Genomic DNA, 144,179 nt, shown 5'->3' with positions numbered 1-144,179 from the left:
TATATATACATATGTATATATATTTGTGACTTCATTCTTACATACTTTTAATCACAAGAGGAGGCTTCCACATAAAACCTTACCATAGTATCAAAAGAAACTTTAGAGAGTTAGTAGTATGTACTTTGTTTGGAGCCTGCCATTTTGCATTAACTTCCTAAATGAATGGCTAAGCATGAAAGGTACCATAATTGTACTTAATGCTTTGGAAATACCTTTCCAAGACTCCCTTTAATTTCATCATTCACTTACTGTGTGCCTGGTGTACTGAAGATGATGTCCTCTGTGGAAAAGATGCTTGCAAATACTGAATTTCCTAATCTCTTCTCCGCTTACCACCTACCAGATTTTTTTTTTAAGTTTTCATATTTGTTGGTTGGATGTTTGTGTTTCATTTAATTTAATTTCACTGGTAGTTTCTGATTTTTAGATAATAACAATTTAATGAAACTCATTTTTATCCCATTTTGCAAACCCCTGTCAATTTGAAATGTAAAGAAGTATAGATACTATGTAACATCAGACTACTCATGCTAAATTTAGAGATACTTCTGCTTGATCTACTGTAAGGATATTAATTATGTAAAGCAAGTTAGGTTTGTGTAACCACAAAATAAGCATTTTGATACTCTTCTAGATTTATAATCATGAGAATGTTTGACAAAGGGAGATAAATTGCTTTTAAGAATTCTGCCAGTTGTATTTAAGGTCATCTCACTTGTAATTCTGTATATTTTACAATTGGACAAATGGATGTTGGTTTTACTTTTCCTTTGAAAAACTCACTCCTCCTTTGCTGAACCAGGACTAGAAATCCCATTAAAAAATAAAAGCATTTTTCAGTAATGGAAAGGTCATAGGTTATTAGAAATAGTAACATAATTATGCAATAATAGCTTCTAAGCTAGCCTGCTTCTGTCATCTGTAGCATTTACAATAGTTAATGATGACCTTCCAACCCTGGATTACTACCTCGATAAAGCAAACCAGAGGTCCTCTCTCCCCTTATTATGGAAGCCATAAAAGTTGCCACCAATATGTCCATTTTCATAGTTCCTTACTTTTATACTCTATATTCCTGACTTTTTATAGACCGTGCAATCAGATCCTTTTGTCATAGAGGAAAGGCTTTACAAATTTGGACCAGCATGGAATTTTAACTCCTTTAGTTTAAATTTGGAGGACTAGGTGAATTCACCAGGTGAATCAAATTCCCCACTTAAGTTAAACCATTTTACCCAGCTCTATGTTTTACTGATGGGAGACTAGCTTTTTCCTCCCTTTTCTATTCTTTAAGTTTCCTGCATTGTTATGGAAATCGTTTGTGAAATGGAATTTAATTTGTTGCTCTATTAATTAACAATTGGGGTCATCAAATCACCTCTTGAATTGTTTCATTTTCTTAAGTTATACAAGTAAATGCAAACCTACATTTTCTTAACTTTCTTCCATCATTGCAGCTTAAGCCCTCTCTCATTCTTGAGTGCCTTGAAGAAACCAGCATTCCTGGAAATTTTTCTCCCTGGTTTAGATCCTACCTCTGCTTCATTTTCCATGAGTGATGGATTTTTGTCTTTAGTCCATTTGGTTCTTCAAAAACTAGTAAAAGCCTCAGATAGAAATTTTGAACATATCTCTGAATGAGTTCTCTCCCCTAATTTTCCAAGTTTTACAGTAGCAGCTGATTATATATTATTTATACCATAGACATTCACCTCTGGTCTCTTCAGTAACAAAAGGTTTGGCTTGTGTCTTGACTCCTAACATTTGTTTCCTTAGCCAGGAAAATTAAATTCATTGTATATTCCATGTACAGTTTTTGCTCATCTTGGTCTTCCTGAATTCTTCCCCTTTCACTTAAGGGGTTGGGTTTCAATGCTGCTGTTGCTATACAATACCTTTTCTCATTTGTTCTCTTCAAGAATCAGTTTGCAAATTTGTCCATGACATTTTCTCTTAAATCTAATTCAAAATAGTTTCTTAGCTTTTATCAGAAGCCCTTTTGTCTTGACTGTCTAACCTTTCTTCCCCATTTCCATGATCACCCATCCCAATGACTTCTCTTTGGGATACTAGTCTCAAGGAAAATTCTTACCTTATCTCCCCCACTACTTCTGCCCCTCTCTGTTCCTGGCTTCCCCTTCTTATCCAACCCCTAACACATCATTTAGCTATTTCTTTTTCTAGTTTTCCCTACAATCAGTCTTTACAGTATAATTGTTACTCACTATGAAGGACATTAAATAAAATCAAGGGTTACTCTCTGATCTGCATGTGACATCGGGGTCTGAATTGGTAAAGCATTGTGCTTTGCTGCCACAGAAGGGGTTTTTGCTGTGCATAGACCTCTTCCTTTTAATTCTTATCCAAAGCTGAAAACAAAATCCTTTAAGAAATGAGGAAATGAGATCAGTTTTTTAAATTTGTTTTATAGGAATGCAAACTATTAATCTGAATATTTTTGCTGTCATCAAAACCTTTGCATCATCTTTTTTAAAGCTGCTGCTCTCCCTGAATTCACTTTATTTTTGTGAGTAGCCCTTGGACTTTTCAAGACTGATTAAGGAGGGAAAAGGGAATATGGTGAGGCAGGAAACCAGAGAATGTAGCTATTTGTGAACCTTTTATTCTTTTTGTCTGACCAGTATCCCTTCAGCCTCCTCCACTGTTGCTGGTTGGACAAGGAAAAGATTCACAGGTAGTTGAAAGTTTAGCTATACTTTTTTGGAAGGTGCGACTAGTTTATAAAGCATGTAATTTTTTCTTCTAAATTAACAAGTAAAGATTTCATTACATCAAAAAAAAATTTCTTAGATGATTAATTTTCACTTGTCTGTTTTCTTAATATTAGAACTGAGAGGTTTGGCTTTCTCAAATGTTTGTTGGCTGACAGATGCTAGGCAGAAAATAGTGATGAACATTTGGAAGAATTAAGTCTGTCAAAAAAAATGGTAATTTGTTCTATTGCTGAGTAGCAAAATTCTGAAACAGTCAGCAGAGGGGGCCCTTGTTCTCTGGAGAGGCTGCTTCATAGTCTACCTGATCCAAGGTTACTCCATACTTGAGAAGGCCATCTCTAGTGGGAGCCAGAGATAGGGTAAAATACTTACATGGAACTAGAGAGGAAGTGGCAAAGAAGTGGTTGAATTTTGGATAACTTTGGAAGGTATCCGCTACTCAGTGCTTCTTATCTTTCTAATTAGCTAGACAGAGGAAGAGAAGTGCTCCTAAAGGTACATCTCTCTCTCTGATTATATATCTTTAATGGGGGAGGGTGCTGTGAGAGGAAACAACTTAATTAGCAGGATCAAGGTCTCATATCACATTTTGCTTAGGATTTAAGAAACCAACCTGTTTACGTTTGAAAATTAGTAGGAAATAATTTATGCCGAGAACCTAACTTAGTAGAAATTCTCTTATTTTCTGCTTGATCATTTGAATCATTCTTGATTTAGGTCTGAAGTCTAAATGATGTAGTATGATTTCAGTGTTTGCTGCTAAGGTTGTACCCTCAAGTTGTAGGCAGCCTCTGAAAATCCGATCAATGCCTTTCAATCTTCTGCATTTAGTGTGCATGTATATTTTATCCATCTTTTTGCAGGAGCTATATGATTAGTGATAAATCTGTCATTATTCAGCATTACTGTGCTTACCAACAGGGGAGCGGCAGGATCTTTAAAAAGTCTCTGTTGTGAAAAAGACAGCTCTTGTATTATGTAACTTTATTTGCTTCTTCTCCTCCCTGCTTACTTCAGTGTTTACTTACAACTTTGGTTTCTGAAACTTTATTTTCTCTTGTAGCTACCTACAGTCTCTGCCCCAATTCCCTTGACATAGGCAGACTGGTAGGGAATGCTTTGATGCCAAAAGTCAGGGATGTTTTGGGAGCATGAATTGGGTAAGGGTATCCTTACTAGCTTGTTTAAATAATAATGCCCAATGATGAGAGCCAGTTCTTTTCCATGTGGGGTGGAAGCTTTTTCTCCAGAGTCCTTATATGCCGAATGCCAAAGCAGGAAGGCAATCTTATTTTCTCTTTTTTGTTCCTTTCCTTAACCTCTCCTTTTCACACCACCCCTTACTTGCAGTAGTTGGGAGAATAAGATAGATCATGAAATCATTAACTCTCAGGAGTGGGGTAGGGGTGGGGATAATTCTTGTCATTTTGAATTTAATAGGAAGGAGACTCAGAAATCAAGTTTAGCCCCATAGTATGGGATAGGTGGTTATACCTCCCCAGCTCAGCTCCAAATGGATAACTGTTACTTACACCAGCGTCATTATCTCCTGTGTCAGACCAAAGGCCCTGAGCCCTGGGATAGCATCTTTAGCAGGCACTCCTTCAGCTTGGAATTCAACCTGGTACTCTGTGCTCTGTTAGGCTAGAGGCAGACAATCTAAAGTAATAACTATCTTTGCCATGACCAGGAGGTTTATTTAGGCTAAGTGGCAATATTTCCTCCTGCGCATAAACAGGCAACTAAGCACCCAAGGAGAAATACCTAAGTTAATGTCATCTAGTGAAACAAGTGGCATTTGCACCTGGAAGACTATATCTTACTCTGGTCCCCTTTTAACCCAGCCTAATCAGACCCTAAGAAAACCCACCAAGCACAGAGCATTGATTCTATCTTGTAACCCCAGCGCTTGACAGAGAGGAGCGCTGATGCTGTGATCAGCTTAGAAGCAGATGGTTAGGTGTAACTTGTTTGCCCTCTTTGTTTTCCCCTGACAGTACATAAATCACTTGCACTTTTCTTTATTTCTTAAGGAAAAAAATCCAGTTTGCTTGCCAGGAATCGTTGAGCGTTAGGTTTACAAAGCTTGTCGTTGAATGTTAAAAACTTGTCCAAAGGAGTTTGGCAAAAATAGAAGCTGCTTCGACCCTGTTCTTGCCTTCTCAGTCATAAGGATTATTAAGGCTGTGTGGCTTGTATGCTTATGGCAAGTCCAGAACAGGGCAGCATCCCTCTCCTACCTCTCTGTGGAGATGCAATTGAAGGTCAAATCAGACTTGATGTAGGGCAGGTACCCCTCATGCTGCAGCAAGTTCAAAGGAGTCTTTGAGTTGGGGAGGTGACAAATAGGACAGGATTTCTGGTCTGGAAAGATCCCCAGGAGAGGCACTTTGCCCCCAGGAATTGCAGTGAAGTAGAACTAAGCTCTCCTTTAGCATTTCCAAACTAGCACAAGCTGTCTAGTTTCCCTGGGGCACTTTTTTCCTGTATCCTGTCAGACCCCTTATTGTATTGATTCTTTCCCTTTGTGTTGACCATACCATAATTATTATTTTTTTTAGCAATTGAGAATGCACTTTTATTTCAACTCAATCATGATTTTAAACATAAAAATTATAGATTGTTAAAACTACTTTTTGTGTATTTTTAACCACTCAATGTAGCATTGTATATTTTACTCTTGTGAGACTCTGGTACAAGGTGTGCCGCTTCACGATATTTCCGAGATGCTGGGCCTTTGGATGTGTACGGTAACCAACCTAATGCTAATGTTCAAAGTAAAAGAAGTAGCCATATCTGTTGCACCTGTGTCTTTCTTTCCTGACTATCCTTAAAGAGAGAATCCATTTCCTCCCTTCCCCTTGAGTTGTTGGCTAAACACTTGAAAATAGCTGCATATAAGGAAACCACTTGGAGGTCTGATCACCTTATGTGATAACAATCTCGGTGAAAGTATCTTTAAGAGATGATAATGAATTGCAGCGAGCCATCCACACAAGCTAGCCCAGTGGCACATTTTGTAGGCCAATGCCCAGGGTTATAACGGACAAAGGGGTTTGGTTTTCTGTATAATAAGCTAATGCAAAACCATCATCAATCATTACTTGGCCTCATCAGCCAACTCTGTTAACTGAGCCTTAGATGAGGCAGAAAACTGAAAAGTGCCTCTAAGAAATTGCCATTTGGCTTCTGAACCAACTTAAGGAAAAACTTGGACTTGGAAAACAGTTTGCAAACAGCATTCAGTGAAAAGTCAGAGGTACAGGATTTAGCATTTGGTTGGACATCCCTTGCTCCCTGAAAAAAAAAAAAATCCTTTCCTCAGGTGGACTTTCTTGTCCTCAGTTCCACTGCTGCTAGGGAATCAGCTTCTCAAGGACCAAGAAGTTCTCTCACATTCACTACTGCTGTTGCTGTTGGGTAGGACCCAGTGAAGCTTTCCCTTTGTTTAACTCAAGCATCAGCAGATGAATGAGTGTTCTCCTGTAGCCCACGCACAGAAATCACATGCTTCTACACCAGCAGTATCAAACTCAAGTAGAAACAGGGGCCACTAATCAACACACAAGGGCTTCATGTTAACTTAATTTTAAAATGTAATGTTATCCATGTTCTATTGCATTTTTATTCATTTTGTCAAATATTTACTAGCTACATCTGATTCTAGCCATTTGGAATGTGTGACACCTCTGTGCTGCAACCATTCTGCATCAGATTGAACAAGCATTTATTGAGTGCCTACTATGTACAAAGGGCAGCAAGGTGGCAGAGTGGACTGAGTGCCAGCCCAGGAGTCAGGAGGCCCTGAGTTCAGATTTGGCCTCAGACATTTACTAGCTGCATGAACACGGGAAAGTCATTTAACCCTGTTTGCTTTCAGTTTTCTCATCTGTAAAATGAGGAAAAGGAAATGACAAACCACCCCACTATCTTTGCCAAAATGGGGTCATGGAGAGTCGAACTCAACAACTATGTACAAGGCACTGGAGCTAAAAAGAGATGAAAGTAATCCTTACCCTCAAATAACTTAGATTTTAATGATTTGCTATAAGCATTAGCATACAATTAATTTATAATTACCTGAACTTGTTCATTCCAATGTTCATTCATATCAATTATCACGTAATGGCCCTACATGAACATAACTCATATTTAGAAAAAATACATATCAGCACTGAAGTTGTCATACAAACTCAGCTTACTCTTCCTTATTTGTTCCAGTCATTGTCGACCCCCACCTTAAAGGTATCTTCTTTGTTTCTTTATTAAATCCTTCAGTGTAAAGAAACTGGGTCCTCTCCATTTCCCCCAAAGACATTTTATGCGGTGGTTTCACGTACAGTTTATGTAGTCCTCTACTACCAAGTCAACTGGGGCATGCCTTGTTGCAGCTTAATTATTACACCCTGTTTTTGAAAGCCCCAAATTCAATGCATTCAACCCTTGAAATTCAAATCTTTGCATCCTATTTTAACACAATTTACTAGCCATTTTTTATACTCATCAAAAATTACCAGTGTTATCAAGCTTATTTGTGTCTGCTGTTGCTCAGCAGCTATGACTGAGGGGGAGGGTAAGGAAAAGAGGTCCTTGTGCTCAATCCAAGCTGCAACAGTTCAATCACTCCTGTTCTCTTCGCTGTCCAGAAGACTGGGCTAGTCATCTGTGTTCTGAAGCATCCTTCAATTTTTGCATCAGGGAGTACCCAGGCCCAGACCTCTGCCCTCTACTCTCAACTCCTGTATCACTTTTGCACTTTCCTTTCTCTTCTGCACCTCAATTGACCTCGCCATTTGTTCCACTGTATGTTACATACAGGACAGGAATTGGGTGTGTCTAGTGCAGAATTCTGCAATTTTGTCCGTGGTCTTAAAGCCCCCTTTGTTTTTTTGTGACCAGTAGAGGAGGAAAGTACATCCAGAACTCACTGGTGCCCAGTAAAATGTAAATGCAAGTGGTAATTAGTATTTTGTAATTTTATAGATGACAGGAATGCTAATCCCAGGTATATGGCCAGATGCTGGTTGGGTGGGGTACAGTATAGAGAAATCCTGATCAAGTATTCCTTGGCTGAGAAGCCACACCAGCAAAGTTGTTTTTTTTTTCCTTTGGTTGGGGGGGGTGTCCCTTTAAAATAAACATATATAGTAAGTATATATATTATATATAGATACACACACACACACACACACACACACACACACACACACACACATCTTTGCAGCCCCTCATTTGTGAAATGATCCAGGCAAGCCTTCAGAGAGATCAAAAGTAGTGGTTTGATAGACTAACTGGTCAGAATAATGAGAGAAATCCCCCAGCGTCAGGAATATCAAACTAAAAAAAATAGTTGGGATTCATCTAGACAAAATTACTTTGCTTGTTTTCAGTTGTGACTTTATGAAAGTCAATTAGGGGACGGGATGAATTGTAGAGACCTTGATTTCACAGCTGGGGAAGTTGGGAGGATGGGGAGAAGAGGGAGGTACAAAGCACAGGCAAGAGGAGACCTGTGATTGTGTAGGGACATGATTGCTGGTTAAAATCCCAAGATCTCAGATTTAGGAAGATGTTGGCATAGAGCAACAGTTTATAAAAAGAGCACAGTGTTTGTACCCACATGGCCTTTGGGACTGTATGGCAAATAATGTCCTAAACAATCCTAGACCACAGAGCAGTACACACCCTGGAAAGTTACAAAATTAAAAGTTGAATCAGGAGCTAGTTACAAATTAAGGCTCTCTGTTTACCTGCCTTTTTCCTAAGGAACCACTGTCTTTCTGCCCCAGTCACCCTCTAAAGGAAGATGAATGGAGCTATGTGTCTTGGGAAAACAAGGCATGTTTGGGTTGGGCCTTTTAAAACCAACACCCACTGTCCTAAATTAGAGAACAGGGCTGAATTCTGGCTTCTTCCTTTTTTTGTAACACAATTTTGGGGGAAAGCTTAATTCAGGGAGAGGCTCCAGGAACCTAGTTCAAGAGGCTCACTCTGGAAACTACCCAACATCCTTCAGGTCCCTGAGCTCCTAGTGGACCTCAAGGGCTTTACTTTGTGTACCCTGAGAGATGTCTGCTGAATTGAACTAACCCTGGCTTCAGGAGTTAGGAAGCAGGGCTCATTTCATCAGGTAATGAATGATACTACCCTTTGGAAGGAATTGGGGATGATACTACTAATTTCCACAAAATGTATTGGCCCTGACTTCACTTTAGGATAGCACATTGTCAGAACTATATGACTATATTGCTGTCATCCTGTCCTTTGTAGCCATTCACTCACCCTTAATATTGCTTAGCACAGTATCACCTCTCTGTCACTGTTGAACACCAGTAGTCTACCCAGGGCAATTTCTAGTCAATCCCCTGCCATTTGTAATATTGTCCAGAGATTCCCAAAGTGGGTGATACTGCCTCCTGCAGGGCACTGGAACGATTGGGGGGGCAGTAGTAGCCTCAGATGCAATGGGTGGGGGGGCGGGGTGTTGAATAAAATAAGGGGGCAGTGGAGGCATAAGGGAAGAAGAGAAGATAAGAAAATTTTGAAAAACCATCCGTTGTATGACATTTAAAGTCACAGTGATTACATTATTTTCCAAATAAACACACAAAATGCAAGTTATAACCCATCAGTGGTCAAGTTTGCTGACAGGTCTTAAGCAAGTGTTGGCAGGTGAGCATGTGGCACGTTGTCAGGAAGTCCAGCATGCATAGGCAGGAATATATGTGCGTGATGACTTGTTTACAATATGAGACTATGCAGTTACATGACACAATATTGCATCATCAAAATTTTAATGCAGGAAAAAAACCACAAATTTATAATAAATTATTAAATTTAACATGCATCTTTTAAAAATATTTTATAGTTTTTGAAATGATGCAGATTTTTAAAAATTGAAGGGTTAAAGAAGGTAGATTTCCAGGGGGATACTGAGTAATTTTTTTTTCAAAGGGGGCAGTAGGCCAAATAAGTTTGGAAACCTCTATTGTAGGCAGAGAGCAAAGGTGGCCCTTTGGGCCCAGAATCATAGGATCATACAGATCTAAAGCTGGAGACAGAACCTGAGAGGTCATCAGCTTTAACTCCCTCATTTTATAGATAAAGATGCTGAGATCCTTTAGTGATTTGCCAAAAGTTGTATAGCTAGTAAAGTGGCAAAGCTGGCATTTGAACTCCTCTGCCAGCATTCTGGAGTCAGGTAGAACCTCCCTATTGTTCCTCTCTCCCCATCGTATGTCATCTGGCCCCACTCCCTTTTCTCAAATCCTTCCACATCATTGGTTTAGAACAATTTGAAAACCTGATGTCAATCTTATCTGAAGACTTTTTATTTCAGCCTTGCTGAGAAATATAAGCAATTCAGTTGGCCAGGCTGATAGAAGAGGAGCAGTGAAAATCCCAAGGAGCCGATAACTCTAATGAGCAGGTAATCCAAAATTCATTTCTCTCTGAAGTAAATTCTTATACAAATTCATATTTGCATACTTCCCTTCTTAGTTAGGTTTGCCTTATATTAAAATGTTTGCATTCCTTGGGCATATAGTGAGAGACAGACGGCAACAGGAAGGATGGTGCCTCCAAATCATCAGAGTTAGGTGTGCAGATTCATTACTCACTACTCACCACACATTGTGGTGTTTTCTGGTTGTGAGGCGAGTGTAATTAGAAGACTTTTTGTCTCTCTGCCCAGTGTAAGTAAGTTGGAACAGTATTCTTTCCCTTGCTTCTCCCTCTCTGAGGCAATTGTCCTTAACGTTTGGAGTTTCTAAGTCTTTGTTTTCCAGGTGTGGTTTAGAACTGAAAAATAAGAGAATTTTGACTAGATTATCCTTAAGGTCTGTTCTGGCTCTAAATCCTCTGATTTCAGTCTTTTCCTGTATCCTTACCAACTCCCCATAAATGCCATTGCCTAGCCAATAGATGTATCAAAGCCAGGCACTGCATTGGCATACCTGATATAGAATTTCCTTTTGTAGTGGCTGACCATTGTCCTTGGAAAGCTGGACATTCAGGGCTTTGGCTCCTGAGCCCTCTGATAGTGCAACAACAGTATCTCCTATACCTTGGGCACATGGGAAAGGAATTATTATTGGTATAGGTTCCCTAATGCCTTCAAGGTTAGAGCAATGCTTTGCACATAGTAGGTTTTTAGTAAGCTATTTAGAGAATGAATGGATGAATGCAACTGTATCTCTGGGATGCAAGCAGAATATAAATACACATGATATTTACCATAGATAATTGATTGGATTCCAAAGTTAAGTAAAGGGGATTTTAAAATAATATACTGTTTTTTAATTTAAAAAAAATAAAATATTAAAGAACATTACACACAGATTCCAATTTTTTGGAGAGAGCACTGGACTCAGCATCAGAAAACCTAGGTTTGAGCCCTAGCTCTGCTACTTACTGGCTGTGTGGCCTTTGGTAATTCATTTCATTTGCCTGATCTCATTCAGTTACTTCACCTGGAAAATAGAGAGAGTGATACTTGGACTAGACACCTTAAAGGATTGTTATGAAAATGAGGAAGCATAGTGCAGTGGATAGAGATCTAGCCAGGGTTCAAGTTCCACCACTGACACGGATTGACTATGTGACTCTGGGCTTAACATTTCCAGTGGAGTCATGATCATCAGTGTGAGTTTGCTTTTACTAATCCTGATTTCAAACCATCCAAACCTTCTTATCCTCTATGCGTCATGTTCATGTCCTTCCATGAATCCTTTATAACCTTATAACCTTGATAACCTTAGTGGTTATCACGGCCAGTCCATACTCTGATCCTCAACTAGCATAACTAGACAAGTGATCATCCAGCCTCTGCTTGAAGGCCTTAGAGATGGGCCAGGGGGGAGTCTCACACCCCTTGAGTCAGCCCATGCCGCTTGGAACTCCCTGGTTTAGAAACTTTTATCAATGGAAGTTGGCGTCTTCTCTGCAATTTATGTCTGCCATGCCATGCTGCTATTATTCCGCTCTTGGTTAGTTCTAATTGTTAGAAACTTTTTCCTAATTCAAGCCTAAACTAGCCTTGTTGCAGCGTCCACTTATTGCTCCTGGTTCATGTTTCTAGAATCAAATAAAAACAAATCTAATCCCACTTCCACACTTACTCTAATTCCATACTTCGAATCCTTCCCCAATCCTCATGAGACATGGACTCTAGGTGCCCTTCAGCATCCTGGTTGCTATCCTCCGGACATTCTCAATTCATCACTGTCCTTAAAATATGGCACCTAGAACTGAACACAACACTCCAGAAGAAATCTGACAAGGGCAGATTCTGGAAGCTGTCCTTTTTTCAATTCAGTCCACTAAAACCCCTTGACATTTTTCAGACCAATTGCTTTCTGGCCATGCTACCATCATCTTGTACTTGTGAAACTGAGTTTTTGTGCCCAAACATTAAACTTTACCTTGATCTTCTTTGAATTTCATCTTATTAGGTTTAGTACAGCACTATAGACTGTCACCATCTTTTTAGCTCCTATCATCCCTCTCAGTTTTGTGTCACCCACAGTTGGATGGATATATCTTTATGTCCTTACCCAAGTCTCTGATAAAAATTCCAAACAGCACAAAGCTAAACACAAATCCTTTGGGGCACTCCAATAAGTACTTCCTGCCATGGTGACATTGAGCCCAGGTTGTCTACTTTTTGAGTCTAGCCATCCAACCAGTTCTTTTATTATTTTATTTTTATATTATTATTATATTTTATTATTATTATTATTCTTTTATTATCATCCTGTCCACATCTTCTCAATGATTTAATTTATCAAAATCTTTACTAAAAATCTAGGTAAATGATATCTACAGTATTTCTCTCTTTTAGCCATTTGGTAATGCCATTTTTTAAAAAAATGAAATAAGGTTAGTATAACAATTCCTCTTCTTTGTGTCTTGCTGTCTTGCTGGCTCTTTCTAATCCCCATTTCCCTTCCCAGCTGTTCACCAACCATTTCTTTAAAATAGGACTGTTATAAAATGTTCCCAGGAATCAAAGGCAAGCTCACCGACCTATTGTCTTCAGACCCTGTTCTCTTCCATTTTTTGAGAACTGGGATATTTGCCCTTATCTGGTACTTCACGCATTTCCCTCAGTCTTTCAAATAATACCGACAGTACTAGAGCATGTAATTCATCTGGGCACCAGCTAACCTGAATTCATTGAAGTCAGGAAGGCGCTTTACTGATCTTGTGTGCCCATTCCCCTAAAGCCATTTTTTTGTCCAGTCATTTCCTGGATGAAAGTCATTTTCCTTAGCAGGGAACAGAAACAAAGAATGATTTAAGAAGCTTTGCCTTCTCTCTGGTGTCTGTTATATCATTGTTCTGTTACTCCCAAGCAAAGATCCTCTCCTTCCTTTGCTCTTTCTTTTTCTCCTAATATGTCTTTAACACACACACACACACACACACACGTACACAAAACCTCACCCTTTTTGTTGTTCCTAGCTTCCTTGCTTCCTTCAACAGTTCATTCTGATATTCCTTCTGCGTTTGTTGCCTGGCCCTCCTTCCATCTTCTGTACATTTCTTTTTAAAATCAGCATTGGCTAGTGAGTTCCCTGCATATCCACATAGGTCTCTTCAGATAAATCACATTTTTCTCTCCTCACTGGAATCATTTCCCTTTGAGTCTTTAGGATTTCATTTCTGAGCATTTCCCATCCTTCCAGGGCTGACTTCAGGGGTAACAGTTTAGTTGATGAGACCCTACCTATCCTTCCCAAATCCTTGGATTTCCTGAAGTCTTGCTGGAATGAATGAAAAGAGTTTAGTAAGCCCTTACTATGTGCGGCCACTATGCTGAGTGCTGGGGACAGTCCCTGGGCTCAAGGAGGTCACACTCTAATTGGGAAAACATAGAAGAGGGCAGCTAGATGGCGCCATAGTGCACACAACCCCAGGCCTGCAGTCTAGAAGATGTCTTCCTGAGTTCAAATCTGGCCTTAGACACTTACTAGCTGTGTGACCCTGGGCAAGTCACTTAACCCTGTTTACCTCTGTTTCGTCATTTATAAAATGAGCCAGAGAAGGAAATGGCCAACCACTCCAGTACCTTTGCCAAAAAAATTCCAAACAGGGTCATGGAGAGTTGGATACAACTGAAAATGACTGAACAACAACACACACATATAAGAGAGTTCAGTAGATGGTGAAGGATGCTTCAGCATGTCAGATGGAAATGCCTGGGAGTCTGAAGAGATTAACAGCAGGTCAGATGAGAAAGCCCAGAGAACCTTAGAATGCAGTGGTAGGGCATATGATAAGGCCTGGTGGTCATTCCCCCAGAAGGATTGTGGTCAGTGAATCTCATCTCATTTTACCATTCTGAACTGTCATGTAGTACTTCCTGCTTCGAAAGAGTCAGGGTGTCTTCCGGCTTAAAGGAGGGGCAAAGTTACCTCCCTAGCTTCAGCTTTTCCCACATGGAACCCCTGGAATTTCCTCTCTTCTGTAAAATCTAGAAGGGAGTGGTCTTCTCTATAAAGTTCGCTTCATTTATTTCTACCTCAGCAACCAGTTCTTCTCTGTTAATAAGAACCAGATCCAGAACAAAATTTATTGTTGTTGCTTCTTCTGCCTTTTGAAGGAAGAAATTATCATTAAGACGAGGCAAGGAGTTATTAGCTGCTCTGATTGTGAATTCCAGCAGAAGTCTAGATAATCAAAAAGCTTGTGATCCTGTTTCCAAAACTTCTTTTTTCAATAGTCAGTAGTCAATAAACATTTATTAAGCTCCTACTATGTGCCAGGCACTGCTAAGCTGTAGGGCTATAAATAAGAAAAAGAAAGACAGTACCTGCTCACCCAAGGAGCTACAATCTAGTAGGGAAGTATAATACACAAAAGGAAGCTAAAAATGGGATGAAGCTATCTCATTTGGGGGTATGATGTTAGTGGAGTTGAAGCTGAGCAGATCAGCTTAAGGTAAATGAAGTTAGCTAGAAAAATCCGAATCTTCTATAATAGGAAGCCTTGAGAGTTCATTGCTCTGCCTTCCAGTCCTCTCTAGTCAGAGAGAAAAAGTACTGAGGGTGTTGGTTACAGGATCAAGGCTGGATGATCTCCAAGATGAAATTTCAGGTGAAGAGCTTATCATGGGGGAGGCATGCTGTTCAGCAGAGCAACTGATGGTAAATCTATTTCCTGTATCCATTGAGGTGGTCTGTGGCATATGTAAATTACAAAATCACTTCTGTTTTTCTCTTTCGACCTTCACCCAAAAGCCGTCTACCATGCCGGCCTTTTCCTCTGCTCCCTGGATTTCCTCAGAGACTTTCTTAAAACACAGTGCTACTCCACAACTTCACCTTTCAACTAGTCTTTTTCTTTTGAATAAGATATTTAGAGCTATATTCTCGTCATGAGTTTCAGACCACCAAATATCAGTGATACCTGAGGTCAACTTTCCCTCCTTGCTTTATAACCTGCAGTTCATCTTTCTTGATGCCTAAACTTTGGGCATTTGTGTATAGACATTTAAGGTTGCGGATTTTCCTATTGGCTCCTTTCTTGTGGACTCCTTGTGTTCCCAAACTGCTATTCTCCTTCTCCCTTCCTTTTAGTCTAAAGCCCTTTCAACTAGACTTGAAAGACTTGAGGAAAACACATTTTCTAGCCACAAACCTCTCCTTCTTATGTCCTAAGTCATGGTCCAAAAGTCCAAATCCCATTCTGTACCAGTTGTTCACTTGCCAAATCTATCTTTCTCTTCTGTTTACCTTGTCTTCAGTGGGCAGTGATCATGCCCTTGTGGTCTTCAGTTTCTTGACAAAGATTTCATAATCTTTGACAATACTTTTTAGGTTTCTTCTGGCAATATTATTTATGCCTACTTGAATCATCAAAAGTGGATAGTTGGGTTAGCTAGGTGGCACAGTAGATAGAGTATTAGCCCTGGAGTCAGGAGGACCTGAGTTCAAATGTGGCCTCAGACACTTATTAGCTGTGTGACCCTGGGCAAGTCACTTGACACCGTTGTGTACCCCTCCAAACCATCCCCCCCCAAAAAATGGATAGTTGTCATTTATTTTTAACTTTGAGAGGTTCTCTTCTTACTAGCTTCATGCCTGTTTGTAAGTTCAAAATATATAGCTTTCCTTTTCCTTCTCTTTCTCTTCTGTATAATACTCTTCTACTCTCCCACTGCCTGATAAGGATCAGTTCCATCATCCTTTACCTCAAGTCCTTTTTCTCCCCACCCCCCCACCCTGCCCCCACTGAAGCTTCATTTCTGTTTCTTTTAGGAATCATTTGTTGTCCCAGTAGCTGGGGAGAGGCACCTCCTTAGTGCTATTTTTTAAATTACTTGTGAGTATTCACACCTCAACCCTAAGTATCTGGATAAAAAATTTTAGAGGCATTTACCACTTCTTAATAGCCTGATAATCCCACCCAACCCACTTATTTTCAACAGTTCCACAGACACACCCCTTCTTTTCTACTTTGCACTAAGCATATCTATTTGGCCAGTTTTGCCTGCTCACTAATCCATTCTATCTTTTGTGTTTAGACACAGTTCTTTCATGTACCTTTTCTTATTCATCCAGTGTTGTCTCACCAACTACTTTCCGCTTTTCCTTCATTAGCCTTTCTCCAGATTATTACTCCTTAATCATCCTTGGATCTCTTGTGCCTTTCATTTTTCCTTGAGTCTGTTTGTTCTCTATCTTCTTTCACAGAACCCACAAATAGAATCTGAACCGGTATCTGAACCTGGAGATTGTTCTCCTTCAGATTCTCCTTATAGTCTTTTGAAGTTGTCCAAATTTCCCCTCCCACATTCAGCTTTTGCCCTTCTTCGCTAATCCAAATCTCTATACATTCTACCTTGTATTATTATAGTTTTGTACACATATATAAATGAATATTATATATGTTATGTCCAATTTCATATTTTTATCCCCTGTATCTTCCACAGAGCCTCGATTCTGATAAGTGTGTTTAATTGAGTTGCTTGTTTGTTGGATTAAATTGGAGTCAGGCAACCTAGGTTCTACATATGGTTTTTCCATGAACTCAGTGCCAGATTGTGGAGGGCCTTGGATGCCAGGCAAAGGATATTGGTTGGCAACAGGGAGCTTCTGAAGATTTTTTGAGCCTATGTAGTGACATGACCAAAATCTAGGACCAATTGGTGCAAAGTCTAGGGATAGTTAAAAAGGAACTTTTTAACAATTAGAGCTATCCAGTAATGGAATATATTGCCTCATAAGGTAGTGAGTTTCCCATCATGGGCAGTGTTTAAGCAGGTGGTGAATGAACTTCAATCAGAGATATTATGGAGAAGATAGTGATATCAGGTTGGAGGTTCCAACTCTTAAAATGCTATGAATGTAAGGGGGAGATCATGCAAAAAATCTGACAGAGTGAGATGGGATTTTTAATCAGGGAAAGTTCCTTGGAGGAGGAGCACTTTGAGTTAGTTGTGCAGGGAGGGCACGAACCAGAGCAGAGGAAGTGGAATGAGTTTAGAAAACACATTTTATTCTCCAGAATCTCCATTCTGTTTCACAGAAGAAAGGGAGGCTTCTTGGTCTGGTAGGAGCAGTAGGAGGTCTTCTTGTCCATTCCCCAGTTTTAGAGTAAGTAGTCCCTAATTCACCTCAAAGACAACAGTCAGACCTCTCCTGTCTCTAAGGGTATTGCTACTGACCTTCAAATTGTGAAGGAGAAGGTCTAGAGGGGAGAGAGATTCAGTCTAGGCTTCTGCTCAGGTGGCATATGCAATAAGATGTTATCACTGTCCTTACAAACAGGGAGACTGAGGCCGAAAGAGGTTAGGTGAATTACCTAAGGTCACACAAATAGTAACTATTAGTATTAAAATGCAGATCCCCTGACTCCACTTCTTTCTACCACATCATGCTGCTTCTCCAGTCCTGAAGGTCTAAATTATAATTTCAGCTGCTATAGACATAAAAGGCTAAATGAACTTTTTAACACTCTTCACCCATTTTGTTGCTCCTGTAGCTTTGTAGAATTTTTCTTTAAAATTTGGATTAAAATAAAGCTTGCACTGTTTTAAAAATTAGAAGAGAACCAGATCAGATACACTTCATACCTATGCTATGGAAGATTTTTTTTTTTGGAGGAGGAGGGAAGGCAGGGCAATTAGGGTTAAATGACTTGCCCAAGGTCACACAGCTAGTAAGTATGTCAAGTGTCTGAGGCCGAATTTGAACCCAGGTCCTCCTGTCTCCAGGGCTGGTGCTCCACTCGCTGTGCCACCTAGCTGCCCTGCTATGGGAGAATTTTTAACCAAATAAGGAATAGAGGTAATCACAAAAGATAGATGATTTTAATTACACGAAATTGAAAAGTTGCAGTAATAAAATCATTGTGATTAGGATGAGAAGAAAAGCTATTTATTGGGGAGTATATTCACATTAGGTATCTCTGATAAGGGTCTGATGCCCAAAATATATAGGATATTAACACAAATACTGCACAGGAGCAAGAGTTTTTCCCCAGTGGTTAAGTGGTCAGAGGATTTGAACAGTTCTCAAAAAAAGAATTGCAAACTATTAACTATCATATGAAAGACTGGTCCAAATCACTGATAATAAGAAATGCACATCAAAACTCTGAGCTGTCATCTTACACCCAGCAAAATGGCAAAGATAACAAAAGATAGGTCTGATCAATGTTAGGCTAAGGAGAATCAGACACAATAATACACTGATGATGGAGCTGTGAGTTGGTCCAACCATTATGGAAAGCAATTTGGAATTGGGACTAAGAAAGTTACCAAAATGTCCCATCCTTTTACCCAGAGAGTTCATTGCTAGTCATACACCTCAGGAAGGTAAGAGATAGAAATAAAGGCCTCATAGACACCAAGATATCCCCAGCAGGACTTTTGTGGTAGCAAAGACCTGAAAAGAAAGGAGATACCCGTAGATTAGGAAAGGGCTAAACAAAGTTTGGTATAGGAATATAATGGATTACTAAAATATCATTAGAAATTATGACTACAAAAAACTCATAGAGATTAGGAATTATCATTTAAACTGATGCAAAGTGAAGTAAGCAAGACATATGAAGATAATATTCATAATGACTAAACAATGAAAATAGAAAGAACCAAAACTTAAGGATGTATAATTATAATTAGCAAGCTTACTCCTAACAAAGGTGACAAAATGCGTCTACCTGCCTTCATTGGAGAAGTGGGGGACTATGAGTATGGAACCTTGTATATACTGTCAGACTCAGCTGTTGTGCTGGTTAATTTTGCTGAACTGTCCTTTTTCTGTTTTTTCTTTATTCTTTGGTAAAAGATGACTCAGATCAGTCTGGAGTTTGGGTTTGAGATTGGAATGAAATGAGAAACTCTTAGATCATCTGAGAGTTGACAAAAGGAAGTTAATTTAGTCATAGCAGCAAAAGAATCTTGAACAAGGATAGAGCTTGGTTCAGATTAGATACAGCCACCTTCATCTCCATTCAAAAAAAATATCTGATTATCAGGATATAGTTAGCATTCTGTGATGGCTCAAATGGCAGTGAGACATCCGCCAAGGCTGAGGGGAACTGGTCTCTTTTATGCCTGAAACTGCATAAGTCCTAGAACCTTAGTTTGGGCATGATTATAATACCTATGAAGGAAAAATTAGCCTAGCCTTCCTGGCTAGAGCCCTAAGAAGCCCATGTGGCAGGGCTCTAGGAAATACTCTACATGGGATGGCTTGTGGTGGTAAGGGATAGATGCATTTGAAAATGAAGGTGTTATAAAAACAAGTTATCAATTTTTTAAAAGAGAAAAAATGTTCAGGCTGAGTAAACCTTTGAAGGAAATTGAGAAGGTGCTTCTCAGCCCTAGGGGACAAAAGTAAGGCTCCTAATATGTACTTGGTCTATCCCTCACTAAAGTCTCAAGGGCATCAGAAACCAGGAAGCATTGGAAACAAGGAAGGTGTTCATAGTACCTATATTATGCCGGTCAAGAATCCTTATATTCTTTTGTTTTGTTTTTGGAGGAAATCAAGGTTAAGTGACTTTCCCAGGGTTACACAGCTAATAAGTGTCTGAGGTCGGATTTGAACTCAGGTCCTCCTGATTCCAAGCCCTGTGCATTGTACAACCTAGCTGAATCCTTATATTCAAGACTGCTCAGATGACACCTCTATCTACACCTACATTTTTCCATGAAGCCAAGGTTCTCCTCCTTATCAAATTACTACATATAGAATGTTCTCTTATCTGAATATTCATTATTGAGTTCCCATAGTTGCCCGGCTGCATTTTGTATTAGTATAGACTGATCATTTGTTTTCTGGGACGTTGATTTTTAAAAATATTTTTATTGATGCCTTTGGTTTTTCCATAATAGCCATTTTAATACAACTATTCTCAAAGGAAAACTCAAACAAAAACATTCAATACAAAAAGTCTGGTGATGTGTGCAATATTCTTTCTACTCGTTTGCTTAACGAAAGAAGGCTCATTTCATTATCCCTTCATAGGGACTTTAATCGGCTTTTACTCTACTCACGTGTTTAACATTTTGTTTATTAATCTTTTTGCTTTACATTGTAGTCATTGACTGTGAATATCATTCTCTTTGCTTTTTTCAGTCTGCATCAGTTCTTACAAATCTAACCACCCTCTGTTCTCTGAACTCTTTTATAGCTACCATTTCTTATTTTCCAACAATATTTTGGTATGTTATACCATAGATTTTTTCCAGCCATGCCCTAATCCATGGATACCCATCTTATTTCAAGTTCTTTAATATCACAAAAAAATACTGTTGTGAATATTGCGACACATATTAGACTGTTGTTGCTGTCTTTGACTTGCCTCAATATGGGACAATGGGTATATATGGGTATATATGACTTTTAAAAATAGTCACCTTTCTTGGATAATTTAAATTGCCAATGTTACAAAACCACAGACTGCACTGTTCAAACTTCATTTTACTACTTAAGAACAATGAGTGTACATCTAAAAGAGGATAAAAAAATTGAGATCTAGCATGGTTAGGCTACCATCAACTCCATCAATGCAACTGCTACCACTTTTGTTTTCTTTGCCAATCAGACCTGTGCTTCCATTAGTACAGGGAACTCCCATTAAGGAGAGTCCCTCTATCAGTGTGGATCAGCAAATGTCCAACTTAATAGTCTTATTAAGAGAGTTACCTAGGACTCTGACAGTTTGCATGGCATCTCACTGTGTATTGGAAGTGGGTTTTCTTGACTATCTACCAGCCAAACTTCCACTCTGTAAGGTTATATAGGGAAGTAAAAGTTCACATAATGTGTAAATACTCACTAACGAAATTATGCACTTATGAAGTTAGCCCCCTAATCAAATATCTGTCTTAGCTTAACACTACATAGTATCCAGGCTCATGTCCAGCCTTCATAACCTAACCCTCTGCTACCTTTCCCGTTTTTTTATACCATGTAGTCTTCATTCCAATGACACTGACCTCCTTGCTATTCCATGAACAAGATAATCCATCTCTTGGCTCCTGGTTTTTTTCTAGTTGCCCTCAATGTCTAGAATTTTCTTCATCTCTATCTACTGGTTTCCCTGGCTTCCTTCAAGTCAGCTAAAATCCATCTTTTGCCAGAAGCCTTTCTCAACCTCTCTTAGTCCTATTGCCTTCCCTTTTAAAATTATTTCCTATTTATCCTGTATATAGATTGTTTGTATAGATTTGTTTGTTTGTGGTCTCCCCATTAGATTGTCAGCTCCTTGAGGGCAGAAACTATATTTCACTTCTTTTTGTATTCCTGGCACTTAGCACAGTGCCTACCTAGCAGCACATAGTAAGTGCTTAATAAATGTTTATTGACAATCAACTGACAAAATACATCCTGAAATTCTTTGGGTCAGTCTCTAGCCAGTTTTCTGATTCATATTCCATTGAACACAGGCAAACCAGATTCAGTGAGGAGTGAATTGGAGGGTGATGAGGGAAGGGGAGCACTTTGGTCATAGACTTTTCCCTCACTTCTCCCACCCTCCCTTCTCCATTCGGCTGCTAGAGGGCCTTGTGAGCTTCAAAGGATCCTCAGGATTTTAGATTTCTGTTGGCAGTGTCTTCGCTGGGAACTAATTGTGACCTTCTGCTGGAATCTATGCCAGATGCTCAAATAACTTGGTTCTAAACCTGTCTTCTTATTTATAGATGAGTCACAGGGCATGACTAAGTTTCCTCAGCCTATTCGAATGCTTGGGGTCAACATCACTCCTTTTACTGCAGCTATATTCCTCACTTAATCTAATATTTTATTGATAATTGTTTTTCAATTGTCTTATCACTTTGGGAGGTGGGGCAACTTGCTTTACTCAGCCAAATCTATTTTTACATTTAGTTTGATTATTCAAGATGAAGTCCTCAACAGAACCATATTTTCTCTATTTACTCTGAAAGATTAATTCCCCAGTTTTAACTGGATTGACTTTAAGTGGCTTTTTCAGATACCAATGGTTCCCAGATGAGAAGAACTTCTTGTATTATATTTATCTATGTATATATTGGAATTCCTACCCAGTCTTCCAGTATAATGAAAGTTCCCTCAGGCCTGGTACTGTCTTTTTTCCTGTTTGTACCCCTCCCCCCAGCACTTAATTTTTGTTGTTTTGATTTGAAGGCATTTTAGATTCCATCCTAGTCAACGACTTTCATTTAAAGAGGAGGCAACTGAGGAAGGGGGATTGGTTTGGGGGGGTGGGGGTGGTGAAATTGAACACATTTGGAATTTAAACCCGGGTCGTCCTACTTTCGGCGCTCTTAACACACACCACTAGTGGCTTGTTTCTTCTAGCTGCTGGGAATGGTGGAGGCGGGGAGAAGGCCAGATGGAAGCGTTTTGATGGCCAAGAAGTGAAGAGGATTAGGGATTTAGCTCTTAGAGATCTAGTCCAAAGATGGAAACTGAGGTCCAGAAATTTAAAGGCCTCGAGGAGTGGGAGGTGGGAGATGGGGATAGCCGGGGTGAGGGGGCGGGGAGGAGGGTGTCGGGTGTGTGTATGTGTGTGTGTGTGTGTGTGTGTGTGTGTGTGTGTGTGCTGATGCTGAACTGCGTCTCAGAGGGAAATGCACGCAATTGAGCAAGACGATCCCTAGGGCGAGGCACCACTATCTGGCCTCGGGGGAGATCGTGCAGCCCTAGCAGACACAAGACTGTGCACAGAGTGCACGCGTATGTATACTTGCCTGTGTGTGTGTGTGTGTGTGTGTGCAAAGTGTGTGACACGAGTCCCCTCACCCTGCCCTATGTCAGCTCAACTCCGGACTCTGGGTCCACAAAACTAAGAAGTTGGAGAGGGTGGAGAGGGGGTATGGACATTGACACGGGAATCCCCACTTTCGCTCCATAGGGTTAAAGAAAGCAGCGAGAGATCTCAGTGTCTCTAAAGTCTGCTCTCTGCCTGCTCAACTCTGGCCTCCGGGTCCGAGCATCCCGGGTCCACCAAACAAACTGGGAGGTTGGGCCGGGATGGCTGGGGGGGCAGGGTGGGGGGGGGGGCGGGAGGGAGGAGAAACACTTGTATAGGGGAAATAGGAGTGGCCATGGAAATTGTTGGGTCAGGAGATGCTCATGCGTGTGTGTGTGTGTGTGTGTGTGTGTGTGTGTGTGTGCCTTTGAAATTGTTAGACACTTTCACTTCTCTCTTCCTACTTCGGTCTAAATGTTTGTCGGGCTTTTCGGCTGAGCTACTAGGCTTTGTCGTCAGATGTGTCTCCCGGGACTATGTTTACGGCCCTCCCTCTATTGTCTCTACATGGCTGGGTTGGTGATAGGGGAGCCTGTAATGGACTAATGGGTCTGAGTCACCTGCTGTCAATCATTAATAAGACTTGCTTTTGTGGGGTGGATTTAGTCTTCCATCGACGTTTGTAGTGCTCGCACACTACCTTCCAAGTATGGAATTATAGGACCCCATGTTCAGAGCTGGAAAAGAGACCTTAAGCGGATCTCTAATCCAACCCTTCTCATGTTTACAAATGAGGAGCCCACCACCCAGAGAGGTTGTGACTTGACTGAGGTCCCACAAGTAGTAGCAAGTCTTCTGATTTCTGAGTCAGTGAGTTGATCGCTGTTATATGCTGCCTGGACAATTTTCCCATTTCACAGAGAATAGTCTAATGTGGATCCAGGGACCTGGGTCCAGTACTTAGTTCCAACTGCTCACTTAGCTGTGTGACTAAGTCTATCCAAGTGCATAAAGTAATCACCTCTAATTAAGATCAGTAAGAAACTTTTTTCTGTTCTACCATGTATATGGAAATGCTGGTTTTATTTGTGTTTTTTGCTAAATTCGGTATAAAAAATACTGGAAAAAATTAATGAGAAAACGCTATAACAGCTTCTTGGCTTTCCATTTTGAGGAAGTATGGCTGGTAGAGAGAGTTTAACTCACTCCCATTTAACAAATAGGGGAATGAAGTTACAAAGAGATCTGTCACCAGCAAAGGAAACATCGAACCAAGGCTCCTGTACCCAAATTTAGACAACTATCAAGTTTTTGGAGATCCTTCAAGCTCTGATCCTCTATAAAAAAACAAATCACACTTCCCAGTATTATGGTCAAGGAGATAGGTGTTTATTATCCCTTTTAAAGGCCAAACCCAAAGGTGAAGCTCAAGTATATTAGACTTGTCCTCAAGGTGATGTTAATTGGGTACCCCTCGTGGCTTTGTTGTTGTTCAGTTGTGTCTGACTCTTCATGACCCCTGGTGACCATATCATCTGTGAGATTTTCTTGGCTAAGATACTAGAGTGGTCTGCCATTTCCACTCATCATTGCTATGACCCTGACCTTCCCTGTGGTGCTAATAGGGAAATAAATACCCAGAATAAGATGAGTTCCCATTTTGTCAAAGAATTAATGGATTTCATAGGATCGCAGACATAGAGCTGGAAGAGACTTCAGAGATCACCTAGCCCTTACTCCTTCATTTTACAGCCTACGAAACTGAGGCCCAAGGACATTAAATGACTTGCCCAAAGTCACCTAGACTATAAGTCACCTTGTCCAAGGAGTTTTAACACTTGTTCAGGAGACAATTGAGGGAAATAGGAGTTTACTAGACTTGGGCCATGCTTTTTATTTTGCATATTACTATTTTGCATATCATATTATATTTATTATTATATATTATATATATTAACTTCCAGATTATCTACAGGGCATATTTAACCCTTTTGTTGTTGTTCAGTCATTTCAGTAGTGTTGGACTCTTCATGACCCCATCTGGAGTTTTCTTAGCAAAGTTAGTGGAGTGGTTTGCCATTTCCTTCTCCAAGTTGTTTTACGGATGAGGAAACTGAGGCAAATAGGGTCAAGTGTCTGAGTGAGTATATTGAGGCCAGATTTGAATTCAGATCTTCCTGACTCCAGGAATGCTCTAGCCACATCACCACCTAGCTGCCCTCATATTTAACCCTCAACTAGCACACATCTGGGAAGTCTCCTTTCACTATCATTCAGTGTATGCTGAAGGAAGACATTCATTTTAATATCAGCCTGAGAAAATTATTCTTTTTTTTTAACTGAGCAAAATATTCTTCAGTAAAAGTCTAGGCCATAGTGTTTGAACTGGGAGAAACTTTAGAGATCACATCTCCTCCTGGACCCAACTTCAAGACCATGCCCCTTCTACTGCTGGCTCACCCTAGAACTTCCATCAGAGCCTGGGGCCTCCCTACTCTAGGACAGCCTTTCTTTCACCCTCTCAGCGTTCTGTCTACTGGATGTTTCATACAGGATGTCTGTAGTCTTCTCAAAACTATAACTGTATCTTTCCCCTCCAAACCCAGGACCCCTCTTCTGAACTACTACAGCCAAGGGCACCCTCATTCTTCCAGTTGCCTGGGTTGATGACCTCAGTGGCACCCTTGACTCCTCACTCTCACTCACCTTACATATACATTCAGCTGTCAAGTCTTGACCTTTCTGTCTCCATATTTATCTATTTGTCATTTAAAGCTTTTCATAGTCTGGCCCTTCCTTATGCTTTCAGTCTTCCTGTGAATTACTCCCTTGTAGTCATTCTAGGGGCAGCTAGATGGCAGAGTGTATAACTGTAATGTAAGAGAAAATACATACATATACAAATATATGCAGGAGACATACAAAGTAGATACCACCTTAGAAAGGAAAGCACTAATAGCTGGAGAAGGCTGAGACTGAGAAAGGCCTCTTAAAGGAGGTGACGTTTAAGCTAAGGCTTGAAGCCAAGTCATGGATTCTAAAAGGTAGAAGTGAGGAAGGAGTGCATTCCAGGCAGGGAATGCCCTGTGCAAAGGGATAAAGGTAGAAGATAGTCTATCACTGGTGAGATACACCAAGTAGTCTACCACAACTGGACTATAGGATGACTATTTGGTGTTGTTTAGTCATTTTTTCAGTTCTATCTGACTCTTTGTGACCCCATTTGGGGTTTTCTTCGCAAAGATACTGGAGTGATTTGCCATTTCCTTTTCCAGCTCATTTTACAGATGAGGAAACTGAGGCAAACAGGGTTAAGTGACTTGCCCAGGGTTATACAGCTAGGAAGTATCTGAGGTCAGATTTTAATTTAGAAAGATATGTCTAGGGGCAACTAGGTGGCGCAGGAGGACCTGAATTCAAATGTGGCCTCAGATACTTGACACACTTAATAGCTGTGTGACCTTGGGTAAGTCGCTTAACCCCAATTGCTCTGCCTTCCCCCCTCCAAAAAAAAAGAAAAGAAAGATGTGTCTTCCTGACTTCAGGCCCACCATTCTATCCAAGTGCCACCTAGCTGCCTACCTTCTGTTATCATAATGAGTTATTTGGACAGTGTAAGTCAGATAGGAAAGGAGTAGCTTATCTAAGAGCTTTAAAGATTTTTTTGCATTCCAGAGGAATTCTGTGAGGGCATGTATAGAACCCTTTTGGAGAAAGGGATTTTACCAGAATGTTAAATTGTTATCTTGATGACAACTCAATTTTAATTCCCTTCCAAAAGCAACTATAATGCTTTGGGGGTTTTCTCTCTGAGTCTCTTGCATCTTCTCCATTTTCCATTTGGTGAAATAAAGGCTGTCCTCTATCCAATACGCATTTATTGCCTTAAGGACTTGTATAGGAGCTGGGGACCCATCTTTTCCCCCCAAACTTTTCCCCTCATCTTCCCTATTATGGAGTATTTTGCCATCTTCCTAGTCACCACTTTCCTTCATCCCACATATCCTTTCTGTTTTCAAATCTTGTAGTTTTCTGCCATCACTATGTATTTCCTGTATGTTTCCTTTTTTCTACTCAGATAGCTACCCTCTTATTTCAGAACTTCATCACCTTTTACCTCTGTGGCTCATTGTTTAGGTTTTGATGGCCTAGAATGAGTATAAAGAGCAATTATTTTCTGTTCTGGCTTTGAGGGTCTTTCCCATCAGATTGATACTTTTGTGATGGTAAATTAGGCCATCTTTTGTCTCAATTCTTACCCAGCCCTTAGTCACTGAATGGGTGTTGCGTCAAATAAACAGAAACCTTGGAAGCACCTTAATTTAGAAAGGCCAAGGTCACCCACTACATCCTGGGCCAAGGCCACCCATCTTGCCTTTGTCTTGCCATTGGACTTTGATGACTCTGGAGGAAAGAGTGAGGCTAATGACTTTGTGCAGCTCTTCCTCACTTAAATCCAATTCATTCTCAAGTCAAGACAAGACATTTCTTTGGTTCTCTTCCTGAAGGAAGGGCAAACAGCAACATCTTGACCTTCAAATTGGTCTCCCTCATCAAGTCTCTGCCCTGAGCCATCCTGCACTCAGAAGCCTTGTTCATTTTCCTAATATATTAATCAAATATAAATTCTTCTGTTTGGCATTTACAGCTCCTCATAATCAAGACCCTTCTTGATTTTCTGGTCTCCTGGGAGACACTTCACATTCTCTATATTCTAACTACACTGGTGTACTTGCTTGTTCCTTGGACAGGATGAACCATCTATTGACTCAGGGCTTTGGTACTACCTGCTTTCCCCTGTCCTCTCACTGCTCATGAATAGAATGCTATCATCTCTCCCCACTTCAACCTCTTAGCTCCTATGACTTCATTTAAAGACTCATTTTGTGTCCCACCTTCTGCAGTAGGTCTTTCTTTATCCCCCTAGTTGCTAGTGCCTTCTCCTCTGAGATCACCTTCCATCTGTATGTATCTTGTTTTTCTTGTGTATTTCTTGTACATATCTCGTTATCTTCAGGGCCGCTAGGTGGCGCAGTAGATATAGGCCCAGAGTCAGGAAGACTTTAACTTCCTGAGTTCAAATGTGGCCTCAGACACTTACTAGCTGTGTGACCCTGGGCCGGTCACTTAACCTTGTTTACCTCACTTTCCTTATCTGTAAAATGAGCTGGAGAAGGAAATGGCAAACCCCTCCAGTACCTTTGCCAAGAAAACCCCAAATGGAACAAGGAAGAGTTGGACATGACTGAAACAATTGAACATGCAAAAATCTAGTTATTTATATATTGCCTCCCCAAGCTAGAATGAATGAGCTTCTTGAGTGTAGAGACTGCTTTTGCTTTCCTTTGTATCCCTAGTACTTAGTACCTAGTACACCATGCCTGGAATGTAGTAGGCACTTAATAGAGCTTTTCTTTCTCACATGAACTGATGCTGAGTGGAGTGAGCAGAACCAGGAGAATATTATACACAGTTTGTGTGATGATCAACTATGATAGACTTAGCTCTTCTCAGTAATGCAATGATCTAAGACAATTCCAAGGGACTCATGATGGAAAAATGCTATCCTTATCCAAAGAAAGAACTATGGAGTTTGAATGCCGATTGAAACATACTATTTTCTCTCTCTTTTTTTTCTCTTTCTTGTGGTTTTTCTCTTTGGTTCTGATTCTTCTTTCACAACATGACTAATATGGAAATATGTTTAATAGGATTGTACATATATAACCTATATCAGATTGCATGCTGTCTTGGGGAGGAGGGAGGAGAGGGGAAATTTGGAACTCAAAATCTTTTTATAAAAGTGAATGTTGAAAACTAAAAATAAATTTAAAAATTGAACTTTTCTTACTGACTGGCCCTACTACTGGCATTTGTGGAAACCTAGACACAGTTATATTTGGCGTAAATGCTGTATTTTGGTTTAATGAACTAAAGAGATATTCATCTTTTGAGTTGGCTTTCAAGATCAGACTTAGTCTGTATTAGAGAACAGGAAATGTCTGGGTCAGAGATTACACTTGGACTTGTATTAACTACATCAGAGGATTGTTTGGGGAAAAGCACATTTCTAAAGAGTAGTAGTTACAGAATCTGTGGTTTAATTGCTGTGCAGGTGCAGATCCTTTTATGCTTCAGTAAATGGTCTTCATGAGTTTCTGTGGTTGAAAAATAATTCATCGCTGATTGGCCAAGCTTCTGATGATTAGAAATCTGCTCATTTTGCAGTTGATAAAACTGAAGCCTAGGGACATGACGTGATTTGTTTAATGCCACGGTTAATAAGTAGCAGAGATGGGATTTGAATGCAGGTCTTCTGACTCCAAACCCAGTGTTCTTTCCATTACACCAATTTGCTCCCATAGTTGCTTAATAAGTGATGTGTTGAACAGCTAGTATGGTAAATCATGGGGCAGCTATGTGGGGTGGTGGATAGAGGGTTGTGCCTGGAGTCAAGAAGACTCATGTTCCTGAGTTCAAATCCAGCCTCACACACTTACTAGCTATGTGACCCTGGGCAAGTCACTAAACTCTGTTTGCCTCAGTTTCCTTATCTGTGAAATGAGCTGGAGAAGGAGATGGCAAGCCATTCCAGTATCTTTGCCAGGAAAACCCCAAATGGGGTCATGATGAGTTGGACATGACTGAAAAATGACTGAACGTACATGGTAAATCTACTACTTCCCTCCATCCTGTTTCTATCTGCCAATGAATTTCCAAGTTCAAGACCAGTTCTTCTGACTGCAAATCCAAGGTTCTTTCAATTATATTGTGGAGTAGTTGAATGGACTACCAACCCAACTATGCCTTACTATGGGCTATATTAGCTTTTTAGTCATTTTGATTTTCTAATATGACTGTGGATCTCATTGAAGGAGGCCTATGAAATCCCAGGGCTTGATATGATAATTCAATAATATCCTGAAACAAGAATACGTAGAAACCCATCAGGGACATCCTTCTATTCAGGATACATGTAAAGTATTCTTTGTGACAGTAGTGAGCAACTTAGGTGTGAGATTTGCCTTCATTATCCCTGGCTTAATATTAATACTCAGTGGATTATTCAACAAAGTTAGGGTCTTTGGTCTCATTTAGTCTTGACTTGTACGTAGGAGATACCTTATTTTAGGACAGTCTTTAAGGCTGAGTTTTTTCAGGGCCAAATGCTATTTTGTAATTAATGCAGTGGAATTTTCACATAGTGAGATGTCCAATTTTTAACAACTATTATTCATTTGTGTGACTATAAAGGTATGGCATCATGCTATAGAAAGCCAACCAAATCTTGCTCATTTACTTCTTATGCTTTCTTCAAGAATATTCTTAATGCATGCATAGACCCTTCTCACAAAGATGAGAAAGTATTATGGGTTAATAGTTGCTGATCTCTCTCTCTCCCTCTCTCCCTCTCCTCTTTTCCTCTCCCTTTTTCTTTTTCTTCCTCCCTCCCTCCTTCCCTCTCTTCCTTCCTTCCTTCTTACCTTCCTACCTTCATAAACTACTATCTATTATTTTTTCCACTGTTTGAGAATCTTCTGTCTCTTCAGGAAGAAAATTGATTTCTGAGTGCTTTTAAAATTGTGTCACCTCCGGCATAGGATTTCTTTTGGATGTATTTGGCCAAGTCCAGCCACCTTCTTCAGTGACGTTGGAGAGTCCAAATGTGGTCATTCCACTACCATTACTAATGAGAATATATCACCATCAAAATGACATCAGATCTATCCCATTCCATGGCTTCCTTCCTTCCATTTTTGTCTTAAACTGGTTTTGAGAAATTCTGGCTTACTTGTTTTTCACAACTAATTTCTCTACAGGTGTTTTTTCCCTTCAGCTGCTTTTTCAAGGCCATTCTGTTTATAATTTCTCATCATGCTCTATAATATTTTATACATGAGCTTTTGCTCTAAACTGAGGCTCTCCTTTGTTGCCCTATCTCTCTGCTTAACAAGGAGGTAAAGGTTTGCAGGCTGCAGTGGTTCCTGAGATCTTTTGGGCTCTCCTTTTTTCCTTTCAAAATTTTTCCCCCAGAGTTGTGATTTTTTACATAGATTTTTATTGCTATCTTTTGTTTTTGTATCTACTAGATTTTTCCAGATCTCTTTCTCTCTCCCTCCTACCCAGAGAGCCATCCTTTATAACAAAGAATTTTTAAAAAAAAAAAGAACAAAAGGAAGAAGAGCCAAAAAAAATTCAGCAAACCCAATCAATTACATTGAAAATACCTGACATTATATGCAGTGTTCTACACAATGTTCCCCCTTCTGCAGAGGAGCAGGGAGATGTGTCTTCTCATATCTCTTTTTTGGGGACCAGCTTGTTTTTTATAATTTCACAACATTAATCCTTAGTTGTTTTCTGGAACTTTCCATTTATACTGTTGTATTCATGGTATATATTACTCTCCTGGCTCTGCCTACTTCGCTTTACATTAGTTCATCATGTAGGCCTTCTCATGCTTCTCTGTATTCATCATAGTTGTCATTTCTTATAGCACTGTAATATTCCATTCCCTTCATATGCCACAGTTTGTTTAGTCATTCTTTAATTGATAGGTGTTTATTTTGCTTCTACAAGTGCTGCTATAAATATTTTGGTGTAGATAGAGCCTTTCTTTTTGTCAGTGACCTCCTTGGGTTATGTGCCTAGCTGTGGAATCTCTTGGTCAAAAGGTATGTACATTTTAACCACTTTATTTACATAATTACAAATTACTGTCCAGGGTGGTTATACTAATTCACAGCTCCAATGTTATACCAGAGTGCCTGTCTTTCCATACCCCTCTAAAAGTGACTATTCCCTTTTTTAGTTATATTTGCCAATTTGCTGCACATGAGGTAAAACTTTAGGGTTATTTCAATTTGCATTTCTCCTATTATTAGTGACTTGGAGAGGTCTTTCATAAGAGTTAATTGTTCGGAATTCTTTTGATAACCATTTGTCCATATCCTTTGACCACTTATCTATTTGGAATGGCTTTTGGTCTTACATATTTCTGTTAGTTATCTATATCCCTTGGGTACAAAAGCAAAGATATTTCATAGTCAACCATTTTATTTCTTATACTAGAAATGTTACTTTGTGCAAAAGCTTCTCAATTTCATGTAATTCCTGTCTAGTCTGTTCCATTGATCTACTTTCCTATTTCTTAATCATTCTGTTATTCCTCCTTCATTCCTTTATTCATAATTTCCCTTGATAATCCAGATCTTTTGTTCCTTCAAATGAATTTTGTTAGTATTTTATGTAGTTCTATGAAGTATCTCTTTCATACTTTAATTGGTATAGCATTAAATCTGTAAATTATATTTAGTAGTATTGTCATTTTTATTATGTTGGCATGGTCCAGCCATGAACACTGAATATTCCTGAAGCTATTTAAGTTCTTTTTGTTCTTTTAAAGAGCATTTTGTAATTGAATCTGTGCATTTAATGAGTGTGCTTTGATAGACTGACTCCTTTTGACCTCTTTTTAAGACAACCCTTTTGTATCAGTTCAACTTCTTTAAGAAATAGCAATGAGCCATTTTTCTCAAAATTATCATTTAAAAGGTTGAGTTGGATCTACTATAATTGTACGCAGCATTCCCCCCCCCCCATCTTTATCTCTTTCTTCTAATTTAGTATTGATTTAGGCCTTTATCCAAATGATGATCCAACTGCAAAAGGACAACTGATTCTGAAATGACTCCTACGTCAGTGACCAGTACTTTCATTTCTTGTCACAGTGCCTAGTACATGGTAGGGGCCTAATAAATATTTTTTTTAACTAATTATTGACTACTTCTGAACTAGTCAGTTTAATTCTAAGTGCTTGTAATGTGATATGGCCAAATGCTCCATAAAATAATGTTTCTTGTTGCCTTTGTTTGCCACTTTTCAAACAGCTGACCTTCCATTTAGCTACAACTTTTTCTTCTGGTTTTATTCATAGTAAGAATGTCTGAATTTTTTAATGAGCTACCAGTTATTCATGATAAAAAAAAGATCCCTATTCCCTCTCCACCCATCAGCTCAGAAAATTGCAAGTGTGAGATATATAGCCTTACCTAACCTTCCTCTCCAACTTCACATGCTTGTGGATGTGCGTATATAAAAATTCTGCTTTCCCCTAGACTCATGAGGCCATCTTCATTTCGAAATGGAAAAAAAAGAACTTTGGTTTTTCCTTCATTCCTTTCCCTTTATTTTAGAAACCTTTGTCCCCTTAAGACTAGAGATGAGATATTTAATATTTTACTCTCTCCACTTAGGAGATTTCACCCCAGAGCCCAGGAGAATTGGTTAGGCATAAGCCTGAATGAAGGAGATTCTCCCTAGACCTTTGGGGTTGTGGGTTGATTAGTCCCAGTCACTGCAACTGTTTCTCTCTGATAACTTCCAGAAAAGGTTGGATGACCTTCCTTTCAAGTCAGCTTGTGGTTTATCAAGTGGTGACATTTGAGTGGTTCAGCTGGTGTTTATCTGGTCGTATTTGCTTTTAGCTCAGCAAATATTTACCTAGCATTTTCTGCAAAGAGGGGAAGCATAAATAAGACACAACCTCTGCCTTCAAGGAGGTCCCAGTCTTGTAGAGTGAGAAAAGAGAGGAACACACCTGTGTTACCTAACTGCAATGCAAATGGAACACAGTAAGAGTCCTAGAGGTATTAAAAAAAAATTACTATGAGAGCTCTGAGGAAGGAAAGAAAGCATCATGAAACATGTGACTGGTTTTGGAACTGAGTTTGGAAGGGTAGGTGTAATTTCAACTGACAGATAATGGGTAGGATTCTAGGCTTAAGGAACAATAATATGAGGAAAGTCACATAAGTGGGATGTCTCAGAACCCATTAGGAGGAAGTTCCAAAATCCAATTTGGTTAGACCATGGTGCAAAGCTGAAGACAAAGCTGAGACTATGGGGTAAGCAGTCACCTTGAATGCAACACTCAGGAGGATGCCATAAGGGATATTTTGGAATTTTTTTTTATTTTTTGGAATTTTGGACATTATTTAGTCTTCTAACACCTTCTCCCATTATTTTAAAGTATTTCTTATTCTTAAACACCAAAAGAAAAATAGCTGTCATTTTCATAGTGTAAGAAATGGGAGGAGGAGTTTTGTTTCCACAGAACTAAAAATGTGCTTCCCTGCCCTCCCCCACCCCAGCTTTAGCAGAGACCAGGCCTCAAGGTCGGTCAGGTGAGAGGTCAGAGGCTTGTACGCATGTGCATACTTTTTGAGAAGGCAGTCTGGGGAATTAGAGAGGCCAAACCCACTTGAACCTGTTCAAGCTTATCTAGGGTCTGGTCTTGGTCAAGAATCCAGGCGTACTGATTTGCGTAATTTGCATATGTTAAAGAGGGAAAATAGGGGAAGTAAAAGAATATAGTTTAATCCTAAACTAAGACAAGGAAAATCTAATTAACTTCACTTTTGCTTCTGTATCCTTATTACCCTATTTATATAAACTATATAACCTAGGAAAACTATGTAAAAAAACAAAGATTGTAAACTAACCATGACTCTAGCAGGAGTGGAGGGAATGGTTACCCCTGCTCCTGCAGCTGTATCAGTGTGAGTGTTTCCACAAGCACTACACCCGCTCTCCTGGGGAGCATAATAAAATGCCTTCCTTTGCCCACTCTGGTCCTGAATTCTTTGGGTGTGAATGGGCAAATCACATGGATTTTCCTAAGGTCAAGTGAAAGGAAGCAACAGGCAGCGGAAGCTTGCCAGGCTTACTTCTGGATCTTGTTTTGGGGTGTCCTGTGATCCTCTCTGCGGTGTTAAGAGGGCTACCACTCTGGATTCCCTTGGGGAACCCTGTGGTCTGCACGGCCTTCTTAAGGGGACATCACATGGGACTTCGGCCCTGTCTCGGGAGCCTTGTGATCTTACTGCCATCCTAAGGGGCCATCACTCACGTCTTCCTTAGGGTCTGTGATCCCCACAGATTAAGGGATGGCTACCACTTGGTCTTCCTCTGGGAGTCCTGTGGTCTGTACAGCCTTCCCTAGGGATTATCACAGGGTTCTTCTTCAGGACTTTGGCCCTGCCTAGGAAGTCCCGTGATCGCCAAAACCACGTTTCTCACAATTGTAAAAGAGAACAAGATGATTGTATAAGAATCTGCAAATATCTATATGTATATTTTGCTTTTTAAAAATTGAATATTACTTTTAATAAATGCTTACAAAAAATAAAATCATTACCTGCCAACCTTGTGGTGATAATTTTCTCTGAACTTAATAACCACAGACACAGAGTCTATCATATGAGCTGCCTTTGAAGACTTTTGTATTTGATAGAATCTACCACAGCTTATGTACCTTCAGCACAGCCTTAAAGATGCCAGGGTCTCTACTATGCCTTGCTAAAACATGAGAGGAAAGATTTCAGTGGGTGTTTATAAAGGCATTTTCTTTTTTTTAATGCTGGGAAATCCAGTTGTCCGCAACACATAGGTATTTAGTTTTTGAAAAGTTAAGTTGAAAGTTAAGACTTAAAAGATCTCATGACTGGAGTTGCATGAGGGGTAGGGAGGTTAGAATTTTGAAGCCTTGTTTGAGACTCACAAATGATTTATTTAGCTTGCGTGTCTGACAGGGAGTTTCCCTGGAATACAAGGCTGGACAGACAAGTTGGGGCCAGATGTGGAAAGCTATGGTTATTAAACTAAGGAGTTTAGGCTTTATTTAGTAAATAATAGGGAGCTATTGAAGGTTTTTATGTAGAGGCAGTAATGTGAAACTGGAGCCAGGGAATCCATTAGAAGACTATTGCAAAAATTTAGCTAAGAGTTGTAATAAGGTTAGAACTGAAATATATGATATGATATAACATGATATGACATAATATAACATAATGTAATGTAATATATGATAATAATGAAAATGAAAATAAAATAACCGGAATGACAATAAGAAGAGAAGGGAGAGGACGAGTCATGGGTGGTGTCCCTTCCAATTCAGAAGACTGTCAACTCGTGATTCTGAGGTTTCAAATCTGTGTAATAGGGAGAATGGTGATATCATCCATAGAAATAGAGAAGTTGGGAGGAGGGACTGTGGTAGAAGAAAAGATAATGAATCTAATTCGGAGCAAGTGCTGTTGTACTTAGCAGGAATACAACACAATGGAGGTGGAAGTGTTCACCAAGTCACTTTCTTTCCAGCCAGCCATTAGAAAAAAAGCTGGAGATGTGGACTTGGGAGTGATCTGCATAGAAGTGATAGCTGAAGCCTTGGGAATGATTAGCTTGCCAGGGAAAAGTATAGAGAAGAGAAGGGGGTCAAGGACAGAGCCTTGCATTTGGATAGTCCTTTCTTGGTTCTTTTTAAATTTAGGAAACTTTTCCATTTATTATCTTATAGTCAAAAATGCAAGGACAATTTTCTCCATTTTCCAGATTAGGAATCCGAGGCCGGGAAGGTGAAGGGGTGGTTTGGTTTTGTTTTTTAAAGATCACAGGATTCTATAGCAGAGCCAGGATTTATATTAGGGATTCCTTTCCCAGCCCTGGGTTCTCTCGGTCTTGACTTATGTAGGGATTAAGGGGAAGGCAGGGACTGCCGCTCCCTGAAGCCCTTTGAAACCCCCAGGCTAAGTTAAATCCATCAGCCTAGGAATGGTTATCTTCCTCAGTAGGTGAAGATGCCTCTAGGGAGGGAGCTGGCATAAGTGTTTACTCTCTCCCTCTATCCATTTTGCCCCCTAGTTGCCTAAGTGAATAACAGGGTCTACATGGTCATCTTTCATGTGATATTTAGAAAGAGTTCTAGGCTAGGAGTCAGTAGACCTGGGTTTTTGACCTGACTCTGCCCCTAAAGCTTCTATGACCTTGCCACTCTTTTCTTGCTTCTGAGACTTGGTTTTCTCATCTGTACAGTGGGGACAGGAACATCTGCCCTATCTCACGGTGTAGTTCTGAGGTTCTAAGCTGTAAAGACTTAAAGGGTCATCCCTGATCTCCGTGGCCGGGAGAAGAGAGGTGTAGGAAATGTGATCCAGATCCCCTTTTCTCTGGCAGTGTAGACAGAGAGCCCAGGCTTGGAGTCAGGAAGACCTGAGTTCAAATGTGACATGAGACACTTTCTAGCTGTGGGACCCGGAGCAAGTTATGTAACTTCTGTCTATCTCAGTTTCTTCAACTATAATAACAGCACCTACATCGCAGGGTTGTTATGGGACTCAAACGGGATAATATTTATAAAGCGTAGTGCCTGGGTGGATTATGGTTGTTGTTAATTATTATGTATTCCATAATTGTGCAGCCAAGCTACCTTCCTCTTAGTTATGGTTTTATAGGGGTGTGTGTGTGTGTGTGTATACCAAATCCTTGGCCTTCATTCTTTTCTTTAAGTTAATTAATTTATTTTTAGTTTTCAACGTTCACTTCCATAAGATTTCGAGTTTCAAATTTTCTCTCCCTCCCCTCCCCCTTCCCCAAGACGGCGTGCAAACTGACATAGGCTCTTTCTATACACTCATATTAAACATATTTTCACGCGAGCCATGATGTAAAGAAGAGCTAGAACTAATGGGAGAAACCACAAGAAGAAACAAAACAACAAAAGGAAGCCTAATGGTTATAGCCTCAGGCCAAGGCCAGATCAAGTGGGGAAGATTCAAGGAGAGTTCAAGGGTTCAAGGGGTTCCCAAAGACTGTGCCCTCATCACCTCCACATTCAGACTCCAAAGTTCTTTGTCTGGATGTGCATAGCATTTTCCAGCTTTCATTCTTAGTAAGAAGCTGTACTACCTTTTCCCTGCTTATCATTGGACCCTGTGTCTGGAGGCTGGTTGGTTTGTTGCCCTGAATATACTCTCAGCCGAAACACTCTTCTGGGTGCTTGGGGAATGGAGAAGGGTGCAGAGGGGGTTGGGCTGTACTAAAAAGTCTTCTCCCTCGCAGAACTCAGTGGGGAGAGGTCTCCCTACACAGTGGGGTACCAGACCCTCAGCCTTGAATTCACTAAATTGGATCTCAAGGAATTTAGGTTAGCCATAAGGAAGATTTTTATGACCAATTGATCCCTCTCAGCCTCCTTGATGGTGCCCGAGGCAGGACAGTATCGGAATCAGGTTTGCTAAGAACTTTGATTTCCTTGCAAAAATGAAGTCATAGTGATTTTTTTTGAAAGTGGGCCCAGGTGTATAATTTCCTTAGTCATTAGCAGTCACAACAATGCTACAGTGTATCATAACAAAGCTATGACATGATGCCAAGTTGGTAGCAGGGCTGTAAAATTGTGTGTTTTTACAGGGAGGAGGCATGGTAAGCATGGCTGGAGTAGAGGTAGATTAAGGTTAAAAACCGGAAAACCCCCCAAACCCGGAAAAACTCCATCATGGAATATAGGAGGGTGAACCATATGGAGACCAAACAACATGGAAAGAGAAGAACAGATTTGAAGGTGAAAGAGCAGTTGGCCTCCTGCCCCTCATGTGCTTTCTGTGGGTCAGGTGCCAAGATCTGGGTCTCATGTGGCACGTCTGAAAGGGAGAGGAGGTGTGGGGCTCTCTGTCTATCTGTAGGTGACTCAGCCAGCCTAGCAGAGCCGGAATCTCCACGCCCACAATCATGTGTCCTCCACCTGTCCTTGGTTCCCCCATGAATCAGCAAGTTTTTTCCTCTGGGCCTCATTACAGGACTTCCCTTGTGGCAGATTAGAGGATCTTGCGTATTGTTAAGTAACACAGCTGGGTGTGAGCAAGAATGCGTAGATTCAGAAGGAAAGAGACACGTTCCCAGCCCTTGAGAAGGGCTCCGGGGCTCTGTTGGGGATAGATGCAGAGCTAAGCCACAGGGAATTTTGTCAGTTAAACAGTCAGTTCACGCAACATGCTCAAAACAACTGGAGAATACTTTTAGGGCAACGCTTGTCTAAAGAGCTCCAGAAGCTCTCTGCCACTATCTGGCTCTGCGATTTTGGGCAAGTCTCCTTCCTTTGTGGTGATAAAAGGAAGTGATGTTTGTGAAGACTGGGCAAACTACAGAATACTATACAATTGAATGCTACACTCAGGACTGACACAAGCCAAATTCAATCTTGGAGTAATTCTCAATTAATTATCTATTTGGTTTCATGCTTTCCCTTCCCCTATGCTTTCCCCTGGGACTATCAGAATTTGACCCATTTTTAAGTCTCCACAAAAAAAGAGAAAAAGCGAAAGGGCCCACAATTACCATGCAAGCAGTTAGGTTAGCTAGATACCAATATAGGACAGATTTTTTTTTAAGCAGTTAGCAAATACAAAAAACTTGTGTATACTCCATTTCCCTCAGTAGTGGGCTTCCGCCTTCCAGAAAGAACCTATGCAGTCTATCCAGCTTACAATACTGCTACACTGGATATGTCCTGCAAAGGAAAAGCATTTAAGATTGCTATAGAGTCAAATATCTTTCCCTTCTGGTAGGCTCCAACTTCTGCAGAGGAGGCAGTAGAAATAGTTCAGTGGAATAAATACTGGATTTGAAGTCAATGGACCTGGATTAAAAAACCAGCTTACTTACTGTGTAACTTTGGGCAAGTGACTTCCCTTCTTAGAAGCTATGTGTCCTCAATTTTAAAATAAAAGCAACAGAGTAGATGACTTCTAAGGTTCCTTCCAGGACAGCCAATTGGCACAGTGGATAGAGCATTACTAGAATTAGGAAGACCTGAGTTAAAATCCAGCCTCAGATATTTATTAGCTGTGTGAGCCTGCACAAGTCACTTAACCCTGTTTGCCTCAGTTTCCTCATCTGTAAAATGAGCTGGAGAAAGATATGGGAAACCATTGCAATATCTTTGCCAAGAAAACCCCAAATGGGGTCACCAAGAGTCTAATGACTGAAAAATGACTCAACGACAATAATGTCCCTTCTAGTTCTGTATCTGTGATCCCATACAGTTGTCATAGCTTGACAGTACCATCCTGGGATTGAGACCATCTTAAGCCAAGAAGAAAATGGGGGTTGGTAGTCAATCCCCTTCTACCAGATATTTACTGTCTACGTGGTTCACAGTACCGGTGAAGGGCAAGTCTAGATTTGCTCTTCTTTATCATAGTTCATTCCATGCTTTGCTATAACATGCTTCCCAGGTCCCGCTCCCACAGCTCCTGGATTGACTCAGGTCCCATGTTTGGACTAGGAATCCCCATCACTCCACTGCTGCTTCTGTCTCACTGCCATCCCTGGAGCTTCATAATTTCTTATAATCCATCTCTGTGTGTAGCCCTCCTCTGTCAGACTTCTCTTTTCTTCTGTCCCTCAGGTCCTTTGTAGTATGTGCTTTTTCCCTTGCCCCCCTTAATGACCAAAACTAAAAGTATAGCCAATGTATGTGCCCTTAGCCTAGAACTTGAGTTTGTGGCAAAACAAAAGGTTAATGCAAGAGCTAATCATTTTATGCCCTGCCCAGGGAGTATCATACCTTATTCAGGTGACAAGAGGGAAGAAAGGACCTACTACGTTCAACTATAAAAAGAAGTTGAACGAGATGGCTTCTTTGGTCCCTTCCACCTCTAAAGCAACCAATCAATAAACATTTACTAAGGACCTACTATGTGCTATGCTAGGTGCTGGAGGTACCAAAAGAGGCAAAAGACAGTCCCTGCCCTCAAGGAACTTACAATCTAATACATCTATGATCATATCCCCAAGATGGGTTCAAATTACCTACCAGTGTCAGTCAACTATTATTTTTAAGCGCACCTACTATGTGCCAGGCAAATAAAGGTGAAAAAACAAAATGGTCCTGATGAGGGTTTGGGGTGAGAGGTGCTCGACACCCCAAAGTACCGACACACTGGGTCCTGCCGAAAGAATTCGACTCAAGCTTTCTCAGCCAAGGGAAAAGATAAAGTTTATTAAGAGTTAGCCAAATAGGCCTGCCCCAAGAGACCCCACCCCTTGCGACGCCTGTAAGGAAAGCAGGCCAGACCAATCTGAGCTAGATTGGATCTGACCAACTTCATGGAGGCAAGATGGAGATTATATACACAAAGATTGTGGGAGGGATTGAGAGGTGGTCTGGGGTGATGGAAATGACAGACAATAAAGGGCTAGGGTAACAGAGCTAGGGTATAGATATTTTGATCAGGATTAAGGATGGGAAACACCTGGACAATAGAGGACTGGGCAAGGTAGGCATTTGGGTCTAATGGTTATAGCCTCAGGCCAAGGCCAGATCAAGTGGGAAGATTCAAGGAGAGTTCAAGGGTTCAAGGGGTTCCCAGAGACTGTGCCCTCATCATTCCCCCCTCAAACAAATGGGACCCAAATTCTTTTGGGGTCAGGTACGAAGGTCTCAGCTTCTGAAATTGCTTCCTGCTGGCAAGGGGCGTAGAGTTTGTCCCTGCATGGATGGGTCCTGGTCTGAGCAGTTATCTGGAAGTTGATGGCTTGGAGCCTGGAGGAGATGAACTTGGCAAAGAGGTTAAGCAAACAAGCAGCAAACAGGCAATATAGGAGTATTGAGAAAAGACAATTTCCCCAGAGGGAATTAAAGATGACTATTTCATACCTAGCTCCCCTAACCACTTGTTCTGTGCCCTCTTCAGTCCCTGCTCTAAAGGAGCTCACAGTCTAATGGGGGAGATGATGTGCAAACAACCACGTACAAACAAGCTGCAGCAGGCTAAATTGAAGGTAGTCTCAGAAGGAAGACACTAAGACTGAACAGCACTAGGAAACTCTTCTTGCGGAAGGTAAGACTTTACCTGAGACCTGAAGGAAACCAGGGAAGCCAGGAGGAAGAAGATGAGGAGGACACTTGACTGTAGGCAAAACTCTTCCCCGTCTTCCGAGCCTCAAGTGGGGGACAGTCCCTTCTTCTGTAACATGATGAGACTGAACTACATACACAATCATCACTAAGATTCTTTCTAGTTCTGAATCCTCTGATTCTGTGCCAGGTCAGGGGAGCAGAGTTTCCAGACCTTGAAAATCTCTCCCCTGGTGGATGGAAGGCAAATAAGACAGCTCTTCTCCTTGTTTCTCCACAAAGAGTAGGGGAGAGGAGACACCATCCCCTTTCATGGCTGCCTTGGACAGGGATGAATCAGCCTTTTCTCTGTCTTTAATCCCTAAGTGTGGTCACCTTGCCTCTGCCTCTTGGCAGGGTGTGGGGTATTGGAGGGGCCTGGTCAGTATGGCCTCTGATGTTTCTTTGTAAGATGTCAGACTGCCTGCTCTGGGTCACTCTATTCTGGGAGTTTCCCTCCCCCCACCTCCCCAACCCCTACCCTTTCTACTATTTGTGGTTACACTAAATGTCCCAAACAGCCCCACCCTCCCACAACATGGAGCCTTTAAAAAAAAAAATTCTTCCCTTGCTCCCTTTTATCTTGGGTTATGTGGCACTCTTAAGAAAGCCCTGGAGACACCAATTAGCCAAAGAGCAGGCACAGCTATGCTGGAACGTGGGCAGAATGTAACCCTGATCCTCAGCCCAATATAGCTCTCCTGAGAACCTCACCCTGTAATCTGTGCTTCAGGGACAGAACAGGGCATCCAGAGCCTGTCATTATCCCCTGAATCCCAGGGAGTGGGTTTGGCCTGGGATTCCCTCCCTTTGGTGTTTTACCCAGGGTCTAAGCCAGCCCTGTTCAGCATATTTGAAGCCAAAATCATATGAGACTTTTGCCAGGAAAAGGAGTATGGCAGCAGGCTCTGTCAGACTATGGGACAAATAAAAGTCAGGCAGTGAGTGATTGGCACTCAGCTGTCTTCTCCTATATTAGGATCCCTTCAAACTGCAGTGGCAGGAAAATAATAACATAAATGACTCATTAATATTGCACTTTAAGTACTCTCACAGAATGACAGAATGAGGGACCTGGAAGGGAGCTTAGGGGACATCCACCCTTTTGCTTGAAGACCTTCAGTAGGGGCAGAAGGGAGCAGGGCAGTCCCAATCCACTCTGGGACACTTCTAATATTTAGCAAGTTTCTTACCCCATCAAGCCTTAATTTGGTTCTTTGCAACTTCAATCTATTCCTCTTAGCTTTGGAGGACCAAGCAGAATGAGTCTAATTCTGCTTCTATAGAATGACTCTTCAGATATTTGATAGGGTCATAGACTCAGAGCCAGAAAAGACTTAAAAGGCCATCTCAGTCAGCTGTCTCACTTTACAGATGAAGAAACTGAGGCCTGAGGAGGTTAATAGATTTGCCCAAGGTCCAATAGGTAGCAAGTATGGTGAGGGGCTGTCCCCCATGTGTAGCAGGGGAATGTCATGTGGTTGGAAGGGGGGCAGAATAAACATCACTAGCTTTTTCTCCCCCCACCCATCTCCAAAGGAGATTTTAGTTCTACCCAGAACCTTGTATCAGTAATTAAGGTGGGACTTTTTTACTGTTTTCTCTTTTGGAACACTTATTTAATTCAGTGCCCTTGAAGAGTCTAGCCTTTGTTTCTTTCATTTAATCAGGAGTCTTTGATGACCTCCTTGCCTCAAGGGAAAGCCTAGTTTACATGGGTTTGAGTCACATGTTTGTGACACTTTTAGGTCATGTGGGTTTGAATTGCATGTTGTGATGCCTTTTGACCCTGAACTGAGTATATAAACTCAGAGGCTGGCTTTTTGTCTTGGGGCTCTCACTCACTGGAAGAGTGTCTTGTGACTTGAAGAGACCCTGGGCAGCCGTTGTTAAGAGCCCCCTGGCTCGTAAACCCAGATGTTGGGACTTTGTTAAACCCTGGTAATATGAATTGAGATTTGAATCAGACAAGATCTGTCTGTTGATATTTGTAATTTGTTTATATTTTCTCTGAAGTTCAGGTTGCTGCCTTTTCCTCCTGTACTAGGTGAATGATATTTGTATGTTGGCTTAAAGAAGATTGTTAACCCCTTAAAGTTACTTTCCTTAGTAAAGCAGATCAAAGAATCTGTGCTGGCAGCTCTCGCTGCTGGTCTTGTTGGGTCTTACACCCGTACAGCAGCTGCTAACCGCATTTTTGCTACAGGAGGGAAGCAGAAAGTTGGGTTTAGATGGTTGTACATTCTGCTGTCTTCAGAGACAGGGGGTACTGGGTAAGAATTCTATCTGGTCCTTTAAATATTGCTAGTCTAGGAGATGTGATTTTCAGGTTTCATTACAGGGAAAGGAGGAGGCCCCCAAGCTTTATATCCAAGGCTCAACCCCTTTCCCACCAAATACCAGTTCTACAATGAACGCACATAGCAATTAGCAGAGAAATCCCCATTTATCCGAATCATAGCAAAACTGAAATTAGAAAGGAAAAAGGCAGCTAGGTGGCATAATGAATACAGCACTACCCCTGCAGTCCAGAAGACCTGAGTTCAAATCTGGCCTCAGACATTTACCAGCTTTGTGACACTGGGCAAATCCCTTAACCCTGTTTGCCTCAGTTTCTTCATCTGTAAAGTGAGCCAGAGAAAAAATTGGCAAACCACTCTAATATTTCTGCCAAGAAAACCCCAAATGGGGTCACAAAGAGTGGGACACAACTGGAACAGCTGAACAAGTTCATTCTCGTAGGGCATGTTCTTAAGGCTCTCCACCATCCTGGCTGCCTTCCTCTGATGAGATCCAGTTTGTAAGCCCCCTTCCCAAAATGTGGTGCTCAGAACTGAACACAAGCTTCCAAATGTGATCTCAGCAATGCCTAGGATAGCCACAGTTTTTTGTTTTGTTTTGTTTTGTTTCTTTGGATCTTATGTCATATTATTCCTCCATAAAATGTTACTCCAGTGTCTCACTGTGGAATGAAGGAGTCCAAGTTTTGGCAGTTTCTACCATACCATAAAGGCTATGAGTACAGTACCAACACACCAGCTGATGGCTCAGTGGATAGAGCACAGGAGCAGGAGTCAGAAAGACTTGAGTTCACATCTAGCCTGAGACACTTACTATAGCTACGTGACCCCTGGCCAAGTCACTTAACCTCTGTTTGCCTCAGTTTCCTCAGTAAATAGGAACAACAGTATGTACCTCTCAGGGTTTGTTAGAAGGATCAAATGAGGCAATATTTGTAAAAAGAGCTTAGCACACAGTGGGTACTATACAAATGCTTATTCAGGTGGTCCTCCAGAGGGGAGAGGCAACTGAGTATTCTGAGGAGGTGTTGAACACCAAAACTGAATCCTCATCTCCAAGAGGATGGGGTTTCTGGGGTAGCTAGGTGTCGAAGCGGATAGAACACTCAACCTGGAGTCAAGAGGACCTGAATTCAAATTCAGCCTCAGACACTTACCAGCTATGTGACCTCGGGCAAGTCACTTAACCCTGATTGCTTTAAAAAAAAAAGATGAGGTTTCAGGTTACACTACTCCAGGAATTCTGGATAAACATGGAGGCTCATGGAAAGAAAACTGCCATACTCCAGATCCTCTGCTCTTGGCCCTAAAGCTGTTGCTCATCCCTCCATTATCTACATCACCACCTTCCCCTGACTCTTTAGTAAAGTGAATATTGGGGGAAAAAAAATGCTTATTCCTTTCCCTTCCTGCCTTCCCCTTCCTCTTTCTTGATGACTCCTTTCTGAGGACCAGCCTAGCTAAGTATGAAGAGGCTCTTCACCAAGAGGCTGCTTATTGGGTGATGTCCTTTAGCCAGAGCAACCCAAACCCAGCCAAACAAACCAAGACACACAAATAAAATGACAAAATAGTCCACAGGCTTGAATGTTTGCCTTTGATTTTGGCAGTGAAAGAAGGAGAGGGGTAGAAAAGGAGGCGGAGGGTGCTAAGAATCACAGTGTTTTTAGATTTATCTGTAAAACTGAACGACTGATGATATGCTAGATGTGAGGTCCTGGTCCAGTGGCCAGCTAGTGGGGATGCCTTTGAAGAACTGACTTTTTTAAAGTTTACACTCTTATTGCTAATGAAACTGCAAGAGGAAAGTAAGTTGCTAAATGGAAGGAAGGCTTAGCTTTCTCCCTTGCACATGTGGATTGGTTTTATTGTGCGTACAAAGGTAACAAGAAATCTCATTTCACAGGATGCTCAGCCTTAGCATATTGTTATTAGTCATACAATAAACAATTGTAAAAGGAAGATAATTGTAGCATATATGAAACTTATCACTGAGATGAAATCCAAATCTGTTGTAGAGGATGAGGAAGTAGAGAAATTAGGTGGAGCCTTGTGTGGATTATGTTACTACTCAGTGACTTCAATGCAAGGGTGGGTATAGGGAGGATAGTAAAAAGTAAAGTGGGAAACTTAGTCTAGTAGGCAGAAACAAGATAGGTCAGAGGACATTGGCACATCGACCATACCAAAGCTTCCTGCCTACACAGAGAAGCAGCCTTCCCTAACCCTTCTTATTCCAGTGCTTGCTCTCTGTTAGTTATTTTCTATTTATCCTGTATAGAGCTGGCTTTGTTATATATTTGTTTGTAAATTTTCTCCCCCGTTAGACTGTAAGCTCCTGGAGGGCAGGGACTATCTTTTGCTTCTCTTGGTACCTGACACATAATAAGTACTCAATAAATGTTTGATCAATTGACTGATTGAAATCTCAGTTCTATTACTTGGGCAAATCATAGGGCCTGCCTCCATTTTCCCATTTGTAAAAGGGCAAGTTTGGACAGACTACTTCTAAAGTCCCTTCCAGTTCTAAATGTATGATCCTATGATTGCGGAAACGTTCTTTTCCAAGACAGTCAAGAGGCACTGGAAGTGGTGAACAATCAATGTTGCTGTTTCGTTGATTAGGCATGCCCAACTCTCTGGCATCAGGAAGACCTGAATTCAAATTTGACCTCAGACACTTACTAGCTGTGTGACCCTGGGCAAGTCACTTAACCCAGTTTGCCTCAGTTTCCTCATCTGTAACATTAGCTGGAGAAGGAAATGGCAAACCACTCCAGTATCTTTGCCAAGAAAACCCCAAATGGGGTCACAAAGCGTCAGACATAACTGAAATAACTGAACAACAAAAGGGTTATATATATATATATATATATATATATATATATATATATATATATATATATATACACACACACACACACACACATATATATATACACACACACACACGCACACACACACATATATATATATATATATCCTATAGATAATCTGGAAGTTGATGTATATAATATGCAAAATAAATACAGTGCCCTGGCAAACCCCAAGGATCTAGTAACCTACTTCCCCAAGTTGTAACTTCCTACACAAGGTGACTTACAGTCTAGGTGACTTTGAGCAAGTTGTTTAATATCCTTGGGACTCAGTTTCTGTAGTTGTGAAAAAGAGTCTACAGGACCGAACTACAACAAAAATGGGCCAGGCAGAAAGAAAAACAGTCCCTGCCCTCAAGGAGTTTATATTCTAATGAAGGGAGATAATCCGCAAAAGAGAGCTGGAAAGGTGGGATGAAGGTACTCAGTGGGGTCATGATAGAGAAAGTCCGGTGGAGAGGAATCAGAAGTGTAGCCTGGAGATGAATAAAGTCATGATTGGCCTGGCACAGGCCATTCTCCTTAAAATGGAGGTTCTGGGAGGAACCAGCCAATCATTCTGAGAGGCTCTGGGGGGCTTGGGAGGTGGGGGAGAAAAGGTTGGGAAGGGGCTTCCAAGTAGTCCAGGCAGGGAATGAATTTCCAGAGTGAAGAGGTTTCTGTGGCCTGGTAAAATCCTATGTTGATGAGTAGCTGTATAGCCTGGAGAGGAATGTCAAGTGGAGAGATAAGGCAACAAAAGACAATATTTGTATAGAATATAAATGTATTTGTATAATTTTATGGAGGAGGATGTTGGAAGATCCTTAAGCAGTATTCCCTGACCAGGAAAAATTGCTAATCTCAAGTTCTTCTCCAGCCAAGACTAGAAAGTATATAACCCTCCCCCTCTCCCTATCCCCTTCTCCTCTCCAAGTACCTTGAAGGTGCTTTTCCATCCCAGCAGGTCAGACAGCTAGGAGGCTGTCTTGTACTCAGTCTGATGTTCTCAGGCCCTCGGTCCAGTGGTTACCATATTTCCCCATGTATAAGATGCTCCCATGTATAAGATGCACCTTAATTTTGGGGCCGGAAATTTGAAAAGAAAAAAATGTATAATATAAAGTTATTGAACTCAAGTTTTATTCATCTGCTTATAGCTTTCAGGCATTTTTTGGGCAAGTCTGGTGCGTGTATGCATGCTTAGTCCATTCCATTTCATGAACCTGAAGTACCAATTGTGTCCTCCTTTGAAATCAGTGACTTCTTTTTCATCAGCAAATCTTACCTCATGCCGAACCATCTTTGTGGACACAGGAATTCCAATTGCCCTTTGCTCTTCAATCCATATCTTCAATTCCCTCTCTAAATCAGGCCATTTGCTGACTTGCCTCTCATGGCCTTCTTCTGCTGTGGCATTTTCAGTAGGGTTTCTTCTTCCTGTAGCTAGTCTTGGATTATTTTCTCAGTTGGAGAAGGATCAAACTTACGTTCAGCAGCACGATTTCCATTCACTTTTGCAAACTGGATCACTTTTAATTTGAATTTGGCACTGTACAAAAATCTTTTCTGAGCCATTTCTGGGCAGAATGTGGTAAAACGTAACCTAATATACCAGTAACAAATGCGAAACAATGAGGGCAAAGACAACAATTGCGAAAAGCAAGAAATGCAAGTAAAAAATCTACAACAATGAGCGTAAAAACAAGAGTGAAAAAGTGAGAAATGCAAGTAAAAAAAAAATCTACAACCACTCTATAAGACACACCCAGTTTTTAGACCCCAAATCTTTCAAAAAAGGGGTGTATCTTATACATGGGGAAATACGGTATATTGGAGGCCATGGACATGGGCACAGCTTCTGAAGCATGGAGAACAAGGACAGATGCCCCATCCAGAAACCTATGCCTGATTCTTCCAATTCTCTTGGTGCTACAGAATTGGGAAAACTTTGGGTACCTTTTTGTGGTTTTTTTGGGGAGGGGTCTTGTTTTGTTTGTTTTTTGATGCTTACTCCTATATTCTCTTTTATGGAGGAAGGGACTTCCAGCCCCCATGCCTATAATGGCTCAACCTTTTTTAATTCCCAAAAGTTCACCTTTGAGTTGTCTTTTACAAAATTGGGGAAAAAAAATTAGTTTCTTTTTTTTAATTTCTTTTTTATTTTTAGTTTATGACACTGAGTTCCACAAGTTTTTGAGTTCCAAATTTTCTCCCCCTCCATCTCCTCCCCACTCCCCCCCAGGATGGCATGTAATCCGATATAGGTTCTACATATACCTTTGCATTGAACTTATTTACATAATAGTCCGGTTGTAAAGAATAACCGATGGAATGAAAGATGAGAAAGGAGAAATGAAACCAAATAAGAAGGAAAAAAAAAGAGAGCCAGTAGTTTGCCTCAATTTGCATTTAGACTCCATAATTCTTTCTCTGGATGTACATAGCTTTTTCCATCATGAGTCTTTCAGAACTGTCTTTGAACTTGGAATTAATGAGAAGAGCCAAGTCTATCAAAGTTAGTCCTTAACAGATACTGTGTGTCTGTAATCGTGCATAATGTTCTCCTGCTTCTGCTCCTCTCACTCAGCATGAGTTCATATAAGGTTATAATGAAGTCTGTCTGCTCCTCATTTCTTATAGCACAATAGCATTCCATTACATTCATATACCACAATTTGTTTAGCCATTCCCCAATTGATGGGAACCCTCTTGATTTCCAATTCTTTGCCACCACAAAAAGAGCTTCTATAAATATTTTTGTACATACTGGTCCCTTTCCCCCTTGTGTGATCTCTTTGGAATACAGCCCTAGAAGTGGTATTGCTGGGTCAAAGGGTATGCACATTGAAAAATTTAGTTTTTCTAAAGAACTTAAAAAAGAAAAAGCTGGTGTTCTTTTGTAACACTGTTTAGCCTCAGTATCACCTAGAGGACCACGCAGCATGGTCTGTTTTTTGGAACTTTAAAACATACCATTCTTCTGCAGTTAGAATTATGCTGTCGCAGAGAAGGAAAATGGATAGAAGTTGCCCACATGATGGCTTTAGTCCAGCTCTCTTGGAACCCCCTCCTCAGAAAAGACTGTAAGGTGCTCGTAGCTAGAGCCACCCCACATATGAGCAATGGAGGGCAACAGGACATTTTGGATGATCCCCTTCTTATGGCCCCCAGGGCTTCAGCCCGTCCCCCCTCAGCAACTCCTGCTCAGCTCCCTCTTTGGCCTCTCTTTCCAAGGTGACCCCTACTCAGCTTCTGGTCTTGGACCCTGCTCCCATGGCAGTCTCTGGGGTATCTCCCCCTCTGACTCCTACCCCTCTTCAGGTACCAGCTGATCTTCCTTGCCAGCAAGATCCCCCGGCCTTGCAGTCCAATACAGATCAGCAAGCACTCCCCAGCCCCTCCCTCACAAGAAGTGGTACTTCCTATCTCCCTCCCCAGGCCTCTGTCCCCACAATGCCTTCAGAGCTTTTTCTCCTGAAGGAAGTACCTGCCTCCCCTAGCTTGACAATTAGAGTGAATGTTCCATTCTTCATTTCAAATTTCACTCAAGTTAAAGAGGAACTGGGGAGATACTCAGAAGATCCCACTAGGTTTACTGAGGGTTTTAGGGATCCGTCCCTACAATTTGAGCTTTCTTGGGGTGATTTGAATATCCTCTTCTCTACCTGTTGTACCACTGAAGAGAAGAGGAGAATCTGGGAACAAGCCCCAAAATTTGGGGATCGTTTAGCTAGCAATGACCCCACAAAATATTCCCCAGAAACAGCTGCTGTTCTCACTAGTGACCCAGGATGGGACTATCAAAAGAGTGAGGATAGAGGAAAGAGAGATCATAGGGTAATTTGCCTGTTAAAAGGCCTAAGAACTGTATTTCAAAAGCAAATAAATTTTCAAAAAATTAAGGAAATTACTCAGGGAAAAAAGGAAAACCCTGCCCTTTTCCAAGACCTCCTAGTAGAAGCTATTAAGGAATATACAAATTTGGATCCTGATTCTATTGAAGGGGCATCAATCCTTAGCATGTATTTCGTTAATCAGTCTGCCCCAGATATTGGGAGGAAACTGAAGAAATTGGCAATGGGATCCCAAACACCTCAGGCCCAATTACTGGAGATGGCTTTTGGAGTCTTTAACAACAGAGACCTGGTTGTAGCAAAAGAAAGAGAATGCAGGAAAAGAGCTAGAGACAGACAACATGCTCAATTCTTGGCTGCTGCCATGGCCAGGAAAAGACCCAAGGAGCTCCCATCCAGGGTGCCCCCTTGGAGGAAGCCTGGGGGCTTGGGCAGTGGGGATACCTGCTTTCCATGCCACAAGGAGGGTCATTGATCTGAAGGGTACCCCTCCAGGGTGCCCCCTCTGAGGAAGCCTGGTGACTCAGGCTGTGAGGAAACCTGCCTTCGAGGCTACAAGAAGAGATCAAGGGGGCTCCCACAGTCTAAACCCCATCAGGACCAAATATACAAAAGTGGGTCCATGGCACCATAATTATGATAGTGTCGAGGAACAGATTCTCAGTGTATCTGAAAGAAGAGAGGATACTCAAGGCTCAGAGAAAAAAAAAATCAAACTTTTTTTTTATCACCTTCCCCCCGCCCCGAAAACAGTGACTAAGAAAATGTCGATATCTACTGGCCCACATGGCTCTTTTCCCACTTCTATGCAACTTTCATAATGCTAATATACATAATTATTGAGGGCATCCTTGATGAAGGTTTGAGAAAGTAACAGAGAAACTTTGAAAATGACATCCCACAGTAGACCAGAACTTTAGTCACACAATTGAATGAAATGTGCAGAGAACACAAAATTCTGCCATTTGTTATTTGTTGACTATAAGACAAACAAACTTCTATGGAACTAATTGCAACATTAAAAGTTCTTCTAGGGGCAGCTAACTGGTGCAGTGAGTAGAGCATCGGTCCTGGAGCCAGGAGGACCTGAGTTCAATTGACACACTTACTAGCTATGTGACCTTGGGCAGGTCACTTTACCCCAATTGCCCTGCCTTCCCCCCTCCAAACATAAATAAATTAAAAAAAAAGTTCTTCTACAAGTTGTCTTCCTTGCATATATCAAAGTTATTGTTCAGAGACATTCTGGTTATTAATTTCAAATAAGGCATAAAACAGGGAGATCGTATTTTTTAATATTTTATTTTTTTATTTTTAGTTTACAACACTCAGTTCCACAGGTTTTTGAGTTCCAAATCTTCTTCCCCTCCCTTCCCTCCTCTCTCCCCCCAAGATGGCATTGAATACAATATATGTTATACATATACCTTCACATTAAACATATTTACACAATAGTCAAGTTGTAAAGAAGAACCATGATCAATGGAATGAATCATGAGAAAGAAGAAACAAAACCAAAAAACAAAAAAAATATATATATAGAAAAAAAAGAGCAGATAGTTTCCTTCAATCTGCATTCAGACTCTATAGTTCTTTATCTGGATGTAGATAGCTCTTTCCATCATGAGACCTTTGGGGTTGTCTTTGAACTTTGCATTGCTGAGAAGAGCCAAGTCTATCAAAGTTAGTCATCACAGAATCAATATATCTGTGGTCATGTACAGTGTTCTCCTGGTTCTGCTTCTCTCACTCAGCATTATATCATGTAGTTCTTTCCAGGTTATTGTGAATTCTGTATCTTCCCCATTTCTTATAGCACAATGATATTCCATTACATTCATATACCACAACTCGTTTAGCCATTCCCCAATTGATGGGCATCTCCTTGATTTCCAATTCTGTGCTACCACAAAAAGAGCTGCTCTAAATATTTTTGTACATATGGGTCCCTTTCCCCCTTGTGTGACCTCTTTGGGATACAGCCCTAGAGGTGATATTCCTGGGTCAAAGGCTATGCACATTTTTACAGCCCTTTGGGCATAGTTCCAAATTGCTTTCCAGAATGGCTGGATCTGTTCACAACTCCACCAACAATGTAACAGTGTTCCAGTTTTCCCACATCCTGTCCAGCATTTATCATTTTCCTGTTTTGTCATGTTAGCCAATCTGACAGGAGAGATGTGGTACCTAAGACTTGTCTTGATTTGCATTTCTCTGATCAATAGTGATTTAGAGCATTTTTTCATATGCCTATAGGTATCTTTAATTTCTTCTTCTGAAAACTGCCTGTTCATATCCTTTGACCATTTCTCAATTGGGGAATGACTTGTATTCCTATAAATTTAGCTCAGTTCCCTGTATATTTTAGAGATGAGGCCTTTATCAGAGACACTAGTTTTAAAGATTTTCTCCTGCTTCCCACCTAATCTTTGTTGCATTGGCCTTGTTTATACAAAAAAAATTTCAATTTAACATAATCACAATTATCCATTTTGCATTTTGTAATGCCCTCTATCTCTTGTTGGGTCATGAATTCTTCCCTTTCCCATAAATCTGATAGGTAAACTATTCCTTGCTCTCCCAAATTGCTTATAGTATCAGCCTTTATTCCTAAATCATGAACCCATTTTCACTTTATTTTGGTATATGGTGTAAGATGTTGGTCTATACCCACTTTCTGCCCTACCATTTTCCAATTTTCCCATCAGTTTTTGTGAAATAGTGAGTTCTTAGCCCAGAAGCTGCATTCTTTGGGTTTATCAAAGATTAGATTGCTATAGCTGTTGACTACTGCAACTTATGTACCTAACCTATTCCACTGATCCTCCACTCTGTTTCTTAGCCAGTACCAAATAGTTTTGATGAGTGCTGCTTTATAGTACAGTTTAATATCCGGTATGGCTAGGCCACCTTCCCTAGCATTTCTTTTCATTAATTCCCTTGATATTCTGGACCTTTTGTTCTTCCAGATGAATTTTGTTACTATTTTATCCAGCTCTGTAAAATAATTTTTTGGTAGTTCGATTGGTATGGCACTGAATAAGTAAATTAATTTAGGTAAAATTGTCATTTTTATTATAATAGCTCTGCCTATGCATGAGCAACTGATGTTTTTCCATTTGTTTAGATCTGACTTTATTTGTGTGAAAAGTGTTTTGTAATTGTGTTCATATAGGCCCTGGGTTTGTCTTGGCAGGTAGACTCCCAGATATTTTATAGTGTCTACAGTAACTTTAAGTGGAATTTCTCTTTCTATTTCTTGCTATTGGGCTTTGTTAGTAATGTATAGGAATGCCGAGGATTTATGTGGGTTTATTTTATATCCTGCAACTTTGCTAGTTTTTTTTTTATCATTTCAAGTAGTTTTTTACTTGATTCTCTAGGATTATCTAAGTAAATCATCATATCACCTGCAAAAAGTGATAATTTAGTTTCTTCTTTGCCTATTCTAATTCCTTCAATTTATTTTTCTTCTCTTATTGCTAGAACTAACATTTCTAGTACCAAATTGAATAATAGGGGTGATAATGGACATCCTTGTTTCACCCCTGATCTTATTGGGAATGCATCTAGCTTATCCCCATTACATATAATGCTTGCTGATGGTTTTAGGTAGAGGTTGCTTATAATTCTAGTGTTTTTAATAGGAATGGATGTTGTATTTTGTCAAAAGCTTTTTCTGCAGCATTGAGAAAATCATATGGTTTCTGCTAGTTTTGTTGTTGATATGATTAATTTTGCTGATAGTTTTCCTAATATTGAACCAGTCTTGCATTCTTGGGATAAATCCTACCTGGTCGTAGTGTATTATTCTCCTGATAAGTTGCTGCAATCTTTTTGCTAATATTTTATTTAAAATTTTTGCATCGATATTCATTAGAGCAATTGGTCTATGGTTTTCCTTCTCTGTTTTGACTCTTCCTGGTTTGGGTATTAGTACCATATATTTGTGTCATAAAAAGAATTTGGTAGGACTGAGATTGTATTCTTACCAAAGGAGCTTGCCACTGTCATGGAGGGTGTCTGGCAGAAGGTCCAAATCTAAGAGGAATTCCCTATGGTTTGTGACATCTTCCAGATGTTTCTGTCAGTAGCTGGTATCATGTTCATTTCATTGAGTCCCAGAACATTATAAATTCTCCTAAAGGAGATTCTTAATCATCTAAACAAGTAGAATCTAACTATCCATGCAAAAACCAATTGAGAAGGCCAATTATTCAACTATGAAATGCAGTTGAACAGACAACCCAGAGAGCTGGTCTATGACTACAAATATCTTGGACAGAAGCCCTATCTGGACAATGAACTGGGGCCCCAAATTAAAGAGAAGGAGCCTCGAGTACTGAACTAGAAAATTACTGACTTTTTATGACCCCAAGCTTGTTGCTGAAACAAAGGCCTAGCATTTTGCTATTAGTGTGCATGGGCAACTAGGTGCACAAGCAGATAGAGTGCTGGGCCTAAAATCAGGAAGACTCATCTTCCTGAGTCCAAATCTGGCCTCAGATACTTACTGGTGTGACTCTGGGCAAGTCACTTAACCCTGTTTATCTCAGTTTCCTCATCTCTAAATGAGCTGGAGAAGGAAATGGCAAACCACTCCAATATCTTTGCCAAGCAAACCCCAAGTGGGGGTCAGGAAGAGTTGTACATGACTGCAAAAACTGAACAACAGTAGTTCATTTGCTAGTCAGTCCTGTGTGGCTGCAGGTCATATAAAATAGTGGCTCACTGAGAGTGTTCTTAGGTCGTTAAATATTACCAGGAAGTATTGTATGGGAAAAGCTGGGTAAAAGATATTATCAGAGAGATGTATGGCCAGAAAGAGGTGGGCCTGACATGTAGCAAGGGTGAAAGATATTTGATGAGCAGCTTGCAGATTCCCTTGGCATCCATTCAAAGTCAAGGGATGCAAGGGAAGGCCCCCAGAATGTTGGATGGGCACCCTGTGGATGAATTACTGAAGGACACGGACAGGAGTCACACGGGATGAGAAGTTGCTGGACAGGTCAGAATTTGCAGTGTTGGAGGGAGCACCCGGGTTGCTGAGATCACCAGTAAACTCCATTATCAATGTGTCCCACAGCGGAGTCACATTAAACTTATAGTCCAATAAAATCCTTTTCAGGTGGAATTATTATCTATCTATGCTTCCTTGTATATGTGGAGATGATTTAAAAAAAAAACAAAACACAAGTGTGAGACAATATTTGTCCCCATTAAATTTCATCTTATTATATCTGGCCCAACATTCTAGCCTGGGAGAATACTTTAGGATTTTGATTCTGCACCCAAAGTGTTAGCTTTCCCTCCAAGCCTTGTGTTGTCTATAAATGAGACGAACATGTTATTTATCCAATTCACTAGTAAAAATGTTAAGCAGAACAGGGCCAAGCACCAATCCCTGGAGCCTCTATTACCAGCCTCCCTTGAAGTTGAATCAGACACTAACTATGAAGCTGACAATGAATATCGTTGGGGGGATTCGGCCACCCAACCAGATCTGAATCTATCTAAACATACACTCTTGTCTAGCCCACATCTGTCCATATTTTTTATCTTTTTCCACAATAATAGCATGAAAGACTTTGTCAAATGGTTTCCTAAAATCTAGGTAAACTGTATCTACAGGATTCCTCTGAACTACCAGTCTAGTAAGAAACTCTGTCAAAAAAAGGAAATGAGGTTATTCTGACATGATCTGTTCTTTGAAAATTTTTGCTATTTTTCCTCCACTTAATAAGCATTTATTTATTTTTTTCTCCCTCTTCCCTCCCCCTTCAACTGAACAAAAAGAAAGAAAAAATAATTCTTGTGTTACAGGACAACTTCTACTAGGGTTTTCTCCCTTTTCCCAACCCCACCTTCCACCCCAACATGGTTTAGGTTAAATGACAAATCCACTGGGTTTAATTCTCCTTGGGGAGCAAGCGGCTGCAGAGATAGCTGGTATCAAAGTGGGTAGAGCATTCCTGGAGTCAAGAAAGCCCGAGTTCTCAGACACTTACTAACAATGTTACCCTGGACAAGCTACTTAACCTCTCTCAGACTCAGTTTTCTCAACTGTGAAATGGGGATCAAAATAGCACCAACCTCTCAGGGTTGTTATGAGGATCAAATGGGATAAAATTTGTAAAGTGTAGTACCTGGCATATAGGCACTTATTAAATGCTTATTTGCTTTCTTCCCAAGGGGCAAACTGCACCACCCTTGATGCAGCTTATTGGTGGTCTCTGGCTTAATTGATGTGGTTTCTGGATGGCTTAAGAGGCCTTAAAAAAATTAAAAAAAAAAAAAGCCCAACCATATGAGCCTGGGCCCTTTAAACTTGTCAGAAGTCCCAAGACTGGGAGATGGGTGGGGAGAGGGCAGGGCAGCCACTAAACCTTGCCCTGCTGGATGTATTTCCATATGGAGATGGTTAGCCTCCTTTTTGTTGTTGTTGTCAACTATTGAATTACTTGGGAGTATCTCCTTTATTTTCCAACATTGAACCTGAACTAACCGACTATTTACCCAAGTCAGATGTGCCCTTAACACCTCCTCACAAATATGCCTAATCAAACCATGTAAATTCCTGCTTTGGCCACATCCAAAAAATGTATGTCTTTTTTTGCATCTTGAGATCTATCCATTATATTATCTGTTCTTGATGAAGCCATGTTGGGATTCTGTGATCACCACTTTCACGAACCATCCCTTTCATAATGCATTCTAGAATTTTACAGAAATCTCAGTCAAGCTCATTGGCTTATAATTTTCAAAATTCACTCCACCTCCCCTCCTTTAAAAAGAAAAATTGGGACATTTGCCTTTTCCAGTCTTGCAGTACCTCTCCTGTTCTCTATGACCTTTAAAAAAATCAATGATTATGGCTCAACCATCACATCCATTAGTTTTTTCCAGTATTTTGAGATGCATGGCCCTGGCGACTTAAAACGATATTATCAAGAAGGCCTTAGGTGCTCTCTTGCTATCATCCTAGTTATATTGAGTATCAGCATTCTCTGAGTCATTTTTGTTCTGTCCTTTCCAGTCCAAAGATCATTCTCTCTGACAGCAAAAAGAGAAACAAAATGGAGTCAACCTGTTCTGCCTTACCCTGTCATCATATATTGTCCCATCTGCCCCAACTGGCAACCTTATTTCTTCTTTGATTCTTCTCTTTCCCCCAATATGGTTTAAACCAACAAAACGACAACAACGATCTTTGTTATTCTCTGCACTGCCAGCTCATTCTGACACTATTCTTACTGGACCATGCCATGCTTTTATATTCATCTTCCATTACCCGTCCTTACTTCTATTTTCTGTACATGTCTTTTTAAAAGTTCCCTGTGTGGTCAAATTGTTCTCTCTAAACAACGACAGTTATTCCTTCCATGTTGAGGAGGTTAGGAGTGCGGAGCCCTCGAGAACTGGACAATCTGAGTAAAATTTTTTGGCCCTCCTTTCCCTACTACAGAAGTCTGAAGTTTTTTCTTTTTCTTTTATGGGGTGTCTCATTGTAAAATTTGGGTTAAGTAGTTAAGTCATAGGTTGTATTATGCAACACTATGCATATATTTTATGCATTTCTGAGTTTCTAAACTTTTACTGTCATCTGCTGGCCTTCAAGTGTCATCTGCGGCGTCCACAAAACTCCCCACTCAATTTCTCATGCTGATGACCCGAGATACATTGAAACCGAGATGGGAAAATCATAATGTGGAAGGGAAACTGTACTTCCTATCTTCCTCGTAGGAATCGTTTCTTTGTGTCTCCAGAATTTCATTCTTGACAGTATCTATCTTTCATGGCCTGGCTTCCTCTGTAGAATTTTAGTATACCAAATTCTATCTTTTCTCTGAATCCTTTGAAAACTGCTGCTGTCTTCCTCCCTTTCTCTTTTACAAGTTATAAGATAAGTGGGTTGCTTCTCCCCAAGATTCCCATCACTTCTACCTTTAACAACCAATCCCCATCTCTTGGTGAGAGTCAGACTGAGAATAAAAATGTTCTCTTGTTAATTCCTCCATATGTAGAAGAATGAAATTATCTTTAAGGCAAGTCAAGAAATTATTAGCTACTCTACTTTTGGTAGAAAGAGAGCACCAGCAAATTTGTAGATAATTGAAGACTGCTTTCACTACTGTGCTGTACATCTGTGACAGGCCTTCCTGAACTCATCTTTATCATCTGTCTCTCTTTATCATTTGTCTCAGTGACCCCTATTGATCCCCACCCATGGCTGAGACAGGTTTTAAGGGCTGTGGTAGGGAAAGGCTGTTATTCTATGGATAGAGGAACACAATACAGGAAGAATGGTAGTCAAGTCAACAAGCTTATATTAAGTGCCAGTCACCATGCTAACAGCTAGGGGTACAAAGAAGGGCAACACCCCCCAACAAAAAGTCCCTGCTCTTAAGGGGCTCACAGGTAAACAGGGTTAAGTGACTTGCCCAGGGTCACATAGCTAGTAAGTGTCTGAGGTGATATTTGAACTCAGCTCTTCCTGACTCCAGGCCCAGTGCTCTGTCCATTGCACCACTTAGCAGCGCTCTATGTGATGATTCCCATAGTGATAATAACTCATAACTTGATTTTTTGGGATTGCTTCTATAATTCCTTTGTCCTTTCCACTATTCCTTGGTGTCCTGACCCAGCCCCTTTACCTGTTCAGTCCTGAATTTCTAGCCCTTCTTCTCACTTCTCATAGGCCTAATATGGTCAGGGTCAAGATTTCTTCTCTTTCCTGGGTCTATCTGCTTAACATAAAATAAAAGATCAATTGAAAAAAAATAATTTTATCTCATTCAATAGTCCACAGAACAAGAAATATACCAGAATAGTCACAGGGTAATGGTTTGGACTATTTCTTTCTGAACCCCATCAGAAAAAGCTGGAGAATGATACGAGTAGCAACAACAACAGAGGATTACACAGCACTTTGCAATTACAAAGTGCAGTATGTGTATGGTTTCGTTTAACCCTTATGAAGCAGAGTGGAAGCTAGACTTGGAACCAGCAAGACACGAGTTCAAATCCTTCCTCAAAACATTCACTAACAGTGCACTACTGGGCAAATCTCTTAAAGACTCCTCGGTCACAGTTTCCACCCCTGGAAAAAGGAGATAATGACCCTGTCCCATACAGTTGTTGTAAGGATCAAATGAAATCATGTGTGTCAAGTGTTTTAAAAACTTGAATGAGCATGTATAGCCCTGTGATGGTATTCTTATTCCCATTTGACAGATGGAGAAACTGAGACTCAGTGTTGTTAAGGTCTCACAAATAGTAAATAACAGAACCCAAAAGCAAAGCAGTTCCTTTGACTTTAAAGCCAGGGTTCTTCCTACTATAATATCCTACCTTTCAGAGAAAAAAGCTTGCCTCTTTACTAAAGGCCACATCCTTGTTAACAATATCTGATATATATATGTGTGTGTGTGTGTGTATAGATAGATATAGATATGTATGTATATATATATATATGGACTATATATAATTTACAACTTATATGGTTAACTTATAAATATATTAGTTTTTCAATATTGAGTTTATTGGAAATTTATATGAATGTAAGAAATCAATATATATAAACTACCATATACAAAAATTCTATATTTATAGTGAGACTATATGTACATGTATAGATATGTATGGGTATCTATGTATATACACATATCCACTATATATGTATAATTGTATGGACCCTGCTCTCCTTATTCTCTCCCATTAGACTTTGAGTTCCTTGAGAGCATAAACAGTTGTAACAACAATGTGGCTAGTGGCTGCTGTAGGGAGTGTAAGACCCAACAAGACCAGCAACAAGAACTGCTAGCACAGGTTCTTTGATCCGCTTTTCTAAGGAAAACAACCTTAAGGGGTTAACAATATCACTTTAATCACACATACAAATATCATTCACTTAGTTCAGGGGGAAAAGCCAGCACTGTGAACTTCAGAGCAAATACAAATAGAAATTACAAACAGAAAATAACACAATTCAACAGACAGGCTTTGTCTGATCAAGACATCACACACATAGTTACAACATCCGGGTTTTCTTCAAAGCCGGGGGCTCCAGAGGCTACCCAGAGTCACCACACCAACACTCTTCCAGTGAGTGAGAACTCCAAACAAAATGCTAACTTCTGAGTCTATATACCCTTCTTAGGGCCCAAAGGCTTCACAACTAATCAACAAAAGGTTGTGGGCCTGGGGCTTTGCACCTAGAAAGACTTAATCAAAGGCACTTGATTACTTTAGCATTCTAAAAGAGAAAACAGTAAAAAAAAGTCCCACCTTAATTAATATTACAACTGTTTTTTGCCTTTCTTTTTATCTACAACATTACCACATTGTCTGGCACATAGTAGGGTTTAATATATGCTTATCATTTTACTTGGGGCAGCTAGAAGGTGAAGTGGATAGAGCACCTGACCTGGAGTCAGGAAAGACCTGAGTTAAAAATCTGGCCTCAGACACTTACTAGCTGTGTAACCTGGGGTGAGTCACTTTACTGTTTGCCTCAGTTTTCTCATCTGTAAAATGATCTGGAAAAGGAAATGGCAAATCACTCCAGTATCTTTGCCAAGAAAACCCCCCTAAAAAGGGGTTTCAAAGAGTCAGGCATAGCTGGTAACTAGTGAACAGATGCAACAACATCACTTATCTTAAGATTGATAAATCCCTGGCCAGCATCACTATATCAGAAGGGGCCCACTCTCAGCTAAGCTCACTCTCTGGACTGTTCTACCTCACCAGTGGCCTTGCCCTCATGCATTTAGCTTCTCTCTCCTCCTCCTCCTCTTCCTCCTCCTTTCCAGCTTCCTTTTAGGTTTTATCTTCTATTAAAATATAAGCTCCTTGAGGGAACAGAACCATCTTGTTTTCTATTGTTGTATGCCTGTGAAACCTGGACAGTCCACCAGTGGCATGCCAGGAAGCTGAATCACTTCCATTTGAATTGTCTTAGGAAGATTCTGAAGATCACCTGGCAGGATAAGATACCAGACACTGAGGTTCTTTCTTGAGCTAAACTGCCAAGCATTCAAACTCTACTTCAGAGAGCACAACTCCAATGGGCTGGCCATGGTACTTGAATGCAAAATGTACACTTGCCTAAAAGACTATTTTGTGGAGAAGTTACACAGGGTAAGTGTTCACATGGTGGTCAGAAGAAGTGTTACAGGGACACTCTCAAGGTCTTTCTCAAGAAATTTGGAATCGATTGTGTGACATGGGGGACACTGGCATAGGACCGCTCAGCATGGCAGTCAGAGAAGGTGTTGTGCTCTATAAGCAAAGCAGAATTGAAATAGCTCAAAGGAAATGCAGGATGAGCAAATTTAGAGAATCCACCCCAAATATTCACACAGACTATTTGTGCCCAACCTGTGGCAGAACATTCCAAGCTCACATTGGTCTGATCAGCCACAGTTGGACACACCGAAACTTGACTTTAGCATAATGATGTCACTTTGGTCCTCTTTGAGGATGATGGGCAACAACCAACCATCCCCAGGGCTCAGTACAATGCCGGACACATAGTAAACTCTTAAAAAATGCTCTGTCTTATCTCTCCATCCATCCATCCATCCAACCAAGATAAACTCAGATAGAGCCCAGGAGAGGGAGAGCAGAAATCCTTTTGTATTATTCAAATAGTGCCTTAAATACTGTATATACTTCCATTTATTGGTGGTAACCCTGGGAGCCTCTGCCCCAAAGCAGGACCACTCTGATTTGGACAGAACTGGAATAGAGAAAGGCAGATATGAGAGTGACTGGGCCTGTGGGTCTCGCATTATACCCCCAAGCCAAATAGAATTATTTTAAAAAGACATATCCTTTATACTGGCTTGCTTGTGCCTCTTTCCTTTTATTGATACAGAAAACTTAATGATGACTGTGAGTTCTTTCAGAAAAAGGTCATCTGGAGTTTTTTCTCAAGTGCATAGAATTTAGAGCTGGAAGGGATTATAGAGATATTTAGTTCTTTTAGATCATGTAACAGAAGAGTAAACTAAAACCCAGGGAAGTGAAGTGATTTGCCTGGCATCACACAGTTAATGACAGACTAGAATCAAAGCCTAGTTCTTCATTTATGTCCTGGAGAGGCAGTGTGGAGTAGTGGATAGGGCACTGGAACTGCAGTCAAGAAGACCTAGGTGGGTTTCCTATCTTTGAAAATCTTAAAGCTGGACAACCCCTTATGGGGTATGTCATAGTGGGGATTCCTTTCTTGTATGGACTAAACCCCTTCTTCACTGAGGTCAGCTCTCAAATTATAACTCTCAAAATCAGTGATTCTGTGACATTTACTGGCTGTGTGACCCTGAAGGAGTGACTTGACCTTTCTGCGCCTCTGACTCCTCATCTGTAGAATAAGGGAGGAAGCCTCTAAGGTCTCTTTTAGCCCTAAATCTATGATCCTGTGCTCCCTTTTCAGCTGCTTCCCCTGAAACCTTTGCAAGTAGTCTTCCCATTTGGAATGTAAACTTTTTAAAGGTTGGAGCTGTCTGACCTTTCTTCCTAGCCTGAGATCTTAGTTCAGTACTAGCATGTAGTTAGTGCTAATTAAATTCTTGTTGACTGATAGCCTGCCTTTTGACAGCCTCACCCTCAAGCCTTTTCCCTAGTCGTAGATCTACTACTTTATCAGCCTATGACCTTGGGTAACTGATTTCACTCCTTTGGGCCTCAATTTCCTTTCCTGTAAAAATGCTCTCCAACGTCCCTTCCAGCTTTGATATACTGTGATCCTATTCTTCTATGATATTGAGAATAAAATCATGATTACTTAACCCCTTTTAGCTTATTACAACAGAAAACCAAGGGCCCACAGAGGGTAAAATTCCCCTTCCACAGCCAAAGGCACACAGTACACAAGGGATGGGAGGTTAGAGGCCACACCCAGGGCAATAACCTCAGAATCTGAGAACAAAGTAAGAACCAGGGACTTTGAACAAGGGATTCAGCCTCTCTTAGGCCACGGAAAGACCTCTGTCTTCTTAAATCGAAACTAACAAATATCTTACAACCTAAAGCATTTCATCATTATGATGTGAACCTGGAAAGGCTGGGGCCCAATGATTGCCCATCATGAGAGGATCAGCCAGCCTACATGCTCAAAAGCCCATCCTCAAAATTTGCCACCCATGAAGTGAATAATTTTTTCTTTTTTTTTTTTTTACCAGTGTAATCCAGGGCTCAATCTCATTTGTATAAGATGCTCCTCTCAGGCGGAGAATGATTATTCAATGGTCTGTGCTTTTGTGAAGGGTAGAGTTTGTGAGAGCTTGGGAGAAAAGAAATCTTAGTTCTTCTGGCTTTGAGTTTCAGGAGAGGACACAAATTGTTCCAGGCTCTCTTCCAGGGTCAGAGGTGGGTGGGAATTCTCTTGTGTTAGGTATAATTATTGGTGCTTTGCCCTTTGTACTTTGCCGCCTTTGCTGGTTCTGCTCTGTGCTAGCAGAGGACGCCCTATTCTCGAGAATGGAGTAAAATTTATTTCTGTTCCCACCCTGAGATGGCTGCTTATTATAAATTAACTTTTAATTGGTGAGGGCCTTTCATCCCACACCAAAAGGAAGGACAAACACAACAACAACAACAACAACAACCTCATCTATAAAGAAAGGGGTTGGATTCAATGGCCTCCGAGGTCCCTTTGAGCTCTGAGTATGTGGAATCAGGAGAGACCTGGGGATCAACCTTTTCATATTTTCCAGCTGTGCAACTCTATAGCTGTGTGACCCTACAAGTCACTTCACTTCTATAAAGTGTTTCTCATTGGCAAATGGAGCTTATGAATCTGTTCTGATCTCGTAGGATAGTTTCAAGGATCTTATTGATGAGAGGTGCTCGACACCCTAAAGTACCGACACACCGGGTCCTGCCGAAAGAATTTGACTCAAGCTTTCTCAGCCAAGGGAAAAAGTAAAGTTTATTAAGAGTTAGCCAAACAGGCCTGCCCCAAGAGATCCCACCCCTTGCGACGCCTGTAAGGAAAGCGGGCCAGACCAATCGGAGCTAGATTGGATCTGACCCCCTTCATGTAGGCAAGATGGAGATTATATACATAAAGGTTGTGGGACGGATTGAGGGGTGGCCTGGGGTGACCAGAGGAGGGGTCTAGAGAGGGATTTAAGGAGGAGTCTAAGGAGGAGCTTGAAGGGACTGGGATGAGGTCAGACTCCAGGGTGGGGGAAATAGCTGAAGGCTATATGGAAAGGACAGACCATAAAGGGCTAGGGTAACAGAGCTAGGGTATAGATATTTTGATCAGGATTAAGGATGGGAAACAGGATTAAGGGTGGGAAACAGCTGGACAATAGAGGACTGGGCAAGGTAGGCATTTGGGCCTAATGGTTATAGCCTCAGGCCAAGGCCAAGTCCAGTGGGAAGACTCAAGGAGAGTTCAAGGGTTCAAGGGGTTCCCAGAGACTGTGCCCTCATCATTATGAGATGCCAACTTTAAAGTCCTATATAAATGTCAACTGTTGACATATAAATGTCAATATATAAATATATTCACATCTGACAGAAACATTCTCCTGCCTTGGATTAACATGCATTTATTAAGTATCTACCATGTTCAAAGGTGGAAGTTCTGGGGACCAAAAATAAAAACAGTCGTTGCTATCTAGTTTATTATGACCCTCAATCTTATATTGTGTAATTTGTTTTTTGAATCCCAGTGATGAAGTTAGGGACACATATGTTTTTAGAGGTGCTCGAGACCCCAAAATACCAACATGCAGGGTCCTGCTCGAATGAATTCGACTCAAGCCTTCTCACAGCCAAAGAGAAAAACAAAGTTTATTACAGATTCGCCATATTGATTGTCTTAAGAAATCTCACCATTTGTGACGCTCATTTTTACAAGTGGGCCAGATTTAATCTGAGGTAGATTGAATCTGAGCACCTTCATGGAGGCAAGATGAAACTTACATACAGAAAGATTGTGGGAGGGATCTAGGGTGGTCCTGGGATGATGAGAGGAGGGGCTTAGGGAAGGTCTTGAGGAGGAGTCTAAGGAGGATCTTGATAGGACTGGGGTGAAGTCATACTCCTGGAACCAAGAGAATGGGATTAAGAGTGGGAAGTAGCTGAAGGCTACCTGGAGATAACAGACCTTGTAGGGCTAGGCTAGTTTTAGAGTAACAGATTTGGGTGTAGGCACTTTGAAAAGATCAAGGGTGGGAACTAGCCAGACAGTGAAGGACCAGGCCAGGTAAAGAGTCACCTTGAGATTTGGGCCTAGCAATAATGAAAGGCTCATGGCCTCAGGCAAATGCCTCATTAAGTGGGAAGATTCAAGGAGAGTTCAAGGGGGCTGCCACAGTATAACCCCATCACAAGTGTAAGACCGTACATTAACAATAATGTAGTGAATTAATAATTGATAATATAAATTAATAATAATCAATAAATTCTGATATTTAGTTCTATCCTATCCTTAAAGCTCATTTTAAAAAACACTCCCAGGTAGGATGTATTGAATGATTTCCCCAGTTAGAAGTTACTTCCTCCATCAGACCTCTCACACTTTTGTTCCTGTCTTCCACATGTATGTAGCTAGATGGCTCATTGGATAGAGGGCTGGGCCTGGAGTCAGGAATACCTGAGTTCAAATCTGGCCTCAGACACTTACTAGCTGTGTGACCCTGGGCAAATCACTTAATCACTATTTACCTTAATCCACTGGATAAGGAAATGACAAATCACTCCAGTATCTTTGCCAAGAAAACCCCATAGACCACTGTCAGACCGAATAAGAAAAACAACAAAGCTGTGTGACCTTGGGCAAATCACTTAACCTGTTTGCCTTGGTATCCCAACTGTAAAATGGGATAATATAGCACCTACCTCCCAAGGTTGTTATGAGGACTGAATGCGATAATAATTGTAAAGCACTTAGCATAGTCTGGCACATGCTAAGCACTGTATAAATGTTAGCCATTGTCTTATTGATATTTGTACATCTACTCCCCCTGCCAGATTAACCAGATTATAACCTTAATGGAGGGAGGGAACATATCTTATCTAAATTTTGCATCTCCTCCAGAGTATAGCATAGCTATTTTAACACAGCAAGGTCTTAATAAGTACACTTGTATTTTATGCTGAGGATTGTCAGGGTTTCTCCAGCACTGTCCAATTCTACATGCTGGGTCTTCAGACTGAAATCATCAGGCTGCCACTGTTTGATGAAAATATCCTTTAAGTCAGGACTCTTATCCCCTTTTGCTCTAATTCTGTGCTTACTAAGCAATATTCTTTCTTACTTTTTAATTTGGTCTCCTGTGTATATTGAGCCACAAGAAGGGAGTATCCCATGCAGAGAACCGACTAGTATATTTATGGTGACTGTGTTTTCCAAACTAAATATTGGGACACCTGATGTGACCTAGGATGTTCCATTTATAACTCTTCATATTAAAAGCACCCTTTCTTTTATGAAAATAGGGATGCCTGTGAACCTTAGAATAAATCGACAATGTTTTATCAATCCAGCTCACCAAATTTTATCAATCAAATCATCAAAGTGAGCCTGATTAGAATGAATTTGTTTCCAAGAGTCTGGTCACCTTTGGATGGACACATAACACCAAGTTACCCAGCCTACCTGCAGAGCCTAGGAGTCCAAACCCTGACCTGATGTGACTCTCCCAGAGTGCTGCCAATAGGAAGGAGTCACCCAGCCTGAGCCACAGACCAGCCTCCTTCCTCAGACAGTCTGACAGAACAGTAATCCAAATAGAGCCCTACTCTGGCTTCCAGACCAGCTCTCTCCCTCTTTTCTGTTGACCAATGTCTTCCCAGGTAAGGAAAGTTAGTCTGGGAAGTATTTGCCCATACCAGGGCCCCAAGATGGCATTGTCATATTCTCTCTCTCTCTCTTTCTCTCTCCCTTCCTTCCTTCCTTTCTCTCTCTCTCTTTCTCTCTCTTTCCTTCCTTTCCTTCCTTCTTTCTTTCCTCCTTTCTTTTCTTAACTTTCTTTTTTATAATTAATTTATTCATTTTTAGTTTTCAACATTCACTTCCATTAGATTTTGAGTTTTAAATTTCCTTTCCCCTCCCTCCCTCTCCTCCCCCCCCAAATGGCATGCAATCTGATATAGGTTTTACTTATACATTCATATTAAACGTATTTTCACATTAGTCATGATGTAAAGAAGAATTAGAACTAATGGGAGGAACCATGAGAAAGAAGAAACAAAACAAAACAACAAAAGAAAAGTAGAGCAAATAGTCTGCTTTGATCTGCATTCAGACTCCACAGTTCTTTGTCTGGAGGTGGATGGCATTTTCCATCATGAGTCTTTTGGAATTGTCTTAGATCCTTGCATTGCTCAGAAGAGCCAAGTCTATCAAGGTCAGTCATCACACAATGTGGCTGTTATTGTGTAAAATGTTCTTCTGGTTCTGCTCATTTCACTCAGCATCAATTCATATATTTCTTTCCAGGTTTTTCTGAAGTCTGCTTGCTCATCATTTCTTATAGCACAATAGTATTCCATTACATTACATTCATATACCACAACCTCTCTTCTTTCTTCCTTCCTTCCTTCCTTTCTTCCTTTCTTTTTCTTCCTTCCTTTCTTTTTCTTTTTCTTTCTTTCTTTCCTTCTTTCTTTCTTTCCTTCTTCCTTTCTTTCCTTCCTTCTTTCCTCCCTTTGTCCCTCTTTCTTTCCTTCCTCCTTTCTTTCTTTCCTTCTTTTCTCCCTTCTCTCTTTCTTTCTTCCTCCCTTCCTCCTTTCTTTTTTCTTCCTCCTTTCTTTCTTTCCTTCGCTTTCTTTCCTCCCTTCTTTCTTTCCTCCCTTCTTTCTTTCCTTCCTTCCTTCTTTCCTTCCTTCCTTCTTTCTTTCTTTCTTTCTTTCTTTCTTTCTTTCTTTCTTTCTTTCTTTCTTTCTTTCTTTCTTTCTTTCTTTCTTTCTTCCTTTCTTCCTTTCTTCCTTTCTTCCTTTCTTTCTTCCTCCCAGACCACCAGGAACCCACCCAACTTAAAATATTTTCTCAACTCTGGGGAGGGATGGGGAGAAATGTGGCCCAGCATGTTCTTCTTTGACCAAAACCTTGACTGGGAAATAGGCCTCCTTTCATAAGGGATGTTGCTCTAGTTCAGTCACAAATGTACTACATGGTTTTAGGGGAAGGGCCTGATCATAGAGTTGTGGGCTGGAAGAAACTTCAGAGGTTATCTAATCAAACTCCCTTATTTTACAAATGAGGAAACTGAGGCCCAAGAAAGTTAAGTGGCTTTACTATGTAAAATATTTGTGGGTAGGGGTTGTTTCATATTTATCTTTGTATTCCCTGTGCCCAGCCCAAGGCCTGGTATATAGTAGGCACTTAATAAAAGCTTGTTAATATAAAGCTGACACACATTACTTTAGACACATTATCTCATTGAATTCTTGCATTAAAGGAGCAGATAAGTGGTGAAGTGGATAGAGCACTGTAACAACAATGCTACTTGCCACTGCTGTGGCTGTGTAAAACCAACAGCACCAGCACACAGGAGGGCTACTAGCACAAGTTCTTTGATCTGCTTTTCTAAGGAAAGCAACTTTTAAGGGGTTTACAATCTCACTTTAATTATGTATCTATATATATGTATATGTATATATATATACATATATATATGTATGTATATATCATAAGTCAACACCCTTCAGAGAAAACACAGACAGAAATTACAAGCATAAATTATATAAACAGAGCAAAATAACACAAATCAACAGACAGGCTCCTAGCCTTCTGACCAAGGCATTACGTACATAGTTACCAGAGAGAGAAGCATCTACATCTGGTTTTTTCAAAGTTGAGGGGCTCCTCAATGACTACGCAGAGTCTGGTCTGGTCAAATCACATGACACTCTTCCAGTGAGTGAGCCCCAAAATAAAATGCTAACCTCAGAGCATATATACCCTGTTTAGGGCCCTAGGGCTTAGTACCTACTTAGCAAAAGGGTGTAGGCCTGAGGCTTACCATCTACTTAGCAAAAGGGTATGGGAAAGATCTCTAATTGTTAACCACATCATATATATTGTTTCCAATCAATGACTCTTGATTCGAACAAAGGTAAGACTCAAAGGCACTTGATTACCTTAGTGTTGAGAAGCACTCCAAAACAAAAGAGAACAAAAAAGTCCTACCCTGTTTGCCATTACAAGCACTAGCCCTGAAGCCAGGAGTTCAAATCTTACCACTTACCAGCTGTGTGACCCTGGGCAAGTCATTTAACTCTGATTGCCTAAAAAAAAAAAGTAAGGTAGATCCTATATTGTCCTCATTTTATAGATGAGGAAACAGGTTCAGATCAATGATTGGCTAAGGGTCATGGCGCTAGTGAAGGCAGAGCTCAGCCTAGAACCCAGGACTCCTGATTCCTAGAGTGTATTGCTTTTTTTCAGGACAATGCATGGCCCTACTGTCATTGAGTGCCTTTATATGCCCCACTATAGAGTCCAGATAAAACAACCCCTTGCCCAACAGGTATTACAGCTGGCTGTAGTGGATAGAGATTGCTGGACTTGGAGTCAGGAAGACCTGAGCTCAAATCCTATCTCAAGCGCTTTTTGGTCAGGTGACCCTGGTCAAGCCAGTCTTTCTCAGCCTAAGTTTTTTTCATCTGTAAAATGGGGATCAAAATAGCATCTATGTCATAGGGTTGTTGTGAGACTTAAATGAGATGATATATCTAAAGCGCTTTTCAAACTTGAAAATGTTGTATAAATGTTAGCTATTATTATTATCGAAGGATTTGGAGCTAGAAAAGATCTTGGAGATGCTAGGATTAGAGCTCTAGAGTTGGAAGGGACCACTGCTCAAGCAAGCTAGGTGAACTCCTAGTTTTATAGATAAGCAAATCCAAGGCCCAGCCAGGTCTTAGAATCACAGGTTTCTGCTCAAAGAGCCCTTAGACGTTGAGCTTCCTCAGGTCCTCCTTTCCTCCATATTTTCCTCTCTGACATGGATAACTAACCCTCACAAAAATGGCTTGGATAATCTACTATTTTTGTTTATCTGTGATGTGGCTCATCTCAAATGAGATAATATTTGTAAAGTGTCTGGCATGATGCCTGGCACTCTGTAGGAGACATAGAAATGGTTATTCTCTCCCCCTACTTCCGCTGGCTCTGTAACCTCTAAGACTTCTCCCTCTCCCTTACCCCCACCTCATCGAGTTCAATTGATTTTGCCTTACAAAAGTCTCTCATCAGACTCCTCTTCACTCAGCAGCTACCATCCTAATTTAGCCACTTCTCTCTTCTCACTTGGAAATTGTAGTAGCTTCTTCATTTCTTTCCTCATTTGGCTCCTTAACTTCTAATTCTTCCTCAAGCAGCCAATCGGTAAGCATTTACTAAGGACTTACTATGTGCTAGGTAATATGCTAACCATTGGGGATACCAAGGAAGGCATAAAATAACTTCTGCCCTGAAGCGGCCCACAATCATATTTCACATTGCATCCTTTCATTTTTCATTCTAGCCAAATTGGTGTATATGTGGTTCCCTGTCCATGACTTTTGACCTCCTATCCCATGCTTTTGAACAGGGTATGTCCTCCAGGTCCTTCCTGGCCTCTAGACTTCTGGATTCCTAGCTCCCTTCAAAGCTTAGCTTAAATACCACCCTTCTGTGGTTCAGTTGTGTCTGACTCTTTGTGATCCCATTTGGAGTTTTCTTGGCAAAGATACTGGAGTGGTTTGCCATTTCCTACTCGAGCTCATTTTACAGATGAAGAAACTGAAGCAGAGTTAAGTGACTTGTCCAGGGTCACACAGCTATCACATATCTGATACCCAATTTGAACTCAGATCTTCCTGACTACAGGCCAACTGCTCTACCTGCTTCAACTTCTGGCTGTCCCTTTTACAGGAGGGTTTTCTGGTTCCCCCCCCCTCCTTTCCCTCCCACCCCATAATTACATTTATTTTGAGTATTTTGTTTTTACTTAATAAATGTTCATCTTGTTTTCCTACCAATAGAAATGTAAGCTTTTCAGGGCAAGAAGTCTTGTTTCTGTCTTTATGTTCTGGGACCCTAACATAAATGCTTGTTGAATGGAATGGAACTGACTACAATTCCACTGCATCTGCCGCCCCCATTCTTCAGCCCCTGCCCTCAGGTGACTAATTAACTTCTGTGATTGTGTCTAGAAGCATTCTTTCTGGATCTTCCTATTGGTATTCCTCCCCTCCCCCTCCCCCCATTCCATCCACTCCCCCAAGCCTCTCTTTCTTCCTTAGACTAGTCTTGCCCCACCTGAAACCTGAAAGCTAGTCTTAGACTAGCTTTGTCTATCTAACCCAGTGTCATTCTCCCTTCCCGGGGCCTCCTGCCCCAAACCTCACAACACCCCAACACCCACTGCATGATTCATGGTGTAGTTGCATCAACCGCCCAGAGATAACCAGGGCCCACAGAAGCTGCTCTTTCCTGCCATGTCATTTTAGACTCTTGACTTCTTTAGAGCACTTCAACACAAATGTGGGGAATAGTCTCTCCATGAGCAGTGATAATAGTTGAGTAATAGAATGAACCTTGGATTAAGAATCAGAGGACCTAGATTCCAATCTTGACCTCAACATTAGTTGAAAGAGATGACCTCTGAGGACCTTTATAGCTTTAAATCTAGGATCCTTTATATTACTTTGGTCTCACTCCTCATTTTATAGATGAGGAAATTAAGGCCCAGAAAGAAGTGATTTGATCCGGCCAAGTTCGAACATATAATCTCAGTTATGTGGAAGGAGGGACCTTTGAGGTCATCTAACCAGCCTGACTTGGGGTCTTCTGATTCCAAATGCCACAGCACCATAATTGGGATCCAAAACATCAGATAACCCAAAAGCTTTTTCTTTGAAAGGTTAGCTTCTGGATGAAACCACCCCTACCCCCACCCCTGACTTTTTCCTGCAGCCAGCCCTCTCTTCTCCATTGTATTTAGCTCAGGCTTATATTCAAATGAGTTTACAAGTTTGCTTTCCCGCTGCTTGAAGTCACTGATGGGCCGAGGTAGGGAGTTGTTTTCTGATGAGACATTTGCCAAGGAGAATCCGGGAGCCTGGAGATCGTGTTGATATCAAAAAGTTTCTCCCATCATGGAAATACTTGGGTTGATAGACCCAAGGGAGGAGAGAGTGACTGTCTCTGCAAAATCTCTTCCTACTTGCCAACCTGCTCTCTCCTTCCTGTCTGAACTCCTTGGTCATGATTAGCGTTATCCCCCAGATGTCTGGTTTGGGGTAGTGATTTTTCCCTTCTATCCTCTAGTTCCATTTCATTTGGTATGCTCCAACAGGCTCTCGGGACCAACATAGTCCTCCCAAGTTTTCAGTTTCTCACCTACGCCCTCGGGCGAAGAACAAAAAGGCCCCAAACTGCAGGACTGGTTTTCAGAACGATCATAATTTAAAAAAAAAAAAAAAAGGAAGGTAACCCAGAAAAACTGGGTTTGGGAAGAGGAATCTGGATTAAAATTCCTGTTCTGGACACTTATTGTGTGACCTTGGGCAAGTCACGTGGAACTGTTAACTTATTTATATAATGAGAGTGTTGGACCAGTTACCCTCGGAGGTCTCTATCTTTGTTTTTAGGTAAAGAGATTACTTTTTTTTTTTTGGTCTCCCGATCTCTAACCATTATCAATTTGGCATTTAGCCGGTACTTAAAGTTTGGTTGATTTAAATTTGAATTAACGAGTATGAACTTGAAAGAGGAGTTTATGGAGCTGAGATGGTATGTGTGAACTTTCCCTCTCCTTTTTGCCGTTGGGGTACTAAGTGAAAAGAGAGAGAAAACAACTTTTTGGACCTCAGTTTCCTTAACTGTAAAGTAAGAGGATCAGATCTGCAGTTCAATTCCAGTTCTGAATCTACGATCTTACTATTCCCACTCTGGATTCTTCCCCTCTAAGCCTCATCTTTAGGCTGGAGGAAGAACGAGTCTTGGAGTTTGAGCCACCTGGAGGCATGCTCCTTACCCTTCCTCAAGACCCAGGGGCTGGACCTGGAGGGGGACCTGAGAGGTTACGTCTAGTTCGATCTCCTTTTACGGAGAAAACCGAGCTCCAGAAAGATTTGACCTGCCCGAGATCACCTAATTTGCGCAAGTGGTGGAGCCGGGATTCTAATCTGGGGCTTCTTCTGACTTCTTAGATGAGGGAACTTTCAGTTCTAGACCCTAGGGTCACTCCTAGTGACTGGGCTGCGGCGCTGTCCTCAGTCTGAGGGGGACGAAGATAAAGCAGCCACTCTTGTGGATGGGGCAAAGACTTTCCTCCCAATTCTGAGTCAACACAATTTTGAGGCCTTGCCAAAAAAAAAAAAAAAAAAAAAAAAAAAAAAAAAAAAAAAGGGAGGTATGGTGGCGGCGGCTTGGCGAGATTAAAAAAAAGGGGTGGTGGTGAAGTGGAAGAACTCGGGCACATTTATGCAAAATTGGGAAGCTAGTAATATTGGCATACCTCTGACACTGATTAGATGGAAAGATTTAAAGGGAACAGCTTTAATTGTGGTGGAGGGATATCTTGGAGGAGCGGGCCGGAAGGTGTGTGCAAGCAGGGACAGGAGGCTGCGGGGAGGCAGGACTCCCACCTCCCCAAATTCAGGAGACTCAACCCTTCACACTCACTTCTCCTGCGGGGCTCTGGCTCTCAGCCGGCCCGAAGCTTCTTTTGCTCACCTCCTCCTACCCCGCCCCTGGGACCTGGGGGGGCGGAGCCACCCCTGCGGCCCGCCCCTTTGATGTGCGCCGGCGCGGCTATGATTGGCCAGCCGCTTGTGACGTGCGGGGACTGCGGTGGGCTCTGGTGCAGCGGTAGCTGCAGCGCCGGCCGGGGCTCTGGCTCCGGCTCCGGGGCACTTAAAGGGGACGCAGCGGCGGCCCTGGGACCAAGGTGGGGGGGTGGGTCTCGGGGAGGGGCTGGGGGGGACAACAGAGCCAAATTCGATCGGCGGCTCCTTGGGGTGGGGGACTTGTACATCGGAGCCCAGGAACTGAGGAGAGCGTAGGACACCGCGTCCCCTCTTGACCGTGCCCCCCTTATTCCATCCGGCACCCCAATATCTCATTCAAGCCCCTTCCACCTCGCACGCATACTACAAAAGCTCAGCCCGGACACACTGCTGCCACCACGCCACTGCTGTTGCTGCCGCCGCCGCTGTCGCTGCCACTGTGAGTCCCCGGAGAAGGGGGTCTGGGGTCCGGGTTTGGGGTGAGGGGCTTAGGTGGTGTTTGGGGAGTGGCATTGCTCGATGCAATGCGTGGAGGAGTGAGAGGCAGCAGCCTGTGCTTTGGGTGTATCTGTCGAAGCGGGGTGGGGGGGTGGGGGTGGCATGGGATGTGTGTGTGTTCTGATTCCTACCCCAACCCGGGGTAGGAATTTGGAGTCTTCGTGCACCACCACACCCGCCCTCCCTTCCCAGGAGCCAAGCCTCATTTAGACTCCATGGCATGCGTGCCCATTCTCTCCCTGGCACCCTCTTGCAAAAGCTTCTGTCCACCCGCGGCTGCTTCTTCCTGACTCCCTCTCTTCCCACCCTAGTTCTAACTCTAGCCTTGCCTGGTCCCCTGCTTTATTTGGTCCTCCTGGCCCTCCCAGTGCCTACTCCCCTTGTCCTTCGCCCTCTTGCCCTAACACGACATACCCTAGATCTTGGTTCTCTCCTGCCCCTGCCCTTCCCCCACTCCATCTACACCCTCCTCCCCAGAGAAGAGCCCGGGGCCAGCTGGGGATGTTCCAAAGTGTTTCCTTCGCAGCCATCTCTAAAAATATCCCACTCTCACCCTCCGCCACCTTCCTGACCCCAGCGAGAGGTCCATTCCGGTCCAGCAAAGACCCCGATGTAGTCCCCTAGGAGGAGCCTGCCCTGGCCTCCTCCCTCACCTTTTTTGTTTGGGTTGGGTCTCAGCTCCTGTCTGCCCTTCTTTCCTCAAAGGTTGCAGCTTAATAGGGATTTCCTAATAACTCAAGAAGAGTTAAGCAAGATATTGGGGATGCAGCGGACACTTAGAAGAGTAGAAGGGGTGGGAGGTGTGTGTGTATATGCGGGGGTGATGGAGATATTGGCTAGACTTACTGGAAGGGAGACCAAAGAGCTTGTAGTATTCTATTCGTGGCTGTGCTGTGTGCTCTAAGGGAAGTAGCTCAACCTCTCTGGACCGTTTACTTATGCACCTTCAGCAGGTAGTGAGGAATCCTTCTGCCTTCCAGAGATATGAAGGAGGAAGACCCTGTGATTAAGAGGAGCCCAACCCGGGGAAAGGAGAATGATCTTGACTAGATTTTAATGTATTCAGTGGAGAACTGAATTTTGGTCTTGGACTGACAGAATTACTATGTATTTTCACAGTCCTCATTTCCTACACCCACATCCCCATTTGGAAACAGCCCTTGAGGTAGTATCCCTACATAAGGAGGATGGAGGCAAATGCGGATGCTGAGTACAACTAGCCATTTTCCCCTTCCTGTTGTTGGTCTTGTGAAATTCTTTGTGACCCCATGGACCATAGCACAGATACTATCCATGGGATTTTCTTGGAAAAGAGACTGGAGTGGTTTGCCATTTCCTTTTCCTGGGCATTAAGGTAAACAGAGGTTAAGTGACTTGCCCCGGATCACACAGACATTACTGAGGTGGAATTTGAACTCCGGTCTTTCTGACTCCAAGTATAGCATTCTATCCATTGAGCTGTCTAGCTGCCTCTGAGCTCTGTCCTTTCTGATTCCAAATTCTAAGCGTCCCTACCCCCCAGACCAAAAAAAGTTATTTTAGGCTTGGAGAGATAGGGACCTGAGATTTTAAGTTTTCTACCTTCTCCTAGGCTTAGTCTTTGCCTCCAGAGAATGGGGAGGAGAGCAAGAGGATGGGAGGTGTTTTATGACTGGGGAAGTGACTACCTTCCCAGCAGGAGTCAGGAGAGACTAGAGTTCTGCTGATTGGCTCTTTGATAGGGTTGGGTGGGGAAGAAGATGGAGCTAAGATTTCCCTCCCTATAAAAATCTAAACACATTCCTCTTTAGTTTTCTAGGGTGGGAGGGAATGAATGTTTCCACATCCTATCCCTTATGCCTAGAGGAATTCCATTTAATGAAGGCAGAGGGATAGAGCTTGGGGCACTGAGATATTGAGGTGAGTAACCCATTTGAAATCTAGTTAGAGGGAAACATTTGAATTCAGGTCTGAGCCATACACATATGTCTCTGCTGATGGTGCCAAGGAGAGAAAGGAAGCTTCACCCTCTGAATCTCTGCCTGATCCCCATGAAGGCAGGGAGATAGGATGACAGGGTTCTTTGTGTTTGGGACGTGAGGAGAAAGGGAGAATTGAAGCTGGTGTGGTAGGAGGAGTAAACTGGTGCATGGAGATCCTTTCCCCCAGGGATTCAAGAATAGGGCAGAGATTTGGCAGTGGTGTTACCACATCAATAAGGACTCAGTCTCAAGCTCCCTTACCACCGTCTGTCTCTGGTTCCTGTTAGTGTTTGCTTGGACTACAGGAATGCTATCTCCTGACCTTTTTTCTGCAGCAGGAGATCTCCTCCTGGCCCATCCCCAACATGTGCTATCTTTTTGGAAAAGGCTGGGAAAGTTGCCCACACCCTGACCCATGAGCAGATGTCCTAGGGACAATATTCCCCAAATTATTTTTTATTTTCCCCATCTCTTAGTATTTCTCACCTCCCCTTCTCCAGTCAGTGTTTCAATTTTCCAGAGGGTCTACCATCACCCCTTTCTGCAGTTGCCCTCTTGCTGACATTGAACTTTGTTTCCCACCAGAATCTGGTGATAAACTCTCTGAGCCAGAACCTGAGTTCTGTTAGATGGGAAGCTTCCCTGCTACTCTGTTTTATTTTGGCACTGGGATTTTTGGTATTAGAAATGACACAAGGTCATCTTTAAGGGTGTGGAGCTCTTCTCTAGACTTGTCCTAGGTAGGATCTTTGACTAATAGTCATAAGAAGTTCCAAACCTCTCAAATTAGCCCAGCGAACAATGGATGAGTCAACCTTGAGGAAGCCGGAGAGGTCCTATGTCTTACTGGAATTGACAGACAGAGGGCAGCAATCAACAGGGCATTCAAGCCTCTTAATCCTGATTCTGATCTTTTCTATCCAAATGCTCCCACTACTCCTTAGAGATCAAGGATAGTCTGGGCCCTGCAAATTAAACCATCCAATTTAGACTTCATTGACTGGCATCCCAGAGAGGGCAATCAGCTTCTGGGGGCGGGGTACCCATGAGACCCATGGGGTATCCAAACCAGACCTTTCCTACTCCTGCTCCCATGTTCTCTTGGATGTGGTTTCCATCACCACCCATCTCTTTTCCCACTCCAAGAATACTCAGTTAATTGAAAGTCCCATATGCTGGTACACTCTGAAATAAATATTCTCCTGGCTTCCCACATCACCCCTCAGTGGAGGCTATGGAACCCAAGTGTTCCCTAATTTCTTAATGTTGCCTAAAAACAACGTCTGGCATTTATATAGTACCTTTTAGTGTGCAAATTATTTCACATCCATCATAATAACCACCCACCTTTTATATAGCCATCTAAGGTTTGCAAAGTGCTTTACTAATATTCTGGGTGGTCCCAAAAGTCTAAAAGTCCATCCCTTATCATCCCACTTAATCCTCACCACAATCCTGTAAGGTATTGTACTATTATTACCAGTATCCCATTTTGCAGATGGGGAAACAGACTGAGAAAGGCAAAAGGACTTACCCAACTGAACTCAGCTAGTGAGTGTTTAAGGCAAGTTTTGAATTCAGGTCTCCTTGACTCCAAATCCAACATTGTATCTACTGTGTCATCCATATCTCATTTGACCCCAAAGACTCAGTGAAGGGCAAGTATTTACAGATGAGGGGTTCTGAAACGTTAAGTGACATCCGCAGTGCTAGTAAGAAGGCAAAGCTGGGTTCTGAGCCCTTTTCCTGACCCTAGCTCTTTCCATATCACCACAGCTACTACCCCAGCACAGTGCCTGGCACATGGTAAATGCTTTTTAAAAAATGCTTGTGGACTAAATGACCCAGCTGCAGCTACTCTCCCTCAGTGGTGGGCACAGGAATAGAAAGGATGATGAGTAGGTATTTGGAACCTCCTAGCGCTGAGCCTGTATGTGCCGCTCAGCCCCTCTGATAGGAAACAGCAGAGATCATTCCTTGATGGGGTGCATAGGAAATCTGGATTCTGTGTTCTCCACTGACTTTTTTCATGTGATTATCAGGGAGATCAGAATACAGCATTTGGGAACTACTGGTAAAAAGTTTCAACTGACAGAGCCCTGGGTAATGTCCTGAGGATGAACGGGTGTTTTCCAGTCACTGGCTTGAGATGCCTGTCTAGGGTAAGTAGCTCCCTCTGATGGCCATTCAAGTATTTGTGGAGGGGTATCGGGAGGGAAATAGCCACAGGTCATCCAAAAGGCTGCCCTAATACACAGGGTATACATAATTCCCCTAACACTCTACCCTTTAGCTCTGAATCCTGAGGTTATGTATATCCCATTGGGAAGAATTACTAGTGCTTTGTACCCAGCACAAGGCAAGTATATTGTGGCCAGCTCTCCCAGCATCCTGGGGCACTGGGCATCTCAAGTACTTGGGAAATAGGGTCACCTGGAAGATGCCTCATTGGTCAAGTAGGAGAGCCAGCTTCATATCCCAACTCTGAAAAATAATAGGTAACCTTGGGGAAATTGGTTTACCCTTTTTGTACAATGGAGACAAAGACTTGGCTCCATCCTTCCTTTTTCCCCTTAGGTGAAGATAGAGATAAATAAACTGCTTTCTCCCCTTGCAGTCAAGGGTATTTGTGTAGAATGGGATCTTAGAGATCATTCAATCTATCTCCTCATTTTACATGTGAGGAAACTGAGGCACACTTAGGTGAATTGCTTGCCAAGGCTGCATGGCAAATGGAATGGTAGAACCAGGAGCCAGTTGTCCTGAGTCCATTCCCCCATGCATGGTGATTTGAGGTTAGGAGAGTGGTGCTGGAGGCATTCAAAATATCCCAGAATTGTACATAATGCTATCAACAAGACTTTTTCCCAGTTAGTGGAGGGAGAGAGAGGTGGGTCTGCTGTACTTTCCCTGTGTCTTGCTCCTTTCCTCTATTCCTTTCTGGCATTGTTTGGCTCACTCTCCTTCTCCCTTTCTTCCTCCCTTCATCTTTCTGCTCCCCATCCTTGCCATCCCTTTATCTTGGCTCTCCTCACCTCCCCATGATGAGCTCTGTTCCCCATCATCTCCCTCTGTCTCTATCCTTCCTGGCCTGACAGACTTTTCCCCTCCTGTCTTCTTTCTTTGCCCCTGCCCCATTCTGTTCTGATGCCACTAGTTCTATCTCCTCTGCTCATGGGGCCACCTCCCCCATCTGGTCAGTTTCCTCCCTTCTTTCCTCCTTCCCATCCTCTGTCATTGTACCCCTCCTCCCTGTCTCCCAGGTGTGCTGTACTTTCCTGCGGGATGGTCCCACCCTCCCCAGCCCCAATTCTGCTGTCCGGCTGCTTCGAACTCTGGCAGAAACCCCGCCTGCTGACACCCCCCTCCTGGGGAACTGGCAAGTGATTAGTGATGAACCAATAGTTGGGAGCCCCTGGGAATCTCAGACTTAGCATAGCTACAGGAACGTTTTACCTCCATACTCGTGCAGAAAACCACAACAGAGGCACTCCTTGCTCTCACCTCCTTCTAGTACAGGGGTTCTTAACCCAGGTCCCCTAAGGAGTCTGAGGATAGATTTCTGTGGTCTGTGAACTTGGATGAGAAACAAATGAACTTCTAACTGAAACTTAGCACTCTGTTCAGTTATGAATGTAGACAACAATATGAAGAGGTCCATATGCTTCAGGAGATTACCAGAGGGGTCCATGAAAAGGTTAAGAACCTCTGAACTAGAAGGACTAACCACATCCAGGTCTCTAGGATAGGGCTAGACTCACTGTTTACTGGGCCTCCCAAGCCACCATTCTTGGCACTTAGCCTCATTCTAGAAATCTACAGAATTTTGGAGAAGCAGTCCTTGATTTTATGCACCCTAAGCTGGGGACTCTCCCCTTGGCCAGAATCATGCTAGTTTTATTCCTTCTGCTTGCACAGCCCCATGATTGCTTCTGGGAAGTAGGAGAGAGGAATGAGGAAATTCCTTGAGTGAGTGAGTGAGTGTGTGTGTGTATGTGGGTGCCCGGGCCCCCCCCCCTCCCCCCCCCCCCCCGCCTGCCCCCACGTCCCTCCTTTGAGTGTCATTGGAATTTATGTTTGGGGTAGAGGAAGGAGACATAAAGATGGGTTGGGTTGGGAGTTCCGATACAGAAAAGGGCAGAAAAGATGGCCCTAGGAAGCAGCTGGAAAGAATTTGCTATGTGCATTGAGAATATTGGCGGGGGTGGGGTGAGGGTGGGGTGGGGGGGTGGGAGTCAGCTGCCCCCTCTACAGGGTCTAATGGAGAAGAGCAAGGACACATAATGAAAAGGAGCAGCTAATTCAAAATACCGCCCCCCCCCCCATATGTTACTTTTATTTGGGGAATGGGAAAGGCGAAATACATCAGATGTCCCCTTTCCAATTTTTTTTTTTCTTTGCAAGGATGTAAAAATGATTTTGCAGCCACTTGAGCATTTCAGTGGCAGCCTATGTCAGTCTGGGCTGGGGGTGGTGAGCAGTGTTTAAGAAGTGCCTCCTTACGTGAACCCCAGATAGTGGGGATGTTTCTGAGGAAGGAATCTGAACAGAGACCATGAGGGAAGAGTGGGGAATGGGGGCGGCCCCGGGGTCTCACAAGGTTGAAGCTCCGCCAAGGCTAACCGAGCCCTTGGGTCCCCCTCAGGTGGCGGATGTGGCAACGCTGCTGGCCCGGGAGGCTCTCTAACTGTCCTCTCTCCGGCGGGCTTCTGCCGCGCCGCTTCTCGCTTGCTCCCTCCTCCCAGGACGGCACAAGGATGGCGGAGCCAGGGGCGCCCCGCTTCTTGCTAACTTTCGATTTTGATGAGACCATAGTGAATGAGAACAGCGATGACTCCATAGTGCGCGCCGCTCCGGGTCAGAAGCTGCCTGACAGCCTGCGGGCCACTTTCCGCGAGGGCTTCTACAACGAGTATATGCAGCGGGTCTTCCATTACCTGGGTGAGCAGGGCGTAAAGCCGCAAGACTTCCGCGAAGTCTACGAGGAGATCCCCCTGTGTCCGGGCATGTCCGACCTCTTCCAGTTCCTGACCAAACAGGGCAGCTGCTTTGAGGTCATCCTCATCTCAGATGCCAACATGTTTGGCGTGGAGAGCTCCCTGCGTGCTTCAGGCTACCGCGGCCTCTTCCGAAAAATCTTTAGCAACCCGTCGGGCCCAGATGAGCGTGGCGTATTGGTGTTGTATCCCTTCCACAAGCACTCCTGCACTCGCTGCCCTGCCAACATGTGCAAGCACAAGGTGCTGGGCGACTACCTGCGCGAGAGGGCGCAGGACGGGGTGCACTTCGAGCATCTCTTTTATGTGGGCGACGGCGCCAATGACTTTTGCCCCATGGGGCTGTTGGCGGCCGGTGATGTGGCTTTCCCGCGCCGCGGCTTTCCCATGCACCGACTCCTCCAGGAAGCCCAGAATACCGAGCCCCCTTCGTTCCGGGGCACCATGGTGCCCTGGGAGTCGGGAGCTGAAGTCCGTCGCTACTTGCAGGAGATGATGAAGAAATGCTAACAGCCTTGGAGGGGACGGAGCTGGAGGTCCAGCCGGCTGGGGAAGGCAGAGCTCCTGGGCTGCCTGGCCTCTCCCACCCCCCACCCCACTTTGTTTTTACCTCCGATTGGGGACCCAGGAAAGCGAAATCGTGTTTTAATTACCAACACAAAAACTTTCTCCCCCCACCCCCGAATTTGCTTTGGTTTATCCCTCCCTCGGACCCTTTCCAACTGCCCTGCAAGAACCCTGGGCTCCATCTATTTGGGAGATGGGAGAGGGGGCAGAAACATACACGTATATACATATACACATAACATGTGTGTGTATATGCATATATGTATATATCTATCCATATATATTACATAAATGAATAAGGAGGCAGTAACTATCTATGCAGTTAGCCCAGTCCGGCTGTCCAGAGTCGGGTCCTGACAGTCCGGCAGTGCACACCTGTTTGAGGGGAGCCAGACAGTCCAACCTGACACCTGATGTCATCAGGGCTTCCAAGATAAAGCCTACACCATCATTATTTTTGTGGTGAGGCTGTTCTGGGTGGGGAGGGGTGAAGTATTCAAATCGTTGCTTTCTGTCCCTGCCACCAATGTGCAACAACTCCTCTCCCCAGGCGCAGGGAAACCTTCCTAACACGCACTCAGCCCCCTGTCCATCTGCCTGCTTCTGGTTGACCCAGCTCGCACCCAATGACCCCTATACAGCTCCCTTCCCCACCCAGTTACAAAAAAGGGTGAGTTTGGAAGACCAGGGAAATTGTAGCCCTCTGGTGGTGAAACGAGGTAGAGTCCAGTCCCAGCTCTCCTAGCAGTCTCTGCCCTCCACCCTTCATCTATGCAGCAACAGGCCAGTGACCTCTCTCCAAAGCCTCAGCAGGAGCTGGGCCCCCTTCTCCCCACTTAACCCCGTCTCGGATTGTTTGGAACTCAAAGCCATGATGTTTTTAAGCAGAGCCAGTGCAAGCCCAAGGTCCCCCTCCTTCCCTTTCTCCCAGCTGTGTTTGAGAGCTATAAAGGAAGTGAAGGGGGTAAGGCATCTGAGTGAGGTCTCTTTTGTGTGGAGGGAGGTCACCAGTCAATTGGTCAGCCTTTTTTTTTTCTTCTGAGCCTTCTCTTGAAGGCAGAGTCCTTAAATACAGGGCACATAGGCAGTTCCTGCTCTCAGGAAACTCCCAGGGTAATGGGATCAGGACCGAGACAGCAGCAAGAGACTAAGGCCTAAAGCTCCCCCAAATCTAGAGACAGGAGGCACAGTCTGTTCTAACCTATTTAACACAGGTGAAATGATTTGCCCAAGTCACATAACAAAAGTTTCCTAGAAGAGAAATATTTTGGGTTGTCCCCCTAGGCTTAGTGGGGTAGGATCTATTCCAAGGTTGGGGATGAGGTTTATACAGTGGACCCTCAATTGTTGGTGTTGAAAATTAGAGATGGGAGAGGAGGCTCAGAACAAAGACAGGGTAACTTCATACTCTGCCCCAAGCAGGAACAGTCAAGAGCTTTAACAGTGTTTTATTGAAAGTAGGACCGGAAATAATCTCCATTCTTGGAGAAATGATCACCAAATTTTAGACTATAATTCTCACCCACCAACAAAAACTTCTGCTGGCAGCATCCCTTGTTTTTGCCTCTCCATCTCCCTAACCCCCCCACCCCAGACAATTCTACCGCAGCCAGCAAGACAAAGAGTTAATCTTACTTGGGATCTTTTGGAGCTGATACCCAATTTCTGTTTTTGTCTAACTTAATGAGTTTCTCTTTCCTTTTATTTGCCCCAATTTTGTCTCCAGGCACAGTATAAAGCTTGCCTGAAGGGCTGAAGTTACTGGGAATATTGGGAAAAGGGTAAGCCCTGGGTACAAGGGAAAGGTAGATAAAATGGCATCACTTTGTCCCCTTTTCGGTACCAGAATTCCCAGCTGGCATGAAGGACAGGCTCTTAGCAGCTTGGTTCCACGTAGTTTCCAGGGAAGAAGCCCGAACCCTCTGAGGTGACACCCTCGCACCAGCCATCAGAGTAGCGGCGGGTGACACAGATGGTGGTGCCCACATCAAAAGAGAGCTCGTTGTCTTTCTGGCAGGTGTAAGGGTACAGCGTCACCACTGTGTGGGAGGAGGGGATACCATACTGAGATCCTGTGGTAGTGATGGGGGGACAGCTTGGCATGTCACCCAGGGGAACCCTGGGTTTGAATCTTGCCTTAAAGCTAGCTGTGACCTTGGGCAAATCACTTGACTTATTTTGGCCTAAGAGGTGGTGCCTCTTAAGGTCCCTCACAGCACTGATCCTATGAGCCCTAGGTCTCAGGACAGGGTAATCCCAACATTGAACAATGGGGAGTACAAGATGAAGCCCCAGGGTTTTCCTAAAAGACCTCTTTTCCGGGGAGAAGTACTATATTCCTAAGGAGCGGGTGAGAATCCATGTCAGAGGACAAGTGGTTGGGGTGCATAGAAATTTCAGTCACCATTACTATGCAGTTTTAGGCTCACTACCCTCTTTTTTGTGACTCCGTTTGGGGTTTTCTTGGCAGAGGTGCTGAGAGTGGTTTTGCCATTTCCTTCTCCAATTTATTTTATAGATGAGGAAACTGGGGCAAATAGTTAAGTGACTTGCCCAGGGTCACACAGCTAGTAAGTGTCTGAGGCCAGATTTGAATTTGAGAAGAGGTGTCTTCCTGACTTGAGGCCTGGCACATCCACCTTGCTGCCCTCCTCACTTCTACCTCTTACAATGTTGGAATTAGAAAGGACCTCAGGCTAAATCTAATTCATACCTGAACAGCCATTCCCCCTGTAATATCCCCAACAGGTGGTTGTCCAACTTCATTTTGAAGACCTCCAATGACAACTCATTTCCTCTGGAAATCACCAGTCTGAATCTACCTCTCTAGTTCTGCCCAATATAACCAAAGAGAACAAGTCTGATCATTTCCCCCATGATAAGTCCCCACCACCCCCAGTTTGTTGATCATCTTAAAATGTGCCTAGAACATGACACTAGATGTGATCCAATTGTCAGAACAGAATGGAGGAACTATGATCTGATTCAGCATACTATACCTCTCCATTGCAGCATATTCAGTTTTCTTAGCTGTGATGTCACATTGTTGATTCAAGTTAGCATGTAATCTACAAAAATGTCCAATGTCCATACGAATTGTTGTCTAGCCATATTTACCCCATTTTGTATTTATGCCATTGTCTAAATCCAAGTGAAGGATTTTGCATTTGCCTCTATTACATTTTGTCTTTGAGCTGGCCTTTCATTTCTCTTTCAAAATCTTTGGATCCTGATTGTATTAACTATTTCTCAGCCCTGTGTGAACTGGAAATTTGATAAACTTGTCAATTGTTTCTTCAAGTCATTGATTTAAAAAAAAAAGTTAAGCAGTATAAGATAAAGGACAGATACCTACGCCACTCTATACATACTGCATAGAGTGTTGGGCTTAGCTTAGGAAAATCTGAGTTCAAATCTTGCCTCATAGTTACTAGCTGTATAAACCCCAGACAAATCACTTAACCTCCTTCTGCCTGTTTCCTCATGTATAAAATGGTGACAATAAGACTTAAGTGCTTTATAAATATTTCTATTATTCCAAATTGACATGGATCTACTGATTACTCTTTGGACCACAGAATATTCTCTCCCAGTCATCTCCCCCTGCTAGTCATTGAAAAGGTTTCCAGTTAGCCAGGCCCACCCAGAATTAGGAAGGGGAACCAACTACAAAAATGAAAACATGTTCAGACTGAACCTGGCCATGAAATATTTGCAGTTATCTGATTAGGGTTTCTGCTGTTCCCTTAGGAGGCAGATTCTAAATTCCTCAGATTCAAAGCCTGGTCTAGACATATTTGTGTGTTGCCCCAAGGCAAGGTTTGAAAATCGTACCACATAAACTCATATATTTAGAGCCGGATGGGACTTTGGAGGTCTTCTCATATAACACGCTCATATCAAAGATGAGGCAACTAATAAAGCTTCAGTGACTTGCCCAAAGTCGCACAATGATGGGATTTGAACCCTGCTCCCCATTCTTGGAGAAGATCATATGTTGTGGAAGGAGCTGTGAATTAAAAGCCAGATTTGTGCTCTGTAACCTATAGGGTCATAGATTTGAAGATCTTAAGAGGTCATCTCACCCAACTCCCTCATTTAATGAAGCAGCCTGAGGACTAGAGAGGTTAGGTGACTTAGCCCAAAGGGCCTCTTACTGCCAGCTCTGCCACTAACTTGGTATGTGGCCTTGTCATTAACCTCTCTGGGTGTCAGTTTTATAAAATGCAGACTCCTCTCCCCTCTCCCCTGGCAATTTTTTACAGGTTTACCAAATTGTTACTGTTGAAGTTTCTTAATTCTTAAAATGCATATTTTAAAAATTCCGCCCCCCCTTATCCCAAATTCTGGGTCCCTGCCCTCCTTAGCCAACAATTGAAGGCAAAGACTTACAAGGATCATAGAATCGGTATAGAATTTAGATATTTCAGCATTTCACAGTATAGTTTCACTGGAGAACACTGGGCAAGATGGTCTCTGAGGTCATTAGAAACTAGTTTCTAAGAGATCATGGAAAGGGAGGCTAAATGTCAGCCAACCCTACAGTACGCTGGAAAGAGGACAAACTTCTCAGTAACAGTACTAGACCTGGAAGAGTCCCTTTTTCATTTATGGATGAGGTTTCTTGCTGAAACCCTGAAGCTCCATTTCTTTCAAATGCAGCTGTTCTTTTGGGAAGAGCCAGGGAACCCAGGTATCCAAACGGCCTGAAACCTTGCTGGTGGTGTAATACCTTTCTCTGAGTGCTATGGTTCAGTTGTTTCACTCATGTCCAATTCTTCCTGACCCCATTTTCGGTTTTCTTGTCTAAGATACTAGAATGCTTTGTCATTTCCTTCTCCAGCTCATTTTACTGATGTGGAACTGAGGCAGACAGCATTAAATGACTTGCTCAGGGTCATACAGCAATTAAGTGTCTGAGGCCAGATTTGAACTCAGGAAGATGAGTCTTCCTGGCACTCTACTGTTCCACCTAGCTGCCTTTTCTCCAAGTAATACTTAGAAAGTAGTACCTTTCTCCAAGTATTGAGCAGGTGCCCAGGTTGGTTCTTCTAGGTCAAAGTCAGGGGGTGGTGGAGGGGGCAGCATCAGTTCATCAGTCTCCAAGGGTGGGGGCAGGTCTAGGGGTGGGGGCAGATCTGGTGCTGAAAGGAAAGCAGAAAGTAGTGGGAAAGAAGGATCTAAGAAGGCTCATGAAAATGGACCTTGTCTTCTGCCATGTCTTCCACAGGGCCTAGAACAAGTCTAAATATATAGTACACATAATTTAATAAATCCTTGTTAAAGAAGTTAAGTACCTTCACAACCTGCCCCCACCCAGTAGGTCCACTTGGGGATTTCCTCCCACAGCTACCTTTGGGGAGGTGCATTACAATCTAAAGCAGAAAACTGGAGGCTTCTTTGGTGAAGGTGGATGGGAGAAGAACTGGGAGGCCAGAAGGGATGGGGAAGGAGTTTATGGGTGAGGGAGCTGGAGAGAGGAATGAGGGGCAATATGGGGCTCTTTACCTGGTGGGGGTGTGAACAGCTCCTCAGGAAGAGATTTCTCCAGTGCTTCAGTGCTTGGGGACATGGAGTCAGGGAGTGGTGGGGCTTGGGGCATCACTGGCATGTTGGCCACAGGGAACCCACAGATGCTTTCAGTGCTACTGAAGTCCAAAGAAGGACATAGGGACAGTTGGGGACCTTGACTCTTTGGTCCTGATCCTCAACCACCCAATGACCTTGTCCCACACTCTTTGACCATCTGGACTCCACATACCCGAAGGACAGGGGAAGAGGGGAGGGATTGTAGCCAAGATAACTACTTCTGAAGGGCAGCTGCTCTCTCCCCAACCACCAGTCTTTACCAGTGGATAGAACTTACCCAGTGGAGGTCAGAGAGGAGGCTGCAGAGACTTTGTCATCAGGAATGACTGGGAGGTGTACAGGTTCAGGGACTCTGGGGACCCGACTGGAGGAGAATGAGAGGAGTGACAAAATGAGGTGATGGAAAGAGAAAGGAAGAAAAGAAGGAAACATTTATTAAATGCTTGTTACGGACCAGGCATGGTGCTAAGCACTTTCCAAATCTGTTTGATCCTCTCAACAACTCTGGGAGATAGGTGTTGTTATAATCTCTATTTTATAATTGTGGAAACTGAGGGAGAGAGAGGTTAGGTGACTTAGTCAGGGTCGGCCAGATTTGATCTCAGGTCTTTCTAGTTCTAAGCCCTATGCTCTTTCCCCTGCTCCACTTACCTCCATGCCCCAACCCCCAACCAAAGACATAAATGGTCTGCTACCAATCTCCTAGGTGAGGGTCTACTAGATAAGGAAGAGAGTAGGTTTGGGAGTGATCTGGGAAAAAGAAGAAGGGGCAGACCAGGGGCAACTAAGGGGTTTTTGATTATACCTTACCCCAGTGTTCCTGAGGGAGGGGCGACTGTAGCCTTGATGCTCTTTCGGGAGAGCGTCCCAGTTCTGGACAGCTGGGTGCTCAGATCCTGGGAGAGGAGATATAGGCCAGAGTTAAGAGGGTGGCCCCCTCTCCCCTCACTGTTCCCCATTCTGTGCTATCCTTTCCTTGACCTCAAAAGGAACCAAGAGAGAGGAACTGAGGTGCCAGGGATGGGAACTGGGTGGGGAAAATGACTCTGCCAATTCTCAGTTTCACTTCCCAACTACACCTTCTCCCCTCTGCCTTGTCTGACAATCTCCAAGCACTCCAGTTGGACCCAGTGCACTTCGGAAGCATGAGGTATGCAGCCTTCACCACCACCAGAGCCAGAGCTGAGACAGACACACCGTCTGCCAGCTACTTCCTCTCCTCAGCCACAACATCCCCTTATTTTCTCTCTTGGTCTTCTGGAGAAGGCACTTCCCCCAATGTCTTTGGCCCCTCAAGCTTCCAGCAATCTCCTTTTCTCCTGCCTCCATTCAGATTTCTCCTCCTTTGCACAAGAGTCTTAATAGTAGGGCCTGAGAAGGGAAGACCCTATTTTGGATCAGACCTCTGACTCCAACAGAGAGGCCTGGAACCCTCAGGGAAGGAAGGGGGGGTGGTGGTGCTTCACTGAGCAGTGATCAAGCAATAGTTTTGGAAGGTCAGGCCAATTTCTGGAAAGCATCAGGGGAAAAATAGCCAGGCCTGGGAAGATACTTGTGTTTTGGACTTCAATAGATCATTCCAAGGACATAATTCACAGTGATATGCAAATGAGCAACTAATGGTGTTTGTTTTGTTAGAGAACTGTTGAAAGTATCTTTGAGTAAGGAAAACAGTCCCTTTAAAGTCCTATTCTTCAGGAGTTGTTAATGATGAAAAGGGCACAAAAAGATGTGTGTGTGTGTTTGTGTGTGTGTGTAAGGGAAGAAATTTATATTAAGACTTTTTATAAGGGACAGTTGATGAGAAGGGCAGAAAAAGTGTGTGTGTGCGTGTGTGTGTAAGGGAGGAGATTTATATTAAGGCTATTTTTATAAGGGACAGTTAATGTAAGAAGGGCAGAAAAAGTGTGTGTGTGTGTGTGTGTGTGTGTGTAAGGGAAGAAATTTATATTAAGACTTTTTATAAGGGACAGTTGATGAGAAGGGCAGAAAAAGTGTGTGTGTGTGTGTGTGTGTAAGGGAGGAGATTTATATTAAGGCTATTTTTATAAGGGACAGTTAATGTAAGAAGGGCAGAAAAAGTGTGTGTGTGTGTGTGTGTGTGTGTGTGTGTGTGTGTGTATGTGTGCGTAAGGAAAGAGATTTATATTAAGACTATTTTTATAAGGGGCAGTTAATGATGACAAGGGCAGAAAAAAGGGAGAGTATAATCTTCCACGTGGAAGGTGGTTATTGCTACTTCCACTCACAGAAGCGAAAGGAATTAAGGATAGATGACATTTGGGTGACTGAGAATATGGAATTTCCTTTGGAATGAGATCAAGGGATTATCTAAAATGGCCATATTAATGGCATAAGAAATAGAGGTTTGAAGAACCCAGTCTCCCAGAGTGAGGAAGTGGGGGCCAGGGGAGGGATCAGGAGGACTTTTCTAGAGGATTTTGCCCCTCCCCCCATCTCTCAGAGTTCCCTGAGAGCGCTTGTCAGCAGCTGCAGCCCAGCCCCACTCTTTCTCTCCGCTGTGATAGTCCTAAATGGGTGCTGAGAAAACCCCAAGACCTCAAACCCCAGGCCAGAGGAAGTTTCTATTCTCATGCAGTGAGTGGTGGGGCTGTTCTCATGCACACCCAGGGCTCAGCGCTGACTGCTTTTCCTCAGCACCCCACAGTAAGAGAGGAAGCTCAGAACTTAACTTCACACTCAGCAAAAAAAAAAAAAGTTAAATTTGTTTGGGGTGCAGAACATGAGGGTATTAAGGGACAATTGTGAAAGGCCTGACAACAGAAAGCATAAGAAGTAGAGGGATTTGCTCAAAAGGGAGATTAGGGAGCACAGAGGGAAAGAGGTAAGTTTTGTGCCTTTCCTGAGGAACAGAAACAGTAGCCTACCCATCTTAGGGGTTTAAAGTATGTTGAAATGAAGGACTGAGGAGGGGGAAAGCCCTGAGGGCGTGGCCAAGATTGGGGGAACCTCTGATTCTACCTTGATCCCATGCCCAACATCGTCCAGGCAGGCAAAATTGAGAGGTTTCCTATAGTAGGGCTCCATCACAGGCAGGTTCTCAGGGGGGATGATCTTCTGGTTCGTTGGCAGCCGCTGGAACACGGCCAGTGTTCCAATCTCCCTTCGGCCAACCTTCTCCATGTGCATGTTCACCATCTGTGGAGATTGGGGCAGGGGAGGGGAGGGAGGGTAGAAGAGGTCGGGAGAAGGTAGGTACCTACTGTGGGCATCGATCCAGGATCCTGCCTGACTTCAAGCCCTGTAAGGACACTTCTAAACCAGTGGGTGGGATTCGGTGGGGGAGTAGGGCCATACCACATAGAGGCAAGGGCCAGGGAGGGTGAGCTATGTTTCCAAGGTCACACAGTAGTTACGGTTGGGAGTGGTGTGAGTGAGTGAGAGTATGTGTGTGTGTGTGTGTGTGTGTGTGTGTGTGTGTGTAGGGGAGGATGGAGCCACTTCAGTAACTTCCTGTGGAGAGGGAATGGTAATTATTATTAGACAGACAGGAACAGGAGGAAGGGAGAAAACATGGAATCCCCCAGGGGGTGGGGGAGGGGGAATGTTAAGAGGGAACTAGATTGACTCAGAACATATCATTCCACCCAAAGGGGTGGGGTGGGAGGGGATTTGGGGCCTGAAGGACTGGATGGAAAGGGTGGATAGATCAGCTCTGTTCCCTCCATGGAATTCTCTTTGGAGACAGGGAGCCTGGAGAAGAGGAATTGTTTGCTGGGTCAAGAGGAAAGGACACACCCCTTCAGCTGGTGGGAGGAGGTTGGGGGAGGGGGGAGATTCATGTGTCATAGGCCAGAAGCATATGTGCACTTGTGTATGCAGGAAGGAAAGAGGATGGTGTCAGGGTGAGGGGAAATGAGGAACGTATCCACACAGAGGACTGCCTCCGGGTCGAATACACCCCAAATGCTTATCTTCTTTCTTGGGTGCTATCTCCACTCCACTGCCCATCCTCTCCCAGAGATCAGGGTTCTCTGCCCATAATTCAGTGGAAAGAGTACTGGATGTGGAATCAGAGGACCTGGGTTTGAATCCAGTCTCTGCCACTTATGGTCTGTGTGATCTTGGACACATCTCATGTGGGCCTCAGTTTCCTCTTCTGTCAAATGAAGGGGTGAAATGAGATGACCTCTAAAAACCCTTTCATCTCTACGGTCGTAAGAGCATCTACAGACAAAGCCAGGAGCTAGCACTGGGAAAGATACAGATTCCTTGCCCTCCAGCCGACCGGTGGAGAAACTGTGTGCAGGAGCTCAAAATAATTTGAAAGGGGAATGGCCATAGTAGAATTAGGGATTTGATGGCTATTATGGATGAGGAATGGCCTCCTGGGAGGAAGGATCCAGGACAAGAGTTCTTGACCATTTTTGTATCGTGGACCCTTTGGCAGTTCATAGAGCCCATGGACTACTTTTGAAAACAGTCCTTAAATGTGTAAAATAAAACATAGGATTACAAAGGAAACCAATTGCATTGAAATACAGCTATTTTAAAAAAAATCAAGTTCTCAGACCTAAGGTTAAAGACCCGTGGCCAGGGGCAGGGGAGAGGAAGGAGGAAGGAGGATCAGAATGGGTCTGTTGGGTTGGACCAAGGACAGCTTGTTCTGGCTCTCCCCCTACCCCTTACCTGGTCCAGTGTGCTCACACTGGCCTCCACCTGCCTCAGTTCGCTGTCCTGGAGATCCAGCATCCTCAGCAGATGGCCAGCCAGGTTGCTGACCTGGTAGGCCACACTGGCCAAGGCCTGAGTGGTAAAGGCCATGGTTTCCTCCAGGGCTTTCCTCTTTTCTGTGGCCTGGAAGACACGCAGTTCAGAACAGCCCTCAGCCCAGTCCTCACATGCATCATTGCTCAGCAGGGTCGAAAAGGCCCTCATACAAATCTCTCTTCTTATACGTGAGCAAACTAAAGCCCCATGGAGAGGAAATGATTTGCCTAAGTTTTCACAGAAAATAAGGACTTTACCCCAAGTCTTATAGTTGCAAATCAAGGGCTTTCCCCACTACACAGTAGCCATCACTCTGAGAATGGAAAGTATAAAAGGGGAACAGGATCACCCCAGAGGTTAAGTGCATTAAGTATGATGCCTCAACATGAGTGACGAACAGTCTTGGCAAGAGATCTCAGAAAGGACTTCCATGCTACCCTCAAAAACCCGAAGTGGAATCCCACCTAAAGAGCTTTTCACTAGGATGCTGGAACATAGATGGCATGGCCAGGACTAGAATATTTTTTTTTGGTATTGGTAGAGACAATTGAGCTTAGTAGAGGGGTTCTAAACCTTTTTGTGTGTGTCCTGGACTCCTTTGGCAGTCTGGTGACCTCCAGGGACGCCTTTTCAGAATGATGTTTTTAAATAATTGAAAGAAATGCTGAATTTCAGCTAGAGATCAGTAAAAAAAAAAAGATGCGTTTTTTTCCCCCATCCAAGTTCATGAATCCCCTCAGGAATCCGAGGATCCCAAGTTAAGAACCCCTGACTACCAAGAAGAGTTAGCCCTGGCCGCTTTGTCTTATAAGCTCTTCCATGGATGCCTCTATGCCCCTCCCCTGGGTGGTTGTACAGTGTCCTGGAGGTCTCAATTTCTTCTCTCTCCTAGGCCTTGTTTCCAAAGTCTCTCTCTCTCTTGCTCCAAATGATTTTTTTCTTGGCCCTAGGCGCAAGCATGACCAGCGATGGTGCTGTCCATCTGGTGGGGTAGTTTTCTTTTCCCAGACAGGAGGTTTGAAATAGATGATCCACCCAACTTCCTTTTCGTCTTTAGGTACCCACAGAGACCATCTGTCCTCCCTGGCTATTGGTGGACAGACTGATAGACAGCGAAAAAAGGAGAGATAAGCAAGCAGGAGGACAGGACAGATGAGTTTTCCCATTCATGCATCCATTTGTCAAAGATTTATCAAGGGTCTACTCTTTGCAAAGTCAATAATAATAGTAAACATTTTTTAAATGCCTACTATGTGCCAGGCACTGTGCTATGCACTGGGGAGATACAAACCTAGGTAAGAGACACCATCCCTGCTGTATAGGAATTTGCAATTTAGCTGGGGAGATAAGACATGTACACAAACAACTATAATGCAGGTTCGAATATGATGCATGCATGGGAGGAGTCCAAACAGAGATTCCAGGAGGGAGAGAATAATTAGTTGCTATGTGGACAAGCACAGAAGTGGGAGATTAATTAAGGACACTAATTGCACCTAGAGTGCTGAAATTGGAGTCAGGAAAACCTGAGTTCTTATTGGGCTTCTGCAACTTATCAGCCATGTGATCCTAGGCAAGTCCCCTCATCTTTTTTGCCTCAGTTTCTTCAATAATAAAGGGATAATAAAAGGACCTACCTCACAGCTTCGTTGTAAGGATAGAATGAGATCGTATATGTAAAGTATTCTGCAAACACTGTATCAGTGCTAGCTGTTTTACTTATTCATAATGTTTACTATTGGTAATAAACATTTATTAAATATACACTGTGTACACAGCATTGTGTTGGGCACTGAGGAATATATAGAAATTTTAATTTCAGCTCTGATACTGAATACCTTGGGGAAGTTACTAAACTTTTCTGGGTCTTAGTTTCCTCTTGAAAACACAGGATTTGGGAGCAGGTAGGTGGCCCAGTGGATAGAACACTGGCCCTGGAGTCAGGAAGACCTGAGTTCATATTTGGCCTCAGACACTTAGTAGCTGTGTGACCCTGAGTAAGTCACTCAACCCCAATTGCCTCCAAGAAAAAAGAAAATATAGGGTTTAGATGAGAGGATCTATGAGCAAGAATATGTTGATAAATGTTTAACAAACAGTTTTCCAGGAAAAAAAAAAGCCTCATGTATCCAAGATACACTTTTAAGTTTAAACTGCATTACTGACATTTTCTCCATAATTTTCTTAAGTCTAGATGATTAACAAAACAATGAATCAAGCCCTGATTTGTGGCATGATTTCTGCCTCCAGTAAATGCTTTCAGGAGCTCAAGCTGACTCTGGCTTGAATTTATAGATAGTCTGTAAGGTTTCTTCTAACTCTCATCAGGAAACTGCTATTTGCACCCAGTCCTGGACCCCATCCCTGAACCCTGACTCTGGCTTTAGCTGATGATGAGGCCCCTGGAGTCAAGTGGAGAAAGACGATGGGGCAGGGGGAGTCAGGAGGAACCTTATAATGGAGTTTAAGATTCTTCCCCTCCAGAAGTCTCATACCAATTATTCCAGGTGAGGAAACTCAGTCAATCCTGAGAAATGAGCTTCATAGCTGTGGTTAACCCCGGCATCTCCTCCTTGCTACTACCCTTGTGGTTTTCCTGACACCTGGTCAGACTGGGGAGAAGTGTGCAGAGGGGATGGGTAGACGAAGGGCTCTTTAAATAACGGCATTGATCAACCACCCATCTTCCCCCAGCTCGATGAAGCAGCCTGTAAGCTTCCCAGACAACGCAAAGAAAGCAGCTAGTTATGGCCTGCGAAGTCTAGTTAGTTCACCAAATCACAAAGAACAGAGCCCTGGAGTCTCTAGAAGCTCCAGCTTTGGCTTTGGATGCCTTTACTGACTGACTGACTTACTTCCTCCCTCTTGACTCCAGTTTCTTAATCTGAAACATGCCTCCTCCTTCCTTCTCTCCTTTCCAGTAAGGCAAAAAGAGCCTATCTGGAAAAATGCTTTGAGATCTCCAGAAGGAAGGGCTTCAGAAGCAGAAGGTTCTGTTACTCTCACAGGATACAGATGAGGAAGCTGAAGATCAGACAGGTCATCCAGGTAGCAGACACAAGATCTGAACCCAAGGCTTCCTGACACCAAAGCCAAAACTTTCTCCTCAATTTGTTGAACTGAACAGAGTTACCTCACATTACAGTAAGGGTGAGACTGTTCATCGATGGCCCAAAAGCAGGTGCTATTTTGCATACTGTTTGGCATCTCACTTGTATGATACAATGCCAATATAAATAGAAGTTCCATCATTCTACCTCCCCCACACGTATATACTCAATAGAGCCCTTGCTCTTTGCCCCCAGTGTCTTTCTCTGGCTCTCCCTAAACGCTATCTCGTCCCTCTACTGCACCCTCACCAGAGGGGCAAGCTTCTTTTGAGAGGATTCTGAGAGGAGCTGGGGAAAGAGATCCAGAGAAGGCAGATAGCTCGAGGCAAGTCCCTTATAGTAGCAACCAGATGCTTGGATAACTACCAAATCCCAAGAACTGTGAAAATCCCAGAATCTTTTCCCTTAATTGGCAAGTCCCTCTCAGAGGTCATTTTGCAGCTTCTTGCCTCTGAGTCCCACACTAACACAGTCTAACCTGTCTTCTCTTCTTTGCCTTAAGTTTTCCTAGGATTGACTCTACTCAACTTAGCTTTTTTACATTTATTGCCCCAGACACTTCCTATGCTTACTAGGAAGAGTGGAAAGGTTTTGCTTGGTTTTTTTTGTTGGTTTTTTTTTTCCCAGAGGCCTCACTTCCAGCCCTCCTCTTCTCTGGGTGGGTGGGGGTCAGGAGGTGAGAGAAAGTATGAAATGGTGGGGACATAGTTTAAGATGGTGTCACCTCTCAATGGAAGAGCTCAGGATTAAATGCGCTTAAGTGGTCCCTGTGGCTATGGGGACCAAATACTGTGCTGGTAGGGATTGGGGAAGGGGAGGGGGGGTCTTACAAGGAAATGGAGAATTTTTTAGATGAGGATAATGATTTTGGCTAAGCCTCCTACACCTTGGGTTCAACATAAAGCAGGTTCAAATGGCTCAGGCCCTGGAGCTGATGGGAGAGGCAAGGAGTCAGGATTATGGAAAAGGACTCAGTATCAGGTTTGGAAGAGCTCAGAGCCAGGGATGGGGAGGATCAGTGTTAAGGATGGGGATTTGACTGGGGATGACATCCAAGTACTAGGGAGCCAGTGCAATCAATGGGAGGGAGGTTAGAGGGAGCCGAGTTGGACACTACCTACCTGAACATAGTTGCTTTCACAGTAGTCAGCAACTCTGAGGAGGCTGCTGTGGTTGCTTCGGAGGGCCTCACGGCCTGTGGGGATCTCAAACTCCAGGAGCTGTTGTAGTTCAGCCATGGCTACCCGCTTTGTGGCTACCTTGCCCTCACTAGGCGGCCACCCGGAGCCACCGACTGGTTTTGTGCCTTTCTTGGGCTCTGATTGGCTGCTCTACCTGCCCTCCCTCTTGCTGGCTTTCTCTTTGGGGCCAGAGAAGCAAACCTGGCCAGGGGAGGCGAGGGAGGCTCATTGCCAGACAAGAGGAAGCTGATGTTTGCTCCCCTGGCCTTCTCTTGACTCCACTCAGCCCCTGGACAGAGGGGAAGGGTGAGGCAGGGGCTTAATTGGGTGTCACTCCTCCCCCTCCCCTAAACTTACCCCCCTCGGAGGAAACCAAAGCTGAATCTGCTCCCAGGCCCCAGAGAGGAAGCCAGGGTGTGTGCGTATGTGTGTGTGGGGGGCGGGGGTATAGGGAGGAGAGGGCTGGGAGGCTGAGGAGGAAGGAGGCTGGTCCTACTGCTGGGGGAGGGTGTGTGTGTGTGTGTGTGTGTGTGTGTGTGTGTGTGTGTGTGTGTGTGTTCCACTTCAGGGGGTGGGAGATGGGAAGAAGGCAGAGGGTGGGGGCTTCCTTGGGAAGCTCAGAGATGAGTCACTGAGGGACTGGTGAGCTGGGAGGACTAGGACCTGGAGATAATAATAAATGATAATAGCTGGCATTTACTTAGCACTTTAAAGTTTGCAAAGGATTTTACATGTGTAAACTCATTCGATCTTTACAATAGCTCCGTGAATTAAGTGATATTAATTCCCCTGTTTTGCAGAAGAGGAAACTGCCTCAGAGAGTTTAACTGACTTGCCCAGTGTCAAAGAGCTAGTAAGTGTCTGAGGCAGGATTTGAATTCGGATCTCCCCAGCTCCAGGTCCAGCACTTCAGTCACCACCTCATCCTCTAGCTGTCCCTAGGATAAAAGCCAGGAGTCTGCAGGGGTGGGGGCCAAATGATGCTGTCTTGTTTTGTTTTTTTTTTGTGTCCACTGAGGCCAAACAAATGGAAATTGGCTCATGTTGTAGCTAGTGATATCAAAATTAAAGCCCAGAAATAACTTCTCAGCAGTTCTCTGAGTTATCATGAAGTCTCCGAAGCATTATTATTGTGGAGGGTGGAGATCCACTCTTCTCTGTGCCCAATAAAGGATCATAGGATCATAGATTTCCAGCTGGAAGAAACCTTAGTGGTTCTGTTGAACTTTCTCATTTTACAGATAAAGAAACTGAGGCACTGAGAATTTAAATGACATAAATTAAAGTAAATGTCCAAGTTTACACATCCAGTAAGTATCTGGGGTAGGATCTGAACCCAGGTCCGCCTGACTTTGAGTGCATTCATTGCTCTCTGCTATGCCAAGAGAAAACACGCTCATGATGCATGCAGGTTACACATCCTGCTTCTAGTGGAAACTTGCCCTTTCAGGGAGGCAGTGTGGCAATGAGGAAGGAACCCTGGGCTAGATGTTAAGAGCTCTAGATTCTAGTCCTGGCTCTGCCTAATACGAAGTTGTGTGACCTTGGGTACTGGGGGCCTGGAGTCAGGAAAACTTGGCTATATGAGTTCATATTTGGCCTCAGACAATTCCTAGCTGTGTGACCCTGGGCAAGTCACTTCATCCTGTTTGCCTCAGTTTCCTTATCTGTAAAATGAGCTGGAGGAGGAAATGGCAAACCACTCCAGTATCTTAGCCAAGAAAACCCCAACTGGGGTTATGAAGAGTCGGACACAAGAGAAAAAAATGACTGAGCTCACTTTGGGTAAGTCTTCCTCTCTCTAGGCTTTAGTTTCCTCACTGGTAAACGGGTGGGACTGGAAGGCCTTTAGGGTTCCTTCCAACCTTAACGTTCTATGCATGCCAGTGTACAGTAGACCCTAAAACCCTGAGGAAGCTGTGCTCTGCACAGTTGCCAAAATAATCTTCCTAAGGCACAGACATTACAATGTTACCAACTCAAAACTTCAGTGGTCCCCTCCTTGCTTCTAGAATAAAAAGAAAGCTCCTCCCCCTGACATTTAAGGTTTTCTAAAGTCTTCTTTTCAAACAACTTCTTTCATTTTCTCTATGTTCCAGTCAAAACGAATGACTTTAGCTGTTTCCTGAAACTTGACGTTACATCTCCCACCTCCATGACTTTGTCCAAGCATTTCTCCATGCCTGGAATGAATTTGTTTTCTCATCTCCCCCTTTCCAGATTCTTCTCTTATTTCAAAACGCTACTCAATGCCTCCTTTTAAGGAGCCTTCTCAGATCCTCCCTAGGTCAAAGTTTTCTCTCCTCAAATTTTTCTAGACTAGTTTGTCTGGATCTTTCCTTGGTCCACGTAAGGTCCTATGTTGTATTTCAGTCAGGTACATGTAGTTCCTCTGCTCTGCCCACCCCCCATAGCATGTAAGTAGCATGTAGGCCAGATACTGAATGCCAAATACTGAATTTGGCTTTGATAGATTCCCAAGAGCAGGCCAGAACATAAGCTCCCTCTCCACTTCCATTCCTCCTTAACCCCAAAGTGAATCGAGGTTGGTTTTGTCCCCCAGAGAAAAGGCAAAGGGATGGACGAGGACCCCGCAAGAGCCTTCGCACATTTCTAGGCTTCCCTCCTCTACTTTTTGAGTCTAACCCTGGATGAAGTATGCCTGAAGGCAGAGATCTCTGAGAACCCTTGGGAGTAGACCCAGAGGAAAGTAAAGGTATGGTTCCTGAGCCCAGATTTATGAATATACACCCAGGATGGAGAAAGAGGCAGAGAGAAATAGAACTAGGGAAAGAAAGAAATGAAGTGTAAACTGGAGAAAAGGGCTAAGAGGACGCCAAAGAGGAGTGATTGTAGTTAGGTGGGATTAATCATGGAAGATTTCAAGAAGGAAGGGGATGTATCAAATGAAGACTGATCAGATGAGATCATCTATGTGGAGTGTATAAATGCTACCTATTACTGGTTATTATTTAAAGCAGGGTTAGAAAGAGCAGGACAGAAGTGGGGGAAAGGAGAATGGCTTTCTCTCTTTCTCTCTCTCTCTCCTTTTGACCTCAGTTCAGGAGAAAGCTTGTTCGAAGGCTTAGGGTTGGGAAGGCTGAGGTGTTGGAAGGATACTAGTACAGGTTGTCTGGATGGGCAGAACATTCAGAGGTGAGTTGAGGAGAGGAGGGAAGAGTTCAAAAGAACAAGATGAGAGGAAAAAATTGGAGGATGCAAACTGGAATAGGAGTTAAAGCAACCAGAACTCTGGAGGAATCAATTCTAGTGGTGGGGGCAGTTAGGTGCTACGGTGGATAGAGCACTGGCCCTGGAGTCAGGAATTTTGTTATTCACTTGTTTCAGTCGTGTCCGACTCTTCATGACCCCTTCTGGGGTTTTCTTGGCAAAGATACTGGAGTGGTTTGTCATTTCCTTGTCCAGCTCGGTTTACAGATGAGAAAACCGAGGCAAACAGAGTTAAAAGACTTGCTGAATGTTGCCCAGCCAGTAAGTGTCTGAGGCCACATTTGAACTCAGGTTTTCCTGACTCCTGGCTGGGCTCTCTATCCACTGTACCACCTAACTGCCTAGGAGTCAGAAATACCTGAGTTCAAATTCAGCTTCATATACTTATTAGCTGTATATCACTTTTTGCCTTACTCCACTGGAGAAGGAAATGGCAAACCACTCCAGTATCTTTGCCAAGAAAACCCCAAATGGGTCATAAGAGTTGGACACAACTGAACAACAACAAAGTGATAGGTAGGCCTGGGAGGCAGGAAGATCACTAAGGTTGTTTCTAAAGTCACTTAGATATCCAAAGTCACAGAATCTTACAGTTAGGACATTAGAGACTAAAGGCCAACATATATCTGACCAAGAAGGCCCCTTACAATAACCCCTAAAGTGGTTATCAAACCTTCCTCCCAAAGACCCTGATCACAGGGAACCTACTACCCCTTGAGACATCATATTCCGCTTTTGGATGTCTCTATGTATTAGAAACTTTTTTCATATATGAAGTCCAAATCAGCCTTTTTGAAACTTCCGTCCTTTGCTCCTTGTTTTGCGATTTGGGGCCAAGCAGATCAAGTCTGATCCAGCCCTTCAAATACATGTTAGCAGTCTTTTCTTCTATAGGCTAAGCATCCTCGGTGCCTCATTTGGAGATGATCAATGTGTTCATTTGGGGACAGGTGTCAATTCTTTTCTGTTCCCAATGGGGGCTCAGGTCTCTTAATAGGCTTATTACTTCAAGTCTGTTAATTAGCTTGAGGATCAGAGATTTTGGCGTTAAGACCATCTGCTGCTTCAACAGAGAAATCTTCAGTTGGGAAGAAGAGGATCAGGCAGTATCGTGTCCAGGACTGAGACAGGTGCCTTTCTGAAGATTTCAGGACAGCACTCCACCACCACCACTACACATAGGCACCTACACAGGTGAGAATTAGAGTGGACTTGCTTGGGGGCTAGATTTGAGTAGTGGGAGTTAGGCAGTAGGCAGGAGTCTCCCTAAAAATCATTTTCAAATGTTTGTGGATTAAGAAACAAACCTGTTGGAGTTAATTAGCCCTTGCTACATTTTTCAGGATGGGGGAGAAAGCCTCAAACCAAAACCGGCCTTTTTCTTCTTTCTCCACCTCTTTTCCATGTGTGACTCTACCATCAGATTGGGATCTCCCCAAGTGGGAGAATCCTCTTCATCAGGCTGGAAGCTCCTTGCATGCACAGAGCAGGGTTTACTTTTGCTTCATCCTGAAAAAGGGATATAGGAATCATAGGAGAGGGAGTGTAATGATTTCATTTGGTGGTGATCGGGGATGTAGAAGCTACTTGGTGTGACAGAGGCATTTATAATACGGAGTGAGGTATCCTTATAGGGTCCCTGTTTCTTTGGAGCAACATGGCTCAGGATCTCACTGAGAAGGAGCTGTTAAAAATGCAGATCGATCAACTTAAGAAAGAAGTGAAAAATGAAAGAGCCATGGTGAGTGTCTCCCTCCTTCCCTGTCTTCTCTATTCTCTCATCTTCATGGTAGGAGAGGGATGCACAGGAAGGGGTGGTGGGATGGTTTGTTGGTGGGGGGAAAGGATAAGGAGGTAGTGGAAACTTCTTTCTAAGGAGCTGGAATTAGGGGAGTGATGGAGGGAGCTGGAACTGCAAAAATGGAGATGGATAAGACAGACATGCCCAGGTTCCCTAAATAAGAAAAAAAGATCCTTGCGGTCAGGGTGGCCTGGAGATATGACTGCCCATCCCCCTGCTTCCAAGTTGTCAACCCACATAGATAAGACTAAATAGATAAAAATCATTTGGGAAATTTTGGAGCAGGTAGGTGGTGTAGCAAGATGGAGCACCAGCCCTGAAATCAGGAGGACCTGAGTGCAAATCTGGCCTCAGACACTTACTAGCTGTATGACCCTAGGTGAGTCACTTAACCTTGTTTGCCTCAGTTTCCTCATCTGCACAATGAGCTGGAGAAGGAAATGGCAAACCACTCCAGTATCTTTGCCAAGAATACTGGGGTCACAGAGAGTGACACGACTAATGGAAACAAGATAAAGTCAACCCACACAAGTAAGACTAAATCTTTGTGATTTAAGCCATCCAGATCCTTTCTCAGTTGCTGACTGAATTCTTTCAGATGCCTGACCACCATCCTTCATGCATTAGGGAAAGTCCCTGCTTTATGGGGTGTTACAATGTTAGTACACTGGTGATATACCGTTTTCCCCTCCCAGCCAAGAATCTCAAAGCAAGGAGACTTTTTTTTTTCCTTCACAGATTTCCAAAACAGGGAAGGAACTTAAGGACTATGTGGAAGCCAATGCTGGAGATGACCCCCTCCTTAAAGGCATCCCGGAGGACAAAAATCCCTTTAAGGAGAAAGGTGGTTGTATGATAAGCTGACCACCCCCTCCCCCCATCCTGAACCTCATCCAAAGGACCAGCTTTTCCCCAGTCCCCTAGTTGATCCCCTACAGACCTAAACCCCAGGCAACCAAATATCATTCTCTATCCTGACAACTCTGTCCACCCTCTTCCAAGGTCACACCCATTCTTTCCTAATTAACTAATTGGATGTTAAAGCCTTGTTATACTGGACCAATGTAAGCTCAGCCAGGAAAATGCTACCAGCTCAATTCAAAAGATTATCTTGGGGGCAATAAAATGTTAGAAATGCATGAATTTAAAAGAATTTATCAAGTGCTAACCGTGTTCCAAGCATCATTAGAAGTATTGGAGATAAGAAAGGAAAAATGAAATGCTCCCTAGTCTCAAGGAGCTCTCACTTTAACTGGGAGATGGAAAGATCTAGAAGTCCCAAGAATATCAGATGTCAACTACCGTGGGCCTGGAGGGAGTAGGGCTAGGGCAAATGGTGAAATCTCTAGCTCCTCTATGTTACTGAAAGTTAAGGAAGATGTCTGATCTGAATGGAGGAGAGTCTAGAGAGGGGGTCCTACCACCACTGGAAGGTAGAATAGGGTGGGGATGGAACAAAGTTAATGTCTACACAGGAGGATGAAAAGAGAAGGGGACATTGGCAAGAGGGTTGGAGGAGAAGGGCATCCCAAAGCATTTGTTGCATTGGGTTCCTCATTGTCAGGTTGTTCCAGGTGATGTGGAGCAGAGCAAGGGAGAGGAAAGCCTACCCTCTCCATCCCTAATGGTGGATAATGCTCTTTTGACTGTGTCACTTGCTCCTGACCCAATATGATATAACAGAAAAAGCCCAGAACATAGAGTCTAGAAACCTGGGCTCAAACCTAGACTCTGACACTCAACCTTTCCGAGCCCTTCTTCCCTAATTTGTGGGGTAAGGGAAATTACAACACCCAACTTAATGCAGCGTTTTGAGACAAATCATAAAGCACCAGAGAAGTGTGAATTGTTAATAATTAGCTGAAAGCTCCACGACATTTGGGGCAAGGAAACTATCAGGCTCACCCTCCGTGGGTTTCCTTCTCTGTAAGAGGGAGGGCTTGGTATGGATGCTACGAAGTTGATTCCTTTCAGTTATAAATCCTACGATCTCTCTTCACCAAATGCAGAGTTCCTTCAGTTCCAAACACGATCTCTAAATAAACCCAATACGCGAGAATCATAGACTCGTAAGATGTCAGTTAGAAGTCGGTTCTCTTTTTAAAGGCGAGAGTTCTTAACCTTCAACATCATAGATCCCTTTGCAGTCTGGCAAAGTTTTCTCAGAATGTTTTTAAATAACAGGAGGAAATGCTAAGTGTACTTAGAGGTAAGTGAAAAGAAAGATGATATTTTTTTCCCTGTTCAGGTTCATGGATCCCTTGAAATCCATCCAAAGTTCTTGAGTTAACCCTGGTGTAAGGTCGCACAGCAAGTTAATTCGGGTGGGGGGAGGGCAAGGGAAGGGGTATCTTTTGCAGAGATTCTCTCAATAATGCTTAGAGCTTAGGACTCTTTGGGCCCACCTCAGAGGATGACCACTATGGCTGAGCCCTGATGTCAGAGCAAGAACAGGCTGGATCATTAAAACCCACAGATAACCCATACCAGAGTGGAGGTGCTATCAAATAATAAGATGATCTCAAGGCAAGCAAGAAGGAGCCAAGGAGAATTGACAGTGGGCTCCACCAGGACACTGGATCATCTCTTACTGCTCGTTGAGTAAATTGAATTCCATTTTCAGGCTCTGAATCAACTGGTCTCTTCTGGTGACTCAAAGAATGTTTGGATGGCAGCCCAGGATGTACAGGGTTGGGGAGAGGACGGAGGACACAGAAAGAAGATTGAACCAGGGAATGCTTTGAAATTCAGTTCCTTAGACTTGTCACACTGGGTAATCCTAAGGAGATCAGCCTTGCTCTCCCCCCCTCTCCCCCATCCTGACTCCTTCATCTCTAGCTCATGACAGATTGGCAGATTGGGTGAGGGTGTGGGGGCTGGGTCAGATGGGGGGAAGCTAATTCCTCGGGCTTCTGGTATCTGAGGAGAAGTCAGTCTCTCTCTGATCCTTAAATCTGTGGGGAAACTTAGCCAGAGCTTTCTCCCCAGTAGAGACAGAGGATAGAGGAGATGCCCTCCATATCCCCACCTAGTCCCTGCCCTCGAGCATCTCCCAATCTTAACAGGGAGGGCACCAGATGTGAACCTGGGGCTAGGGTTTATGGTAGGGAACAAGGTTCCTTCTTGCCCTTGTCTGTTACTGAGGGCTTGGGATAGGGGAGGAGAAAGATAGGAAGGGAAAATCACTTCAGAATAGAATTTCCTCCCATGTCAAGCACTAATCCAAGGCACCGAGAAACTTGCACATCAGTAAGTGGGGCAAAAAGCAAAGAAGAGACTTGGGAATGGGAGTCAATGCCTCGCTCTGGTCCTCAGCTTCCTTTATGAGGGGATGGAGCCAGATAATTTCGAAAGTATTTTCAAATAATTCTTAAAATAAGGGCATCTGGGATCCCATCTGGAAAGCCAGTCTTGGCAGAGAGGCATCTTCTACAGCTGAGAGATCTCCATGGTCAGCCATGGGCGAGAGCGTTCTGCCCTCTGCTGGTCACTCTTTGTGCCTGAGCGTAGGAGTCCTAGACTCTGGCCCCTTCTGAAACTAATAGCCCATCAGTGGCTCAGCAATATTTTTGTCCCCCTCCTCTTAGTATTCCTTCCAGGGTTCCTCCACAGAAATATACGTATACATACACATACACACATACACATGTATGCACATACACATATACATGGGCATGGACATATACATGGATGTAGACATATGTGTATATGTATACACACATCTATACACATACACCTATACATAGACATAGGCATAGACATAGGCACAGACACAGATATCATATTGGAGGGATTAGTGATTTCAATGGGGTCTGTGTGGATACTCTCTTCACTGACACAAACCACAACCTCTGTTGCTTGAACAGATAGACTTCTCCGAATAATGTCATAATGTCAGCCAGTGACTGGGCAGCTAGGTGGTACAGTGGATAGAACTCCAGTACTGGAGTCAGGAAGACTGGAGTTCACATCTAGTCTCAGATATCCAGTCTCAAATCTGTCTGTGTGACCCTGGGCAAGTCACTTAATCCTTTTTGCTTCAGTTCTTCATCTGTCAAATGAGCTGGAGAAGGAAATGGCAAACCACTGCAGTATCTCTGCCAAGAAAACCCCAAAGTGGGTCACAGAGAGTTGGACACAACTGAAATGACCCAATAACAACGATAAAAGCCAATGACCGATGAGTCCACCTTGAATATAGCCAGTCTGGTCCTCATTCCCCAAGTGTATTACTCTTCACTGGGCCAAGACTAGCCTTTCCAATTTGATAGAGCCTGTCAGAGCCTGAGGTCAGTGGATTCTTTGAGGATACAGGGTCTCCTAGGCACCATAGTGAGGTTATTGGAGTAGGACTTCAGTGGAGTGCTGTAATAAAATGGGTGGAAGATGTTAGGTAGTTGAAAAGGGAAAGGGAAGACTTTCCCCACCTCAGAGGAAGAGGAAACTATAGGGAGGGGAAAAGAGTGCTAAATGGGGAAACTGAGGGACAGCTAGGTGGTGCAGTGAGTAGAGCACCAGCCCCAGAGTCAGGAGGATCTGAATTCAAATCCCGCCTCAGACATTTGACACACTAGCTGTGTGACCTTGGGCAAGACAATTAATCTTGTTTGCCTCAGTTTCCTCATCTGCAAAATGAGCTGGAGGAGGAAATGGCAAACCACTCCAGGATCTTTGCCTAGAAAATCCCAAAGAGGGTCATGAAGAATCAGATACAACTAAGCGACAAAATCTGAGAAGAATAAACTCCTTCTCCAGCAGACTGTCAAAGCTGTTTGTGGCTCAAAAGATGCCAAGAACACTAATTCTAGACTCAGTGCAGAGTTCTAAAAACATAAAAGAATCATCTTCATATAATAGTTCATAAATCTATCACCAAATCTTGCTCCCATCCAGAATTTTATTTCAGGAAGATCTCCCAATATGGTTTGAATATAGATCTCCTGTCTCATTTCCCATCAAAATGCTTATCTTCCTAGATTCATATGACCCAAAAGGGTAATACACTGACATTGTAGCTTAGGTACATTTACTTTAAGAAACAGAAAGACAATGAAATCTAGTGTTGAGAATTCTCAAACAGCTGCTCGACGTTCAGCTAAATTAGCTCCTCAACAGAGGGAAAAATGAGGGAGAGCTCTCTGGACTCCTCTGAGTCCTAAGTGACCTCTTCTTTTCTTCATTAGCCAATGCCTTATTTTGACCTCTGTGACTCACTGCACCGTTGGAGATGCTGCTGATCTTTGACTTTCTACCTATGGAATTGATGGTAAATAATGGATCAAGCCACTATCATTACTGTCATTATCATTATGATTGTCACTATTAGGGGATGCTAGATGACTTGGTGGATAGAGCACGGGATGTAGATAAGGACAGACCTGGGTTCAAAGCCTGCCTTAGACGCTAATTAGTTGTGTGATCTCAGCAGTCACTTAACTTCGATTTATCTCAGTTTCATTGCCTGTAAAATGGGTATAAAAATAGCATCTATCTCCCAGGGTTGTTGTGAGGGTCTAATGAGATAATATTTGTAAAGTGCTTTACAAAGCTGAAAACCTATAAAATGCTTCTACTTGTTCGTGTCTGACTCTTTGTGACCCTGTGGAGCACAGCACACCAGTACTGTCCCTGGGGTTTTCTTGGCAAAGATACTGGAGTGGTTCACCGTTTCCTTCTTCAGTAAAATGCTAACTACTCTTATTATTCCTTGTTGCCCATGGAAACTCTGAGTGTAGCCCCCCCCCCCCCCCATTTTGAAAGACTCATTTCCTAAGTAGAAATACTTCTGCGCTGTGGTGTTTGTTAAAATAAATCCCTTTGGTTTGCATGTTAAGAGTTAATAGTTTATTTTTAAAATATGGCTGCTTATAGCCTCATAAGTCAGCATGCCAAAAGTTTGACAGGTTGTGTTTTTTTCCTCCTTGTAATTTTGCAAAAAGTCCTTGCCCTCATGTTAAGATAATAGTGGTTTCTCTCAAGGTTATTCTTAGTATAAGCTGAGCAGATTCCCAACCCTGAGATAACCTCCACCTCTGTTTATCATTCTTGAGTTACTTACAAGAAGCAGTCCATTACATAATTCTCCCACAGACAACAGGCACCAACAGCAGAGATTGCTTAGAGAGCCTTGACTATGTGTCAAAGTCTAATTTCTCTGAAGATCAATCATTCCTATAGAAACAACTGACCAGAAGCTCAGACACGTGCATCCTGACCAATTAGCACTTACCCAGTTTTGAGATTATTTGAAATTCATGGCCTTTCTAACAAGGAGTGGAGCTTTCCTCCCATATAGATGAGAGAATTCAGCCCCAAATGGTATTTGAGCCAAAGACTTCTGAGTGTCACATGGATATTGGCAACTCCATCATCATCATGGAGAAGGTTTGGGGTGGAAGAGAACCTTTACAATTCCTGGGAAAATTTTAGGCTGGGACTGGAGTCAGGAAAACTCCTCTTTGTGAGTTTAAATCCAGCCTCAGACACTTATTAGCAGGGTGACCCTGGGCAAGACACTTAACTCTGTTTGCCTCAGTTTTCTCATCTGTAAAATGAGCTGGAGGATGAAATGGCAAACCACTCCAGAATCTCTGCCAAGAAAACCCCAAATGGGGCCATAAAGAATTGGACAGGACTGGAAAAACAACTCAACCACAAGAACATTCAGAAAGGAAAGTGGTGATTTCAAAGATTCAACATAGATTCACCAAGAATAGTCCATGCCAGACTAACCTCATTTCATTTTTTGACAAATCTTTGACAAAGCTGCCCTAAGAGTGGTTGACTTTCCCTCCTTGGAAGTCTTCCATCAGAGGCTGGCTGATCACCTATCAGGTATGATATAGTGAGGATTTATTTAGCTTAGGGTATAGGTTGGACTGGACAGCCTCTGACATTCCTTCTAAGTCCAAGCCTGTGATTCTATTAACATCTGTAGATGAAGGGAAAGCTATCCATACAGTTTAGCTAGATTTTAATGGAGCATTTGATAAAGCATCTCACACTATTCTTCTGGATAAGGTAGAGAGATGTGGAGATAGGTGATAGTACCACTAGATGGATTCAGAATTGGTTGAATGACTATTTTCAATGTCAATGTTGTAGGAAGTCTCCAGTGGAATTCCTTAGGGATATGTTTAGCCCTGTGCTGTTTGACAATTTTATCAATGAGTTGTACATAATGACCCTAAATAACCTGCTCATCCAATTTTCAGGTGACACAAAATGTGCTGGCTAACACAAGGCATCTGTATTGGTAATTAAGGTGGGACTTTTTTTTTGTTTGTTTTACTGTTTTCTCTTTTAGAATGCTAAAGTAATCAAGTGCCTTTGATTAAGCCTTATTAGGTGAAAAGCCCCAGGCACACACCCTTTTGCTGCTTAGGTATGAGCCCTTCAGGGCCCTAAAAAAGGTATATAAACTCAGAGGTTAGCATTTTGTTTGGGGCTCTTACCCACTGGAAGAGTGTCCTGAGACTCTGGGCAGCTGTTGTTAAGAGTCCCCTGGCTTGTAAACCCAGACGTTGATGCTTCTCTGGTAACTATGAATTGTGATTTGAATCAGACAAAGTCTGTCTATTGATGTTTGTAATTTCTATTTGTATTTGCTCTGAAGTTCAGGGTGCTGACTTTTCCTCCTGAACTAAGTGAGTTATACATGTACATTTGATTAAAGTGAGATTGTAACCCCTTAAAGTTACTTTCTTTAGTAAAGCAGATCAAAAGAACCTGTGCTCTTGTTGCTGGTCTTGTTGGGTCTTACACCCCTACAGCAGCTGCTAGGTACATTGTTGTTACAGCATCACGGAATCAGGAGCCAAAAAGATCTTTACAGGCTGAATTCAATAAGATGAAATTCAGCAGGATAAATGCAAACTCTTCTTCTTAGATTTAAGAAATCAACTTCACAAGTATAGAACAGACCCCAATTTATCTTAAAAAAAAAAAACAAAACCAAAACAACCCAACAAAACCATCCGGGGTTGTTAGTTGACTGAAAGTTCAGTATGAGTCAGCGTTGCGATGTGGTAGCCAGAAAAGCTAATGAAATCGTGGAATGTATTATGAGACATAGAGCTTCCAGGAATAAGTAGGCTACAGTGCTGATGTATTCTGCCCTAATCAAACCACATGGGACTGGGAACTCCATGAGAACAGGGACTATTATTTGTCTTTCTGGATTTGCACATCCCTATAGTGGCTGGCAGATGATAGGTGCTTAACAAATGCTTGTTGACTTGACCACATCTGGATTATTGTGTTCACTTGTGGACACTACAGTTTGAGAAGGACGGAGTGTCTAGAAGAGGACAACCATCAACAATATCATCAGTTCCCATAGATTTAATTACCATCTCCATGCTGACAATTCTCAGATATGCCTATCCAGCCTCAAGCTCTCAGCTGACCTCTAATCTCACCTTTCCACCTGCCTTTAGACATCTGAAACTGATGTCCAGTAGACATCTTAAATTCATTATGTCTAAAACCAGAGTCATCTTTCCCCCTAAATCCTTCCCACCTCCCACTTTCCATGTTACTATAGAAGGTATCACCATCTTACTAGTACCTCGGACTCACAACCCTCAATTTTTTTTTTAAAAGAGGCCACTCTTTGCCTCATTTCTTATTAAGCCTTAATCACTGAATAGGCTTTGCCTCAGTCAAACTGAGACCTGTTAAAGACCTGAGCTTGAAAAGGCCAAGCTCCCCCACTGCATCCTAGGCCATCTCCAGTTGTCCTGATCTATATCAGGTCATTGGACCCAGATGGCTCCAGAGGAGAAAGTGAGGCTGGTGACTTTGCACAGCTCTGCCTCACTTAAATCCAATTCACTTGCATGTCATGGCATCACCTTCCTGATGTCACGGTCCTCTTTGAGAACGGACAAACAGCAAGCAACCTAAGGAGTCATCCTGGACTCCTTACTATCTCTCACCCCCATATCCAATCTGTTGACAAAGACACCTTTGCAAGGTCTCTTCAATATGCCTCCTTCTCTCCTCTGGCACTGCTACCACTCTGGCATAAGCCCTCATCATCTCACACCTGGACTGTTGCAATAGGCTGCAGCTAGGTCTGTCTGCCTCAAATCTCTCCCCTCTTCAATTATTCTCCATTCAACCACCAAAATGATTTTCCTAAAGCCCTGATCTGACATGATCTGATTTCCCACACCCTGCCCCCCCCAACTGCAGTGGCTCCCTATTACCTCAGAGATCAAATACAAAGTCCTCTGCTTGGCCTTCTTTTTTTCCTTTTTTTGCAGGGGGGAAGGCAGGGCAATTGGAGTTAAGTGACTTGCCCAAGGTCACACAGCTAGTAAGTACATCAAATGTCTGAGGCCTGATTTGAACTCAGGTCCTCCAGACTCTAGGGCTGGTGCTCTAATCACTATACCACCCAGATGCCCCTCTGGTTGGCTTTCAAAGCCCTTAATAACCTAATTCTCTTTACAGCCTTCTTACCCCTTTCTCCCTGCTGAGTACTCTTCAACCCAGTGACAAACCTGGCTGTTTCATGAACAAGACAGTCCAAGGGACTCTCAAAAGTGTTGATTCTGCAGCACTCAGCTATTCGTCCACCTCTCACAGCCTTACACTGATACTGGAAAAACCCTAGGTTTAATTACATAGATTTTTGTTAGCAAAGTGATGTCTCTGTTTTTAAGTATGCTGTCCAGGTTTGCCATAGCTTTCCTTCCAAGGAGCAAGTGTTTTTAAATTTCATGACTATAATTGCTATCTGCAGTGATCTTTGAGCCCAAGACTACAAAATCTGACACTGCTTCCATTTCTTCTACCTCCTTTTGCCACGAAGTGATAGAACCAGTTACCAAGATCTTGATTTTTCTTAACGTTAAGCTTCAAGTCAGCTTTTACATTCTCCTCTTTCACCCTCATCAAGAGGCTTCTTATTTCTTCTTCCCTTTCTTCTGTCAGAGTGGTATTATCTGCATATCTGAAGATTGTTGATCTTTCCCTGGCAACCTTAGTTCCAGCTTTTGATTCATCCAGCCTGCATTTTGCATGATGTACTCTGTATATAAGTTAAATAGTTGTTTGGTTAGTTGTTGTCCTTCATTCTTGAAGAGGACCAAATGACGTCACTATGCTAGACCAAAGTTTCAGTGTGCCTGCCTCTGGCTGATCAGACCAATACAAACTCCAAATGCTCTACCACAGGTCATGTACAAATAGTCCGTGTGAACGTTTGGGGTGGATTCTTCTAAATTTGTGCATCCTGTGTTTCCTTTGAGCTGTTTCAATTGTGCTTTGCTGTGGGCACACGATGCTGAGTGGTCCTGTGCCAGTATCACCCATGTTCCAAAGTTCTTAAGAGAGACCTTGAGAGTGTCCTTGTATTGCTTCTTTTGACTACCATGTGATCCCTTGCCCTGTGTGAGCTCTCCATAAAAAAAAAAGAGTACATTTTGCATCAGAACAACATGGCCAGCCCATTGGAGTTGCTCTCTCTGAGGCAGTCTGAATGCCTGGCAGTTTAGTTCAAGAAAGGACCTCAGTGTCTGGTACCTTATCCTGCCAGGTGATCTTCAGAATCTTCCTAAGACAATTCGGATGGAAGTGATTCAGTTTCTTGGGCATGGCAGTGGTAGACTGTCCAGGTTTCACAGGCATACAACAATAAAGACAACACAACAGTTTGGTAGACCTTCAGTTTGGTAGTCAGTCTAATAATGTGTGGTGGTGGCTGATGGAGCACCTGTGTTTTCTTGGTGTTAATCATTAGGCCAAAATTAGCACAAGCAGCAGAGAATTGGTCCATACTTTGTTGCATCTCAGCTTCAGAAGCTACATTGAGTCCACAATCATCAGCAAACAGAAAATCATGCACCAACACTCCCTCCACTGTGTCTTGGCTTGTAGCCTTTTCAAGTTGAAGAATTTACCACCAGTGTGGTAGCTGACGATTGATGCCATGTTCATCCTCATTGAAAGCATTTCACAACATGAATGAAAACATCATGGACAATGGACAATGCTCTCGTGCCTTCCCAGTCACCAAAGGAGCAAAACAAAGCTATGTGCTTGTTCCTATGCTTTTTAGCAGGATGTTTTCAGTCATGTTGTCAAATGCTTTCAAGGAGGGTAAGTTAAATAGATAAGGTGACAGTATACAGCCTTGTCCTTTTCTAATCTTAAACCAATCAGTTGTTCCATGTTTGGTTCTAACTGTTGCTTCTTGGTCAACACATAGATTCCTCAGGAGACAAGTAAGATGATCTGATTCTCCTCTCTCTTTGAGGACTTGCCACATTTTCTTGCGATCCACATGGCACAGAAGTTGATGCTTTTTTCTGGAACTCTCTTGCTTTTTCCATAATCCACTGAATGTGGGTAATTTGGTCTCTAGTTCCTCTGCCTCTTTGAAAACGTAATTCTTGAGTCACATTTTGTTGAAGCCTGGCTTGCAGAATCCTAAGCATGGCCTTGCTGGCATGTGAAATACGCTCAGTTCGTGCAGTAATTTGAATATCCCTTGGCACTGCCCTTCTTTAGGACTGAGACATAAACTGATCTTTTCCACTGGCCACTGCTGAGTTTTCCAATTTTGCTGGCGTATTAACAGCAGCACTTTAACAGCATCATCTTTTAACATAGCAAGAGGTTGACAAATGCTATTCATATTCACTCATTCACTCATTCATTCATTCAATCAATCACAAATGTTTTGTGCTTGGACTGAACTAGAGACAGCTGGACTCCGGCTTACTTGATACAAACAGATTGAGGGACGCTTGCCTGATTGACGGAATGACTGACAGACACACAATAACCTACACAGTCCAGGAGGATGACCTCTTCCTCTCCCAGAACGTCCCCCAGGGATTTGACCTTAAGTGTGAGAAGGACTAAGGGGAGGCTTGGGGAGGGCGGGGAAGGGCACCACGTTACAACCAATAGTAAGAAGCGAATGAGGAGGAAGCCACCGCCTCCATCTGGTTTGGCCAATGGAAGCCGCCGGGACCCACGTCTTTCCCCGCCCCTCCACCCATCCTCGTCCCGCCACGGCCCAGACAGTTTCCAAAGGAGTATCAGAGGTGCACAATAACCAATAAGCGCGGCGCTTAGGGAGGGGCGGGTCTTCTCTTAAAGCCAATGGACGTTGTTGTTCCCCTCTGGAAACAGCCTCGGGATCTTTCGGATTCCTTCGGGTGCTCCCTAGGGGTTAGGAAGGGGCGGGGGGAGGAAGGAGGGGTCAAGTTGCAGCCTTCGGGCTCCACCACGCATATTTTTCGCTTTGTCTCTAGCGCTTGCGCAGTAGGGTTCTTTCTTGGAAGACGAAAGGAAAGCGTCTTAAGGGAGGGAGGGGACTCCCCAAACCGCTGTCCAGTGGGTCACTGGGGCTGCGGCATCATTGGCCATGGCCGCAGCTTGTAGCGGCGTCCCAAAACTTTAATTTTGGAACCCAAAAACGTAAGTGAGGTCCCACCGAGATTTGAACTCGGATCGCTGGATTCAAAGTCCAGAGTGCTAACCATTACACCATGGGACCCGCTGGCTGCTGGAAGCGGCCGGCAGCCTTCTCAAGCAGCAAAAGCAGTTGGGCTGCTCTCCCCCAAGTGGTGGCATTTTCCCGGGGGCAGAAATGGAATCTTGGGGACCTGGGATGCCCACGAACGGGACAGCCATTGGGGTTGGCAGGGCGAGCTGCAAGAAAACCTCCCTGAGCTCCAGCAGCAGCAGCAGCAGCAGGGGTGCGCTCCCCGGCTCCCCGGAGGAATGAACTCTTTTCGCCGAGCACGCACCGTGCAGTTCGGGCTCCAGGCTGTCCCTGCGAACCTGGCACTGGGGACCTCCTTGGAACGAGGAGAGCTGATACAGGCGAGGGAGAGGAGTTCAGACGCTGCGTCTCCTCTGCCTCTTGCCTCCTCCCTCGCTGTCCCGTGCCGCGCCCCCCGCCCCCCCCCCCCCCCCCAGCCGGTACCCGTATCGTGCCCGCGCCTTGTCCTTGAGCTTTGCCGGGGGAAAGGGCTTCCTCCCTCTCGGCGCTGTTTATTTAGGTATTTATATATTTATTTAAGAGCACGACTCCTAGAAAGGATGAGGTGGCCAAGTGGGGAGGGAGTCAGCCTAGGAAGAGGCGGGCTGTGGGTTCGAATACCCCACCGCGATTCCTAATTTGACTGCAAGCTAAAAGTAAAACGTAGTGAGTTTCAAGCAGCGCAAAGTCCTCCAATAGTTAACACTTCCCCTCCGACCCCAACACATTTAGGGAAGACTACAGCTACCCGTATTTGGGTCTGTTTAGCACTTGCTTGTCTGAAACCTCTCCTTGAGGTCGAGGTCATCAAAGGAGATGATGAACGATCATCTTTCTGGGGATTCAAACTTTCCCTGGTTTAAAATGGGTGGGCGGCTCCATCCCCATCTTTCATGATAAGTTACAAATTCTTTTATCTCCCAACTCCTAGAGACTTCTAGAGATAAGAGGAAATGTGGAGTTGTAGGAGTGCTGGGCTTGGAGTCAGGAGCTGAGTTAAAATCTCTTCTTGTGTGACTATTTACTTCTCTGGGCCTCAGTTTCTTTCTCTGTGAAATACTAAGGGGGTTGCATTGCATGTCTTCTGAGGTCTCCTGTAATCTACTTCTCCATTCTCTCAGCCACCACTAATACTTTCTCTAATACCCTCTCCTTCCCGTTGACTTGCGTTGTTGAGATGGTCTTTACCCTTGTCCAAAATTTCTTCCATGACACTATTGGACTAATCTTCCTTTTGCTATAAGACTGACCGTGCTCACTGGTCGCTCAGCAATAATCAATGACTCCCTGTTGCCCCCCAAATAAAATTCAGACTCTTTTGCCTGGTATTCAATGCCACAATCTGGTCTTCTTTACCTGTCTAGCCCTATTTCATAGCTTCAGCCCTCTTTCACCCCCTCTATCCACTACCTAAATGACCTCTGTCCCCACAACTCTGTCTTCATTCTCAGCCCTCTCTGCCTTTGTTCATATTGTGCCTTCTGAACTGTGCCTGCTGAATTCCTATGCATCCTTTAAAGTTTATACAATTTCCTTTTCTGATACCCCTTTGGCAAAGACCTTCTTCCACAGACCTCACACAGGACTTTGTTTTGTTACTCTTTTATGCATTTATGATTTAATATTGCATTTGATAGTTTGCTTCTGGGTCTTATCCTGCTCAGAACTGTAGTACTCCTTGAGGGCAGGGACTCTGCCTAAATCTAAATTTTGTATCCCTCCCATTCCTTAACACAGGACACTGTGTATACTGGTAAACAAATGTTTATTGGATGAAAGAGTAAAAGCCTCTCCCTTTCCCCTTTACTTCCTTACAGGGAGGACAAATGTGAAAGTACTTCAATATTGATTTCAGAAGATGCAGAAATTTAAATGCTCCCAATTTGAAATTGTGCTAAGAAAGTGGTTAAAATATCCATATCCTTCAGATATCTCACTGCCAGGCATATGCCCCAAGGACATCAAAGATAGAAAAGTCCTATATGTGCCAAAATATTTATAGCACCAACCTTTATAGAGAGACGAAGAGCTGGAAACCAAGTAGATATCCATTAGTTGGGTAATGGCTAAGGAAATTATGATATTGTCCATTTAGGTGGCTCCCTCCTGAACTTGGCATTCACAGACTGGGGGTAGGGGTAATGATTTTTACTGGCTTTTGGGTACTCTTTGGGTAATTATAGCTCACAAGCCCCCATTGGTGCACTTGCTTTTAATAGTCAGCCAGCAGATACAGTTCGATCAAAGCAAAGATATTTACTAAGACAGCATAGTAAAGCAGTAGCTTCAAAACATTCTCATCAGAAACCTGGGACACACTCTCCCACAAATACATGCTACGTCAGAGTGAAGAATAGGCACACATTTCGAGCAACAGACATTGATGTTTATATATATGAAATACAAGTTGCTAATGCAATCCACACCTGATACTATAGGGCTCTGATGTTCTTTCACTTCTCTTGGTGTCCTTACATTGACACCCTTTGGGCTAAATGTCTCTGTTGGTCTAATTACTTATTTGGTCTCCCTAGGTCCATTCCTATCCTCAGCTCAGCTCCCAATTGTCAGAACCAATTCTCCCTTGAATCTACAGTTGCTTTTCTTCTCTTCTTCCAGAGCTGTTGCTATTTGAAACTGCTTTCTGCTTCCAACTCTATTTGTATTTCTTTCTCTGCTTCTGACATCTATGTGGTGTCTCCTTCTAAATAAGTAGCCTTTGCTGCAAGGTGCCAGGGCCCTTAGGGAGAGTGATAAAGAAGGAGGACAAAAGAAGAGGAAAAAAAATTGTGAACCCTCATTGCCCTTGGTAGAGGTGTAGGGATCTCACTCCTTGAGTTGGTTTCCTGTCTTGATTGTATTTCAACTCCCGGAACTGTTTCTAGGGCTTGCAAGCTTAGCCTTTTTAAAGGCTACGTGGGGAGTAGCAATTCTTTACCCAGTCCAGCAGTGAATTGAGCAAACAACAAGGCTCCATACCCTTCCAGTGACTCCATCCATTAGCTTCACAGAAACTAAAGGTGGGACTAATACTATGTAGCAATCATTTTAACTCTGAGCCCAATTTCCTCAGGTGGTACCTAGGTGGTAGAGGGCAGACTGCCTCAGTTTTGACAGAAATGCTTTACATTTCTCTTCTTGCATTATTTCCTTAGAAAATACATTTCTTTGCAAAAATTAATTGATTTCAATTGGTTAAACTGATAGTGGGGTGCAAATCATCCAAAATGATGGGTGGGCCTGATAGTATTAAAAAAATTTCCCTAATCCCTTGGGGTTACCTTTAGAACACTGAGGGACAGCTGCCCTGTAGGGACTCGATTTACCATTGAGAGTGGGATAAAGAATCCCCAGAGTCTATATGACTTTAAGAGTCTGTCCCTTTGCCCACCAATTGGGGAATGGCTAAATAAGTTGTGGTATGTGATTGTAATGGAATATTATTGTGGTATAAGAAATGACAAGCAGGATGATTTCAGGAAAACCTGGAAAGATTTACATGAACTGATACAAAGTGAAGGGAGCAGAACCAGGAGAACATGGTACACAGAAAAGGCAATATTGTTTAATGAAGAATGTGAGTGATTTAGCTATTCTCAGCAATACAGTGATCCAAGACAATCCCAAAGGACTGATGAAACATACTGTCTGCCTCCAGAGAAAGAAATGACATTGATCGAATACAAGCTGAAGCATACTATTTTTCACTTTCTTTCTTTTTTTTCTTTTGAGTCTTTTTGTACAAAATGACTAATATGGAAATGTTTTACATAACTGCGCATGTATAACCTATATCTGTTTGCTTACCATCTCATGGGAGAGGAGGGGAGGGAGGGACAGAATTTGCAACTCGAAACTTTAAATAAAAATGTTTAAAAAATTGGAGAAATGAAGAGTCTATGCCTTTCCTTCACAAGTCTCAGTTTTCTTTCTGCTTCCATGCCCAAAGCTTCTGCAGAAACACACCCTACCTTCCCAGAGAGTGTCTTAAAGTGATCAAGAATCATTACCTGGAAAGCAATTTGAAAAATAAGCCAAAAAATTTTACTAAACCGTAAATATGCTTTGACCTAGTGATACCACTACTAGGCCTATACCCCAAAGAGTTCAAAGAAAGAGGAAAAGGACCCACATATACAATAATGTTTATAGCCGCTCTTTTCATAGTGGCAAAGAATTGGAAACTAGGGAGGTTGTGCACATCAACTGGAAATGGCTGAACAAATTATGGTATATAAATATAATGGAACATCATTGTGCCATAAGAAATAACAAAAGGCATGGGTTCAGAGAAACCTGGGAAAACTAGTATGAAGTTATGAAGGATGAAGTGAGCAGAACAGCAGCAATCACATTTATGTTTTTTTTTTAAAGATAATATCAGGACTAAGTTTATAAAGTTATATCACATTCGGAAATCAGTTCAGTGCTCCTCCTGACAGGACAAGCCCCAGAAGATAGACGCTTCTAGCTATTTGCTCCTTTAAAAAAAAGTTTAATTTTTGAGTTCTGAGTTGTCTCTGTCCACCCCTCTGAGCCCTGCATTAGAGAAAGCCAACATTTTGTATATATATATACTTCCATATATCAGTTCTTTCTCTAGAGGTGGATAGCATTTTCCTTCATAAGTCTTTTCTAGTTGATAGGAAAGATCATATTATTCAGAATAAGATCGTATTACTCAGAGTAGCTTAGTCATTCCCAGAGTTACTCTTCCAACAATATTGCTGTTACTGTATACAATGTTTTTGCTGGTTTACTGTGAATTAGTTCATGCAAATCTTTCTTTTTTTTTTCTTTTTTTTTAGGCAATCAAGGTTAACCAGGGTCACATACCTAGTAAGTGTCTGAGGTTGGATTTGGACTCAATGTCCTCTTGACTCCAGGGTCAGTACTCTATCCACTGTACCACCTAGCTGCCCCTTTCCATGTTTTTCTAAAACTAACCTGCTCATCATTTCTTACAACACAGTAGTATTCCATCACAATCACGTACCATAACTTGTTTGGCTATTCCCCAATTGATGGGCATGTCCCCAAGGTCCAATTCTTTGCCACTACTAAGAGAGCTGCTATAGATATTTTAGATATTTTATTATAGATTCTTTTCATCTTTTCCTGATCACCTTGGGAAACAGACCCAACAGTGGTATTGCTGGGTCAAAGGGCACACACAGCTTTATAACTCTTTGGGCATAATTGTAGATTCCTCTCCAAAATGGTTGGATCAGTTCACAATTCCACCAACAGTGTATTAGTGTCCCAGTTTTTTCTTAGCCCCTCCAAATATTAAAACAAACAACTTTGAAAGACTTAAGAACTCCTCTTTTCAATACACTGATCAATCATGTTTCCAGAAAACCAAAGATGAAGCATATTACCCACCACCTGGCAGAGGAGTGATGGATTCAAGATGTAGAATGAGATGTACATTTTTAGTCATGGCCAATGTGGGGATTTGTTTTGATTGACTATACATTTTTTTTTAAACAAGAGTTTTTGTTTTTCTTTTTTCCAATGGGAAGTAAAATGTGGGAAGAAAAAAATAAATACTTATTAACTGAAACAAATTAAATAAAATCACTGACAATTGACAGGAGGCTGACTCCTGGCTCCATACACTTGGCTTGGTATGAAGTGTTCTGGGATGCTTCTTTGGACATGAAATGGATTGGCAGTCATCACAGACAGCAGGCACGGTCCAGGGCTTTGCTGAGGGTGTGTCCAGTGTAACTGTGGCTAAGGGCTAACTAGAAGGAATTCAAGGAGGATCAGGGAAAATGCAATAAATCCCTAATTAAGGGACTTGGAAAAAATGCATACATAGATATCACACATGCTTATCATCTGAAAGAATAGATGTGGGAGGGAACAGCTGAAAGCTCTGTATAATATACTGAAATTATATATCTTAGAGCTAGAAGAGATCTAAGAGACTGCTGAGTCCAAAACCCTCATTTTACATGTGAGAAAATTGTGACCTGGAGTAGATTATTTCTCTCTGGGACTCAGTTTCCTCTCCTCACCATTATCTCTTGTTCTCTCACTCTCTCACTTTCTCGCGCGCGCGTGTGTGTGTGTGTGTGTGTGTGTGTACAGGCTTTGAACAGTATTAAGATTTAATATTTTAACATTGCACAAATATTTTTGCAATGTTCTGTTTGTATATGCTATTCATGTATATAACATATGTATTTGTGTATATGAGGACAAGTAGGTGGTGCAGTGGACAGAGCACTGGGCCTGGAGTCAGGAAGATCTGAGTTCAAATCCAGCCTCAAATACATACCAGCTGTGTGACTCCAGGCAAGTCAGTTAATCCCTATTTTCTTCAGTTCCTCATTTGCAAAATGGGGATACACTGGAGAAGAAAACAGCAAACCACTTCAATATCTTTGCCAAGAAAATCCCATGGTCAAAGTCCACGGGGTCACATGGGATGGGACAGGACTGAACAACAATGCACATGTACATACACATGTACACACACACATAAGCACATATATACATGCATACATATATATGCACACAGCCACACATACACATACACATATCTATATCCATATATATCTATATGAGGAGATTGGATTAGATGGACTGTGAGGTCCTTTTTCACTCTAAATTGGTGATGGTCATAAATAAAACTGCACAAATGCTCAGCAGGGTTACCCAAATGTTGTCGTTGTCGAGTTGTTTCAGTCATGTCCCACTCATCTGGGTTTTCTTGGCAAAGTTACTGGAGCAGTTTGCCATTTCATTCTCCAGCTCATTGTACAGATAAAGAAACTGAGGCAAACAGGGTTAAGTGACTTGCCTAGGGTCACACAGCTAGTAAGTGTCTGAGGCTGGATTTAAACTGAGGAAGATGAGTCTTCCTGATACCAAGCCTAGTGCTCTATCCATTGTGCCACCTAGGGGCAGAGCTGAAATTTGAGCCCAAATGACTGACTCCAGATTCAGCGCTGTATTCCTTTTCCTCAGTCAAATTCATTTCAGTATTTATTATGTACCTCTTATGTTCAAGGTACTGCACTAGGATCTGGGGATTCCAAGACATGACCTAAAAAAGCCATACCTGTCCTCAAGGCATCTAGGTGGTACCTTGAATAGAGTACTGGGCTTAGAGTCGGGAAGATCTCACTTCAAATCTGGCCTCAGACACTCATAAGCAGTCCAGTCTTGGGAGTCACTTAAACCTCAGTTTCCTCAACTGTAAAATGAGATAAAAACAGCACCTATATCACAAGGTCGTGAGTCTCAAATGAGATATTTGTAAAACACTTAGCACACAGTGCCTGGCACTTAGTAGGTGCTTAATAAATGCTTCGTTCCTTCCTTTCCTCAATAAGCTCTTATGGATAAAATATTTAAAGAATAAATAAATATGATGTAATGTAAGTAAAGAAGGAGACTTAACTACAGGAACCAGAAAAGCCTGTTTCAAAAAAGTGACACCCAAGTTGAATCACCAAGGATTCTTGAGACAGAGGGTCAGAAGAGATGACATTTCAGGCAGCGCAGAGGTCAGGAACAGCAAGTTAGCCAATGTGTCTGGAATGAACAGAAGGAAAAGAGAGAGCATGTGTAATGTCTAAAAAGATAGACTGGAGTCAGTAATGACGGGTCTGAAATGCAATCTGAGGAGTCTCTGCCTTACTGATAGCATGAACGTAATAAGTGTTTATTGAATTAGCCCAGAGGCAAGAGAACTCAAGAACCATATAACCAGAGTAGGAATAGGGCCAGACTTGGGTTTTAGGACAATCATTTCCGTGGCTGTGGGGAAGATGACGTTGTTCTGTATTATTAATCATTAGACTCCTTTTAACCCCTCGTGGGACCCTGGGCAAAGTTTTGTGAACGGCCTCCTTTTTAGATTTTCCATTTTGACACATTCTCAAACTATCACAAGAGGAAAGTTACACTGACAGATCATTTATTTTGAAGCAATAATTTACCTGTCTTATTATTCTCCATTTCACAGACTTCAGTACCATATGCCTGGTTAAGCTTGCCAAGTGTGTCTGCATTCTTTTGTGCTGGTTAGAGTAACATTTGAGATTTGGGACTTTGTAAAGTGGGAAGAGGGGGAAGGGGCCCGGGGAGGGTCAGGAGACCCAAGGTTTGCTTCTGGCTCTGCTACTAACTTGCTGTTGGACTTGAGACAAATTGCTTCCCCTCTCTGGACACGTGTCCTCCCCTTTGAAATGAAGGGGCAGGTCAAAGCTGAGATTCCTCATGGTTCTAACGTTCTATTGTTCTATTTTTGGCTGTTGCAAGTGTCTGATCCACAGCGTTTTTAGCAAAGCTTATCCTGGCAGCATGCGTTAGTTAGCATCGGACACATTTTCAGAGTAATGCTAAGAAAAGTGACTTAATTGCTGGCTACCCAATGGATTTGATCATTGTATACATGAATTGTCTCCCACCTGCCTTCATAAAAGAAAATTTGGTATTAAAAGCTTGTGTTAGGAAGAAGAATGGAAGAGTACTAGGCCTGAAGTCAGGAAGGCCTGGATTCAAATCCAGTTTCTGATACAGGAAGCTAGTTGGCACAGTGAATAGAGACCCAGACCTGGAGTCAGGAAGATCTGAGTTCAAATCGGGCCTCAAACACTTACTAGCTGTGTGACCCTGGGCAAGTCACTTAACTGTGTTTGCCTCAGTTTCCTCATCTGTAAAATGAGCTGGAGAAGGAAATGGCAAACCACTCCAGAATCTTTGCCAAGAAAACCCCAAATGGGGTCATGAAAAGTTGGTCACAACTGAAACGAGTGAACAAAAAGATTGTAGAGTCTCTGAGGTTCAGTTTCGTCATCTATAAAAATCAGGATAATACCTAATACACCTACCCCTCCCCTCCAGGAATGTTATGAAGCTCATATAAGGTAAAGTATAATAACGTGCTTTGCAACCCTTTAATACCATAGAAGTGTAATACTGTTATGGTTCAAGTGAGGGATTTAAGTCATTGGTAAGTCCTCAGTACTGTATATGAGTGCCTGCAGCGTAACTACAAGAGGAATGCCCCAGTTTAGGAGATTTCAAGTATAGAACACTTTGAAATGTTTGTATTAAATAGAATATGTCCCATATGTGTGTGTATTTATTTATTTATTGACTATAATATGTGTATAAAATATAAACTGCGCTAACACTTTCAGGACACCCTATATCTATCTAAATATCTTTATTTAGGCTCATGGTTTCATTTGTTTGGGCAGTCCTGATAAACAGATGCCTTCTACCTATGGAGGTTAGTAACTTATACAAATTAAATAGGACCTAATATGTCCCATATATAATTTATATATATGTATGTGTGTGTATATATATAATTTATCTATAATATATGTATAAAATATGTGGGCCCCAAAATGTCCAATCTTCAATAAAAGCAACTGAGGCAGAGCTCTGAGCCAATAGCAATTTATTAAAGGGACCTGGCCCCCTTTAATGAATTGGATCTCAGATTTTCCTCACAATCTCAGATGCCCTCTCTCTTCAGGGCCTTGGTTTTCTAGTGTTTGCCAGGATGACACAGAGATGATACAGATGATGCAGAGTAAAATAGAGGATTCTGTTGGTTGATAGACCTATACCTTGACCCTCCAAGAGAACCTACAGTCCAGTCCAGGGTTGATGAGGGCTGTGGCCAAAAAATGGGCAGGACTGATAGTCATAAGATGGATAGGACAAGGGTCACCTGTTGGCCAAGTGCTCATGGCTGTTTCCTCATGTTGGGCAATAGAGAGGAACAATGAAGGCTGGCAGGACAAAAAGAAGTTGGGTACATTCTGTATCATTAGGACATCTCAGTCACACTGGACTTGGTCAATTACTCATCAGGCAAAAAGGGGAGAGAGGTCATCTAGTTAGCTTATATAAGAATCTGTCTAAATATGAGATATGTAAAATATGTACTAATATTAGTTGATTGACTAAATATATATTAATAAACAAATATAACAGAAATAATCACTATCCCTATGGAATCACACTAAACTGAAAAATACTTATTGGAATAAAATGGAGGTTAAATTAATCATTTGACACAAATATAAACTGCACTAACACTTTTGGGACACCCTATATCTATCTAAACATCTATATTTAGGTTCATGATTTCATTGATATAGGGCAGTCCTGACGAGGGGATGCCTTCTACCAAGATAGATGAGTAACTTCTGCAAACTAAAGTTTCAGAGAGCTGACACAGATAGGTAAGTCCAAAGTCACCCAAACACTCTCTCTTGGGGGCAGCAGTTGAATCCAAGTGTTCATGACCTAGAAGTTGTCTCTGTAGTACGCCATTGTCTTCCCTTGCTCTCTTACTCTTACATATATGTGTGTATATATATATAGTCCTAAAGTATTATTAAAGCTTTAGAAGCTTCACTACAGTAAGATTTTTGGAATACCCTGTGTAGGTATACTTCTGTGTGTGTCCATTTCATACATATGTGTATAGTATATATACATGTGTGTGCCCATGCACATATATGTACACGCCTATACACATATGTATGTATATAGGCATATATGTATGGATAGATAGTAAAGAAATACATAGATAATCATAGATATAGACCTGTCTATAAATTTAGACATCCCTATAGACCTTAATACATATATTTGTATTATATATGCAAGTATAGATACATACTTCATATATTAGAGGTCCATTTGTCTATATATGTACCTAATAGATATGTGTGTGTACATATGGATACACACGCATATATATGTATACATATGTGTGTATGTATGTATGTATAATATCTATATTAGTCCAGATGGTACAGTGGATAGATGGTTGGACTTGTAATTAAGAAGCCTGAGTTCAAATCCAGCCTCAGACACTTATTAGCTATGTGACCTTGGGCCAGTCACTTAAATCTCTGTCTGCTTCAGGTCTATGAAATGGGGATAATAATAGAACCTGTCCTTCAAGATTGTTGTGAGGATAGAATAAGCTTAATATTTGTAAAGCACTTTGCAAATCTTTTTTTTTTCCGTTACTGAATACTTTTGTTCTGCACATAGAAGCCACTAAAGATCTGGCCTGTGGGCTCATTGGAGCTGCATCACAAGTACATGGCTCCACACATCAACACCAGGGTTGGGGATGAGACCAGGTGATTCTTCTATCCCAGTCACAAGATGATAAGCATTTTCCGACAGAGAGCCACATGTCAGGTAATCTCTGGTGTAATACAGTTCTGATGAATTAGGGAGAACATCCCAGAAAGGTGGAAGGGAGAGGGAAGTTAAGCAGCAGAGGCCCTTGTCCCCAAAACAAAACTGGTCTAGTACTTGGTGCTGCCCATTCTTAGGACAGGAGCAGACTCATGCAGAGGTAACTGGCACTTGCGAACTCATAGGCCTCCTGGCCACAGAGCTTACTTGGCCCCAGGGTTTCTGAAGTTCCTTCCAGAAAATTTAGCCTTGCTGCCCAGCTCTTTCTCAATTCTGAGAAGCTGGTTATACTTGGCCAGACTCTCAGATCAGCAGGCGGCACCAGTCTTGATCTGCCTGGTGCAAAGGCCCACTACCAGGTCTGCAATGAAGGTATCTTCAGTCTCCCCAGAATGATGGGAAACCATTATTCGCCAGCCATTGGACTGGGCCAGCTTGCACGCCTGGAGAGATTCAGTCACGGAGCCAATCTGGTTCACTTTGAGGAGGAGGCAGTTGTAGGCTTTCTTGTTCACAGCCTTTTCAATACGCTTGGGATTGGTCACTGTGAGATCATCCCCTACCACCTGGATGCCTGGAGTAGCAGTGAAATCCTTCCAAGCTCCCCAATCATCCTGGTCAAAGGGATCTTCAATAGACACCACTGTATAGTCCTTGATAGTCCTGGGTAGTCCTGGATAGCTTTCTTAGAGGTCCCCAAGCTCAGAAGGGGAGATGTATCTGCTGGGATCATCAGGAGACTTGAAGTCCAAGTCGTATTTCCCAGATTGGAAGAATTCTGAGGCAGCAACATCCATGCCAATTACAAACTTATCAGTCTTGCCAGATTTACTAATAGCAGTCTTTAGAGGTCCAGAGCTTCTTTATTCTCCAGGATGTTAGGAGCAAAGCCACCTTTATCCCCTATGTTGGTGGTGTCCTGTCCATATTTCTGCTTAATCACACTCTTCAGGTTGTGGTAGACCTCAGCTCCAATGTGCACGGCCTCCTTAAAGCTTGCCGCTCCAACAGAGAGGATCATGAACTCCTGCACGGCCAGCTTGTTACCAGCATTGGAGCCACCGTTGATCATGTTGAAGGCTGGAACTGGAAGGATGACTTCATCATTGCTTGCAAGGTCAGCAATATGGCGGTATAGGGAGACACCTTTCTCAGCAGCTCTGGCCTTACAAACAGCCAGAGACACTCCCAATATGGCATTTGCACCAAATTTAGATTTATTTTCAGTGCCATCCATCTCTATCATCAATTTGTCCATCTTCTCCTGCTCCATAATATTCAGTTTCTTGCTAACTAGGGTCCGGGCAATGGTTTTACTGATGTGCTCAACCGCTTTTGAGACACCCTTCCCCATGTAGCGGGTCTTATCATTGTCTCAGAGCACCAGAGCTTCATGGATACCAGTAGAAGCCCCACTGGGCACAGCAGCTCAGAATTGACCTTTTTCAGCATGTGGCATTTCCACAAGAGTCAAAGATCTCTCTTGCATGGATCTTGTAAATAGACATGCTGAATTTCTGGATGGAGCTTCCTCTGCTGGGCTCAGAGAACAGAGGCCGAGGGGGTCTACGTACACCAAGAGGGAGTGCTAAGTGGGCCCACTTTGCAAATCTTAAAGTGCTATATAAATGTTAGCTATTATAGAGGTATATTTATTTTTATATATTCTTTTGCTTTAATAATAATTTTATTTTTTAAAAGGTGGCGAAAATGTTAAGGGACTCTATTATCTGCTACTCTGGACCTGGTTCTGAACAGCAAGGATGGACTGATTGCTAAAACATAAAAAAATAGATGAAATCTAGCCACAGTCTGACCTCCACCACAGATACGTTAGAGCCGATCTCAAAGGGTTCAGATTAAGGATAGGTAGGATCTCATAGGTAATATTCTGCAGAAGAAGTCAGTTCCAGAAGGATAGTGAGCTTTTGTTTTTAAATATAGAGGTATATTTATTGAGCCTTATTACACACCCTCCCTTTGCCCTCCCCGCACTTGACCCTTATGGTGATACGTGTGTCTATAAGATAATAGACCACTGTAAGCTCATGTAAGGGAGGGCCCCTTGTGTATCTGTGTCTTATCACTTAGAGGGCTGCATAAGCCACCAGCCCCTTTTTCTGTTCCTGGTCCAGTTGTGTCACTGAAAGGCCCTGAGGCATAGATCTTGAAGCAGCAGTATGAAGATCCTATTTCAGAAGGAGCGGGGCCTCTGGGCATAAAGGTGACAAAGACAGTCTTTGTCCTGCTCTTCCTACTTGGTCTTTGTGCTTTGTGCTGGCACTGAATAAAAATAGGCCCAGAAGAGGAGGCCTCTGGGGAAGCTGGAAAACCACAAATCCAGGCAACAGAAGCAGTCTCATTCTAGACTGGACAAGCCTGCTATGGGCATCTATTCTTGTGGGTCTCACTGAATAAAAGAGAAACTGAGGAATGAGCTTTTATTAAATGCCTACTATGTGCCAGGCACTCTGCTAAGGGCTTTGCAAATATCTCGTTTGAGACTCACAACCATCCTGTGAAGTAGGTGCTATTTTTATCCCCATTTCACAGTTGAGGAAACTGAGTCAGAAAGTGAGTTTAAGTATCTCGTTCAGGAGCACAAAGCCAGTATCTGAGACTGGGTCTTCCCGATTCTACACCCAGCACTCTGAACACTGGGCCTCCAGCTGCCTAAATAGAGAAATTATTTGGGTGCTAAGGGGAGCAGAGTTTTCACTCCTTTTTACATTTCAGATGTAGAAAGGACCTGTCATTCCAATCCATTTGGCAAATGCTGAGTTACAAACCTTCCCTCTTCTTCAGTGCAATATATATTAATAGTGTTTAGCATTCATATAATGCTTTACGGTCTGTGAAGTACCTTACATATGTCATCAGCCCAATGAAATTGGTGCTATTAGCACCTCCATTCTACAGATGAGGAAACTGAGGTTTAAAGATGAAGCAACTTGCCCAGGGTCTCACGTCTTAAGGGTCTGAGTCTTCCAGCCTCCCAGTCTAGCTCTCTTTGCCACCTGTCTGTTTTCCCCAGTCCCAAATACAAAATACTGCCTTCTAGATCTCCTCCTTTGACCTATAGGAAAAAAAAAACCTTTTGTTAATTGTTATTTCCATCTTTGAACCACCTGCATTTTGGGAGTGTAACTCAGGATATAGATAATTAAAAAGAAACAGCAGATAACTCTAAATCTCTTTCTACTGGGCTTTGACACAGGTTTTACACACACACACACACACACACACACACACACACACATAACTTAGTGTGGGAGTCATGTGGAGTTTTGGGGCCAGGACAGGTGACTAGGAAGGGCCTCCTGTCCACTTTCCCTGAAAGTTTCCTACGTGGTGATTTTGTGGCTGCACCAGAGAAACCAGAGCTCACACACAGAATTTCCATATTCTAGTGAAACATATGAAAGGATATGTTCATAGTCGATCAAAGTTTCTGATGAAAGATCACAGGCCAAAGACAGAGGCACTGCAGATTTTTTTTTTGAGGGGGGAAGGCAGGGCAATTGGGGTTAAGGTCATACAGCTAGTAAGTGTGCCAAGTGTCTGAGGCCGGATTTGAACTCAGGTCCTCCTGACTTCAGTGCCGGTGCTCTACTCACTGCGCCACCTAGCTGTCCCGCTGCAGATTTTCTTGCAGGCATTATTAGGATGAACCCATCTTGCTTCTCATGCCCACCGTATGTGGGCGCCATGTACCACCATCAACCCTAGGAGCCTTTGTGAGTTACGGACTCACCAAAATGGCTTCTCAGCTTTCTTATTCTAACCAGGCAATGTCTAATCTCTAAGAGGTGTCATCGATATTTCACCAGTTTTACTTGATTTCCAGAGATTCTAAGGCAATGATTAGGAGGGAGAGTCCCTAACTTTAAGAGCTATGCCTTCGACTCTTTTAGAGGCAGCCAGCTGGCTCAGGGGGTAGAGTACTACACCTGGAATCAGGAAGACCTGAGTTCAAATCCAGTCTAAGACACTAGCCATGGACAAGTCACTTAACTTCTGTTTGCCTCAGCTTCCTCAACTGTAAAATGGGGATAATAATTGCACCCACCTCTCAAGGTTGTTGTGAGGATCAAATTTGTAAAGTGCTCAGCAGTGCCCGGCATTTATGCTTATTCCCTTCCCCCCAAATATCACCGTGGGTTGATGGTATGAAAAGAAGGACTGGCTGGTCTGCAAAATGTTATCATATAGTCCACACACAGGAGGTCCCACTTACATGACCTGTTATCCTAACTCTATTAAGGCTAGGACAGTGAGGCCTCTAACAGAACTCAGGAAGAAGTTCCCCACCCACACGTGAAGGTAGGTACATATGTCTGTATTTGTTGTTCTTTTACAGAAAGTCTTCCTTTCCCTGCTTGTACTAGGCTTGGGACAGGTGACTGTCCAACATCTGGAACGCCTGCCCCTTAGCATTATGTTCTGGGCTTTTTGTCGAGGTATACCTGTCAGTCATGACCTGCTACTCATTGTCTCAGCTCCTATCTACCCCTTACTTCTAGCCTTTCCACATGTGATACATTGTTTCAGTCCCTTAAATCTCAAGGTCATGGTTAAACAGTTTAATTAGATCAGTAAAAACATTGTAAAAAAAATTACAAAGTCTTCAGTCGCTTATATCATTTAAAAAAAGCAACAGTCCAAAGGCTTTCCAGCTCCAGTTCCCAAGGAGAACCCCTGTGTCTTAGCTGGGAGTTATTTCTCTACCTCCTACACTTTCCCAAGCTATGCCAAAGGAAGATGGTCAGGGATTTGCTTTTGCATTTGCTTAAGAATATTCCCAAAAAACATATGGCAGGACTGAGGGATCATAATAGTAAGTCATGGCAGTTAATTCAGGTCCAGAGGCTACATACAATTTAAAGTTCCTTTTGTTTTTCCAAGATAAGGTATTGAGGGGTCACTACAAGCCATGTTCTTTTCCACTGACTCTCTTGGACTCAGGCTGTTTCCGTCTCTCTTCTCTGAGGCCTGCGTCAAGCATGGTCAGGTTCATATTTGTACACTTCTGCAGGTTAATGGAGTAGGGAGCTGTTAAGCCAGGGGTTATAGGTTAATGAAAAGGTACATGAATGAATTTTGTTTTTTGTTTTTTTTTAATTAATTAATATATTTGTAGTTTTCAACATTCACTTCCATAAGATTTTGAGTTTCAAATTTTCTCCCCATCTCTTCCCTCCCCCCACAGCAAGATGGCATATAATTTGATGTAGGTTCTGTATATACATTCATATTAAACTTATTTTCACATTAGTCATGTTGTAAAGAAGAATTAGAACCAATGGGAGAAACCACAAGAAAGAAGAAACAAAAAAAAAAAAAGAGAGAGAAAATAATATCCTTCAATCTATATTCAGACTCCACATTTCTTTTTCTGGATGTGGACAACATTTTCCATCATGAGTCCTTTGGAGTTGTCTTGGATCCTTGCATTGCTAAGAAGAGGTAAGTCTATCAAAGTTGGTCATCTCACATTGTGGCTCTTACTATGTACAATGTTGTCCTGGTTTTGCTCATTTCAGTCAGCATCAGTTCATTCAAGTCTTTCCAGTTTTTTCTGAAGTCAGTCTGCTCATCATTTCTTATACCACAATATTATTCTATTGCATTCATATACCACAATTTGTTCAGCCATTCCCCAATTGATGGGCATCCCCTCAATTTCCAATTCTTTGCTACCACAAAAAGAGATGCTATAAGTATTTTTTATACATGTGGGTTATATTTGTATGATCTCTTTGGGATACAGACCTAGAAATGTTCAAGAAGAATCAAAGGGTATGCACAGTTTTATAGCCCTTTGGCCATAGTTCCAAATTGCTCTCCAGAATGGTTGAATCAGTTCACAACTCCATCAAAAATGCATGTGGTTCCAATTTTCCCACATCTTCTCCAGCATTTATCATTTTCCTGTTTTGTCATGTTAGCTGATCTGTGATGTGATACCTCAGAGTTGTTTTGATTTGCATTTCTCTAATTAATAGTGATTTAAAGCATTTTTTCATATGACTATAGATAGCTTTGATTACTTTGTCTGAAATCTGCTTGTTCATATCCTTTGACCACTTATCAACTGGGGAATGATTTGTATTCTTATACATTTGGCTCAATTCTCTATATATTTTTATCAGAGACACTGGTTATAAAAATTCTTTCCCCATTTTCTGCTTCCCTCATAATCTTGGTTGCATTGGCTTTGTTTGTACAAAAACTTTTCAGTTTAATGTAATCAAAATCATCCATTTTATATTTCATAATGTTCTCTATCTCTTGTTTGGTCACAAATTCTTCCATTCTCCATAAATCTGACAGAAAAACTATTTCTTGCTCTCCCAGTTTACTTATAGTATCAGCCTTTATATCTAAATCATGTACCCATTTTGACTTTATTTTAGTAAATGATGAATTTTGTTGTTGTTCAGTTGTGTCTGATTCTTTGTGACCCCCTTTGGGGTTTTCTTGGCAAAGATACTGGAGTGGTTTTCCATTTCCTTCTCCAGATCATTTTACAGATGAGGCTTAAGTGACTCGCCCAGGATCACACAGCTAGTAAGTATCTGAGGCCAGATTTGAACTTAGGAAGAGGAATCTTCCTGACTCCAGGCCTGGAATTCTATATATGGTGCTACTGTAATCTGGAATGTACTCCAGCACCCATCTCTCTGTCAATTTGTTCTTCCAACCTTTCAAAACTCACAAAGTTACAGCCTAGTCCAATACTACTTGACCCAAGAGCGGGGAAAAACAAACGGAAAGAGCCAAAGAACAGAAATTTGTATTCATGGGGCTATGTGTAGATCCAGGTAAGGAGATAGGTAACTGGTAACAGGAGACCATTGCCACAACTGCTACTATCCTTCTCGCCTCACATGGAGGCTTATAACAGTCTTGTTCTCTCTAGCAAACAGGGAGAGGATAGAGACAGCACTGGCCTGTTGGTTTCTTTTTTATGCCGATTCATTTCTGGCTTAGAGTCTAATCAAAAGTCTGCTTCTTCACTATGTGGTAAAATCTCCTTTCCAGTGTGTTCTCCCCAACATCTGGTTAGCAGATTACTAATAGTTATAGCGTTGTGTAACAACAATGCTACTTGCTGCTACTGTGGCTATGTAAGGCAAATAACACCAGCACACAGGAGGGCTGCTAGCACAGGTTCTTTGATCTGCTTTTCTAAGGAAAGCAACTTTAAGGGGTTAACAATCTTACCTGAATTAAACATACATATATCATTCACTTAGTTCAGGGGGAAAAGTCAGCACCCTGAACTTCAGAGAAAACACAAACAGAAGTTACAAGCAGAAATTATATAAACAGAGCAAAATAATGCAAATCAACAGATAGGTTTCTAGCCGTGTAACCAAGACATTACATACATAGTTTCCAGAGAGAGAAGCACCAACATCTGGGTTTTTCAAAACAAGGGGGATTCCTTAACGGCTACCCAGAGTCTCATCTGGTCAAATCACACAACACTCTTCCAGGGAGTAAGCCCCAAGCAAAATGCTAACCTCAGAGTATATATATACACTTCTTCAGGATCAGAGGGGGTCCACAACCATGCAGCCTAAACCCATGTGACCTAAGCCTTTCTGTGACTTAAGCAGGTCATCAACGACTCCTGATTCAATCAAAGACTCCTGACTGAAACAAAGGCAGGACTCAAAGGCACTTGATTGCCTTAGTGCTGAGAAGCACTCCAAAACAAAAGAAAACAAAAAGTCTCACTTTACTTGCCATTACACCTTGCAGGCTCTGAAGCCCTTGTGAGGATTGTATCATCCAAGCTTGTAGAGTATTCTCATTAGGATTTGGCTTAGTCTATCCCTGTTTCAATGGAATATAACAAAATGGAGTTTAATACAAAAAAAAAATTATTCCAACGGTGAATGTAGGGCAAGTAATAGTAAGTTTAATTCAATAAATTAGCTCTAACAGGGAATGCAAGCTAGGGATTATTTAATACTGTATGCATAAATTAGGTCAGATTTGAGTTGTCATGTCTGTCGTGACAGATCTTAATATAGGTACAATTTGCCAGTGTCACCATTAGTCAGCATAGGCTTATGACACAGAGGAGTCATGCTGTCCTGATGCTTGATACATTTGAATGTGAAGCATGTAAATTTAAAGTTAAACAATCATTGTTAAAAGTACCATTATATTTGCTACATTTCTCAATGTCGTTCATCTTGGCACATACAGTATAATAAGCTGGTCTCCCAAAAGACTGTAACTTAGCTTTATAAAATGGAAGTGATTCATAAGTGATTGTAGATAATGATTTGAAATTAACATTAAATTGTCTTAAGTTTTTTATTTTCTCATTTTTCTAAAAAAAAGTGAAATTATATTACTGCATGATAGACAAACACATAACCAGTTTGAAGAAAAAAAAATCTACCACAACAGCTGAAACTAATAAAGCAAAAACAATAGAGAAGAGGTACAGAAACACAGAATAACAACCTAAATCCAGAAAATATAATACATTGTATTTATGATTGGGATTAACAAGCACTATTAATGATGAAGAAAAAAAGTGCATTGTTTGTTTTAACTGCAAATAGTATGTTTATTATTATTCATTTATATTTATCATATATTTTGTTAGTTTATTGTATATTATTAATTAATATAATATAGCATTATTATTCATTATGTTTATTATTATCAAATGTTTATTAATTTAATTTTATTATTTTCCCCAATAATAAGCATTTATTTTTTTCTTCCTCCCTCCTTTCCACTTTTTCAAATGAGAATAAAACCTAAAAACAAATACTCATAGTGAAAAAAATAAATTTCCAACAGTGGCCATGTCTAAAAATGCATGTCTCATTATAAATCCATCATCTCTGCTAGAAGGTAGTTAGCATGCTTCATTCATCCTCAGGCTTCTGGATTCAGGGTTTGTTGTTGCTTTGTTGAGAAGTCTAAAGTCCTTGTAATATTGTTGTCAATGTATACATTGTCTTCTTGGCTCAGCTCATTTGAAACAATAAATTGAAATGACATCTTGAAAGTGTACATGCAGAATACATCGGCAAGGGTTGATAATTATTTCAGAGAAAATTAGATTCTTTTAATAATCAAAAACAGTCAGAAACAGGTGTCTGACCTGAAAAGGAAAGCTTATATTGTATAAGATAGCTTACAGAACCATTAAGTGTAACAAGCTTTATTCAACTGGAACAGTGCTGGTGCCACCTCAGCCAATTGAGGGGGTCAAAAGAACGGTTGTCGAACGGTATGTTAAGCAACTTCGAAAGGTCTGACTTGCAAATTACACCGTGGAAAGAAGAATAATCTATTATGTTTGAAGATCTTTTCTCTTAATTGAGAAGCTACAACCTTCCTGTTTTGCAGTCAAATGGATGAAGCAACAAATGTAGTTAAAATGTCCATTCAATTACATATGTGTGATATGTTGTTGCAGGGAAAACTTTTTTACTTTGTGAACCTGTTACATGAAGAGAAATTTTTACTTTAATGAAAAATCTATAAATGAATATGATATAATGTGGTAGGATTATATTGGACAGCTGACGGAGCTCCATCAATGTGTGGCCAAAATGCAGGTCTACAAACTACGGTGCCTCTTTTGCACACTTCACAGACAGTCGCTTATGTTGAGAAATTTTAATGAGGAACTACATACAGTTTTTCAAGCTACTTTAGGAATGACTTCATTAAAAACAGTCCATTTAAAGGAAGGTTCTTTGCAGTATTATGTGATGACATGGCACAGAGATAGGGTACTTCAATGTTTTTTAAGCTTTCATTCTGTTATTGTGAAACACATTGCTTCCTCATGGCAAAGTACTTCAAAGTGTGTTTGAACTAAAAGAAGAAATTGCAATTTTTCTTAGTCATAATAATAGAGAAGAAACAAATTCATTTTGTAGCAAACATTTCCTTCTGAAACTTGCATGTTTGGTCATTTTGGGGGGAGAAAAACTCAGTTCTAAATAAATCAAGGCAAAGTCCTTAAATTCATACTCTGATCCAGAAAGATAAAGTGATAACACTTATGAAAAAATTAGAAACTATGAATAATAAATTTATGAAAATAATTTTTTGATGTGCATCCCAATTTAAAAAGTAACACCTGCTTTGAAAATAAAATGGAAGAAAATAAAGACTTGCTTTTTAATCCCTGGTCTGGTTTTTAGAAGCAACTCTCACTTTACTTTTAAATCTCAATAGTTTGATTAGAGAAATGCAAATTAAAACAATTCTGAGGTCCTGCTTCACACCTACCAGATTGGCTAATATGACAAAAAAGGAAAATGATAAATATTGGAGAACATGTGGAAAAACTGGGACACTACTGTACCATTGGTAGAGTTGTAAACTGATCCAATCATTCTGGAGAGCAATTTGGAACTATGCCCAAAGGGCTATAAAACTGTGCATACCCTTTGACCCAGCGATACCATTACTAGGTCTGTATCCCAAAGACATTTTAAAAAAAGGACCTAGTTATACCAAAATGTTTATAGCAGTTCTTTTTGTGGTGGCTAAGAACTGGAAATCAGGAGGATGCCCATCAATTGGGGAATGGAATATGGTTGTGATGGAATATTATTACGCTATAGGAAATGACAAGCAGGATGACTTCAGAAAAACCTGGAAAGAGTTATATGAACTGATGCAAAGTGAAGTGAACAGAACCAGAAAAAGAGCATACAGAGTAATAGCAGTGTTATACGATGATCAACTGTGAATGACTTAGCTATACTCAGCAATATAATAATCAAAGACAATTCTCAAAGTCTTATGACAAAAAATGCTATCTACTTCTGGAGAAAGAACTGATACTGTCTGAATACAGACTGAAGCATGCTATTTTTCTCTTTTCCTTCCTTCCTTCCTTTTTGAGTCTTGTATAAAATGATTAATATAGAAATATTTTACATAATTGCACATTTATAAACTCTATCAGATTGCTAACTGTCTCAGGGAGGAGGGAGGGAAAGGATGGAGGAAGGGCCAGATAGAATTTGAAACTAAAAACTTTGAAAAAATGTTAAAATTGTTTTAACATGTAATTGGGGAAAAACATGTAATTGGGGAAAAAGATAAAATATTATGCAAAAAACCTTCAATAGTTCTAAATATGAATGTTTAAGGAACCCACTTTCTATGTGAATGTAGGATACATTTGGTCTTACTCTTAGCTGAACTAAAATGCTTAATAGATTTGTCTCATGATAGCATGCTGATACAAGCATTTGAACCTGAAAATCTTATTGTGAATTAGTATGGGTGAGTAACAATTATCTGGTTTATCAAATAGAGTAATGAAAATTTTGCAACTGTTCTTGGCATATTATTTTGTAGAAAGGGATTTTCTGCTGTAGCTATTATAAAGGCAAACTATCTTTATTTGTGATTGAAAGAGGATCATAAGGAGGACTCATCAATGATACCACATTTTGAGAAATTTTATACTGATAAACCCACCCATGACATTAATGATGTTGCTGTTAATGTCACAAATATGAAAATTGTAATTATCTATATATGTTACATTGTTTTTATTGTATGTTTGTTGTATTGTGTTGTTTGTATACCGTATTGCATCACAACACAAAGACTTCTTTGTGTTATAATTGTAATAAGTTGGTAATTGTATTTGCATAATATATGAAAATTATTTGTATAGATTGTTTTGGGAAAAATGGGGAAGGAGCATGTCAATTTTTGTTTTAATAAGGAAGACAAAGAATTGCTATGTAAAGCCTGAGAATCACTGTCCCCAGGGTTCAGATAAATGTTCAGGTTGTTACATGAGGTAGAAAAGTAAAGGAAAAGGCAGATTTAACATTTGTTGGATTACTACTGTGCTGTGAGAATTGATGAGCTCACCCCAATTACCCTGCCTCCCCCCCTCCAAAAGAGAAAGAATGAGCTGGTTGTCAGGGAAAAAACATGGAAAGATTTTCATGAAATAATGAAGAGTGAAAAGAGCAGAGCCAAGAAAACATTATACAGTAACAGCAATATTATTTGAAGAACAACTGTGAACAACTAAACTATGCTGAATATTATAGATACTCAAATCAGTTACAAAATGACCTATGAAGGAAGACACTATCCCCCTCCAGAGAAAGAATTGATAAATAGAAGTATGCGTACTTTGGTTTTACACATACACACACATATACACACAGATGCATACATATATACATACACATACACGTGTGTGTGTGTGTGTGTGTGAGAGAGAGAGAGAGAGAAAGAGAGAGAGAGAGAGAGAGAGAGAGAGAGAGAGACAGAGAGACAGAGAGAAATAGTGGCTTTCTTTAGTGCAGGAAGGTAGGGAGGAGACAATTTGGAACAAAAAATGTAAGAAAAATTAAATTAAATTTTAAAAAAAGATTCAGCATTTGTTCAGGATCTATCAGAAAGCTAACCTGATCTAAGGTGGGGGGAAGTGTTATGGCAGAAGGGGCAGTATGGTATATTAGAAAGGCTCTGAATTTGGAGTCAGAACCCCTGTGCCTGGTCCCATAGCTCTGCCCATTCATTCAGTTTCTTCTTTAAACTGGATGGTTTCTAACAGTGCTAAATCTAAAATATGTTGAGTCAAGCCCAGTCAACAAGCATTTTTTAAAACGCCTGCTATGTGTCAGGCATTGTACTAAGTGACGGGGATACAAATAAAGGCAAAAATAGTCTCTGCTGTCACAGAGCTCACTGTCTAATTGGGGAGACAAGGCACAAGAACGTTCCCTGAAATCTCTTTCCAAGGGGAAATGGACTACCTCTTGAGATGGCCCATTCCATCTCTGCATAGTTCTAATTGACAGTTAAGTGGCATAGGAGACATAACACTGGCCCTGGAGTCAGGAAGACTCATCTTCCTGAGTTCAAATCTGGCCTCAGACATTTATTAGCTGTGTGACCCTGGGCAAGTCATTTAACCCTGTTTGCCTCAGTGTCTTCATCTGTAAAATGAGCTGGAGAAGGAAATGGCAAACCACTTCACTGTCTTTGCCAAGAAAACCCCCACTGGGGTCATAAAGAGTAAGATACAACTGAAAAAAGAATGAATAGTCAGGAAGATTTGTATTAAGCCTAAATCTATTACTTTTTAGCTTCCACTCCTTGCTCCTAGTTCTGCCCTCTGGGGCTAAGTAGAATCCCTCTTTCACATTATACCATCAGGGGTCTTAACCTGGGGGCCATGGTGGCTTTCAACCTCTAGTTGAAATTTGTCATTTCTTTCCTAAAATTATGAGGTTTTTTTTTAAACCCACGTTATCCTGAAAAGAGGTCCATAGGTTTCACTAGACTGCCAAAAGAATCCATGACACTGAAAAAAATTAAGAAGCCCTGCCCTTAGTACTTGAAAGCAGCTATGATGTGCTACCTAAGTTTTCTTTCCTCCGGACTAAATGTTCTCAGTTCCTTCAATGAACCTTCATGATATATTTCATCTCAGACTGACTTTACCTTGCCTCCAACTTGTTCCAGACTTGTCTTGTCTTTCTTCCTATCTCTTTGTTCAAGGAAGACAAGTGTGCTTTAATACGAGCCTGAGTTGAACAGGATTAAGAAAGAAGTCTGCTTCCAAAATAGTGCTAAGACACCCTAAGTCCTGTGTCAACGATCATTCCTAGAGCCTCCCAGAAGCCTTGGAAACCGATAAACACTCACAGGTGTTTAGGATGCTTAGTGAAAGCCATGAAGGTCTCATTGCTGTCTGCAGTGATACTCCCAAATACTCTCCCTCTCCCTCTTCCTCCCCGCCCCCAACTTTGGGATAAACTGGATAAGCTTATAGCATTTGCAGGAGTATATGAGTTTGCCTCTGCCAAACAACCTTGTGTATATTCTCCACTGACTAGGCACTCATGGTTTACTACAGAATCCTCCATAATATTTAGTAGGATAGGACAGAGCATGATGGAAGCCAGCTCAAATAGTGAGAGCTGATTGTTAAATTTTCAGTGTGAGCCTTTCCACCTTAAAAATAGGCAAATGATACAAATTAATGTTTGGTTTATTATTTTATTGTCTAGCCATAAGAAAGTGACAGAGAAAATATTAAAAATGCAGATTAAACTAAAAAGTGGATCACCACATATATTTTCCCCTGAACTTTGATTGATAAATATTTACTATCACATCTCTGGATAGGACTTTCTCTATCCCCACAACCCCATTCTTGGAGTTCTGGGTGGACTTTTCTGGGAATGTTAAGGTATCATCAGACTTGATATTCATCTCCCACCTCTGTGTCTTTGCACAAAGGGTCCTCTGTCTGGAATGTATTCCCTCTTCATTTCTACCCTATAGAATCCATAACTTCAACATGAGACTTCTCTTCATCCTCTAAACTAGTAGTCTTCCCTCCCTCTTGCAATAATTTCGTGTAATTTGGTATGGTATTTACTTCTGTTCATATTGTATCCCCTTTCATTCCAATAGAATATAAACTCCCTCAAGATGAGATTGTTCAATCTTCATCTTTGTATTCCCTAGGACCTAGCACAGTGCTTTGCACAGTCAGTGTTTAATAAATATTTGTTGAGTTGAATCTTCACTAGAGATGGGATGCTTAGGCCTTGATGGGCCTGACCAGTAGGGCTGCTCTATGATGTAATACATTATGAAGTTCCTAGCAGCTACAAGTGGTATTAGACTATGTCTAGTTGAAGTCTTCCGAAGACTTTAAATGCTGATGAATAGGAATTTGTGGATGTGACCAGTCAACCGAGTGACCATCTTGTAGAAATAAATGCTTTTCTTTCCCTCTCCCAGAGAAACAACCCATATAGCGAATTCATTTTTTCATACTCAGAATCTTGTAAACGCTGGTAATTTAGCCCTATGACCAATCCAGATCTCCGCTAGTTTTCCTCCACGGTGCTTCCCTGAAAAGGTATCTAACTTGTGCCTATGATTTCCTTGTGTTATGGGAGATTTAAAGTCAGCATCTTTTCTCAAATTAAACAAGGCTTTTAGGTTTTTCCAATGGAAAGCCTTCTTTGCCTGGCTTCCACCTTTTTAATCAGATCCTCCTTCTCCAAGATAGTGTGATCAATTTATTAGGTGTTATCTCCTACTGTCACTGTATTAGGAATTTTAATGTAATCAACTTTATCTAATAATTTATAAAACATAGACTGAATAGGGAAAAAAAATAAAGAAATTCTTCCTCCCACTCCATTCTCCCCCACCCCCCTATCCCGGGGAGGGGAAAAAGTGTTAGCCCTGAGAAGAAGGTAGGAAGTGTGGAGAAACCTCTGATCTCCGTGGATGCAGCTGAGAATCAGTGAAAGATGATCATTCCTCAAATTTCATTTTTTTTCACTGTCATTTCATTTCAAGTCTTAATGTCCTGAGCTTCTGGTGTGGTGGTTCTTATTGCAAGCTTGAAAATGCCCCTGTAGGACTCATTCATTCAGTAAGCATTTATTAAGTGCCTATTATGTGTTAGGCTCTGGGACTAGGGTATGGACTGGACCTGTGATTTCATTGATACAGGGAACTCCTAGATCAGGGGTGCAAAACCTGTGGCCTCCAGGCCACATGTGGCCTTCTAGGCCCTCAAGTGTAGCCTTTTGACAGAGTCCAAATTTTATAGAACAAATCCTTTTTTAAGGGGATTTGTTGTCTGAAGTTTGGATTCTGTCCAAGGGCTGAGCTTGAGGACCTAGAGGGCCACATGTAACCTCAAAGTTTCAGGTTCCCTCCACCCCTGGGCTACATAGAGAGGCTTTCTCTGCATTTAAAGAAGAAGCATTTCCGTTTGTTTTCCTGAGGACCATGGAACTTGAAGCTGAAATCTTTCAGGAATATTTTCTCCCCCATTATAATGTGAGCTCCTCACTGGCTCTGGAGTCAGGAGGACCTGAGTTCAAATCTGACCTCAGATACTTACTGTGTGACCCTGGGCAAGTCACTTAACCCTGTTTGCCTCAGTTTCCTGATCCATCAAATGAGCTGGAGAAGGAAATGGCAAACCACTCCAGTATCCTTGCCAAGAAAACCTCGAATGGAGTCATGGAGAGTCAGACAGAAAAATATGTGGATGAGTGAAACCAATAAGTTGGGTCAAAGGCCTCTCTCAATGATCAAAGGCCCATAGTGAGGGTTGATAGGGTCCTTTAAATCTAAGTGTGTCTTCCTTCAGAAGGGAAGTGTGTCTTCCTTCCTTCAGGGCTTGACTAATACATCATTTGTAAGGTAAGACAATCCCAACTGGTAGACATTTTAATGAGGAGATGGGTTATGAGTCACCTCAGGTCCTCTCCAGCATTTTATTTTTGGGAGATGGGAGTAATCCTCAGGTGATAGGATTTGAACTCAAGAAGATGAATCTACCTGATTCGGAGGCCAATGCTCTAACCACTGTGCTACCTAGCTGCCCCAATGTAGTAGTTACTACTAGCTAACTAATAAATTGATCTTGCTCTGACCATTGTCTCTCATTTTACCTTAATTTTCAAATATATTCCAAGTATTTAATATCTTCCATTGATCAACTTTTCTATTTTTAAATCACATTGAAGAAAAATATTAATACTATAATCTGAGTTTTAGGTATAAGTTTGCCAGAAACATTCTTTATTAATTTAACATTATTCTAAATCTGAGCCACTTTAGTTTGGAGAAAGAAATGTCCAAATTGGCAAGAGTCCATCTATGCCCTCAGACAACTCTCTGTACCAAGACTATTTAAGGTAATATTTATAGTAATCCTGAACAAAGGTCATAATATGTAAAAATACAGTTTTTGGTTAACATTCCAGAACAGTCACTAATCCAATTTCTGCCTTGACCTCTCCCCTTCCTGTAATCAAATCTTAATCTTTGAATGGAAAAGAGGCACTGTCCTCAGGGGCGTCTTGGGACCTATTACTTCGGGGTTGGAGGAGAGTAATGATCTCATATAGAAGAGAAATAAGTTGAATAGTCACCCTTGATCCATTTCCTGGGACTTCAGCCTTTGTTCTTTACCTTTTACACATGTTCAAATAGGGAAAAGTCTGGAAAGGGTTTTTAGGCCAGAGAAATATTATTTCTTAATATTTTTGGTTCGACTAAAAAGGTTGGTTCCACAAAAATGGCTCCACAACCAATGCTAAATTGTTTTGATGAATACTGCTTTGTAGTATAGTTTGAAATCTGGTACTTCTCCACCCCTTTCCTTCCCACTTTCCCCCATACTGTCCTTTGAAATTCTTGACCTTTAACAAAAGGTCATGTTATGTTTTATGCATTCCATAGTTATTTTTAATGGAATTTCTTTCTTCTTGCTGGGTTTTATTGAGAATTTCCAGAAAGGCTGGTGATTTCCTGGGTTTATTCTATATATTACTACTTTATTGAAGTTATGAAATGTTCGAATTAATTTTAAAGTTGCCTCTCAGGGTTTTCTAAGCAAATCATTATAGCATATGCAAAAGTAACAATTTTGTTTCCTCTCCGCCTATTGTGGAGCCATGCTGAAGTCCTCCTCCTCCTCACTCCATTTCTTCTTCAGGCTACATATTAACATCAAGACAATCCTTTAGTCTGAAGTCCTTTAACAAGTTACCTGAATGAAGAAAAATTTATTGGTACTTAATCAAACTCCTGGGAAAACAATGTCCTCCCTACACTGAAATTTTTTCCTAATCTAGATCTAATGTTTTCATCAGAAGTTTTTGGCATCTATTGATATAATAATGTGATTTTATTGCTTTTATTATTAATATTGTCTATTATAGTTATAATTTCCTGACCTAAATTGAACCTGTTCATATTTTCTAATATTTTAAATATGTTGTGGTATTTTCTTTTCTAATATTTTGTTGAATATTTTTAGAACGATGTTAAAGATATTGGTTTACAGTTTTCTTTCTTGGCTTTATCTCTTCCTGGTTTATGTTTCAGGACTATATTTGTCTCATATAGTCCTGACACATATACCAGGAACCCATCTTTCCATATTTTTGCAAACAATTTATGTAATATCAGAATTTATTGTCTTTTGAATGTTAGAAAGGACTCCCACAGAGTTGGAGAACAAGAACCAGAGGTGAAATCACTTGCCTAAGGTCACATGCAGTAAGAACTAAAATCTAGCTAGCCTATTTTCCAGTCCAGGACTCTTAATGGATACATACAGATCTTTAGCATTCTTATAAAATCCTCCATATCTTTCCATTTACATTTGTCCTTCCCCCCATGCTCTTGTGAGGGCTATGAACCTGATAGAAACCATCCCCCCTTCCTCTTTTTATTCATTGTTCCAGACCTGCCTCCTATTCCAATTCAAACATATCCAAGAATAAAAACAGTCACTGAGCAACTTAGACTTAACAGAGGGAGGTGGCCACAGCAAAGAGCTACAGAATGTAAG

The 144,179-nt window shown here is 42.2% G+C and overlaps 3 protein-coding genes, 1 non-coding gene and 1 pseudogene across 8 annotated transcripts; 2 read left to right on the top strand and 3 right to left on the bottom strand.

Annotated features, from left to right (window-relative positions):
- The first annotated feature begins 74,481 nt into the window (after nt 1-74,481).
- PHOSPHO1 (phosphoethanolamine/phosphocholine phosphatase 1) lies at nt 74,482-86,694 on the top strand. Of its 3 annotated transcripts, XM_036754021.1 has the most exons (4): nt 74,536-74,866; nt 78,929-79,048; nt 79,985-80,265; nt 81,532-86,694. In XM_036754021.1, exons 2-4 carry the CDS (start codon nt 79,004-79,006, stop codon nt 82,391-82,393), a joined length of 1,188 nt encoding a protein of 395 aa, XP_036609916.1. In that variant the 5' UTR covers nt 74,536-74,866; nt 78,929-79,003; the 3' UTR covers nt 82,394-86,694. The 3 variants fall into 3 exon arrangements, with proteins under 3 accessions (XP_036609914.1, XP_036609915.1, XP_036609916.1); XM_036754019.1 differs by lacking the exon at nt 79,985-80,265 and having other exon boundaries at nt 74,482-74,866; nt 81,632-86,694; XM_036754020.1 differs by lacking the exon at nt 79,985-80,265 and having other exon boundaries at nt 74,482-74,866.
- Nucleotides 83,883-97,343, bottom strand: ABI3 (ABI family member 3). Of its 2 annotated transcripts, none has more exons than XM_036754017.1 (8): nt 97,002-97,343; nt 92,690-92,857; nt 91,022-91,198; nt 88,850-88,935; nt 88,317-88,403; nt 87,959-88,095; nt 87,463-87,594; nt 83,883-84,489 (listed from the first exon to the last, which is right to left on the bottom strand). In XM_036754017.1, the coding sequence occupies exons 1-8, from the start codon at nt 97,116-97,118 to the stop codon at nt 84,326-84,328; spliced, it is 1,068 nt and encodes a 355-aa protein (XP_036609912.1). In that variant the 5' UTR covers nt 97,119-97,343; the 3' UTR covers nt 83,883-84,325. The 2 variants fall into 2 exon arrangements, with proteins under 2 accessions (XP_036609912.1, XP_036609911.1); XM_036754016.1 differs by having other exon boundaries at nt 87,959-88,098; nt 97,002-97,336.
- GNGT2 (G protein subunit gamma transducin 2) lies at nt 97,328-103,202 on the top strand. 2 transcript variants are annotated; one of them, XM_036754023.1, is made up of 5 exons: nt 97,328-97,367; nt 99,625-99,777; nt 101,365-101,486; nt 101,927-102,033; nt 102,832-103,202. In XM_036754023.1, exons 4-5 carry the CDS (start codon nt 101,950-101,952, stop codon nt 102,955-102,957), a joined length of 210 nt encoding a protein of 69 aa, XP_036609918.1. In that variant the 5' UTR covers nt 97,328-97,367; nt 99,625-99,777; nt 101,365-101,486; nt 101,927-101,949; the 3' UTR covers nt 102,958-103,202. The 2 variants fall into 2 exon arrangements, with proteins under 2 accessions (XP_036609918.1, XP_036609917.1); XM_036754022.1 differs by having other exon boundaries at nt 97,354-97,475.
- Nucleotides 103,203-114,538: 11,336 nt separating this feature from the next.
- Nucleotides 114,539-114,610, bottom strand: TRNAQ-UUG. Its single transcript has one exon. It is a non-coding gene; the product is annotated as a tRNA-Gln (tRNA).
- An 11,390-nt stretch (nt 114,611-126,000) lies between these two features.
- Nucleotides 126,001-127,305, bottom strand: LOC118848367 (annotated as a pseudogene).
- Nucleotides 127,306-144,179: the final 16,874 nt, after the last annotated feature.

The sequence above is a fragment of the Trichosurus vulpecula genome, chromosome 4, assembly GCF_011100635.1.
Source record: "Trichosurus vulpecula isolate mTriVul1 chromosome 4, mTriVul1.pri, whole genome shotgun sequence".
Classification (NCBI taxonomy): domain Eukaryota; kingdom Metazoa; phylum Chordata; class Mammalia; order Diprotodontia; family Phalangeridae; genus Trichosurus; species Trichosurus vulpecula.
This window is presented reverse-complemented; position numbering and strand designations above follow the sequence as displayed.

Excerpts from the sequence above, each read along its gene's own strand:
- GNGT2 (XM_036754023.1), top strand. The coding sequence starts at position 101,950 with ATGGCTCAGGATCTCACTGAGAAGGAGCTGTTAAAAATGCAGATCGAT. Across the intron at positions 102,034-102,831 it reads TGAAAAATGAAAGAGCCATG|ATTTCCAAAACAGGGAAGGA; the intron begins GTGAGTGTCTCC and ends TTTCCTTCACAG.
- ABI3 (XM_036754016.1), bottom strand. The coding sequence starts at position 97,118 with ATGGCTGAACTACAACAGCTCCTGGAGTTTGAGATCCCCACAGGCCGT. Across the intron at positions 87,595-87,958 it reads GCTGTTCACACCCCCACCAG|CACCAGATCTGCCCCCACCC; the intron begins GTAAAGAGCCCC and ends CTTTCCTTTCAG. Across the intron at positions 84,490-87,462 it reads TGCTCAATACTTGGAGAAAG|TGGTGACGCTGTACCCTTAC; the intron begins GTACTACTTTCT and ends CCTCCCACACAG.
- PHOSPHO1 (XM_036754021.1), top strand. The coding sequence starts at position 79,004 with ATGAACGGGTGTTTTCCAGTCACTGGCTTGAGATGCCTGTCTAGG. Across the intron at positions 79,049-79,984 it reads GCTTGAGATGCCTGTCTAGG|ACTTTTCCCCTCCTGTCTTC; the intron begins GTAAGTAGCTCC and ends CTGGCCTGACAG. Across the intron at positions 80,266-81,531 it reads ACCCCCCTCCTGGGGAACTG|GTGGCGGATGTGGCAACGCT; the intron begins GCAAGTGATTAG and ends GGTCCCCCTCAG.